Below are 136,407 nucleotides of genomic sequence, written 5' to 3'. Positions count from 1 at the left end.
GTGTAGTACCACCTGAAATTTATAACAATTTAGTCGCCCAAACCGGCTTGTGTATACCAAGTAATACAAAGTTGTTATCATCAATTATTAATTTTTATTTAGTTTGATTTCACTCTGGCTATAATATATTCAAATATTCCTCGAAGTAATCTTCAATGAGTTTGATTTTTAGGTTGATTCCCTCCTAGAGGTCAGGTCTCTTTTGTCTCAGGATCATGATGGTTGTCTGTATCCGTCTCATTTGTGATGATGACAAAATGTACAATAAACAGCAAATAATATTGTTTTCAGTGGCCACTCTGGTTTCTACAGTAACACAAAATGATATACATTTTAACCATAACCCAGCCAGAGCTCACTAAAGCTCACTATTAAAACCACTGCCTGTGCAGGCTTTCCACATGATGCGATGATGCAATCGGCCTAAGTCATATATACTCAGGAAATTGCTGGCCGGGCCAGTGTAACCCATGTGGCTAGAGGCTGGTGATCTGTGTGGCATGCGAGGGGTCTGAGGTTTGAATCTTGGGGGTACAAACTGACTTCTTTGCTCATCTTCTCTCCTTTTTTGTTTCTTCTTTCCCTTCTGATAGTTAAAAAACATGGGCACGGTGGAACTTGCATGAGGTAGGGCTGTCAATTCACAGTACCCCGTATTGTTTCCATCAAAGCAATGATTTTGTCATCAATGAAGAAAGTTCACATTTTCTATAATCCCAAGTAAATTTTATATATATGACTCGCTAGGGGAGTAAATCGGAGCGATCAATGAAATGGGAAGAACCAATGAACAGGTGATGATAATGTTGTGGCGATTTATCCTTCCCCTCACCCCACACAATTAGAAAAGAAGAACCCGGACTATATACTGACCGCCATGTAGGCCTCAGCTATGGGAAGAAATACCCGGGGATAAATGTTGGGGTCATTCGTTTGCCTACGGTGCACGGAATTGAACGAAGCGTCTTGGTATCGCATGTATTTCGCGTCTGTTAAGGGCAGAGTAATGGGAGAGAACATGGACCTTTTCGAGCTTCATTATTTCTGAATTGTATGTCCAAAGTATATAAAACTATACATTTTTGGAAAGGAAGTGAGTCAAGGAATCCCATGGTGACGTCAGATTTGTTCAAAAATCTCAAGTTTTTGAAAAAATCACAAAAATTCACTTTTTACCCCATTTTTTTTGTGACAACTTGGAAAAAAATCAAAAAAAAAAAAAAAAAATTCAGTTAGCTTTTCATGAAGAAGAGACATTAACTTAGGGAAGGTTTTTTTATTTTTTTTTTTTCGTCTCTTTTTTCGAAATATTGAAAAAAACATGTGAAAAAAGCCATTTTGTCACTCTATTAAGCTAAAAATTGCACATAATGGTGTATATTTTTGTTTAAAACAAATATTTTGAAAAATGAAAAACCTTCCCTAGACTTTGATGTACTCTAAACAATAGTGCAAAAAGTTTACCCTTTGCTTGCATATTTTTCGAGTTATCTTGTCACAAAAATCGCAAGAATATTGTCAAAAGTGAACTCTGAGAAATCGACATTTTAGTAAAAAAATGTCAAAATTATGCACAAAACATCCTTAAATTTTAAAACGGTAAGACTTTCACACTTGTAAAAGCTGTATCTGGTGCATGGTCTAAATATGCATCTTTTTGCACCAATGAATCTTTAATCTCTGCTTTCAGTGCGCCAAAATTCAAAATAATTAAAAAATCCAAGTGGTATTTTGACTGCAAATTTTTGTTTTGTTTACACCACATTTGCTGGCGTTAACAACATACCGAATGCGCCTTGACTGCGTTGGACATACGCGCAGAGTATACAATATTTCGCATTCGCGCATTTCTTACTCATTATTTCCCGCCAATTTACTAAGCTGTCTTGAGCCATGTGACTTTTTAGAGTTGAAAAGAGTGAAATAAATCAAGCAAAAATACGAATAAATATTTGAAAAGTTGTATTTTATCAGTTTCAAGTGAAAGAATACATCTTAGTGTTGATAAATATCAAAAAATCTCAAATTCGGTCGTGGACGAATGTGTCTTCCATTACTCTGGCCTTAAGTGTGCCCATCATCCATGTCGCGCTTGCATGACAACGATTGCTTGGAGCAGATTCCGAGGGAAACCGAATATTCCGAATGTTGGCTCCATGGAATATAGCCTATGGTGGTCGAGTATTATTTCTCCTTCTATAATTCTTTGTTATACCCTTTCCCATAAACGCCAAGATAAAGCGAGTTAAGAATAAGAACACAGAAGTCGGAAATGAACGTACAACTGTCAGCATAAAGGTTTTTTTGTTTATATTATTAAATTTTAATGCAAATGATTCCCGTTCCCATTATTTCCTTTTTTTTTGTTCTGCCAATTTTGTTCCCATATAAATTAGTTGAATTTTAAATTATAAATGTTCGTTTTCTCCTCTTGCTCTTCCTGGGTCCTTCCTCTGCTCCTTCTTCTCCTTTGTCTTCTTCTCCTTTGTCTTCTTCCCTGTCTTCTTCTGTATTGTCTTCTGTTTCATCATCATCATCATCATCATCATCCTTATCATCATCATCAGCAGCAGCATCATTATCATTATCATCATCATCGTCATCATCATTGCTGTCCTCTTTTTCCATTAATGCTGTGGATAGAGAAACATTTGGTGAAAGATAATTAGTGAATGATGCATGCAACCGATTATGCTGATCAGGTCAATATACTTCCTGAACGTTTTGGTACCTCTTCAGGATCGTGTATAGTGTGCAGAGTTTCACCTTCAAAGTTGTATTGAGGTCTTTACCTTTGCCTTGTCGACTCATTTGTGAAGGGGACGTACCGGTCTTGGTCTTTGCATGTAATCAACAAAAGTTTGAAACCCAAATTCATCCGTGACCAAAAGTTTGTATGTAAACAATATAATGCGTCATAAAACTGACTAATTATATCGTCCCAGCCGGCAGCCTTAGCTGCCGGACTTACTGCTGGTCTTGACTTGCTTGATGATACCCGAGGACTCATCCCCGTTCTTTGTGGAGATGAAGCTGAAGATGACGATGTCGCAGAGGACGCAGACCAAGTTCTTCTGTATGCGGCGTGGTATAGGCCTGATGGTTGAGGTCTGCACAGCGAAGGTGAATCATTATGATTGTATAGTCGCAGCATGCTGCGGCTTTATTAACCTTCGCCGTGCAGATTTTTAAGTCCTCACTAACTTCCAGCAGCTATAAGGAAAAAAAATTGTCATTTGAAATTGGATGTATTTAGTGCATGAAAATCCTATGTTATAGTCTAGTAATTGACGTATCTGATGTTGTAATTGGATTACATCTCAATGAAGGTGTGGTACTCACCATTTTTTGAGCTTCTTGCCTTTTGGTTTTGTTTGGGCTATCCATTATAAATAGGAATCTGTAAAATGTGAAGGTTTAAAGAAGATACCAATGAAGAGAATTAGTTTTGACTCTAGCTAACCGATCGAGTAATGGCTGACCCTGTGGGTGAAACATCTTGTGCATTTGAATTTCATAATTCATTCATTGAATAAAAAGCGATGACGTATGAGCTGTGTATATTATTGCTATGTGTCTTACGTCCCAGCTGCGTGAAGCTCAGTTACAATTAGGTAGCTAATGAATGTATTGACGATAAAATGTAGGCGCTAGAAAGAAGTAGCAATTGTCTTTGTTGAAAACAAATAAGAATATATTCTTATCATGTTTATTGAAGTGCACAATATTGCCTAAAGCCTCCAGCATACTTTCCTGCCGCTTGCCGCAGCGGCAAGCGGCAGGGCGTTTCAACCAATGACAAGCTTTGATTGTGGCGTTTGTCTGCAACGCGTGCGCCACACCGCTCAGCGGCAAGCGGCAGGGTAGTATGAAACCAGCTTAAGATAAAGGGACATGTTAATTGCCTCACACTTTTCTTTAAAAAAAGGTGACATGTTTATATCACTGGAAACCTTTGGCTTTTATAATGTAGGCCTACTCTTTTGATAGTATAGATTTGTACAAAAATTCTTGCAGTGCAGTTTAATTCATTCAGCAAAGATATTGTCGAATTGGAATTACGTTCTGATACACCAGAATGAAAATATAACAAAGTAGGATATGGAACAGAGGAATGCAAATAATTACAAATGAATTATGCAGATTATGCATAACTCGCAAATGCAAAATTGGAATGAATTGAAGTTTTGTGAATTATAAGCTTTTTGAGTGAATATCTACCATGTCTACTGGAAATTGTCATAAAAAGATAATGTTAAAGCCGGAACTCTCTGCGGCTGACAAATTTGAACATTAATTTGATCCCGGAATTTGATTAAACAGGAAAAAAATCCAGGCTTAACTTTATAGGAGTAGGCATTGGAATTACGTTCTGATACACCAGAATGAAATTTTAACAAAGTAGGATATGGAACAGAGGAATGCAAATAATTACAAATGAATTATGCAGATTATGCATAACTCGCAAACGCAAAATCGGAATGAACTGGAGTTTTTTGCACAAAATCAGCTTTTTTAGTGAATCATGTCTAATGGAAAATGTCAAAAAGATAATGTTAAAGCCGGAACTCTCGGCGTCTGACAAATTTGAACAGTATTTTGATTAAACAGGAAAAAATCCAGGCCTAACTTTAGGCATTGGAATTACGTTCTGATACACCAGAATGAAATTTTAACAAAGTAGGATATGGAACAGAGGAATGCAAATAATTACAAATGAATTATGCAGATTATGCATAACTCGCAAATGCAAAATCGGAATGAACTGGAGTTTTTTGCACAAAATCAGCTTTTTTAGTGAATCATGTCTAATGGAAAATGTCAAAAAGATAATGTTAAAGCCGGAACTCTTGGCGTCTGACAAATTTGAACAGTATTTTGATTAAACAGGAAAAAATCCAGGCCTAACTTTAGGCATTGGAATTACGTTCTGATACACCAGAATTAAATTTTAACAAAGTAGGGTATGGAACAGAGGAATGCAACCAATTATATATGAATTATGCAGATTATGCATAACTCGCAAACGCAAAATCGGAATGAACTGGAGTTCATGTTTGAAGCAATAAACCATGGATTCAGTTTATTCAATCCTGCATATGATTAAACATTACACTCATATGTAATTTGCAAATAAATGTATTTATAACATAAATTTTACGTAAATTCTTGAAACTATGTAACTTGATCTTCATTTGTGACATGGAGTTTTTAAAGTAAGATCTTGTTTGAAAATAAGTGCCAACAATAATTGTATAATATTTACAAAGCTTCATTGAGCAACATGGGTCTATAGTGACATGATCTGGATGAGCTCTGTTAATTGAAGTATTTGTATTTTTTCACTGTATTGACGCATGTTGCACTGAATAGCAAATCTGTACAGGGAATAAAGATATCTTCTCTTTGAGGCCTTGGATAAACTGGCTACTTAACTCTAATCCATTTTGCTCTTTGGTCCTTTTCATACTGATATTGAGCTCTCACTTCAAATTATTGCTTACCAACAACATTATAATCTGCTCTCTCCGAGCCACACGTTCCATAATCACTGGAGTACCAAAAAAAGCAGGCATCAGCCAGATGGTTATTTCCCGCCTCCCTAGCCATCGTATGGAAATGTTATACGACAGGATCTGAAAATTGATAATTGGGCTATGAGCTGTCTTATGAAATACCTAGCCAAATTGCTGAATGTCGGAAAATTAAGCTTGTATTTATACTCTCTGTAAAGAATTGCCAATAGAATCTTTGGCACCTGGTGCCTGAAACTGAGAGTTGGTATAAAATTCCAACTCTTGATGATCTTAATGTATCTTGCGTCTCACAAAATGCATGTTCTGTGTGCCAGGTATGGGCACAGCACTAGTAATGTCAAATGTAGGGAAGCTCTCAATGAAGATAACATTGGTGTTTAGAATTCCGTTGGCATATTCTGTGGACTCTGCAGCTGTCTGGATTACAACTTTAATTTGCTTGCACATCTCTGAACACAGTAGACTTTACGGTACCCCCAATGGCATAAACAACTTTCTTCCCATGATGGCTCTCAAAAAAGCTCCAGGTAATATCAAGCTCTTGGGAATATTGGGTGAGTAGGGAAGAACAAAATCTTGGTTTAAATTGGGCTGTTAAGCGATGGATTGCTTATTCTTGTCATGATAAGCTTGATGAGCCACGTTCCACAGAACTTTGTTGTCCTCATACATATCTAGAAATTTCTATATCTGCCACAATTTTGGTATTTTTGGCACATGTATTTCTGTTTTTGCCTATATTCACATTCTTGCTTTTTTCTCCCACTTTATGGGTTATTTATCGTCTGATGATTCTCATTATTTCCGTCAGACATGTATATATTTTCTGAAGGTATGAGAGTTATATGAGAGGATATTGCAGTCTCTGTATATTTATTCGATGAGGAGACCTAACTAATGACAATAGAAACTGTAAAGACATTTTAGTACCTTGTACTGATGAGGCGACGAAGCTCGGCATACATGGAAATTTGTGGATGCTCCACAATTGCCCCTATCCTTTCATCTATGGCAGTGGTTAACCCATCAACATCCACCTGCCTTGGAAGAGTCTTCCATTTTTGTATTACCGTTCTCCTCTTCTCCTGTGTGGCCACCCAGGATGCTCGGAATAAAGTTTTACCCTTTTCCTGCAGGACATTGAGCATCCTGGCCATGGCATCAGCTTCGGCAAATCTGTCCTTACAATTGAGGTCTGCTTGGAAAGCCTTGACAGCGTTTTTGAGAGTTTGTGACATGTTGAGGTTTAGTTTACTTTGAGTTGGCTTTGTGGCCAACACAGCCTTTTTGAGGTTCTCCCACTGGTTAGGTTGGAGCATGTCCTTGCATTGTGCTGTCTTCTTGTTTGTCACATTTCTGTATTTGAGAAGCAGGTTGCCAAGAAGCCGCATTGGTTGGCTGACGGACTGGCGTTCTTGGTTGTTGTCAATGTACGATGCTTCGCCAAGTAATCAAATCATCTCGTCCTCTGTGCAAATAGTACCCACCTCATCATCCCTAAACTTTAACATTATATGTTTGTCAAAGTCTTCTGGACAGATGGAGGTGGGTACATTTGAAAAGACCTTCCATGTCTGGTTGGGTTTGCTACCGCATATTTTGCGATGGGCAGCCATGCCTGTGATTTTATAGCAACCTTTGCAAGCGTCGCAAAGGACTGTTTGGTCTCGCGGCCCACCTCTCTGTTCGCGTTGCCTTATTGGTTCTTTCTTCTCTGCAATCCGCTCCATGTTGACCTTGTGCATGCCGTGTTTCCTGATCTCTGCAACAGCAGCTTTTCTTTTTTTGGCATCTGATATAGCCATGGCTTGCTGCACCTCAGGTATATCATTATGCTTTCTTATGAGGTGTATCTGGTAGTTGCCACTACCTACCATGTTATTGCAATAGTTGCATGGGCGTTTCGGTTTTTTGTATTTGCCTGCAAAGGGGATAAAAATATATAGGACAAAATACACAGTGCAATCTTGTTGCAAGGGGCAATCTTGTTGCAAGGTGCTCTGAGGTGGTCTGCAACATGCTCTGAGGTGGTCTGCAGCAGGCAATTGCTATCAATTTCACCTTGCAAATCCAAAATACATGGTGCAATCTTGTTGCAAGGTGCACTCTTGTTGCAAGGTGCAATATTGTTGCAAGGTGCAATCTTGTTGCAAGGTGCAATCTTGTTGCAAGGTGCAATCTTGTTGCAAGGTGCAATCTTGTTGCTTTGAGGTGGTCTGTGTATGTTCAGCTTTATGAACATTAATGTTAATTAGATAATGAAGTGTCGTTCACATACACTTCATGAATATTTCACATTATACGTTCACATTTGGTGAAAACTAATTAAGATTGGAGAAAGTAATTATAACACCAATAACTTTGTGGTATATATGGATGTAGAAGATGTAATTTGAGGGAAGTCATACAAACATTGTGTTTTCCATTAAGTCAATAATATAAAATTTAACAATTTCAAGTTGTTTTGTAGTGTGTATGCCCATATGCATGCTTCATTGAATGAAGCAAATTGGTACGTGAATACATCGATCATGCCTAGTGTGAACAATTTCTTAGTTAAAATTTTTTTTAAAGTTGTGCCTATTTAGGGTTGTAGTAGATAATTGCTTCGTAAGTCTCACCAATATATTTCTCTGTTTCCTGAAAGCTACCGTAACATCATCGGGGATATATATGTTAAATTCTCTTAAACTTCCCTCCACATGAAAAGGATTGTCCTTTACACTTTAGGAGCTTCTTTCAATGTTGTGAGCTTGTCTTTGTTTCGGTCTTGCCTGCGTTTACGTAGATCGATTTGTTGCCTGGTTTCAGGTATGGTCTATGTGTTTCGGAGTTGAGGTCTACGGTGACGTCTAGGTAGTTCAAAACTTTTTTGTTCGCTTCTATGGTTATCCTAAGTCTGTTGTTCTTAAATACCTCGCATATGGATTTTTTAATGCATTCAATAACGTTTTGTGGTTTGTGGAATATGGCTAGTCCGTCGTCTCTATACAGGCCAATTACATTGCCGTGAAGGTGCTTGAGTTGGGATAATAGGAAGACGACGACCAGTTCGCAGCATTTGGCGCCGTCGTAGGAACCCATAGTTGCGTAAAATAAGCTGGAGTTGTTTTTCTTAACCCATGGTTCTTTGTGGTTGAAAAGCAGGGTTTGCTTGGCGTGAATTATAGTTCTTCTCTCAAGGGGGGAACTTGGACGCAATGTCAAGCACATCGTTCAATAGGTCTTCCGTAACTTATTGATGGGTGGAATTTGATTGTATCAAAGCATATGAACGTACCTTGTTGTCTCGCTTGTCATTAAACCATTGTAGCACGGATGTCGTATTTCTCCATAAGTTATCTTTGGTAGAGTCTGTTATACCTTTGACAATTCGCAATATATATATTGAATTTGTTTCTTACGCTCACCTGTAATGGGTTTGAGCACTTTTAATTCCAAAGTTAGTCACCTGAAAAACAATACTTGTTATATTACGCCCCACTATTTATAGTGGTTGAGCACTTCGACTACTTTTGGAGTAAAGACTGTGCTGGAATGGCTAGGTTTGTCCTGGTTTTGACACCACAGAATGTATATACACGTATATGCATTTGTGCTAACTTGAAACCATGACAAATTATCCGTCTGATGATCGGTATACCCAATGATCGTAAGTGAGGGTATGCTGTGAAACTAGTAGTAACGGTTGCCTTTTCCAGAGGTCTATACTTTGAATTTGTTTCTTACGCTCACCTGTAATGGGTTTGAGCACTTTTAATTCCAAAGTTAGTCACCTGAAAAACAATACTTGTTATATATATATATATATATTGCTTTTCTCTTTCGCTCTTCCGATTCATCCTTCTCCTTTCTCTCTCTCCTGTCCTTGTGGACTCTCTTCTCATCTTTCTCCATGTCCCTATTCCTTCTTCTCCCACGTTCAGACGACTCCCTTGGGGCCGACGACTCCCTGGGGCCCCTAACCTGTAAAAGACGTTTGAAGCCATGTGGTTTCGGATATGATGACTTATCAGCAGGTCCGATCGTTTGGTTCTGAGCTTTCTGGCTTAACCCCCCAGTTGCGCAAATCATTTGACCTTGTTCATGACACATGGCCATATAATTCACAGCAACAGTTTACTCAGTAGAAACATGTGCTGATTATTTAATCATTGACAAACCTTCATCCAGATGGTTTAAGCAGCTGCTGTCTTTATCAAAGTGCTTATAGTACAATGCCATATTACAATCTGGGCATCCAGCAAATATGTCCTCTTGGCATTCTTTGTATTCACATTGGATGTGACATCTACCAACTTCTTTTCTGCGATCTTCCTTCCAAATCTTCATTTGACCTTGTTCATGACACATGGCCATTGAGTTTGCTCAGTAGAAACACATGTGCTGATTATTTAATCATTGACAAACCTTCATCCAGATGGTTTAAGCAGCTGCTGTCTTTATCAAAGTGCTTATAGTACAATGCCATATTACAATCTGGGCATCCAGCAAATATGTCCTCTTGGCATTCTTTGTATTCACATTGGATGTGACATCTACCAACTTCTTTTCTGTGATCTTCCTTCCAAATCTTCATTTGACCTTGTTCATGACACATGGCCATTGAGTTTGCTCAGTAGAAACACATGTGCTGATTATTTAATCATTGACAAACCTTCATCCAGATGGTTTAAGCAGCTGCTGTCTTTATCAAAGTGCTTATAGCACAATGCCATATTACAATCTGGGCATCCAGCAAATATGTCCTCTTAGCATTGTTTGTATTCACATTGGATGTGACATCTACCAACTTCTTTTCTGTGATCTTCCTTCCAAATCTTCATTTGACCTTGTTCATGACACATGGCCATTGAGTTTGCTCAGTAGAAACACATGTGCTGATTATTTAATCATTGACAAACCTTCATCCAGATGGTTTAAGCAGCTGCTGTCTTTATCAAAGTGCTTATAGCACAATGCCATATTACAATCTGGGCATCCAGCAAATATGTCCTCTTGGCATTCTTTGTATTCACATTGGATGTGACATCTACCAACTTCTTTTCTGTGATCTTCCTTCCAAATCTTCATTTGACCTTGTTCATGACACATGGCCATTGAGTTTGCTCAGTAGAAACACATGTGCTGATTATTTAATCATTGACAAACTTTCATCCAGATGGTTTAAGCAGCTGCTGTCTTTATCAAAGTGCTTATAGTACAATGCCATATTACAATCTGGGCATCCAGCAAATATGTCCTCTTGGCATTCTTTGTATTCACATTGGATGTGACATCTACCAACTTCTTTTCTGTGATCTTCCTTCCAAATCTTCATTTGACCTTGTTCATGACACATGGCCATTGAGTTTGCTCAGTAGAAACATGTGCTGATTATTTAATCATTGACAAACCTTCATCCAGATGGTTTAAGCAGCTGCTGTCTTTATCAAAGTGCTTATAGTACAATGCCATATTACAATCTGGGCATCCAGCAAATATGTCCTCTTGGCATTCTTTGTATTCACATTGGATGTGACATCTACCAACTTCTTTTCTGTGATCTTCCTTCCAAATCTTCATTTGACCTTGTTCATGACACATGGCCATTGAGTTTGCTCAGTAGAAACATGTGCTGATTATTTAATCATTGACAAACCTTCATCCAGATGGTTTAAGCAGCTGCTGTCTTTATCAAAGTGCTTATAGCACAATGCCATATTACAATCTGGGCATCCAGCAAATATGTCCTCTTGGCATTCTTTGTATTCACATTGGATGTGACATCTACCAACTTCTTTTCTGTGATCTTCCTTCCAAATCTTCATTTGACCTTGTTCATGACACATGGCCATTGAGTTTGCTCAGTAGAAACATGTGCTGATTATTTAATCATTGACAAACCTTCATCCAGATGGTTTAAGCAGCTGCTGTCTTTATCAAAGTGCTTATAGTACAATGCCATATTACAATCTGGGCAGCCGGCAAAGATTTCATCTTGGCATAATGGCATCCTTTATATTCACATGGTATAAGATATCTGCTGACTTCTTCTCTGTGCTGATCTTTCCAGATCTTAATTTCTTTGAACTTCATTTGTTTGGTCTTGTTATTTATAGTGATGCAGCCATTCTAAAAAAAAAATCCATATGTGAACGGTTTACAATTCCTTAAAAAAATCATAAATTTCACTGTTTATTTTCAACCCTGAATATTTTTTACACAGTTTAAATCTGTGTGCTATTATTTCTACTCCCATGTTCAGACGACTGCCTTGGGGCCCCTAACCTGTAAAAGACGTTTGGGGCTGTGTGCTTTTGGATATGATGACTTATCAGCAGGTCCTATCGTTTGGTTCTGAGCTTTTGGGCTTAACCCTTCATCATCAGAATCTATGAAAAACACAACGAGCCATAACATGAATAAATACTTGAATAAATACAGAAAAAGCATAAAAAATATATAATAGAGAGAAACAAATTTAATTTTCATATACCAAATAATAATGATAATAATAAAGCTACTAATCACTCTAAATAGACCAGAAGAAACATAATTATACTCACAATAATATTATATAAAACGACCCAAGAATCCAGATAGAAAAAAAATGAGTGAGTTAATTAAATCAAGGTGAACCTATGATGTGATAATTCAAAGGCATTTACATGACCATCACCATGAAGGTGTTGAAGTAGCCTTTCTGCTCCATCCTCTTCGTAAGATCTTCCCTACTTAATTGGAGGTACATTTAATAGCGACATGTTGCAACTGGTCTGACAAATGTTATTTAGTATTGATTTTGCAGGCGGTTGTTTTGTGTGCGAAGGACACTGTGCACCTTTGAGGCAGTGACCCTCCCCATGCACCCTTTGCTCATGCCAGATAGTGCTGTCTGCTTGGTTCCCAGTTGATTTTTCTAAATACGCTGACTCATCTGAAGTAATAACTAATTTTTTATAAAGTTCTTCTAATTCAAGTGATTCATGGTTATGTTCGCATACTTGTTCTTTTAGCGATTTGGGCAGGTGAGGAGGTGCTTTGAATTGGGGAGGCACAAAATCAATATAAAAATCATCATGAGTGGTTTTGTGTTGTTTTCGGATAAAGTCTGAAAAAAAATTCTTGCTCTTGTACTGTCGGCACACAAGGTTCATGATTTGGCCTTTTACTTTTGGTACATGTAGCCTTACATCACTTGCTCGCTTCTATGTAAAGTTTATGTCTACAATTCTTGATGGTTCAATCTGAAAAAATAAGAAATAACGCAAATTGATTAACATCTAAAAAGCAACATCTATTTTGAAGCGACAGTTTGGCAAATCGATGACATGATTTTGCTGCCATGTTGCAAGAACTTCACTGGCTCCATACTTGGGACCATATTTTGATGTTTCATCAGTTTCTATGGTGGCCAGTTAGTTTGTCACTAATCCATTTCTGTGCAAGGATTAGCCTCTGCATATTAATGTTGTGAATAGTACTTTGGCTCCACACAGTTGGTTTGACTTCTTTCCACCTAGTTTTTAAACTGCAGTAACTACTTCCCCGAGTCGAGACTTCTTTTTGTTGGGGCTCTGTACATGAACCTCCCGGGTCTCTGTTTTCCTCGACTAGCATCATATTGCATTGTGTGGTAGTTTCATTAACTTGCTCAAGTACGTTTTTCTCTCTTGAGACAGTATTTAGCCTTTCATGGAGACTTGCCTTTTCTTGTTCTAGTTTATTGTTAGCAGATTGTAGTCTTTCAACTTCACTTTACATGTGGGTCATTTGTGATGAATGTATTTTTTTGCAATTGGGTTATTTCTTCCCTGAGTCTGTCGTTGTCTTCTTCAGATTTTTTGAGAACCCACGAACGTTCTGTTATTGATTCTATGATTGCCCTTACAGGCATTGATCTAGACCCCTTAGGTGCCAATATCCTTGTCTCCAAATCAGTGAATATGGTTTGGGATTCTTCTGTGGTGTGCACCAATACTGTTCACGGGTCTGATGTGGTTGGTGAATATGGCTCAGTATACCACTGCTGCCCACACTGTGACTCTGATGAGGTTGGTGACTTTGCCAACTCTGATGATGATGATCTGCTCATTCATTTTCCATGTCTGGCTCATAATTAAGACAGATTTAGAATTAGTTACTATCACCCCAGATTGCTCATTGTCCCAGGGATTGTCGTCAGACATTGCCATAGTATGATGGTTCATTATGGTGTGATAATTTTCTACAGTTTTGCAGAAATTCACCGCAAGGCACTGCACACATATTCTGTGACCTGCGATAACCTGTAATGGCCTGCGATAATTTTGGTCTCATTGCGGCGGAAGTGGTGCCACCTTTGTCTATCGCAATGTAAAGCATCGCAAATGAGATGGGAGTAGGGTCCTTAAGGATTACTGCATATTTGTACTGATTCTTTATAAAAGATAAAGTAAGAAGAAATAGAAAAAATCCCAATAATAATAATGATAAATAATAATTAAAATAATTATAATCATAATTTTTTGCAGCATGCAGGGAGAAACACTGTTTTGAACTTGTCTTGAAATGTATGTGCATCAAACCCCCTTTAGTAAAGAATGGTAACAAGAAAATATTTTAATATTCAGGAGTTGGTCCCAGATCACTATCAATATTTAGTTATTTATTCTTTTGAATCATATTCTGTATACTTTGATCAGGCGCGTATCCAGGAATTTGTAGACCGGGGGGGACGCCAATAATGTTTTGTTTTTGAATACGATATGCTTGCGCGACGCAGGGGGTGTCTGAGGGGGGATGTGCCCCCCTCAGATGTTGAAAAATGTTAGAATATGAATGCCTTATTGAAGCGATTTGGTGCACCATTTTTACACTATAATTGCTTTAAAAAAATAAGAATACGGGTGTCAAAACGGCTACTTTTTCTATGAATGACATTTTATTTTAAAATGTTTCCACTCATGACACATTACACATAATAGTATACAATCTTATATTGCTTTAAAATCAAATCACATGCATGTAGGCTATATAATAGGCCTATATGCTGAAAAATAACCATAGGCCAGTCCCCAGGGGCCAGTCATGATCGATCCTGTTTTGCGGTTTTAAACATGAACAAAATCTATAACATGCAGTTTTACCTTTTCTCTTACTTTTTCTACTCACTTTTCACTTTTTGCCGACTTCCCGTCCTATTTCTTTCCTTAAGGAAGGGGAGAGTATCGCCTTTGCGTCTAGATGACAAATCACTTGTATAGTAACAATGATAGGTGAGCTATAACAGCATACCTGCGATGAAAGATTTTACCTATTCTGATGAAGACAACTGGTATACTCAATCATAAAACACTCAAATAACAGAATTGCCCTGCATTCTTATTTAAAAGACAAGTTTGATTAACTTTTGAAATGTAATAGTTTGCTCGAAAAGCGCATTTCAATCTTTTCACGTTATGATAATTTTGATATAAGACCACAGAGGCAGTTGTAACAACATCATGTACCTTTCCATGACTTCTACCGCCTGTATCTTCGTCTCTCAAGATCACGCTGACGGTAGTGAGCCACCATACGTTGTAATTGAGAGAAGAAAACTTTTTAACGATTGTGATTGGACGAAAATTTAGATGTCCGTGATTAGGCAAGAGAGGGTGCGTTGAATATCTTCCTTTTCTCAGGTGGTATTGGACACGCAATATGTGACGTACGAAGCTGACGAAACTAAAAGGCTGACAGCCCGTTCAGCATGTACACGGTTATCATAAATACTTTTGATAGATGATAGTTAGACCCTACTTGTATTTTCAGCTATCCTTTTATTTATTACTCTACCTTCATGTCAAGTGTCTACTTTGATAGCTTCATTTTCAGCTATCCTTTTTGTTTATTACACTACCTTATAATGTCTCTGTTTGCATTAACTTTAGTTTTTACCCCTTGGATAGAGCTTGCTTCTAAATGGCGCTTTATATAACCATGTTTTATTATTTCTCTTGATTTCTTCAGCTGGACAGAAAAGAGGCAAACTGCAAACGCTGCGGCCTAGCATTTATAAATGCGTCTGCAGCTGCCTCGATGTCAACTCCACTTTGGCGATGGATGACCATTAAGGCGAGCCCATTCAGTCTATCCTCGCCCATGGTTGTTCTGAAACAAAAATATAATTTATTCATGCTTGTGAAAATTCATAAGGAAGACATTACTTTCATTTCACAGGACTGAAATTTAAGAAACGATGGGACTTTAAAATATATATACACCCATGCATCACACATCAAGATTTGTTTATCACTTTGATGATTATTATTTTACAATTAGTTATACAACTATGTCAGAAACAGCGAACGTCTAACCAACCTGTTAAATGTTTTCATGCGTCGCAGAGAGCTGAACGAGCATTCGCACTTTTCGCAACTTGTCACTGGCAGTGTAGCTGCTATGCGCAACACTGTTGATACATTTGGGAACGTCGTCTTGATCTCAGAAGTAGTCTTAAGTGCTTGTTGTATGCTAGAGGGAACATCTGCAAGATGTTGTTGTCTCCAGTAGATCTATTTAAAATAACACATGACAAATGTAATAACAATGTAGGTTTATAACGTTGTAACGCAAACATAATTCCTGAAAGTTAATTATCAAAACCATATGACACATTTTTCAATTCAGCTTTCAACATGAAAATTCTTGCGAATGTCATTGGTGGTATTTAACAATACTTAATAAATACCGACATTTCCCACCCAGTCAGTTGTGCCACACACAAAATATTACCATTCCAAGTACTTGTCAATGTCAAATTATGAAACATGATTTTCATCTATGGCGTTGTCATTTTTAAAGATAGTTCTTGTTGAGACTTGCGATTGGATAAAAACTTTGGCATTTCATGTGAAAAGAAAATTGTTTGATTGGCGTAACATAAAAAAAAAGTAGGGGCAGTATGTCGGGATTCTTGTTGTTGTTGTTGTTGTCACTTTTAAAGCTGTAAATTGCGTTTGATAAAGGCCTTGGGAACATTTTTTCTTCCTTATTTTTAAATTTAATCGATTATCGGTAAATAATCTTTTTTTTTTTTATTTGGGCCTATTTATTAATTTTTTTGGCAAAAAGATTAAAAACAACAATCAAAATTCTAGTGTCAAGCCTAATTTTAGAGTCGATTGGGTTACGCCAATCAAACAATTTTTTGTTTGAGGCCTCATGTTCATGATGTTTGTTAAGTCAATTAATAGGCCTATTACCACGGGAAGAATTTATTTTTGATGATGCCCTACTCTTAATGCATTACTATAAATTGCGTACATCCTATACCAAAATGAAAACCACAAGTGCATCAATCTGTCCTGCACTTTCCTTTCAAAGTTAGCCTCACTCTTCATCTCCTCCCGTTAGCGTAGCTTTTTATTTTTTTAGGTGGGAGGCAGGGCATAGGCCTTTACTACCCTTGGACCCCGGCTCAAAATGAGGACGACGAAAACGGCCGAGTAAATCAGCATTTTTTACAGATTTCTTTAAAACAGTAATCGTCATAATGATACAAATTCGGTATACAAATCCGTTCTCTCTCTTCCCCCCTCTCTCTCTCTCTCTCCCTCTTCTCTCTCTCTCTTTTTTTTTTACCCGGGTGGCGCGCGCCCCCTTCGCCCCTCCCTGGATACGCGCCAGTTGATACTGTTATTTATAGATGTGAGAGAATGGTATAGTACTCAAAACCCGTTTTAACACTGAATGTAGTTTGTTTGTGAATATAATACAAACGAGAGATTGGAACAGGCGGTATACAACCCTTATACAACGTATGTATGATACCACAAACCTAAAAAAGACAATGATTTACGTCAAAGACCGTACATGTACCAGCTTTCTTTTTACATTTGAAATTTACAGACAATTTCAACCTTGTCAAATAAACTGATTGAAGACTGATCTAAATACTTACTTCCTGTTGAAAGAGATCTGTCTATCCGAGGTGACGATGGACCACCATTGTCCCCTTTAGTAAAGAATGGTTCGAAGATGATAAACCTAGGTTTAAACCAGCTTTCGGAAGCCCAGCTAGCCTAAAGCAATATGTATGCACTCAGTATGAGAAATAGTTCCCACCTCAGCAGCTTTCTCAATGCCTTTCCCTTTGTTGTCTGCTTCCCCTTACTTTTTGGAATGTATTGGCAATTAAACCAATATGACTGCATGATGTCTTGCGATGGGTTGCGTTGCTTGTGATGCATTGGAGAGTGGTAATTTTTTACAATTTTGCAGAAATTCACCACAAGGCTCTGCACACATATTCTGTGGCCTGCGATAACCTGTGATGGCCCGCAATAATTTTGGTCTCATTGTGGCGCCACCTTTGTCTATCGCAACATAAAACATAGCAAATATTTGTACTGATTCTGTTTAAAAGATAAAGTAAGAAGAAATAGAAAAAATCCCAATAATAATAATAATAATAATGATAATAATAATAATAATAATAATTAAAGTAATTATAATCATAATAATAATAATAATTATAATAAATTTTTTTCCCAGTGACATGCATCAGCATACAATTTTGGATCATTTTGCTTTTTTGCCACAGGGAGAAACACTGTTTTGAACTTGTCTTGAAATGTATGTGCATCAAACCCATTTGGCCCTCCTGTACACCATCTTTCCCAAAGATGCTCAGCTTTTTACATAAGCCCGGACATAAGCAGGCAAGATATGTCTGGCTGCATTTCCACAGAACATGAAATGGAAGCCTTTGACCGATTCATGACTCATTCAGGATATGAAGCCACTCCCACACCCACATAAATCCCACGGAGCACTTAGGTGCCAGAAACAAATTTGCTTGATCTTTGGATCGACCGTCGATGCTGCTTCGATGCTTGTTATTAATGAACTATCAACTAATTAATCAGAATTAACGTTAAATTTATATTGGAAAATATCAATACAGGCACAAATTACTATTTTATCACAATTGATTTCATAAATAATAAGGATCGACCAAGCATCGATGGTCGATCGAAAATCAAACTAATTTGTTCCTATTGCCTACCTTATTTTTCTTTAAATAAAGAAGAAAAAAGCTTAGCATTTAGCAGTTAGCACATAGCTATTTTGCAAAATGTTTGAGAGACAAGCCATTTTTGTGTTGGCCTATAATATCCCTATACTTTATACATAAGTTATAACTATGATTTTATATAAAATTTCACAGTGTAAACTATTTTAGAATCGGTTCTAATAAGCATTTTCTGTACATTTGTATTTCCATGGAAGTAATTACTTCCATGTTATATCCCAGACTGCATTACGTGGACAGCGCCTTAAAAAATCAAAGCAGAAAAACCAGTGAAAATAACAAAATCACTGGTCATTTATATTGTCATCCTAATCTTTCACTTATTTTAACAACTCAATATCACAATAGCACCAAGTCTTGTTGAACTATTGACTACTTAAAACAGGTGGATTAGGATGACGAATATATATGACCAGTGATTTTTTGTCCATGGGTCTATATATGCTTTGATTTTTTATGGCACTGTCCACATGTGTATAAGAAGCTTTTTAAAAAACAAATCAAATGATTGTAAAAACCAAATGACTGAAATTGTCCAAGTTTCATAAAGAAATTTTGTCAAACCACAAGATCAAAATTATTCCACAAGAAGAAAACAAGAAAAAATGTTAAGTTTCATAATAAATAAGTAATTTTGTCACATTACAGAATGTGGTCTCTAAAATTGACAAGAATAGTAGAATTGAAATAAAATTGAAAATTTACTCTTTGCTTAATATGTTAATTTGTTAATCATGGTACTCTGTTGGGGCTATGAATAAAAGCCAAGTTGTATGTTGTTATTTGAATTATGCTGTTCCAGTTGAAATCCATACATGCCCTGCGGAAGACATGATCTTATTAATCTCCCACACAAGGGGCCTAAGGGGTGTAGATTTCAAATGGAGTCACCCCATTTGAAATCCGCACTCCCTGTGTGGAAGGCATGTCTTCCACAGGGGGTATATGATTTTCAACTGGAATAGCCCATTGTTAATGTATACCTAAATACTTGTATAGAACTTGTTTCACTCGGTGTTTTGAAGTGCAATTATGTATATTTTGGTAGAAATAAAAGAAAATTAATGTGAAATACGTGTTAATTTGTTTTGTTTCTTACAAACTTTGACTGTTGCATTGCGATTAATCATGGGATACATGTAGGTAGTAACATCAAGAAGATCCATGCTAATAAACTAAACCTTCACAAACCAAACACACTGCTATGGAAGACATGGCCTTAATCTTCAACATAGGTAATGTGAATTTCAAATGGGGTTGCCTGAATGGGCGACTTTCAGAGAAGATATTTTACACTTCCCACATTGCATTTCTTCCCTGTACTGATTTGCCCTTCGATCAGTACATCATGGATTTCAAGTGGAATAGACCATTTAGGCCACAGTGGACATTTAATTAAGAAGCACATTACATATTGTGACTCATTTGGAGGTACCATTGGGCATTACAATCATGCATAAATTAGAAATTCTTGAAAAATTGAGGTCGTTGCTGTGAAGCAAATCACACATGGTTTTAAGGCCACCAACATCTGCCCTATTATGCTAGCTTTAAATTGACACCCTACTTTCAAAATTGCAATGTTCATTTTTTCAACTATGATCAAAAGTAGCACATATTTTCTTATTATTTTCTATATATTTTGCCAGATAATGGATATGAACTATCCACATGCTATATCAATTCCCTCCGACGTGGCAGTGACATCAGTTGTGCATCTATATGGCATCTTTAAACACTTTGAGCGAATGCTAGCGAATTGAAACTGCCCAGTGAAATGTGCACTGGCTTCACTGTCACATCAGGGTGAATAATGGTATGAGGTGTTCTCCTTGCAGTCAAACTCTTTACTATTTAGAACAAGACCTGATGTAAACCAAAATACACACAAAGACACATAACATCAATGACAATGACAAAGTAAAATCATTTTATATTCAAAATAATTAATAATATAATTTATTGCATAGAGAAACGTTCTAGTAACACAAGTTGTACCGTTAACTCGTCATTCTGTTTATATATACATGTACATACTAATCAATAGAGGCCGTCAGCGTGACGTCATATGCCGCCATCTTGTGGGTACACGCTGCGATGGTCGTTCGATCTCCATGCGTGAGCAGCAAAATCACTGCGTCGACGCGTGAAAACAGCTGCGTGGTAAGCTGCGACCTGCGCCAAGTGTCTGGCGCATGAACACGCCAGTATCATTTGTACCCACAAGATGGCGAAAGGCTGACGGCCTCTATAGCAACCCTTCTGTACTCAAATGTGGTCCAGTCTTCTAGACTGTTTTTTTCTTCCTTTTTTGCCATCTCTCTGTTCAGGGGTCAGTTTAAAAAACATGGTACTGGCAGTGCAAGTAACGAAAAATAATTTTACAGCTATTGCAAATTTGACAACACTGGCATTATGTAACTGCTTAGTACCTGGTCTGCCTGGTATTGGGCTATTCCAGCTGAAATCCATCCACCCCTGTGGAAGACATGACCTTAATCTCCTACCCAGGGAGTGTAGATTTTAAATGGGGTCACCGATTCAGGTAATCTCATTTCCTGTGGGGTAGATTAAGGTCATGTCTTCCAAAGGGGTATATGGATTTCAACTGGAACAGCCCATTATGTACTGCTCAGCACCTGTTCTGTATAGTACTTGTGGGTTTGCTGAAAATATATGTGCTATGTTTGAAATAAGATAAGATGCATATTACTTGATCTTTTACTTTTTTGTGACATATTAAAGAAGACATTGGATTCCCAAAATTTTGCACCATTTTTTGCTCTAGGAATTCCCAAAAAACAACCCTAAAGAAGACATGGGAATTCCCAAGAAAAAGACACCTTTTTATTTTATACTTGGGAATTCCCAAAAATGTTGGCAAAAATTGGCCTGTCTTCTTTAGGGACACTAGGAATTCCCAATTTTTTAATCATTTTATTGTCAAAATGGGAATTCCCATTTTTGTTTGGATAAAATTTTGGTCTGGGAATTCGCAAAAATATATGGTACAAACGTACATGTCTTCTTTAGGGGGTGCCATCTGCCATTCATTTCTGGAATAGCCCAATAGGATGGCGCTGCACAAGTGGGTAAAGTTTTTTGAATTTGGCGGATTTTACCATATTTAATACTACCCTCCTATTGTGTATGCCATATGCTTTGAAAATGCTAATAAAACCAGTATTATGTCACTTGGTGAATTCCATAAGGCCCCATTATTTAAAAATTAGTCTCAAACTCCCACGCGCATTAGAAAATTTGTGCACGTTTCTAGTCATACCCGAGTTGTCAAAAACACAACAATTTATTTTTCCTTTTTTTTTACTTTTTACCATTGAAAGAAAACATGAAAGAAGGCAGTGATTTGCCTATATCATGGCAACACCACAATTCCTTTTGTCATCTAAGACCAAATGAAAACATCTTATTGCCAATTTTGCATTGTACTTCTGAAGCTCTAGCTACAAGTGGCGTGTCTTGAATGAATTTCTTGAAATAATCCTGTAAAAAAGAAAAACAAAAAGGATGAGAAATGTTAGCAGCTGATTTTACTTATTCTTTAAAAAAATATTTTCATTCATATGATTACATACATTGAATAAACCAGGGGTTCTGAATAGGCAGCCTGTGGGCCAGATTCGGCCTACAAACCAATTGAGGTTGGCCCTTGCACAGCGCGGAAGTGTGCGGTGTATTTGGCCCGCAAACACAAATCATTAAAATGATTTTGACCCACCATCTGTGGCCCGCAAGCAAATATGATTGAGAACCCCTGAAACCTGCCAAGAAATTCATTAGTATTTTCCTCAGGGATGTGCAATAATTAGGGGGGGGGGATTTTTAAATGTTGTGCCCCAAGAGGGGGAGCTGCCATAAAACTGCTTTCTCTTTGGGCCTGCCAAAAACATCTCTCTCTCCTTTGTGCACATTTAAATGTTTCCATAATATACTGTTTTCCTCAGCCTTTTAAACATTTTAGTTTTAAAATGTGCCCATAAATTTGTGCCAAAATTGCTTGTCCTTCCCCCTTTTGGCTTGCCAAAAATTACTTCACCCTTATTGCACATCTCTTTAGTTTAGACTCAGGTGCATTTTTGGCCATTTTGGTTTATTGATGGCCCTCAATGTCATGAAAATTTGGTTAAAGAAAGGGTGTTTTATCAAAATTTTCTTGAAAAAAGTACCAATTTTTCATTGCTTTTTTTAGCAAAATTTGTGAACATTTTCTAAATAATTTGGGTCTGTTTTTCGTCAAATTTGGTTAAAAGTCAGGTAGTTTTTCAGAGTCCTACCCATACATCCCCACCTAAACCAGAGTTGAGACCCTGGGACTTGACCTATGTGTGTAGAACTTGCTGTTCCTTGTCTTTCCTGTGAGAGCACCGCCTTTGCAACAAGCAGAATCTTGGACAACTATCCAGTTACTACCACACGGAATAAAGTGATTCTATCGTGGTAACTTTGCAACTCGTCCAAGATTCAGCTTTCTGCGCCGCCTCCATTTATGTCTCTTGTTTGCAAGCTGTTCTGCATTGCCGACAGGGAGCTGGGAAGCCTATTTGAATCATGTTTGATACATTGAATATTTGAGTGCCGTGTTTTGATGATGTGGTATTTCAAAGAAGTCGTTTGTGTCAATTATTCCATAAACCATAAAACTTACCTTAATTTGTTGTAAAGTTGTAGAATCAAGAAATTGTTGGTAGGCTCCCAGACACCAAGCAAAGCTGACATGAAAAGATGGATTCTGAAAATAGATTTTAAACCAGCTTTAATTTGAATCATATATTTCACTTTCACTTTAGTAAAAAGAAACATATTACTGCATCATTTCTCTTGTTGAGTTATGCTTTACGTTGCCAGTCTCCTGGTGAAGGTTGAATATATGACTAAATATTTGAGGTATGTCTAATGAGACTATAATATTTTGCAGTAAACCTTTGACAAGCACGTACTGCCTTGATGTTGCAAAGTCAGAGCTAACAACGCGTATAGCGCAAAGTTCATTCATAACTTTCTACTCGGCAACAGCATATCACCTCGGCAGCCAATCAGAGACAAGAACGTTTCAATGCAGTAAATACGCAATGTATGCTTAAAATACGCTCTTGTCAAAGGTTTACTGCAAAATATTATAATCTTGACAGGGAATCAAACTTGTCCTATGCCATAACCACTTGGCCATGGGATGAGCTTCATGATAAGCCAGACTGAATATTTGATATATAAGAGCCTTATATCGCACAAGGTCCAACTTGGTCTCCCAGAGAAGATCATATCTCCCATACTCTGCAGGGATGCCATACATGTAGCTTCTATAATCAGGATTTGCAGGAGGTTAATAGCTATCTAGTGTTAGGTGCCAACCCATTTGTGTTAATTAGACAACTGCAGCTGTATGCCTAGATAGATTAGCCTTGATATAAACAAATACACGTTCACTCAGGCAGGAATTTGTCAGAGTTGGGGCAAAAAAAAGGGAGGGGGTGAGGGGTGCAAGGCAAATTTCAAGGGAAAAAATTAACAAAAATGGGCTAAAAAGTACAAAAAAAACCATAAATATCTTAAATATCAAGGCTGCCAGCATCCCACAGGTGCGGGGAGGGGGAGGGGAAGACTCAGAGACTCAAGACCTTGATAGTTCAGCTAAATTGAAAGTAAAATACATCAAATTACTGCTCTGGCCTGACACTTGCCAAAGTAGCTCAATTTTAGGCATGTACAATGTAGCAACAGCTACATGGTGAATAGCCGCATTGCCATCACTGCTGAAATTTCACTATATGTTCATTGTTCATATTTACCCAACTATTTATTAACATACCTTATAGTATATTGGAAGTGAGAAGTCTTGTAGGCACTTATCCACACACTGAACAGCACATTTGAATTGGTCGCTTGCATGACGGCTAACTCTCAAGCCTATGAAGGATCTGACATGAAAATAAAATATAAAATTAACACAAATCATTGTCTGCTGCACATATACTGTCATATCTCAAAAGGCTGCTTTTTGTGAGTTTTTATTATTATCATCTAATTGTAATGAGATGCACTGTAAAATTTACATTTATATAGTAATTTTGAGGTATTATCACAATATTACAACTTTCATTCATGAAACAAAGTAGCAAGCTGAAATATAAAATAACAATATGAAATACAATACCAACAAAAGTACAACTTACAGACTTACAGAAGTGTGAATTTTCACCATTTACACTAGCCCAATTTGATCCATGCTGACACCATCTAGGTTTATAAAATAAAATTAAAAAAGTAACAAATGAAACTCCTATCTCACCTAGTCTTTTCATCATTGCTGTAAAACTCCACATCTTCAAATTCATAGGAAAATGCTGGCACTATCAACGCATCTTTCAAAGACTGCGCAAAAGGTTCTATCCAGTGGAATTGCAATGTGACAGTTCTTGATATGCTGATGTGAAGGTCATCAACTGGCTTCAGGTCAACAACAGAGGGCAGTAACATTGTGATTAACTCGTCCATTATGTGTTGCAGTACTTCTGTTGGCTCCACTGTGCATAAAAATGTTATGAGTAACATGTTGTGATTTATAAAGCTGTGAAGGTTTTCCAATCCGAGTTAGAGTATCACTTGTGTTGTCATTGTTTATATTGTATTTTGTATACAACCATGCAAGCCATTATCATTTAAAAGACCTAAATTTATCCCCCTAATTTGGCTTGTCCCCCACCCAAACAGATCATGATCCCAACTTTGGGGAAACCACTGAATAAGAAGCTATTATTATTTGGGAGCGCAAGTGCAAAAAAAAAAAGCGCAGTGATAGTGCGCTACGCACAGGCACAATGCCTAGACGTTGATCCACAAGCCTCAGCACACTTTACAGGTTGTCGCTGACCACTACGGCCCACATCATTCCACAAATCATTAAACAACAAATCAGGGACTTTGCTGCTTCAAGAGCGCACACCCTAGACATTCCACAAATAGCCATCGCAACCAGGATCAGCTCCCCGAGTTTTGTACGGATTACAACGAGACAAATTAGAGGTGAGTTCCTTGTCCAGGGGAATTTCAAGCTAACTCAATTTTTTTTCACATGAGCGTACTAGACACTGCCAGGGTTCGAACCCGCAACCTCTCGTACCACAGTCAAACGCCTCTGGTACAAGAGGTTGCGGGTTCGAACCCTGGCGGTGCACTGTTGTAGCTAGCAATAAAATTGCCCAACCATTAAACCAGACAGTCTACTAAAATAAAACACAAAATGCTGTGAACAAAATTCACATACTAATAACCAACACATAATATTTTGAACAAGGTCCAATGCACACGCTTGACATCTCGTGCATACTACGCGAGGACTAACACCCAACCAAAAGGACTTTGGCAATTCACTTTGGCTCAGTGAGTTCAAAAATGTGTTGCTATATGGCCTTCGTCTACAAAGATGATATGCTAATGGGATAAATAAAATGTTGTAAACATAATTTAGTTCATAACGCATGGAAACGTCCCTGTAATTTAATTGGCCATTTCCCTGATATTTCGCGAAAAATAACAATTGACAGTCAATTTTCATCAATCTGATAACAGGTTAAGATACTCAATGATTAGATCATCTGCTTGTTGCAAACTTTCCAAAATAACAAGAGAACAGGTGACTATGCTTTGTTAAGCTTATAATTGGTGACAATTGTTTGGTTTTTGTTACTGCACAGTTGCGCACATCCACAATGTTACAACTAACACACGATAGTCACACATTATGCAACATGCAACTATGGTAGATGCTGCACCCAGCTGTGTGCACAGCATTTTATAGCAATCTACCATGCACAGTGTCAACAGCCAGTGTTATAAATATAAACTTAATACTCCGTTGGTGAGCGATTGGTATTTCACCGAACGCAAGAAAAGGAGGCCTACCGTATCTGATTGGCTAGAAATCGATCGCTTTGTCGCTCAGAGGTGTAGTACAAACTCAAAATGGAGACATGTATTCAATTCGATTGAATCGATATTCTATTATTGACGCAGATAAAGAAAGTCGATAAATGTACATTGTATTATAGATACAGCACCTGGGTTTTACACGGGTTCCTTTGTATAATTCATTTCTCAAACAGTTGAAAATATCACAATTTTTACTTTGGATTTCAAAATCTTTACTTATAAAATGCAGTTAAAGATATCCACAGCAAACAGCAAGGCCCCGCTAATTAGTGTATTGCTTTTCGAGTTAGTGTACTGGAAACAAAACCTGCGTTTTACCTGAAAACAAATCAAATTTTCTATAATAGTAACACCGTATGTGGTACTGATTATGCGCAAATCGTAGAATAGAAACTAAGCGGCAGGCTCTATGGCAGGGCTATGGTATCTCATATCATGTAAATGGTATGCTTAGCCTGAGTCGCTCGGCCTATCTCGAACAAAATCGCCGTGCGTAGCTTTTGAAAAATGAGAGGATTCATGGTACTATCATGGCAATTTTTGACACGAAGATAGGGATGATGACGCAGTGCCATGTTATGTGTGTCATTTCTATCTTTTGCCAATTTTAAGCCAAACAAAGCCAAGACACTTTCTGTGAGTAACATACACACCTTGAATGAAAGCAAATGTTGCCCAATTTCCTCTGACATGCTGAAATGAACGCACCCTACCGTCATGGAGGGTTGGATTGCTGTGGGTTGTGGCATCTTCTTCTTTGTCCTTAAACATACCCAGGACTTCCAAAGGAACAGATGGCAATGGACTACTGCTCCTAGTATATTATGTAACATAGTATATTGTAACATTTTGTAATAGGAAGTAACACACAATCATGAACTTAAAAAAAAGTCTTTTCTTTAGTACATGTTTTAAACACTCCATACAACTTTATAAAATGTTGTATGGCAGTTTAAAATGTTCAAGGCTCTAGCTCATCCCTTATTTTGCATTTTTTACAAAGTGTGAATGATTAGAAATAAATAACAAGCTCCGTAGTCTTAAAAAGCTGATGAAAGGTGAAATTTTTTTCTTTAAAGTATGTTATTGTTCTTGCTGCCTAGTTTTTTGCCTGCATCTTAACCTCACAAATACCGTATTCATTCCAATAAGCGTCCATACCCCAATAAGCGCCCATCCAGGGTATTTTCAATTTGCTAAAGGATACCATTGATGTTGATACAGTGAAATAGCTTGAGAATTTGAAGTCATGTGTAAACTTGCAATACATTTACTGCATCAGAAAAGCTACTGGAATATCTCGGGACCCTATAACGTAGGTAAATTTGTCTCTAATAAACGGCCCTTACAAGACCCTATAACGTAGGTAAATTTGTCTCTAATAAACGGCGCTTACAAAAAATTAGGTAAACCAGGTAAAAAATAAGCCCAAAATGACTTTGTAAAGTGCCCTGGGTGCTTATTGGAATGAATACGGTACCACCTGCAGCCTGATAAGATTAGATATTGCATTACAGGTAGTGAGTATGTGAATGATTGAATGCATTCAATTGGATCATTATTCCAGTGCATCATATAGCCTTGATTTATTAGTCTGGTCTTGTTTTGAGTTCACACAATTTAGTCCAGCATTATTTTAGAATTTATCATATCACAGGCATTAATTTCAACCTGCCAAAATGACAGGTGGACAGCTGGCTAGCTAACAACCTGATGGTATATTATATCAGCACTTTGATCATGAATCTTACTTTATGTTGTTTGAGGCAGCACCATTCCTTTGTAGTTTGCATGTATCAGCTGAAAAAAACCAGAATGAAGTATTAAAGATAATAATCCGTCTTCTTCTGTGGAAAGTTTTGTTTTCAATGTTAAAATAACATCTCATTTACATGTACATATGGCGTTACCTGTGGACACAGTGCATTTTTCTTACAGCCTTCTCTTAGATTCTTTTATTACTTATGCTTAAAGGTTTATACTTTATGTAAATACAAAGTTCAAATCAATTTGAGAAGTAGGCAAAAATTAAGTCAAGAGTGGGTGCAATTTTCTGAACACCTTATGTAATTTTACCTATGCTCGGTTTCATTGGCCAGGCCAGCAAAACACCCTTGGCTACAGGTTGCTGATGGAATGCTTGGCACACAAGGGTCTTAGAGTTAGCGTCTCTTCCCTCATCTTGAAGAAATAACAAAAAACACAAACCTTTTATGACTTTTGCATCTTCTATGTCTTCTTCCTCATCAGAACTATCATCTCCATAACATCTCAGAGCATCTAAACCACTTGACATGGTTTACATTAGATTTCAGTCTTAATCTGGCAAATCTGAAAAAAGGTGTTTTTTTACATCAAGTTAAATTTACCAACACAGTCATGATGTAAATGATCTGAAGCCATTTCCTCATACGGGTCTCTGCAGCAAAAGCGATGTTGCTTGACCATGACATGTGAATGCTTGCTCGAGAAGTCTAGCCAAGAATTTGCTCACCGATAGCTTCACATTCTATTTCTAGGCTAGAGACCATTGCATTCAAAATCGGATTTACTGAAGCATGACACCGTGTAAAGCAATGGAAGTTCAGAAGTAAACACAGCCGATCACGAAAGGCGATTGCATCAAAAATGTTGCTAAAATTACACTTCAGCTAAATTTTAGACTGTCCAATATGCAAATCTTGCTGAAAAGGTACAGTTGACTCATCGAAATAACTTTTATCCAAATTTAAACATTAACAGAATTAATAACCTCCGGTGTGCAAATTCGAGTCCTTGGGTAAGTGAATGCATGATCAACCAATCATTTCCTATCAACTGAATCTATTATTTTGCAAATTAAATGTACATTTCTCTACCATTAACTTTCAGAGATGAATTAATTCAAAGTAATAATTATTGACAGCAATTTAATTTGTAACCTTAATTGTCTGCAATCGCTATTGGGAGCCTTGCTTGGAACTTCCAGTCGGAGCTGAGTGTTTCAATTATTGGACCTGAAAGGCTGGGGAACATAAGACAGCTAACCCTCTGCAGTCCACCACCAAAATAGCTCCTGATGTGGCCTCTTTCAAGAACTTGATCGGCGGTAAGGAAATTGAAATTGAGAAGAAAATTTAATAAGTTATCAGCGAATCGATGCATGATCTGTACGCTGATAGCCACACCAGGCGTTTTGTGCAGTAGCAGACAAGACAAGACAAGACAAAACACAAGGTTCTCTTTATGCATCTAGATTCTAGAATTAATTTTTATTCGCAAATCTTGATCTTGTATACATATATTCTGCACATACAATAGCACATCTGCACCTGTGTTATGAACACTACATTTCTCCTTGGACAAACATCACTTTCTAGGAGTATAAACTATAAAGACTGAAGACTGTCTGAAGTCACTCATGTGTGAATGAACATGACATGTGTTTGTATAAGACCTTGCAAGTTTCCTTTAAGCGTTAACTATCACATATCTGGTGTACCCGGGCATAGGACCTTGTGCAAAATAACATACACTGGACAATTAGCAGTACACATAATTTGTAAAAGAAAATCTGCAAAACATTTATGCATTGATTATCATCATCATGTTTAGTGAATATCATATTCAATATGTACATAACTTGTAAGCTTACCTATAAGCTTAAAACTTTACCGTTATACCATACGCTGCCACCTTCTTCACTACTCAAGTACAAAATGAGTGGTTGTACCTCGTCTACGAAAGCGTAATTGTCATGACGGGCCTCATTAAAATGAAAAACTGATGCGAAAAACTCGCACTCATTCAAGAAAAATCCCAATTTTGATTTAGTTAAACACAGCTCATTTACCGATACACAAAGCCCGTGGCAAAACTTTTTCAGGGCGCACATCACTAAATATTCGCTTTTACTGCTGAGAAATATCATGGAAATACTATACAGTCACGACAGTGGTTCTTGATAAGATTATATAAATTATCATATCATTATTATTATCATTATATCATTTATCATTATTTAATCATTTTCAATACGTAGTATACCCATACTTACATTTCCATTCATTAATATATCATGAAAATACTTTACAGTCACGACAGTGGTTCTTGATAAGATTATATAAATTATCATATCATTATCATTATATCATTTATCATTATCATTATTTAATCATTTTCAATACGTAGTATACCCATACTTACATTTCCATTCATTAATATATCATGAAAATACTTTACAGTCACGACAGTGGTTCTTGATAAGATTATATAAATTATCATATCATTATTATTATCATTATATCATTTATCATTATCATTATTTAATCATTTTCAATACGTAGTATACCCATACTTACGTTTCCATTCATTAATATATAGGTCAATGCATTTGATATCTGGTAGTTAAATTCATTATCTACTGCTGATATTAGGTAGTTCAATGCATTATCTACTGTTTATATCAGGTAGTTCACTGCATTATCTACTGCTGATAAATAGGTAGTTCAATCCATTATCTACTGCTGACATCAGGGAGTTCAATGCATTATCTACTGCTGATATTAGGTAGTACATTGCATTATCTACTGCTAATATTATGTAGTTCAATGCATTATCTACTGCTGATATTAGGTAGTTCAATGCATTATCTACTGCTGATATTAGGTAGTTCAATCCAGTATCTACTGCTGATATTAGGTAGTTCAATCCATGTTCTACAACTGATATCAGGTAGTTCAATGTAATACATTATCTACTGCTGATATTAGGTAGTTCACTGCATTGTCTACTGCTGATATTAGGTAGTCCAATACATTATCTACTGCTGATATCAGGTAGTTCACTGCATTATCTACTGCTGATATTAGGTAGTCCAATGCATGATCTACTAATGATATATGGTAGTTCAATACATTATCTACTGCTGATATTAGGTAGTTCATCAATGAACTATCCACTACATATATCAGGTATGTCATCAAAGACATGTCATGCTGGTATTAGGTAATTCATCAATGCCATATGTATGCTGCTCATCATGATATCAGCAGTAACTAATATGGATTATAATAAAATTGACAGTGGTAGAATGCAATATCAGCAGTAGATCATGCACTGATGAACTACCTGATATCAGCAGTAGACATAGCATTGATGAACTACCTGATATTAACAGTAGACATAGCATTGATGAACTACCTGATATAGGCAGTAGATCAGGCACTGATGTCCTGAAATCAGCAGTAGATACAATATTGATGACCAAACCCTCCCTAGATGAATAAATTGAACACATAAAACATTAATCAGTCAAAGAGTTCATATATTTTATTTATTAGTTCACAAAAATTCAATAATAATGAAATTAATTTTTCTATTCAATATACAATGTACATTCAAGGTCTTGCACATAAATATCATAATATAACATCAGTACAAATTTACAGCTCAATGGATGGAAAAATATTTTTCTTTGGTATGCATTATTGGACGGATAAAATATATATTAGAACGGATCCATTATACCTCCAAAATATTTAGGTGTTGTTAGTTATATTAGATAAGGTTGAGGTATGATTTGGTAAGTGAAATACCATGTACCAAGTTTTGTTGAAAATTGTTTGTTGTCATGAAATTCACTTTAAAGTATACAAATTGATCCAAATATTGTTTACTCTTTTTTGTACAATTTGGGTTGTGCAACTACAATCCTGGTCAAAATTGTTGGAACACCTTAACATGGGTACTTCAAATATTGGTCGTTATTGTTTTGGTCATGCACCCCTAGAGACATCCACCATTGATTGGTGGGCAGTGGGAGTGTTGTAGTAGTAGGGAAAAGTTCAGACTTCATATCAAGGAAGCAAAATTTTAGCATTTGGCTGGGGTTGTAGGTTCACAATGGTCACAGTCACAACATGGTTGTGACAGTCCGTCACAACATGGTTGTGACAGTCACAACATGGTTGTGGTCGCAATTCTAAAATTAGGATAATCCTGAGAAACCACACCCCTGCATCTATGTGATATAGTAACTGTGGCTTGGTGTGATAGTATACTACATGAACTTGCTTATTTCTGATGTTAACAGTTTTTGTATTCAAGAAATATTTAAAGAAAAATTTCTTTTATTGTGTTGGATACTTGGTTCAATGGACTATTCCAGTTGAAATCCATTATAGATCCCATATGGAAGTCATGATCTTAATCTCTCACAAAGGGGGTGTAGATTTCAGTCACAGTTGATACACCTCTGTGTGGGATATTAAGGTCATGTCTTCCATAGGGGGTGTATGGATTTCAACTGGAATAGTCCAAAATAAGCAGGATTAGTTGAGGCAAAACACATTCCTGACCAATTTCACTTTTCAATATAATCAATCTATCAACATAGATCTGCCATAAGATCTGATAAGTTGAAGTTGAAGAAAACACATTTACTAACAAATTCGATTTTTCATATATTTCATCCAGCCAAAATAGTATGCTCAATCAATACAGATCTGCCATCTATTCCAAAAAGCTGAAGTCAAAGAAAAAACATTTACTAAAAAATTCCACTTTTCATAATTTTTTTTATTCAGCCAAAATAGTTCTATCAATATTAGCATCTGCCATCTATTCCAACTCTGAACTGTTTAGTTTGCCAACTCTCCTGATGGCAGCTTTTTGAAATCGTAGCATGATGTTGCCAATAGTTTGTGGTGTTGATTGTGCCAATTGGTCTTGTTCTACATCAAACGCAATGGCTAGATATCTCAGCATGTGATGTTTGTCAATCTCGGCATCTATCACGTTGATTGCCATCCGCAGTTTGCCCCATGGAATTTCCCTGGCAAAAAAACAAGAGAGACACATTAGAATATGTAACTGCTTTGACGCTGTAGAGCAGGAAATTAATGTTTTGAGATTTTAACTGTTCTGAGCAATTTGGTGTTACCTTATATTTTTGATTTTAAACAGCTACATATTAACTCGCTCCATGTGGGTGTTGACTGCACACGGCAAGTTTCACTGTTTTTTAAATTCAAGAATTTCAGAATTGTACATTATCATGACCATATTTGGAATCAGCATGAAAAATGCATTAAAATAAGCCCAGTATTGGTTCAGTGGTGCTTGATATTTTGAGAAAATATCTGAAAACTTAACTTTTCAGTTATGTTGAAGCCTATGGCTATACGCACAGCATTAAAGTGTATGGGTTAAAAAACTTTGTGGGCCTTTCAATTTGCAGTTCTGAAATTGACTACGAAAAGCACGAAAATGAAATCTTGCAAACATTTCCTGACAATAATTCACATATACAGAATTTAGAGCTATTATTTCTTTGCTGTGGCTATGAAACAGACAATGAAACAATCATACCATTTAATGCATGGAATGTGGACATGTTGCCTATGGGAGTAACGTTAAGGGGTGCATGAGCAAACTCAAAAATAGCGCAAGCGTACACAAAAGAGACTTTGTAAGATGAGCGATGTCGCCAGATCTGAATGCTGTACCGGCATAAGCTGAATTCAAGTACGCTTAGAGAGCACAAGCATAATAGTCATACACGTCTAAATTCTAAAATATTTTACTTCAAAGAAATTTTAACTGAATGAAATTCCATTTAACATCCCAAAATAACCCATTAACCCATATGTTATTTCTGCTTTTTGGCAAAAGAAAGAAAGAAAGATATTTGTGGGCTTGGACCATTGCTCAATTGGATTACGTTGGATTCTTGCGCTTGCAGTCATTTTGTGATGTGGTATTTTACAGTATTTGGTAGTGTTAGGACATTAATTTGGGGCTAGAATGAAAAATATTGTAAACTTACTCTTCATCTTCGAGACCTGTCTCTTTTCTGATTTGATCCAAGTACTTTGCTTTCTCCTCTTTCTCCTGCTGTCGGAATTTCGTCAGGAATGGTCCAGAATTACCCTCTTCATCCTAAAAATAATAAAAGATATAATAATCATTTCTCTTTCTCTAGTAATGAAGTGTAGAAGTAACAACTGAATTTTAAAAGTTGCAATGCAATGAAAATTGCTACTGCAATTCTCATCACCAACCCAGCTTATCATTCAAAAAGGGTAAGCTAATAAGATATAACTTCGCATTTTCAGCCATTTTTTTAGGTATTTCTTGTTGCTATCAACCCATGTTGCACTGAATAGCAAATCAATAGAGGGAAGAAATGCATTGTGGGAAGTGTACAATATCTTCTCCAATCATTGTCATATTTGCACACTAATGTACTACATTTGCAAAATAATGGGATATTGTAGTTGAAATCCACACATCTCCTATGGAAAACTTGACTTGATCTTCTCCCATAAAGTGGAGGTGGATTTTAAATGGGGTCACTCATCCATTTGAAATTCCCACTCCCTGTATGGAAGATTAAGGTCATGTAGGGAGGGCGAGTTGGCGCAGCAGTAGTTCCCTCGCCTTGCACCACTGAGGTCCCGGGTTCAAGCCCCGGCGCGGCCCAAGGACTCATGTGCACTTGGTTTATCCCGATTCCATGCTCGCTTTACAGGTTTTCTCCGGGATCTCCGGTTTCCTCCTGTATCGCAAAAAATTGGTGATTAGTTGTTTGGTTATCAAAACTTCCTTCACCCAATGGAATTTGGGGAGCTGCACAGATAATTGGTGGATGCTACAATCTAAATGCGGATAGTTGTGCGCCGTTCGGCAGCAACCTAGTTGATGCGATCTGATTGTGATGATTCACCATTGCAGCGAAATTACAGTGCTTTGAGTCCTCTAAGATCTGGAGAAAGGCGCTTTATAAATCCAAAATTCATTTATTTATTTTTATTTTATTTATGTCTTCCACAGGGTAGGGGGTGTATGGATTTCAAATGGAACATCCCATTGCAGTTTTTCTTTATCCTATACATACCTCTGTGAAGAGCAATTGATATTCCAACAGAGCATCATCTCCCTCAGCTTTGAGTTCTTCTTCAGCAGCCTGTACCAAAGCTGCTACATTATCTTCCTCCTTTACATCAAAGGCCTCCCTCAAGGCTTCATCAAAGGCCCCCTTTGTCAATTTACCCTGTAAGAATGATAATAAGTCGGCTGTTAGTGTCCAGAAATCTTAAAATAGCATTATAAGGACTTGGAATCCTCAGTAAGTGCTACACAGAGCCTGTACCACAATACTACTAAAATATATTACACAATCCATTTAGAGTAGCTTTCTTTACAACGCTTCAAATTTGCATTCCAGTGTTAGAGTCGGAATAGGAAACAAAATGGGGAAAAATCTGCAATGGATTTTGAGCCCGCTCCACAAGCTTCGAGATACTACATTCTTGTTTTTAGCCTAAAATATATTACACAAAGAAATACCTCCTTCCAAAATCAAAATACATCTACAACACAAAAATAAAGATAAAATTTAAAAAGAAAGAAAAATAATAATGTTAAAATACGACAAAACAAAAATACTCTGCAAAATAGAAAGTACTCTAAAACTACACTATGACATCGTACAAAAGTTGATAGTCCGAAGAGTCATTTGTCCGAAAACCCAACAACTTTGTTATAAACCCCAGTCTTACCCTAACCCTAAGGCTAAACTTCACTCTAACTTTAACCTATAATGTAAGCCCTAAACCCAACTCTAACCATAACCCGACTCTAATTCTAACTCTTATCCTAAACCTAGTCTAACGCTATCCCTAACACTAACACTATCCCTAATGCTCACCCTAATCCTAATCCTAAACCAAAATGCCCTAATCATTTACTTAAAAACCCTTTTTGGAATAATGACCCTTCAGACTAAATGGCTGTTCCAGAGTTACTCACCACATCATAATGTATGCCTTCAGGAAGTGTTTGATCATATTCAGAAGGTAAGATTTACATGATATACCATTACAGATAGTTACTAAAACATATTCATGTACTTTTCATTAAATATATAAAGATGTGATATAAAGACTTCTCGTTTATTTTTTCCTTTCTGAAAACTACTATAATATTAATTGCCTTTGGTTATAAACATTTGGTATATAAATATTTAAGGTATGAATCAAGAAGTATTGGAAGGCTATTTAGGTCAAGAGCAATATCACGGTTTAGAGTAACTTATTTTAGCATGTCCCCCTATGGAAGACATGACACAGGGAGGGTGAATTTCAAATGGAGTTACCTCAATGGGTGACTTCATTTGAGATAAGGATCACCACTACTGAGTACATGTACTTATCACATATGATTATAATGTTCACTTTAAGTATACACTTTATATCCACATACAGTTTATACGCCACCTCACATGAGAATGAAATATTGTATGTGTATTCAAACTTCAAAATTTTTCATTTTACAATGTCAAAAACAGAAACTGTTTGTTTAACAATTTGTGACCCATCACATCGAAACAGACCACTTCGCGGCTAGCTTCATTGGCAGATAACAATGAAAGAAGATGAAAAAATATAAAGAAAATAAAAAGAATTCTGAGCTTGTTTTTCCTCATAAAACATTTTTACTGTATCTGATTTCAACAAGTAAGGTGTCATTTTCAAGCTAAAAAGCAGCAGTTTATCCTAGTGCTTAAATCTCCATTTTCATTTCTGCCGCAAGGTGGTCTGTTTCGATGTGATGGGTCACATATGTAAATTCCTGCAGGCTTTTAGCTCCGAATTAAAGTTAACAACATTAGCTAATTTACATATATTTTCAAGAGGCTAGATATATTTAAAATTAAATTTGTATCACAACTAAGTCTCAAAGGTTACAAATGGCACAAGAATATTGCCTCTGTTGAAGGGGATTATGATCAGTTCACATCCTCAAGTTATTCTTCTTCAAACCAATTTTGAAAGACGAACAATCTTCCTTTAGAATTCACATTGCTTAAAATTTAAGGTTGGTCTGAACCCTGGAATTATGGAAACTTTCGGGCCTCATAACTTCTAAATTGTTGGTCTAAAGTATATAAAAGTATACATATTTAGAATGGCAAAGACTTGATAAGTTCAGCTGTGAGGTCAAATTTGGGCCAAAATGGCACTTTTGGCCCAAAATCCCAAAAATAACGGGTTTTGGCCCACTTCTTTTTTGTGCACCATAACAAAAAAATTCTTGGGCCAAAATTTTTTTTATTATTATTTAAAAACTAGATCAAAATATCTAGGACCCGTTTTTCATTTTTTGAATTTCGACTAACTTTGAGAAATTTGCGCCAAAAATGGTCAAAAAATGTTGATTTTTCATTAAAAAAGCCCGATTTTGGCACAAATTTCAAATATTTTTGGTGAAATTGGTCAAAATTCAAAAAAAATGAAAAACTGGTCCTAGATATTTTGATCTAGTTTTTAAAAATTAATAAAAATTAAATTTTGGACCAAGAATTTTTTTTGTTACGGTGCACAAAAAAGAAGTGGGCCAAAAACCGTTATTTTTGGGATTTTGGGCCAAAGTGCCATTTTGGCCCCAATTTGACCTCACAGATGAACTTATCCAGTCTTTGCCATTCTAAATATGTATACTTTTATATACTTTAGACAAACAATTTAGAAGTTATGAGGCCCGAAAGTTTCCATAATTCCAGGGTTCAGACCAACCTTAATGTGAGTTGCAAATCAGTGTCAATTCATTCAACAGTTATACAGGTACAAAAGAAGGTCCATTTAGCAACTATTGTAGAATTCCTGAGATGACATAATGCTCAGAGATGGGCAGATGGACGGATGAAACGGTGGATGCAAGAACAGATCGATAGATCCTCCTCTCAAAGATCACAGCTCACTTCTTCTTCTACATCAAAAGATATATAGAAGACATATATTTGTCAATGTGTCGTTAAAGGCTGATGAATTCTATACACTGGTGGGATGTAACTGATGGTACTACAGCAGCACATGAACATAACTTCACAGCTTATCATCACAGCTTGAAACTAAAAGTGATAGCTACACACACCTAAGACAGACTGTAGACAAATAAGTAGTATTATCTTACTAAATGTTTCTACGGGGGAAAGGTTGCTGGGTGATGCAGTTTAGTTTGGAGTGTTACCAGTTAGCAACATTGATTCGGAGTAATGCGGTGTAGCCACTAGGCAACCATTAACCACCTCATGAGCAAGATCACACTGTGTGACACCTGGTATTTCTGCCATATAGAAACATAATGGTGTAACAGTTGCTGAATGTTTCACTTCATTTATGTACATTTATGTGTCTGATCATGACTTTGGTCAGGAAAACATTTTCAGTACTTCTAGCGCACATCACTACCCTTGTTTTAAGCATCAGTAGAAACGTGCTGGTTGTTGGCAAATAGAATTGCAGGTTGCTTGGTAAATGCAGGGTGGCAATACAGAGTGCCCAGTATAAATATGTAAGGTAGAAGAAATGAAAATTCCATGCAAAAATAGCAAAGGGTATACATCAAAAGTGATAGCAGCGGTGACAGGGAGAGACCAATGATCCTCTTGGAGCATAGGTGGTCTCATTCACGACACAAAGTCATAGAAGTAAATCTAAGGAGAAGGTAATATCTGTTCTAAGAAGTTAAATATCTGGTAGAAACAAAATAATGTGTCATAGTTAAGTATTATTAGGTGATGTATTCTGATCCAATCAGGCCCAGGGTGGCAAGTGCGAAATTGAGACACAAACAAAAAAGAGAGCAAAACCAATAAATTAAAATTACTTAACAGTTTTCGCCAATTATAAGCTGAGCAATCATCTAATATATATATACACCAGTTTTTCTGTCCCCATAATTTGGAGACATATTGCACATCCTTGTTTTCGTTGTTGAAAGGTATTCAATCATGTTGTTCATCACTGTTTGACAACTCGCATCCAGCACATCTGCATGGTTACAGCTAAAGCTGCCCTCACGAAGTAAACCCCGCAGACAACACGGCGCATCATTGTTAAATGGTGATGAACAACTGTGAAACATCATCTTCTGATGTGACTTGCTAAAAAGTAGTCCCAAATAATCACACCCCTAAAATGTCTGACGTAAGCACCGGGGAGTCTAATAAGGTATTCCAAAACTTTGATGCAATAATAAAAGGTACATACTACCAACCTGACTTTGAACTTTGATACACTTACAAAATGATACAGCACTGTTATAATGACATGACACAACAATACAATGACATATTGTTGCCAGCTAGATTATCTTACAACTACATCCTACTGCCAATGGAACAAAATTGAACAAAAAACAGTACCTATAAGGAGACAATAGGCTATTCCAGTTGTAATGCATATGCCACCCCCCCCCCCCTGGAAGACATGACCTTAATCTCCCACACAGGGGGTGTAGATTTCAAATGGAGTCACTCATTAAGGTAACTCCATTTAAAATTCATACCCCTGTATGGAAGAGTAAGGTCATGTACAGGATGTATGGTTTTCAACTGGAATGGCCCAATTACTCTAGGGAACAAACCAAAATATTGATGAATCCCAATGAACAAACCTATAATTCTTCTCACCTTATGTTTGATAGTGATGTCGCTGCATGTTTTGTGTTTTTCATAATGGAAACATTCTCGCATGTGCAGGAACATTTTTTGATGTCATTACTAAACTTCGGGCGAGAAAAACTATGGTTTTGTTGGGGAGAGCGAACAGAAGGGCTTACATGTTGATTACATTTCTCACATACTACGAAGCATCAAGCATCAATGACCCACTGCTCAGTGGTTTCGTTTCAACTTGCTCAGAACAATTATAGATATACTACTTGGTAACTAGGCTACTAGGCTATACATTACAGTTTTAGAGTGTCACTACAGAGAGGACTGGTTAAAAGTATCAATAACAGAGTCTACCACAGAAGTCCAGCACTTGGCACTTGCTAACAAATACCTCCTGTTCATGGTGTAAAAAGAATGACACACCAGGCTTACGGAAAGCTATGTATGTGGCTTGTTCGCGAACCAGATGGTGATGTTTCATGATCAACCAATCATAACCCTACTTCTGTGTTTATACAGTGCTCATTCTACATTGGAAAAAGGTGCTGAACTTAGAGGTATTCCATTGGTAGCTACACTATGATCAGCTCATAATAGGCAAGAATTATTCATTTTTTGTTATTACCCGCGTCAATAAAGTCCCAACTTACACCTGCGTAAATTCACAAAAGCGTGTGTTAGTCAAGCAATACGCAAAGCGCAGTTCGTGTAGGTGGTGCGCCAAGCTGTCTGTACGCTATTCTATATCAATCCACAGTAATATGATTTCAGCCGATTACGAGCTGATCAGAGTATAGAGAAGTCTGCTTCAAAGAGATTAGCCCCAAAGAGTCCCGACTCCCAATTGCTCCGATTGTAATGCTATGGTAAATCTGCCAATGTACATCCTGCATTTGTCAGCAAAACCCCAAAATCAAACAACAATTTTGTCTTTAAGCTTGAACATTACAAAAGTTTGCATAGCACTTTTCCTGTGCTATCGGCACAACACATTACATGTAGAACACAAACAAGCACACAATTAAATTAAAGTTTACCAGGCTTATGACAAAATAATTCAAAGGTATACTATTATGCCTTCCATGAGTGACATGGCAGAGTCAGTACTCTTTGGGTATAATCTCTTTGGTCAGGTTTATATTGGGCTATTCCAGTTGAAATCTATACACCCCCTATGAAAGATATATCCTTAATCTCCCACACAGGGGGTGTGAATTTCAAATAGGGCTATCTGAATGGAAGACTAATTTTGATATTTACACTCCCTGTGTGGAAGATTAAGGTCATGTACCCCCATAGGGGGGTATGGATTCCAACTAGAATAGCCCAAATTTGATCAATTATTTCACATCTTACCTCTGCTCCTTCAGCTGCATCTTTTTCACTGAGTTTGTCATTGAGTTTAGCTAATAGTTCCATCTGCTGGTAATAGATATGCTCATCAAGCTGTATACAATGCAAAGAAATTATACTGATTATCAGTATGTGTGAATATTTGTTCTGTTGGAATTCCAACAGATTTTGAAATTTCATGAAAATATCAACCACTGAGAAGCCACAAACTTACTGCCTTTAGTTATCATCAAACATCTCTCTTCTATCGGTTTTAACTCTACCAATATCATCTATTATACTTTTCAATATTATTCTCCCACCCAAGTAATCTAACACATTCTGAACTTTAATCTGTTGTAATTATCTTAATTGGTGGTTATAACAGAGAAACACATTTTTTTATAGGACACAAAACACAATACCATTTAAAAAAAAAATTTTCACCCTAAAATGATTGAATCAATTGAACCTATGTTTCATCTTAAGCTCATTCTTAGCCACGATTGATCACTCGGCACACTCAGGGCTCAGCGATAAACATGTGTGCTTATAACGAGATCCAAAAGATTGCATGCACATGCCTTACACTGTAAACATGCTTAGCAGGCTACATGGACGCAACATGTATGGCGATCCTGACTTTTAGACCACCCGAGCTATATAAGGTACAAATTGCAAATTTATCATATTAAACTTACGCAACAAGGTTAAACATGTTTTCAACTGTACAAACATACCTTTTATTCCATCAAACAAGCTTTATTTTGTTCCAAAATTCACATTTTTATAGCTATTTTTGACGTAAAAGAGTTGGTTACAAAACCGGTGATGCCAGCTCAAGTTTTCACGCGTAGCACAAGCGCTTGATGTACGCTCATTTTGGGTAATTTACGCTCGCGTATCATGCATTTTCAAGCGCGTTTGACATTGTTTTACTGCATGACGCAATTCTGCATTTATTCAAGATGGCGAATTTCTCGAAAAAAGCGTGATGTATTTTACCCGTAATTTCCCTCATTACTCAAAGCCCTGCCCTCTTTCACAATATTTTAGCTTCTTGGATATCATCGGAAACATAGATTAGTAATATTAGGTAGGTCACTGTATTTTTAAAGATTGTTTAGATGGTTTTTACAATGAAAAAATTGATGTTAAAGCTTCTTTTCAAAAATTGGTTTTAGCTTGTTAAAAAACGGGTAAAAAAATCGTTTTTAGCTTGTTGGATATTGTTGCTTAATAGTTTAAAGCTGGACTCCTTAGATGAAACTTTTAGTTTAAGCTTGTTACAATATTAAACCTTGATGAAATAGTAATATTTGAGCCCTATATAGCGAGGGTGGTCTAAAAGTCAGGATGTATGTTTGAGCTTGGCCAAGAATGGCCTAATTTACCTGTAATGCCTGTTATGCTGATATCAGTATCATATTGAAAAAATTTCTTGTTGCTGTTGCTGCTGTTTAGGAATGCATTATCATCATTGGGCAGGAAAACCCCATATAATTATGGCCCTTAAACATGTTTAAAACAAAACTGCCAAGAAGTTACATAGGAGTTTTTGCTTTAAGGGGCCAATGACACATGGGAGGTTTTTCCTGTCCAACGACGCTATGTGCTTTGTACACATATTGATGATGGAATTAAAGTGAATCCGAATCTGTATTAATATTTACCTCTTTATTCAAGACTCCTTTGAATAGAGCAAACTGCTCATCATCAGGGGCAAATCTTTCTATCGCATCATGAAGATTATATGCCTGGTCAGCTACCGTCTTATCATCCCCGTATCTCTGTCTCATGTAACGTAAGACAAATGTGTCCATTGCTTCTGGGTTGCTGGACGGTTCTTCTCTCTGATAGTAAATAATCAATTAATCAATCAATTAGTCAATCCATCAACCCTTACTAAGTCAATTACCATTACTCATCTCACTTGCTTGCTCAATCATGCAATCAATCAACACTTACTCAGTCAATACCCACTTCTCCTCTGCAGGGCTGACAACCTTTACTTGCACAAATTTGTACACCCACATCATACCAGCAGTTGCAGGGTAATCACTAGTAATCAAACGCTGGTAGCATTTTCACTATTACTACCAGTGTCCAGTCAAGCATGATTAGCAACGTAGCAACAAAGTTGCCCTTAATTCAACTGGTTGCAAATTGATGCGAGGGCATACTAGCAACATACCAATCACATGTCGACAATTTTTTTTCCAATAAGCGGCGTAAGTTATGTCGCAAAAAAATGCAACGCTCCTTGAGATTGCTTTGTATGATATGACCTGTAGGATAACCGTCTGCATTTATTGAATAAAATTAATATTTTACCTGTCCCTTGTAGTCATTAGAGGATTACTTATTACAGGTAAAACATGTATTTTACAGATGAAATCTTCTTTATGATTGTTCTCCATATAAAATATTTCAAATCCATACTAGTTGACAGCTCTGCACCTGGTTTACTTGCTAACTTACTGACATGTTGCATCTCTCACTCACCCATTCTGAATCACTAGCTCATTCAATGAATGGATCCCAGTTGATCTGCTTTGTGAGGATCTGGTCTTAATACCAGAGTGTGTTACAATTGACTCTTTGCTTACCTCTGACTCCATTTTACTCTTCTCCATCCATATCTCTCTGATTACATTAAGTGCATCACTCTTGCTAAGTTTTCTGTCTCAGTATCTTAATGTCTTCAAATCTAAGATAAATGGGGACATCTTCACCCATACCACAACCCTTTGCTTACCTCTGACTCCATTTTACTCTTCTCCATCCATATCTCTCTGATTACATTCAGTGCATCACTCTTGCTGAGTTTTCTGTCTCGTATCTTAATATCTTCAAATCTAAGATAAACAGGAACATCTTCACCCATACCCTGAAAGAGAATATCACAGTGAAAAGGTTGGGTGTGGGTGATTAAGATTATGTCTTCCATAGGGAAGGTATGGATTTCAACTGGAATAGCACTACATGTAGTTTCTAGGTCTAAATGAGATTTCATCACAGAATCACAAAAATCTGGCTCAAATTTCATTGCGGCTGTAATGCGGAACTTACATTCCAAATGCCCCAATCTTTTACCTATGATTGTCGATACTCAGACACAGTAAAGATTAAAAGTGTGTGTATGCAAACAAAACAAAATCAAAAGAAACGATACAAATAGAGAGCGACATGGTCCAGTGGTTAAGGTCTTTGACTCTGGTGTAAGAAAGAGGTCCCGGCTTGATCCCTGGTGCAGGCAAAAATTTATATTCAATTTTCCGCTCTCTCCATTGCTGCATTTAAATTGTGTGGCAGTGGATGACAACAACATCACAGCCAGTTCCGATCGGATCATCAGGGCAACACCTGGCTGTTTGTACACCCTACCGTGGTCCCTGAAGAGCATCATAGGAGAGCAGTGTTTCAACAATGAATGATTTACCCAGGTTAAATAAGATGAAATACAAAAAACATAACAACAAACAAGAACAAAACAAACAAAACATAAACAACAAGATGTTGTATCTTACCCTAGGTTCAAACCATTCAAAGCCTACACCATCACCCATGATCTCTCTCAGTAAGATGCCAACTAACTCGTCACTCTTTTTCTCTTGTGCAATCACATTCCATCTTTCCTCTCCTCCTTCAAGCACCTGTGCACACCTATCCCATTCAGGTCTGAAAGAAATATGTTTCACATGATAACAAACAACCCCTGAACAATGCTTGAAATCTTTTAACCAAACTTTCCCAAGCTTATTAAGGCAATTTTCAAAGAAATATGAAAGCCAAAATATTTTAAAAAGGTTTTGATTTCTGGTTTGTACCTTTTCCAAATTTTGTTTTCAAATTAAAGTTCTACATATAATCAAAAGAGAATTGTTATCTCAATTTTGCTAAAGAACTGAAAAGGTCATCTCTGATTTGCAACTTAAAGCCATATTATAACATTTGCTGTTGAGGACGCACTCACTGATTTTTTAAATTTCTTTTTTTCACACGATTATATTGTACTTTATTAAACCAATATACCCTGCAAATATCAAGACTCTAGGTGCTGTAGTTTTGTCAAAATCCGAGATTTTGAATAAAGCGCCGGATCCGGCGTCTTATTATTACAATGGAATTATTAGTCGAACGCATACACGATGTTCATAACACACAGTACGTACACGGCGTGCGGGCCGGTGATCTACACAACAAAGGGTCGCACCATAACATGACCGAAGGAGTGGTACGTATTGGCGACATACGTGCGCTGGTAGTAAATTCCAATTTTCTTTGCTTTGCCATAGTTGTTCGGCTCAAAAATAAAAGGGGATATATCTGACAGTAAAAAACTAACATTTTATGGCAAAGAAATGCTAATCTATTTTGTATGATAATGTTATAATATGGCTTTAATTATACTTGATCATCACATCTAGAACCATCTAATTAACACCGACTAAATAACTTAGATCTTATTATAGTACAATTTGACACTATTTTCGTTGAATCAGAGATTTCTAATTTTTCGGTCGGCCGTGGAGGGCAACCATACATATTTTTTGGGCCTAATTCCAGTTATCAAGGAAAACGTTTGAAGTGATATTTTGCTACCAGCTTATACTAACCTTGGTGTTGCTGATCTCTTTAAGCTCTCAAGTTCTTGGTAAAACTCATCTCTTTGTGTCAGGACCTGCTTATTGACTTCAAGTAATGTACTGAAAATAAGGAAAAGCCATATATTATTTAAACTGGAAAGGTAATGGCCCATTCCACTTGAAACCCATGATACAACCCTATGGAAGACATTAATTAACACAGGGGGTGTATTATAGTCATGTCTTCCATAGAGAGTGTATGGATTTGAAATGGAATGGCCTATTTAGAAAGGATAGAAATATTCTTCAACTGCACAAATGGACTGATGCTTGAGTCTGTGTGATAAGAGGCAAGATTTTTGTCAAAGGATCATAGAAGTGGTTGCCTACTTAAGCTGAAGAAAAAAGAAAAGTAAAAGAGATGAAGATATTTTTCAAGTACACAAGTTGGCTGAAATCAAGTCTCTGCATGATAGGAGGAAAGATCATTCAGTTACAGGTTCCACTGAAGGCATTGAATAACCTGAAATGTTTTTAAGTTTCCTTCAATTTTACACTCCCAAACTCGAGATGAAACAAACTAAAGTATATATCTTTTAACAGTAAGGGGTGCATTAGAATACTGCAGTACACCCTAAACAACAATCATACTTTACATATCTCCTTCTGGTCATGAACAACTTTTAAAACATCCATTTCAAGTTCTTTATTTTGAGCCACCTATGTATTACTATTAGCAAGCCACACAAGTCTTCATAATTGTTGATGCAATAGATAGACTTACTCATGTTCTTCCATTAGTTGACCGTGATCTGCTTTAAGTGTGTCCATTTCTTCTTGTAATTTCTGTAAAGCAAATCACATAAATGTTACTACAGGTCAGTAGACAAACACAAAATTAAACAAACACATGAACAACTATGTGATAGATGCTTTCACATTTTTATTTCAATTTTATTTTCATGAGATTAAAATGTTGATCACATTTATATTTTATTATCTGATAATTTTAAAATGCAGCCTAATACTAATACCAATGTTCAACTTCTCTTTACCCAAAGCCAAAGAAATTACTCTAAATATAGAATACAAGTGGTGTATTGAACTATGCGGTTAAAATTCATACATCCCCTACCAAAGAATTGACCCCAATCTTCCATACAGGGAGTGTGAATTTCAAATGCGGTTACCTGATCAGAAGATACCATTTGAAATCTACAGCCCCTGTGTTCCATAGTGGGTGTATGGTATAGCCCATTTTTGCCTGTGCTTATCATTTGCTTATGGATAAAAAAAGTTGGAAACCAAAATGCAGGTCTGACTTACTCACTGCATAAGTAAGTTCCTAACCTATAACATAACCATGTAAAAGAAATGGAGACCAGGTTGGGCAGTGCATGACAGATCTCTGCATGTTCTGTGAAACTTACATTATGATTAGCTTGCAAAGCTTCAAAATCTCTCCTTGGTACTACATCACCATAATTAGCAATCATCTCATTCAGTCTCTGTGTAGCATCTGTCAGATCTTCTCTTGCTTTCCTGCGTCACAAGAAAAAAACACACATTTGAAATGAAGAACGAATCTATCATTTGATTTCTATTCTAGATTCAAACTTTTATTGACCAATTCTATAGTCAAAATTGCTGAAAGGAGCAACTTTACAAAAAGTTCTGCTACCATAATTCCAATCCTGATTTCTCTGCTTAACTAATATCCTGATCATGAATCCTTGGATTTTGGCAAAGTCTGTTTAAGTATGTTTGTAAACTTTTAGTACATACTTGATGTAAAATGTTGTCCACTGCCAGGCACTTTTGCACTATCAATCAATCAATCAATCAATCAATCAATCAATCAATCAATCAATCAATCAATCAATTAATCAATCACTCAATAGGTAAATCAATCAATCAATTAATCAATCGCTAAATCAACCAACTGATGGATGGACTGACTGAACCATCAATAATCTATTCAATCAATCAATCAATCAACCAATCCTCATAGCAATAACAATAAGAAGTGAAAAGACTTGATTCGCTAGACACAAGGCACTTAATAATAACTCATTCAGCAGCATCCTAGGAACAAGAGCTTGTACTATCTTGCAATGGCAGTGACATCAAGAACATTATAAACTACCATTGGGCTATTCCGGTTGTAATCTGCATACCCCTATTGAAGACATGACCTTAATCTCTCACACAGGGTGTGTAGGTTTCAAATGGAATCACTCATTCAGGTAATCCCATTTGAAATTCACACTCCCTGTGTAGAAGATTGAAGTCATGTCTTCCATAGGGGGGTGTGTGGATTTCAACTGGAACAGCCCTATGTTACTTATTGACAGATACTGCATATTGACACAGGGCAACTTTGTTATTTGTATCTCTTACTTGAGAGCTATTTTGAGTTTGACTGGATCTTCTTTGATCTCTACTTCCTGGTTTCCTCCAGCCTGTGCCTTCTGATAGTCCTCTTGTTGGTATTTCAAGTCATTGATATCAGACACTAGTAGCTTTCTTGCATCGCACTCATCTCTGTATTTCAGATATTCCGCTGCTACTTCATCTTGTAGCTGAGTATGAAAAATAAATGCAACAACTTTAGAATAATTATAGTCAAAGCATCTCGAAGCCTACTTGTGAACAAGATTTAGCGACTTCCTTTTATTTATATAGATGTAGTAATTTGTGTTGCAATGTCTTGTGAAGTTCTGCAAGCATTAGGACCCTTACCAAAATAAGCTGACATAGCATTAATCTTTATTCTTTCCAGCTCAATTTCACAAATGAAATATTTTTCTGAGGGGACACTCTGCCCCTTGTCATCCAATTGTTATGCAACTGCACTTTTGTATTTAAAAGTAATGCTGAATGGTGAAATGACTAAAAAATAAGCAGATTATGCAGAAAACTAATGGGGGGGGGGGCTGAAACCCCTAAGTCACCACCTGGGCACTCCACTGCGGTAACGCCCTTCTTGCTAGTTAACTATTCATCTAAGTAATTTCCATGTTTAAGTCTACCATCATTTTGTCTACTCTCTATCAACTTTTGTCCATTTGGCTTTCTCGAGACAGTTAGCATCCTTGTGTGATACATGCACGATCAATCAAAAGTGGCGCATCTGTAGGGCCCAGTCACTTCACGGCTCACGCTGAATCACCATGATTGTGCGCTACAGATGCACCAACTTTGATCATGCGTGTATCACATGCAGATGCTACTGTCTCGAGAAAGACAAATGGACTATAGATCTTATTGACTACTGAGCTAACCTTTTCTATTTGTGCCTGCAATGCTCCATGTTCCTGCTTCATTCCATCTATTTTTTCAAGTAGTCTTCTATTCTCCATCCTGAGGTCCACCATCTCCTGTCTTTCCTGTTCCCTTAATGCCATTACCTTCTGGTCACATTGCTCTGACACTGTCACCAGCATCGACTATAACCAAAGGAAGAAAGAATATAACAGGCATAAACCGGGAAGTTAGGTTTTGCTCCAACTTTTAAAACAGGGTCAGGAAAAAAATCAAAATCTATAGAGAATTCATACTGTAATCAAGATTATGCACATGTGCCAATTGTGGCATGTGGTGGGTCTTGAAAGAAATAAGAAAATAAATCATTATTTTATTTATTCATTTGCTTTGCTATTAGACACATTGCATTGTAAAAGTGACTCTTCTATAGCTACTTTAACCCTGGAGCTTGGTTCTGCCTCCATTCCACATATCTACAGTTAAGATCCAACAGGCCCTTGAACCATATTATTATATCATAAGATGCTCTGCTCTCTCTGATTTTATGGATGAGAGTGCCATTTGGTTCACTGATCTGAATACACCTGACCCATTCCATGTCAACTCCAGGGATGTGCACCGCAGCACCTCTTCAATTTTTTTCTTTTTATGTGATATGGTAGATATTGATCAGAAAGTAAAATCCCGAAAATTTGAGCTTCATACTCCATTAAGTTTTCCTGTGGCATCAATTTGAAATTTAGGGGTCAGCGTAAAATATGTGTCATAGCGTGAAAGACGTTTGGAGGTCCATACATGTATAAAGGGAACCCCCTACAACTTTGAAAAGTATGTATCCTGGGGTACTTTTTTGTGTAGAATTCAAATATGGCATCAGAAAACTTGTAACTCTTTTACTTTACAAGATATAGGGCCCTCAAAATGCAACTTCGTCCATCCAGGACCAACTTTGGGGGGTCAGAACTCTAAAAGTAAAACTTATTTTATTGTCCATTTTTTTGCCAGTCAGAGCCCTTTGGTAGGACATTACTCTTATCAAATATTGAATCTATTAGAATACATTTTACTGAGATATTACCCATGCAAAACCCCAATTGTACATTTTTTGTACATTTTGACCCCCCTGAAAACCAATGTCAGGCATTTTGACCCATCATCAACTTCGGGTATGTTGAAAATATGTCCTTGAACAACATAGCCAATATCTCTCAGAAATGTTGTCCAAGAACATATCTTCAACATACCTGAAGTTAATGGTGAGGCAAAATGTCTGACATTGGTTTTCAGGGGGGTCAAAATGTACAAAAAATGTACAATTGGGTTTTGCATGGGTAATATCTCAGCTAAAAGTATTCTAATAGGCTCAATATTGGATAAGAGTACTGTCCTACCAAAGGGCTCTGACTGGCCAAAAAATGGCCAAAAAAATTATTTTTACTTTTGGAGTTCTGACCCCCCGAAGTTGGCCCTGGATGGACAAAGTTGCATTTTGAGGGCCCTATATCTTTTAAAGTAAAGGAGTTACAAGTTTTCTGATGCTAGATTTGAATTCTACACAAAAAAAGTACCCCAGGATACATACTTTTCAAAGTTGTAGGGGTTCCCCTTATACATTTATGGACCTCCAAACATCGTCTTTCGGGTTGCGACACATTTCTTACGCTGACCCCCCCAAATTTCAAATTGATGCCACGGAAAACGAAATGGAGTATGAAGCTCAAATTTTCAGGATTTTACTTTCTCATCAATATCTACCACCACACAGAAAAAGAAAAAAAATTGAAGAGGTGCTGCGTGCACATCCCTGGAGTTGATATGGATTGGCTCATCTGTTTTACCATTCCAGCATATACAGTACCTATTTATATACCTGGGTGCAGAGACAGTAGTGGCAAGGGATCCTTTCTCAGTCTGTCTAGACAGCAATGGTAGAGGATGATCTTAAGTTGAAGCCTATAACACAGCTGCTTCATCATGTCCTTTACACTTGTATCCCCCACTTTAACCCATCAAAATGCGGGTTTTGGTTTCAGGTGAAGACTGAATATTTTTGCATAACTGAAATATGTTTCATTTAGCTAATTAGGCAGTATGAACAGAAATGCTAGTTTGGTGGTAACCCCCCAAAGTCATGGACTGTTCTATGGGCCTCTGTGATACACAAATGCACACCACTAGAGCAATAACTCAATACTTGGAATAAGAATGTTTGGGTGAAGGGCCTCAATGTCAAGCTTACCTTGAGTGGCTCTAACTCTCGTATCTGTTCTCTCTGTTGGGCAAGCATTAATTCATACTCATTCTTTATTGCTGAGAGTAAGGGTTTATATGTTTTGAAATCTTCTATGAGGTACTCAAATACTTCACGATATGCCTGTAATTAAGTATAAAAGCAAAGCATAAAAAGAAGAATTAACATGATGACTGTGTTGTCAAAAATTATGGGGAAACTCGTAAAAAAATTATCTGAAAACATGTTTATCTAATTTCAGACATATAAAATGCTGATGCTGTGGTTCTATGTTGCCAATTAATATTTAGATCAAGTTACTTCTTTCAAACATAAATTAAATTGCATTTAAGACATTCATTGACAACCTTTCTGGAATCATTTAAGTCATCAAGCAATCCCGTATGGTAGACACAACATTAATCTTCCACACAGGGGGTGTGAATTTTAAATGGAATCACCCAATTGAAACTCACACTCCCTGTGTGGAAGATTAAAATTATGTCTTTTTAGGGGTGTATGGATTTCAACTGGAACAGCCCAATTTCCTTACCTGTAACCTCAGGTCACTAGGTCCACCTCTGCCGCCGTTAACATTCCTTAACTCCTTCTTCAAGAACACCTCAAGGTTTTCTAAAAACTTTGGTTTTGGTACTACTGATGTGTTTGGATCGCCTTCTGCATCTTGGATGGCTAGTATGCTGTCTGGGGTGGAGCGACGTCTTTGTGATGGCAGGGAGGGTTTGGCTGTAGCTTGGGCAGTGGCATGGGCTGGCCATGTATCTAAACTTCCTGATTTGGTGTCTACAAATGGCTGTGACAAAAAGGAATTGAAATTATTTGCATATTTTAGTTTTTATTGGAAGAATCATTTCACTTAATAGGATTTCTGTTTTATATTGTTTTTACTCAAATATATTTATGCTTAATTATACCCTTTTATTGACACAACCAATTTAATAATCGTGATGATATACATCTCAAAAAAAGTAACTAACCCCCTTAAATAATGACCATTATTTAAAAAACGGGCTATTGTATTACAAACCTGTAAAAGGCGTTAGAAGCAGAATTTATTTCTGCACATTTTGACACCTCATTTGTAGCAATTGACTAAATATTGATGTCACATCGTATATACATTTAAATTAATATAACCCAAGATTTGAAAGTTGCAGTAAATTGTGTAATGATATCTGGACCTCACTACATTAAATTGACCAATGTTTTATTGTTTTCTGGGCTATCGTATCAAATGAGGCGTCAAAATGCGCAGAAATAAATTCTGCTTTCAACGCATTTTACAGATTTGTAATACAATAGCCCCTTTTTGAATAATGGCCATTATTTAAGGGGGGTTAGTTACTTTTTTTGAGATGTTTATATATGGTGTGAAGTTCATCCAATAAGATTGCGATACCATTTTGAAAGATGACTAGAATTTGAACAAATTGATTCTTACCTTCAATGATTGTGGATCTGGTAGTGGGTGTCTTGTCTGTGATATTTGGTATGTTGGTCCATGAAGACCTTGATATGGTTTTGGTGAGCGAGAAGATATTGTTGGGCCTACAGCCGGCGGTGTGCTTCTTTAAAAATAAAATGAATGTAGAGGAAATAATGACAAGATGAGTTGACAAATGGTAAATGAGTTTAACACTGGCAGTAAATTGCAGTAATGTACATAGTCATAGACGACAACAATCATTCATACTACTACGCAATGGGTGGAGCTGGGCCATATGGAAGAACAGGGGAATACTTAAATTTTCCCCTGAATATGGACCCAGTATAAAGAAGAAATAAACAAACAAACAAACAAACAAGAGGAGAAAGAATTATTGTTTCTGGATTTCACCCAAATGCTAATCCCAACCCGACTCTAATTCTGATGCCTAACCTAAACCCTAACAAGTAAGTTAACTAACAGCAACGCTAAAACTAAAATAAAAATTATAATGATAAACAAAAATGTATGCCCCTAAGCCTACATTTACATCTATGCTGATACTCAGCAAAGTACACTTCTGGATGTGAAGCTGAGGTGAAAACTTAGGTGCATGTGAAGCTGGTGAAAGGGTGTGTGCTATTTTACAGGTGCGAGTAAAACCTAAGTCTAGCCCTAAAACTCTGGCCATAGTACCCATTTTTACTTTTACCACCACAAGAAATACTGTTCAAGAATGCTCGAACAAACTAGTACAAACTTCAATGGATGAACGACAGTTAGCTAATGAAACCCACTTGAGAATACACACCATAAACTAGCAGTGATATCGATTTCCACTAGGACCAGGGTTGCCAAACCCGCGATAATAATATGGGCGCCCAATTGGGTGATTTTCTACTTCCGTCCCGCAAGTGCTCCCCCGATTTTGCGACATTTGGGCTACTTTGAAAATCTCACCCGCGAAATGTATTAAATGTTGGGTGATTTGTGACAAAGCTGACTTCAAAAGTTATCTTTTGATCATGATTGCCAATTCTTTCAATGGTCATTCAACAAAAGCACCAAACAACTAATTCAATAAACAAAAGTTGTGTGCTTCCCATGACAATGGTATGCACATGGAGGGGCTGGTTAATCACATCACATGTTGTTGCTAAAGACCACTTGAGCTCGAGGATTATCCTTAGAATATTCCCATCTAAAGACTTTTGAAATAAAAATGTACAAACACCTACCGAACATTTTCTTTTGAAATGGCATGATGATCAAAAGCGAACATGCCAAAACTTTAAAAATATAAGTACCAGTCATTATCCACGGAACCGGCTGTTTTGGGTTGATTGAAAATAGTCCATGCACATGTCGTTATCCCTCAGCTGAAATTTTGTTATGTAGGCCTATATTGTAATGAATGGCATGTCTAATGAATGTGTTTGTTTTCCTGGCATTAAAAAAAATGGTTAGTTTGTTTATAATTTGTTTCAGCATTTCCCAAAAATCAAAAGGTAAGTGCAGAACCCTGTCAAAAGTCAACTTTTAATTTTCCTTGCAATCAGTGTACAAATTAAGTGGTCATCCAGTCATCATGAAGGCTGAAGCCCAGATTTGCTGGTGGATGACCAGAAATTCACTGCAGGTTTATATCCGTCGCACAGTGTCAACACCCTGTATTATAAATATGGGGTACTAGAGCATGCACAAATCGTAATAATGTGTAGAATATAGAAACGCTGTGGTATCTCATATGATAGTCATCGTATGCTTAGCCTGAGTCGCTCGAACAAAATCGCAATGCGTAGCTTTAAAAAAACGAGAGGATTCACTGTACTATCACGGCAATTTTTAACACGAAGATATAGGGATGATGACGACGTGCGTCAGATGCCCATACTTTATAAAAAATTTCAAAAATATTTTCCCTTTTAGAGTGTTACTTGACCTAGAGCATTCATAGATAATATGACCAAAAATTTTGGCAGATGACCAGATGGTCATGATCAAATTCGAAGTAAGACTTCATAAGTAAATACGGTACCGGTACATATAGTGGGAATTCCAATTCATGAATTGAATGAATGTAACTTTTAGCGTGACGATTATTTGCGTACACTGCGCGATGTACGCCAGCGTGTGCGACTGTGCATGAGTAACGCGGAAGTGAATCCAGCCATGCCAACACATGAACGCACTCGACTCAGGGTTCGAATTTGTTAAACATTTTGCGTAGCAGTTTTTGGCTAATTCATCATAATCAGGATACTTCAATATACTAAAGCACTATAAAAAGGGCAAAACAAATGCAAAATTGGGTAGCAGTTACTTCAAAATATGGAGCAAACTGCTATGCGATACAGCCGAATTCGAACCATTGACTTTGTGTGTTTGCGTTGTTGTACTTTAGTTTGAAATATGCGATATACGATCGCGGTTGGATCAAGTACAGTTGTTGAAAGCTGCGCCTGCGGCCTGCGTTCATTCTTCTTCTCCTTCTTCTTGTATATATTATACTGCTCAACACCTAGTCCGAATAATCAGACCCAGAACAAAATATTAATTTCTGACATGATCGTGTTCTGAACTGTTTCCATTCGAAATCTTGATGGCACATTGGACAAAAGAAGCACATGGTCCTACTTCACAGTTTTTTAATCCCCTATTCATGTTGCGTGAATCACTCTATAGTGGACCATCCTTTTGATACTTGAGTATTTGGACATGCGGAACAGTTTTGACAGGCCTTTTGTCTACATCTCTGTTTGTAAATAAACGAGGAGGTCGAAATTGTCCTCCTCTGCGAATACAAAAGTCAGCGTAATAGTACGGCACTACCCAACACCCTCTATTGAGGGTCAGACGAGCAGGGGTTCGGGTGTGCGCACTTTGTCTTAGAAGTTTAATAAAATGTGTGTAGTGAGTTTCAGTTTCTAACTTAGGTATAATACAAAAAAATTTGAACTTTTTTTGACTCTCATCAAAGTAATCTCATATTAAAGAGCTAAATGAAAGAAAACTGATGAGGCATAAATGAATGTCATACGACATGTGGTTGCGGAGATATGCTAATTTGAATGTGTCAATTTTTCAGCCAATTTCCTGTACAAACTTTTTGTGCATGCACATATTAAAATGCTTAGTTATAGGCCTATACTGTGCATTGTGAGTACACAATTTTAAGAAACAAGCCCAGTCTTGCTATTTACTGGTACTGAACTGTAAATGTAATCCTAGATTGATTGAATTTGTAATTTTGTATTGATGTGAACATATTAAGGGCCTATCATTTTCTTTGGAAGGGGGGGGGGTCCAAAATAATACAGGGGGTCATAATTTTTTGGAAAGCAAAATTATGGGGGAGGGTAATAAAATTTTTGATGACCAAAATGTAGGAAGTCGCAAGATGACCACAGATAGTGTGTTTATCTTATTCAAAAAGACTGAATACAATTTTAGCCTTTTCGGGGGGTACATGTAAGGTGTATCAGTGGGTGGTGGGGGGGGGGGTCATAAAATTTTGTTGCCGAAATAGGGGGTTGCAATTTTGTTGACGCTGACTTTTTGTAAATTTGGGAGCCCATGAAAATGATAGCCCCTAATATACAAATGAACATGTATGAGTAACATTTTGTTTTATTTCTGTTTTCTGATGCAGATTCCAGCTTTGACAGAGGATGGAAACCAGGGACAGTCTTTTGGAATTTTCAGGAGAGCATTAAATAGCTCTTCTAGAGCATTCAAGAGCTGTTTAGAACATTTACAATAAAATGTAATGAGAGAATGGTCAACTAAGGAAAGCTAAAAATCACTCTCCTATATCCGATTTAAGGAGAGCAGTAGAGAGCGATTGCTCTCGCTCTCCTCAAAAGGCAGTCCCTGGGAAACCACAGTGAGGGCCAACAGCAAATTATGCAAAAATAAAGAAAAACTTATTCAAAAAGATGAAATTTGTGTTGAAGTGTCTTATTTTTTTTTTTTTTTTAAAAACTCAATTTTGGTTTTGATACTACCCACCCGAGTACACCTTCGCACTGATACAAGGGGGGGTGGGTAATTTGTTTGAGGGGCACCCTAAAATGTTTAATTATTATAAGCACTAGCTGATGCATTCACCCCTCCCCCAGGAAAATGTTTTTGAGCAGGCACCCTTTGGAGCACTGGCTGGCGCATGCTCCCTATTCCGAAGATCATTGCGGAAACTCGAGGGCCAGTTCACGTGATCATCAGAAAGGGGTCAACTCCTGCTCAAGTATGAACCCCCCTCCCAACCTTCCCCCAGCTTAAGTTTTATCTTTGAGCAGGCACCCTTTGGAGCACTGGCTGGCGCATGCTCCCTATTCCGAAGATCATTGCGGAAAACTCGAGGGCCAGTTCACTTGATCATCAGAATGGGGTCACTCCTGCTCAAGTATGAACCCCCCCCCCTTCCCCCAGCATAAGTTTTGTCTTTGAGCTGGCACCCTTTGGAGCACTGGCTGGCGCATGCTCCCTATTCCAAAGATCATTGCGGAAACTCGAGGGCCAGTTCACTTGATCATCAGAATGGGGTCACTCCTGCTCAATTTAACCCCCCCATGACGTAGCATCATAATTCATAGAAGTCGTCCCCCATCAATTTGAACATTTAGAAAATCAAATAGGAAAATGGCCAAAAAAGCGGCCTGTGTCCCCCGGCCATCATACCCGATGTGCCCACAGTCATTCATGCATCTATCATAGCAAAAATCTGCTAGCGCTATGCATGATGGGATAGGAATAGGAAAGGTCCAAATTTGCTTCTTCCCCCGACTCATAGTCGGCACAGAATGAGAATCTATCCCAGCATCCACAGCATGAGCCCATTCAATTAGTATATACGCAAACCATGCCAGGGTAAACATGTTCACTCACTGGCAAAAGTTGCCGAATTCGTACTACACAAAGTCCCCAGTTCACTCACTTTTTGCGCAAGGCATCCATCCAATCTCATCAAATCAAACATTTTTATGTACAAAAAACTACCTTTATTTACCGCGTGCTCCATTTAACTTACCGCTCAACTCCGTTATTTAGATATTTGGTGAGTAATTTCCGAAAAAATTTGATCGAAATCGTCACTTTCAAACCCACTAGAAAGTCGCCAAAATTTGCCGCGACCACGTGCGAATCATCTGACCTCTTCCGGGTTATGATCAAGTTCAACCTTTTGACTTGACCTTGTAAGCTTTGGAACTGTTTTTAACTCGATCTAATTCCCCCCAACATTTTTTTCAAAAACATCGCCGTAAAAATTTACTACCGGTAATGAATTTTCAAAATGGCGCCGGGTGCGCGATTTCCCTATGCTGAGAGAGGCTGAATATTGCGCATGCTCAGGTAAGGAATGCTCACATACCTATCTAACTGCTGACTAGTGTAGGTATAATACAAAAAAAATTGAACTTTTTTTGATTCTCATCAAAGTAATCTCATATTAAAGAGGTAAATGAAAGAAAACTGATGAGGCATAAATGAATGTCATACGACATGTGGTTGCGGAGATATGCTAATTTGAATGTCTCAATTTTTCAGCCAATTTCCTGTACAAACTTTTTGTGCATGCACATATTAAAATGCTTATAGGCCTATACTGTGCATTGTGAGTACACATTTTTAAGAAACAAGCAGTTTGCTATTTACCGGTACTGAACTGTAAATGTAATCCTAGATTGATTGAATTTGAATTGATGTGAACATAAGGGCCTATCATTTTCTTTGGAAGGGGAGGGTCCCAAATATACAGGGAGGGTCATAATTTTTGGAAAGAAAAATAGGGGGGGTCATAAAATTTTTTATGATTAAAATGTAGGGAGTCGCAAGATGACCACAGATAGTGTGTTTATCTTATTCAAAAAGACTGAATACAATTTTAGCCTCTTCAGGGGGTACATGACTTGTAAGGTGTATCAGTGGGTGGTGGGGGAGGGGGCCATAAAAGTTTGTTGCCGAAATAGGGGGGTCGCAATTTTATTGATACTGACTTTTTGGAAATTTGGGAGCCCTGCAGAAAATGATAGCCCCCTAATATACAAATGAACATGTATGAGTAACATTTTGTTTTATTTCTGTTTTCTGATGCAGATTCCAGCTTTGACAGAGGATGGAAACCAGGGACTGTCTTTTGGAATTTGCAGGAGAGCATTACATAGCTCTTCTAGAGCCTTCAAGAGCTGTTTAGAACATTTACAATAAAATGTAATGAGAGAATGGTCAACTAAGGAAAGCTAAAAATCACTCTCCGATTTAAGGAGAGCAGAAGAGAGCGATTGCTCTCGCTCTCCTCAAAAGGCAGTCCCTGGGAAACCACAGTGAGGGCCAACAGCATATTATATATATATATGCAAAAATAAAGAAAAACTTATTCAAAAAAATGAAATTTGTGTTGAAGTGTCTTATTATTTTTTTGTCATGGAAAAACTCACGGTTTTGATACTACCCACCCGAGTACACCTTTTCACTGATACATGGGGGAGGGGGGGGTAATTTGTTTGAGGGGCCCTTTAAAATGTTTAATTATTATAAGCACTAGCTGATGCATTCACCCCCTCCCCCAGGAAAATGTGTTTGAGCAGGCACCCTTTGGAGCACTGGCTGGCGCATGCTCCCTATTCCAAAGATCATTGCGGAAACTCGAGGGCCAGTTCACTTGATCATCAGAATGGGGTCACTCCTGCTCAAGTATGAACCCCCTTCCCCAGCTTAAGTTTTGTCTTTGAGCAGGCACCCTTTGGAGCACTGGCTGGCGCATGCTCCCTATTCCGAAGATCATTGCGGAAACTCGAGGGCCATGCAGTTCACTTGATCAACAGAATGGGGTCACTCCTGCTCAAGTATGAACCCCCCCACCCCTTCCCCAGCTTAAGTTTTGTGTTTGAGCAGGCACCCTTTGGAGCACTGGCTGGCGCATGCTCCCTATTCCAAAGATCATTGCGGACGCTCGAGGGCCAGTTCACTTGATCATTAGAATGGGGTCACTCCTGCTCAAGTTACCACCCCCCCCCCATGACGTAGCGTCATAGGACTACGTCCCCCCCATCAATTTGAACATTTTTAGAAAATCAAATAGGAAAATGGCCAAAAAAGCGGCCTGTATCCCATAATAATCCCCCGGCCATCATACCCGATGTGCCCAGTCATTCATCGTCTATCATAGCAAAAATCTGATAGCGCTATGCATGATGGGATAGGAATAGAAAAGGTCCAAATTTGCTTCTTCCCCGACTCATAGTCGGCACAGAATGAGAATCTATCCCAGCATCCACAGCATGAGCCCATTCAATTAGTATACATAAACCATGCCGGGTTAAACATGTTCACTCACTGGCAAAAGTCGCCCGAATTGCAGTACTACACAAAGTCCCCAGTTCACTCACTTTTAGCGCAAGGCATCCATCCAATCTCATCAAACCAAACATTTTTATGTACAAAAACCTACCTTTATTCACCGCGTGCTCCATTTAACTTACCGCTCAACTCCGTTATTTAGATATTTGGAGAGTAATTTCCGAAAAAAATAGATCGAAATCGTCACTTTCAAACCCACTAGAAAGTCGCCAAAATTTGCCGTGACCACGTGCGAATCATCTGACCTCTTCCGGTTTATGATCAAGTTCAACCTTTTGACTTGACCTTGTAAGCTTTGGAACTGTTTTTAACTCAATCTAATTCCCCCCAAAAATTTTTTCAAAAACATCGCCGTAAAATTTACTACCGGTAATGAATTTCCAAAATGGCGCCGGGTGCGCGATTTCCCTATGCTGAGAGAGGCTGAATATTGCGCATGCTCAGGTAAGGAATGCTCACATACCTAACTAGTGGGAGTACTAGTGCTGTTTTGAATTCTTCTTTCTTTTCGATGGTTGTAATGTGACTAGGCTAGGTAGGCTGTTCCACGCTGTACCAGTGTACGTGGAATAAATGACTGCTTATAACAATAAATTCAATTGGAATTCCTACTGTTGTGTTTGTGGGTATTAGTATTGACTGTGTCATGGCTGTTGAATTCGTCAGGCAAGCTTGATTTTACAGCTACGATAAAATATTGACCAGACTTACCGAGGAATTGGTGGTAGTTTTGCAACTGTTTTGGCACTCATTATGAAGATTCCTTCAATTTATGCATGAAAATCAATTAGGTATGTTATTGTACATTTAAACAACCTCTTATTTGCCATTAAATTTAGCTACGAACCAAGTTTGTTTCCATAACAACTTTATACACTTTAATGACCTATTGACCTTTGACCTTTTAGTGATATTGAGTTTTTGATTTTTGTAAAAACTTACAATTAAGAGAAAAATCTGTCATTGTAGGGCAACTGTTTGTCTTAACAATTAAATATCGACGATAAAATAAAAAAATACTTATGTTTTGTTGTGAAAATTGGGAATCTTCAAAGAAAATATTAGACGGCAAAAATATTGCTACCGAGGGTGAATGTTAGATAGAATTTGATTGGTGTAAATATCATTAAAACGTCTTTTCAACCAATGATGACTCGGGTTAGAAAATGAAGCTTTAAAAGGTCGATGACGTCTCTTCCATATTAACAAAGGTCAAAGTCAGTTTTTGTAATATGTCATACATGCAATAAAATTGTAACTAATTAATATTTTACAAAACACAATTCACCAATTATTTTATTTAAAATAAGTTTAAAAAAAATTAAAATAATCATTTCAAGAAAAAAATATAATTATTATCAATTTATTCTATTTTTGATTATTTTAAATTTACTCAATATTCATGTGCCAGAAAAAAACTAACTACTCCTTTGTCCCATAGACTTCTCATTACGGCCAAAAATGGCGACGAATGGTGAAGGAACGAGTTCTGCAGCCAGTAAAATAGTTGATGATACGGAGTCTCTGAATCGTCTGAAACGCTTGTACCCCGCTGTAAATGAAGAAGAAACCCCTCTACCTCGTTCATGGAACTCTAGGCAGAAATCCAACATCATAGGACTATCACAGAACAATTTACGTGTGCACTATAAAGGTAAGGATGGAAGACGAAATTTTTTATCAATCAAGCAATGTTTTGATGATGACATCATACTTAATCATGACTAATTATTTTGTTTACATGTAAACACTTTAACATTAGTATAGTGATGTCTATTATGTGTATGTTTAGAATTCACCATTGTTTGAATAATCTGTTTTCATGCTTTTTTGCGCAGCTCGCCGTCGGTGTCTGTCTGTGGAGAGAGCAGTCGATCAGCTGATCGATGTCCAAAAACAAACACATTGTCATTGCAAGGGCCAAGGTTCTTAAAGTAGCGCTAACCCTCACGTAAATGTGCGCAATGCCAAGCTCTGTTCAGCCACTGCCAAAGGTTTTTGCTAAAGAGACTTTGCATTAAAGCCATAAATTAAATAATGATTGTCGACTGATCATGCTGACAATGAATGAATGACAAAATGTAGATTGTAGGTAACCCAGGCAAACCTTAGTTAACACATTTGCTGGTCAGCCAAATTCGCCGACAATGTCAATGCATTTTTACATAGAAATTTAAAACTTGTGCCCGAAGAAAGAAACCTACATAAATATGTTTTCTATACTTCACTTGACCCAAATATATAATTTTTTATGGTGATAAGTCACCCGCACATGGAATTTCAGAGGGATTTTGATAGCAGTTCCATTAAAAAAAGCTGCTATCGCCATGAGACTAAGATCTAGAAACACCCCCGAAATGCCGTTTTGGGGAATTTTGCTAGATGAATCTTTTTGATGAAAGTCAGGCTTTGACAAGATGTAACTTTGCTACGGAAAGTGCTATGAAAAAAAGGTTTTCAGTTTTGGCTTTGTTTACTCAAAAAGGGCTTTAATTTGATATATAAAATGATGCAGTTTGATGGCAAATTTGAATTCACCTAGGATACCTGGCCACGTGTTTTGAACTCGCCACCCTTAGCGTTACATCACAAATATTATGAATTTTTACACCAATCAAGTTTCAAATTAGAATATCTCCATAACTATCAACCCTAAACTAGCAAAAGTATACATTTTTGGAAAGCTGAAGGCAAAAGCAATTTAAATATACGGCCACGCGTTTTGAACTCGCCACCCAAAAATGGTGGTGTTGTTATGCTTTTCCAAATCGAGACTCGTTCAAATTGTTATATCTCTGCTTAAACAAAAGGTATTGAAGTGTGTTTGATGTCATGTTGTAGCTAAATGTGTGCCCTAAAAGACCTCCAAAGGAGAATTGTTTATCAGCTAAGATAGTGGAGTTAGAGTTGTTTGAGTTCAGAATGACCGAGGTGGGGGATGAGGCGGTGGCGGATGAGGCGGTGGCGGTATGTGCAAAGTCTATGGGAAATAAAGATTTTGTGTGTGCGCGTTGAATCAACTGATCATATCTTTGCATCCATATGGGCTACAGACATGGTTAAGAGCTCTTTTGAAAGATTATTTATTCTGCTAATTGTTTTTAATCATTTTGAACTCTTTATAATTGGTTTAGTCTATGAAATGCAAACTTTTATGTGCAAAACTACCTGTTTTCATATTAAACACTGTAGTAAGCAATGTGGATGTCTTCAAAATCTAAAAGTTGCCCTAAATTTTTAATTACTTATCCTATCATAGTCAAAGTTTACATTTTCTGAGAGGAAATTTGATGAGGAATCTAAATATGGACGTACTTTTTTTGTATGGGCTAGGGGTAAAATGTTTCAGTTCAAAATATGTTGAATTGTAAAAAATTTGAACATATTTTGGGACACCCTGTATTCGAGATTACCAAACAGCTGTCATTTTTTTCTTCCAAAATCAGTGGGCTCCCCCTAACCTCTAACCAAATCAATGTTGTTTACTTTCAGTTTATAACTGCAAGTTAGTAATAAGCAATGCATTAAGTGACCCATTTTTTATTTGGATTTTTTTTATTCCACCCTGTATAACTTCAAGGTCACCCTGTACAATGAGTTGAAATGTGTATATTTAAATTGCTTGTGCCTTCAGCTTTCCAAAAATGTATACTTTTGCTAGTTTAGGGTTGATAGTTGTGGAGATATTCTAATTTGAAACTTGATTGGTGTAAAAATTCATAATATTTGTGATGTAACGCTAAGGGTGGCGAGTTCAAAACACGTGGCCATACACATTTCAACTCACTGTACAGGGTGACCTTGAAGTTATACAGGGTGGAATAAAAAAAATCCAAATAAAAAATGGGTCATTTAATGCATTGCTTATTACTAGCTTGCAGTTATAAACTGAAAGTAAACAACATTGATTTGGTTAGAGGTTAGGGGGAGCCTACTGACTCTGGAAGAAAAAAAATCACATCTGTTTGGTAATCTCGGAATACAGGGTGTCCCAAAATATGTTCAAATTTTTTACAATTCAACATATTTTGAACTGAAACATTTTACCCCTAACCCATACAAAAAAAGTAAGTCCATATTTAGATTCCTCATCAAATTTCCTCTCAGAAAATGTAAACTTTGACTATGATAGGATAAGTAATTAAAATTTACAGCAACTTTTAGATTTTGAAGACATCCGCATTGCTTACTACAGTGTTTAATATGAAAACGGGTAGTTTTGTACATAAAAGTTTGCATTTTATAGACTAAACCAATCATAAAGAGTTAAAAATGATTAAAAACAATTAGCAGAATTAATAATCTTTCAAAAGAGCTCTTAACCATGTCTGTAGCCCATATGGATGCAAAGATATGCTCAGTTGATTCAACGCACACACACAAAATCTTTATTTCCCATAGACTTTGCACATACCGCCACCGCCTCATCCGCCACCACCTCATCCACCACCTCGGTCATTCTGAACTCAAACAACTCTAACTCCACTAACTTAGGTGATAAACAATTCTCCTTTGGAGGTCTGTTAGGGCACTTATATAGCTACAAAATGACACCAAACACACTTCAATACCTTTTGTTTAAGCAGAGATATAACAATTTGAACGAGTCTCGATTTGGAAAAGCGTAACAACACCACCATTTTTGGGTGGCGAGTTCAAAACGCGTGGCCACCTACAAAATGGCAATGCTGATGAAATGGCAATTTTGTAATTTGTATCTGTTACTGTGTAGAAACCACCTCCCGAAATCTTACTGTTTACAATATACCTTCTGCAACTCTAAATACATGTACAGATTGGATTCATTTCCTGAGAGAAAAAATAATAATCTCAATAAACATGTCCAATTTGGGAAAGAATACAATGCTGAAAAGTGTGAAATTATGATCCAAATTTGGTGCTCCACACTACAGTCAGCAATTTTCCGCTGACCAAGTGACTTGGGCGACACCAAATTCCTCTGCTATAATAGCATGGGCTATCGTTTTAACTCATATATTCTCGCCCAACTCATAAATATTTATTATTTTACATGATCATCAACTGAAGCAAAATTTTGCATTCTTTCCAGTCATACCCAACTGGTAGTCCGAATAATCACTGAATCAGACCCAGAACAAAATATTAATTTCTTACATGATCGTGTTCTGGGTCTGAACTGTTTTCATTCGAAATCTTGATGGCAAAGTGGACAAAAGAAGCACATGGTCCCACTTCACAGTTTTTTTATCCCCTATTCATGTTGCGTGAATCACTCTATTGTGGACCATCCTTTTGATACTTGAGTATTTGGACAAGCGGAACAGTTTTGACAGGCCCTTTGTCTACCTCGCTGTTTGTACACAAACGAGGAGGTCAAAATCGTCCTCCTCGCCGAATACGAAAGTCAGCGTAATAGTACGGCACTACGCAACTGGTAACGTCTATCAATAATTTCATTTTCAAAGTCTCTCTCTCATTCAGTCGGAAAGATTCAGACAGACTCGGAGATTACTCGAGATCTCCAGTAAAGTTACCGCATTTGATGCCAGACTAGAGGCTGCTATTGTTTTTAGGCATGGTTTTATGTAGACCAGCGTTAACATTTTTTGCAATGGCAATGCCTGTTAAATTTATTTTGCTGATGAATAAAAGCTCAAGATTTTGATTTATAGTCATATCTTTGGAGGAAAAAGTTGCGTACTGGTACCGTATTTTGAACAGTCTACATTTTGGTAGAAGTGCAATTTTAGCAGGATTTTTAATATTTTGAGTTAACTGTATCATGGTATCTTTTGAGGTGCAATTTTAGCAAGATTTGTAATTTTTTGAGTTAACTGTATTATGGTATCTTTTGAGTAAAGGTTGTTTTGAAAGTTCTGTCTAAAAATTTAGTTGAAGTGCAATTTTGGCAACATTTTTGACAAGATCGCTAGTCGTTATTGGCTGTGTTTGCTTCTGAACTTATTGCTTTACACAGTGTCATGCTTTGCTTCAGCATTTTTATAATTTACTAGATTTTGAATGCATTGGACTCTAGTCTCAAATGTGAAGCTATCGATGAGCAAATTTGTGGCTGGATTCAAAGGTAGACTTCTCGAGTACCGTAACTCAAGGGTCGCGCTAGGCTGCGTTTTTTTTGCGTCCCGGACCCACCAAAACCCGAATCTCACGCATGAATATTGCAAAAGCAGCGAGTTATTGCGTCCCGTTGTACGCAACAAAAATTCCCACATGTTGTTTGGAACAATGGTTTTCTTAATCCAGGTGTCATAAAACTAGGCTCAAAAGTTTCTCAACTTGCATTATGCACATCATTTTCGAAGCAACTGAACCCCTGAAATACCAAATTATGGCCTAATTTACTTCAAAAATTAATATTATGCACAGTAATACTGCTTTGTGAGTGAAAATTTTGACAGCAAAACAGCTGTGACATCGAGAAAATACGGCGAGATCTCTGGCTGCCATTGTGTTTACTGCCTACTACCCGACAAAAGAGGGCAGTATTAAAAGTTATTATTTGCCAGCCAGCGGCGGGCGGTAAATATTAGGTACGGTAATTATACTAATTTTTAAAAAATTAAAAAATTAAATTAAAAAAAAAAAAGAGAGAAAGAGAAAAAAAGAAAGAAAAAAGAAAAGAAAGAAAAAAGAAAAGAAAGAAAAAAAAAAAAAAAAAAAGAAAGAAAAAAAACAATGAAAGAAAAAACAAAAAATACAATAATACCGTACTTAATAAACCCCCTGCCCCCACCCCACCCCCCAAAATAGTATGGTATCACACAAATAGATTGAATTTGCTAGACAATTATGAATAGTTTGGACCCCCGATATTTCTTTTGGGACACCCCATTTTTGCATTTTCTGTTCCCCAAGCTTTTGGACCTACAACTCTGGCGGAAATTCGTTGCCACACCAGCACATTCTGGTGTTAAAAGCACGCAATCGAAGCTAAATATGTGATAGTTCCGTATTATTTTGTATAATAGTTGCAAATGCACATTCAGATTACACTTGCCCCTTCCCCACCCCCCAAAATATTTCATCTAAATTTCGTTTTTGTCTCATAACTCAAAAACGGAATGTCGTATGATCTTCATATTGCACACGATTTGGGAGTAGATAATATTCTTTTGAATCATAATAAAAATTTTGACAAAGTACTTGGTTTATTTAGGGAGTGGTCCTCAAATCACCATTTATGCTAAATTACACACATTTCGTAATTAGGGCTCTAAACTGCATGATTTTCTGTTAAATATCAGTAACGGAAAATCGTATCAAGTTGCTGCTACACACAGGTTTTTAGTGGATACTGTCCGTTTTATCCATGTTACAATTAAGCGTAAATAACTTTCTATGTGTATTATTAATTATTAAGATGCCAAAATAATGCAAAATGTGTCAAAAACCTTCTCATTTGCCATTACATGCTGTCTACTGAATATAGTACACGAAAATTTCATCATTTTGAATGATGATGAAATAGCGCAAGTTTAACTATTAGACCAACAATAATACTGAAGGATTAAGAGAGGAAAAATATTAATTTTAATAAAACTAACAGCGGGTTCGAACCCGTGGCCTGTAGTTTAGAAGTCGGGCGCCTTTACCGCCGAGCCACGGAGAAGTGAATGAATTCCAAGCCATATCTAATATATTAATGTTAGTTTAAAATTATGTAATGCATATGGTATCAAATTGACCTGAAACGTCTCCAATACACATAATTTCATCGATTTACAACGATTGTATATGTTGGCAATGTATTTAGGGTTATAAAAATAAAGTTGGAATTTCGATTCACCACCTTTCTCCACGATGGACAAATCTTAAATAAAAGAAAATAATCTAAATTTCTTTTAATTTGTTTGTGTCGACCGTCGACCGTTAAATCATCAACCTCATCTCCATATGTGCAATGGGTTACTGATCTTAAATGCATTTGCATGACATGTTAATTCTACTATGAGGTTATAACATCTCTGTATTAGGTCAAACCAACCAGAACGGCATAACAATTGAAATTGTAGGTGAATGAGAATTAAATCACCTGTTTTACTGTACATATACGCATTGCATAATTTTAAATTAACATTAATACATTAGAAATGCTCACGAATTCAACGACTTCTTCTTGGCTCAGCGGTTAAGTCGCCGCCTTGAAATCTATAGATCAGTGAGATCAGGGTTCGAATCCTCTGATGACTTTTCTATGATTATAATTTTCCTCTTCTGATCCTTGCTATTATTATTATTAGGTCTAATACTTAAACTTCACGCTATTTCATCATCATTAAAATAGTTTAAAAATTTTGCGTGTACTATCTTCAGTAGACAGCATGTAATGGCGATTGATGTTTTTCACATATTTTGCATTATTTTGGCATCTTTATAAATAATAGGACACATAGACCAAGCCATGTATAAATTACATGAAAATAATTATATTTAGTACAGAGTACATAAACAGGCTAAGACTTTGTGAAAATTGCACGTGAATCCGGCATTCCGCTCTAAAGATATGAACGAAATCGTAATTTCAGATGATTTTTTTATATGTTATTAGAGACAACTCTGGCGGAAATTCGTTGCCACACCAGCACGTTCTGGTGTTAAAAGCACGCAATCGAAGCTGAATATGTGATAGTTCCGTATTATTTTGTATAAGACATGGTCTCAGATTTGAAGCAGGTTTCACTGCCAAAGTGTGTAAAAATTCACCCCAGAGTGAAAATAGCTATGTTTAATTTCTAAGGTGTCTTTTCTAGGGTAAAATTGTTTGTAGAACATGATTTTTTTGTCTAAACGCGTGCATCGTACATCGTTTTGCTACAAATGTTGATTTGTGGCCGATTTTGCCCGAAAAACACACTTTTTGGGTGACAAAAATTTTCACATGCCAACTTTGTATACTCATAGAGTCTACAATATACATAGATATGGCCCTTTAAAATGTTAACATATCAGCTGAGGGTACTATTTGATGGAATCAGGTATTTGTTTTGTGATTGACTTAATCATTTGCGCGCCAGAATCATTCAAATATGACATGCCTCGTGACAATTGACATGCCAAAATAAGCCGTTTTAAACAAAAAATTGATTTGAAAAATCATAACTCTTGATAGGAAGATGCTACAGTGATGGTTGACCTACCAGTCTATGCAGTATTGAATGGGCTTTCATTTGATACCTAACTTTGTTCATTTTAACTAAGGGAAAGACTTGCAAAATGTAAAAATGTTTCCCCTACCCCTTAAAATTTTGATGTGTGTAAAAATTCCGCCATTTATAAAAATCGGGATTACAAAAAACTACAAGAGCTATAGGCTTGAAAAACTAATCAGTTATGCACAGTGTAAGTTCCTACTTGGGTATAACATTAATATCTTTCCATTCCTTCTCAATTTTCTTTTCTAATTTTTTTATCAATTTGTGACATCTGTAAATTACGTAAAATTTTGCATTTAGAAAAATCGCAAAAAAAAAATGAGGGCGACATGTTTAAAAAACTAATCAGTTATTCCCATGATACAGTACTACAGGGATATAGTACCAACCTTGTGCTAAAATGCATACTTTTTGAGTTCTTTTTTTTATCAAATTGACTCGCCACCCCATTTTTGAGCAAAATCGAGAACAATTAGTACCTGTAATATTGCGCAATCATGTGACCTATATTCAATGTGTGTGCACCAATCAGATGTCAGACTTGCACTACAACATGATGTGAGCCTTGCAGAGCCTTTATAAGTGTGCCAATAGAGTTCAAATATGTTGTGATGATGTTGTCACTTATGGATCTCATAATTTTATTTCCGTCAAAAGCAGATGCCTCTGCTGTAATGCTCATATCAGGAAAACAATGACAGATTTTGCATTTCTGACTTCAGAAAAACTAATCAGTTATTCCCATGATACAGTACTACAGGGATATAGTATCAAACTTGTGCTAAAATGCATATTTTTTGAGTTCTAATTTTTTTTCAAATTTTACTCGCCACCCCATTTTTGAGCAAAATCGGGAACAATTAGTACCTGTAATATTGCGCAATCATGTGACCTCTATTCAATGTGTGTGCACCATTCAGATGTCAGACTTGCACTACAACATGATGTGAGCCTTGCAGAGCCTTTATAAGTGTGCCAATAGAGTTCAAATATGTTGTGATGATGTTGTCACTTATGGATCTCGTATTTTTATTTCCGTCAAAAAGCATATGCCTCTACTGTAATGCTCATATCAGGAAAACAATGACAGATTGTGCATTTCTGACTTCAGAAATGAATTCTGCACAAAATTTCAGTCTAGAAAACATATTTAAAACAATATTTTTTGAAACTTTATATTTTGCCATTTTTGGCAGTCAAACCTGCTTCAAATCTGAAACCGTGTCATAATAGTTGCAAATGCACATTCAGATTACACTTGCCCCTTCCCCACCCCCCATTTTCCAATGTTGGGAGACTGTAATGTAGAAATGATGACGATTTTGTCCAAATCAACATTGCAATAGGGGAGCGGGGAAGGAAAAAATGGCTCCTGGTTCACTAGAAAATTACAGGACCAGGAGCCGCTTTTTCAAATGTTTGGCTCCTGGTTCAGACCGACTTATTTCCAGGCCTGACTACAACATGTCCAGGCCTTGTCAATCCTGCCCTTCCCTTGTGGCAGAGTGGGACCCACATCCACTCTGCTACACCCATAGGGATTGTTCTAAATTTAATAAGTGTGCATCTTTTTGCATAGGCTTATCGGATGTACATTTCAAGATCTAGAAAGTAGCGCTCGCTTGGGACTTGACACAGACAGAAAACGAAGACCAAGAAACAGAAGGCTACAGGTAAGGTTGATATGGTAGGTACTAGCGCGGCCGGCAAGGGCCACGCTAAGGTAACCTCTGGGGCCCCGGGCAAGCAGGCGGACCCTCCGGGGACTGCTAGCGAGCCCGAAGGCCTAGCAGCCAGCGAAAGCACTGACAAACCATCTAAGCTAGTAGCAGGCAGCAGGGCGGTACTTGCCCTAACAGGCGAGTACCAGTCTACCAGCGAGATCTCTAGCGAGTTTCTTGCAGGTGGACACCCGTCCATTGCTGGCGAACGAGCGGGGCTAGCACCCGTGGAAGTAGCTGGCGATGGACAGTATGCCAAGGGTACCCCTGGCTTGCCTGGGCTGAATCCTAGCATACAGCGTGCGAACGGACCTCCGGGCTTGTCTGGGCTGGTCTGTGGCACGCAGCGTGCCAGTGGAACCCCGGGCTTGCCTGGGTTGATCCACGGCACGCAGCACGCCTTTCGTTCCCCGCAAGGGTCGAATGAAAACGTGCATGGGTTTAGCAGAGACGATACCGGGGCTAACGCTGCGGGTCTAGTCTTAGCAGAACCAACTGGGGCTGTCACACGGCAGCGTTCCATGGCGGGACAGCCGAGTGATACCCTGGGCCTTGGAATGGCTGCCGGCTGTCCTCCGGGACTGGCTAGCGGCTATACCGGGGGTGGGCTCGCAGGCTCGCACCGGACAGCGCCCCAAGGCCAAACAGAGGCAGCTACCGGGACGAGCTACGGCTCGACTTCAGTGGTAGCCACTATGCACGCCCATAGCTGCCGTGAGTGGTCCGCCACACACAGCGACCTTGGGCGAGGCTCAAGAGGTTAGGGTAGGTAGTTTGAACAGCCTAGCTGATCAACAACCCACTTATGTCCTCGAGAGCCAGCAGAGCGTGGGTGATCCATTACAGTCAATGGGTCAATTACCCTCTTATGATCGATCACTATCTATTCAGCGGAGCATGGCTCCATTGATTGATACTGCCTATTCAGGTAGCGAGGTGACTGATCGGGGGTATACACGCTCAGCTACCCGTGATACTCGGCAAGCTCCTTCTAGCCAAGGGACAGCCAGTATAACGGGGTACCCATACACACGGCTTGATCCTCTAGCGGGGAACGCTGTGAGGCATGGGTACAGTGGTACGCAGCCGGGAGCCACAACCACGCAGGTACCGCAGTACTCGTCCTGGTTTCCACAGTCTCTGTGGCAACAGGGGGGGGGGGAGGCGGTGCTGGTACTGCCGTTCCATGGGGTTTCCCTGGTGGCGGATCCTTTCAGGGTCAGCTACCGACAGGGTATGCCCCGCGGTACCCGCCGCAGGGTGGTTTCTTCCACGGTCTAGCACCGTGGCAAGTGCCGCCTAGCGCTGGGCAAGCAGTACCACCAGCTGTTACCCAGGCTGGGCGGCGAGTGGCTAACCCTGATACAGCTCAGGGTAGGCCGCACGCTGCTATGGCTAGGCGACAGCAGCGAGAGCGTCGCGGATCCCGGGTGCTATGGCTAGCATCTCGGGGTCTAGCGGGAGTACTCCCTCTTCTGCTGGTGTTCAGTTGGCTAGCCACACGGTGGCGACACCTCCCTGTCCACCTTCAGATGCCCGTCGTCAGATCTCTTCCTCATCAGAGAGTGAGTCAGAGTCTGAAGGCGAGGGAAAGGAGTCGGAAGATGAAACCAGTAGCGACTCACAGTCTGATGAGGCTGTGCAGGTAGCTTCAGGTATCCTTCCCCGCTTCCCGTGAGGAACTCGCTAGCAATGGTCTGCCTGCGGACACCGCTGAGGTGATGAGCCGTGTGGCCCAAGGTTTGGGCCTGGCTTTCTCTCAGGAGGAGTCCATTCAGGAGGACCAGGGCATCTTTTCAGTAGGATGCCCAGCTAGCGCTTCCACACAAGGGTCGCCCGCACTTGCATTCCCGGCGGACCTCAAGGGGAGGTTTCGTTGGGCTGGCAGGCTCGCTGGAGCTTCTACGCCGGCGTGCTTGCACGCTTCCACTGCGTGTTTCGCAGGAGGACTCTGAAACCTACCTCAGGGTCCCTGACATGGATCCAGACGTTGCCAAGCGCCTGCCGCTAGCGGCCAAGGCGCACGGGTCGTTCTCCCCCCAGTGGGAGGAGGAGCTAAAGCTCATCGATAAGCGAGCACGCTGGCTTATCAGAGTCTCTAGCGTTGCTACCACGCTTGCCGAGCACCTCGGCAGGAAGGTAGCAACGACCACGGGCGACGTCGGAACTCTTCCGCGAGGTTAATCTGTTAGCGGTGAGCTAACCTCAACGAGAGTTCTATGGGCCTAGCCCATAGGATGTCATCTCGCCGCCGGGAGAATGCCTGTTTGTCCCTCCAGTCTACTTATGGCTCTGACTTTGCTGAAGCAATGAAGAAGTCAGACTCGGAGGGACAAGGGCTTCTCTTTGGACAGGCCTTTTGCGCTACGGTAGAGGACCGGGCAAAGAAGGCCACCAATGAGAGCACTCTGAAGAAGTCAGAGGCTGCCCTGACCAAGGGAAGGGCAGTAAAGCGAAGAAGAAGCACAAGAAGAAAAAGTCTTCTAAGCGTTCTTCAGCGCCAGCTCCGGCTTCAGCAGGGCCAGCACCACCGACTACACCCGAGCCGAGGCTACTCCAGCACCTCCGAAAATACTGGGAAGCGCAAGAGTAGTGCTGGATCAGTATGGCAAGCCCCTAAGAAGAGCCGTTCTTCTAAGGGAGGCAAACCAGATCGGTCCTGAGGGCACGGCGGTCGACAGTCCATGCCGGCAGGCCTTGGACTTCCACAGGATTCCCCTGTGGGCGGCCGCTGTGCATTACGCCCAGAGATGGCATGCTATCTCCCCGGGCGCCTGGGTATTGTCAGTGGTCAGTGGGGGTTACAGGCTGGAATTTACCAGCCACCCCTCGTGCGCCTGCACGATTCAGAGGTCCACGGTAGTGCCGCCAGACGGCCCCAGCGTCGGGCACTACTGTCAGAGGTCACTCAGCTTCTCACGAAACAAGCGATTGTCCCGGTCTACCCCCCGTGCACCAAGGGGTTTCGGAGCACTTTTTTTCTGGCTCCAAAGAAGACCGGCGACTGAGGCCCATTCTGAACCTCAAGCCGTTGAGCGAGTTCATCAGGCCCAAGAGGTTCAGAATGGAGACTCTCGCCGGTGCTAGCCTGCCCCATCAAGGGTATGTGGGCGGCATCGCTAGATCTCTCGGACGCATATCTGCATGTTCGATCGCACCTCAAGATCAGAGGTTTCTACGGTGCAAGGTACAGGGTCAAACTTACCAGGTTCGATGCCTGCCATTCGGCTTGTCCACCTCCCCCAGAGTGTTTACACTCCTGGTCAGGGCGGTGGCAGCGTACCTGAAGCGCAGGGGAGTCAACATGTGTTGCTACCTGGACGATTGGTTCATTTACGGGACGCACCCCACTGGAGACACAGTGTCTCGTGGAGTTAGTAGTCCGTACGGTGCCGGACCTGGGATTTCTGATCAACGTCAAGAAATCCAATTTGGTCCCGACGCAGACACCACTATTTCTAGGGGCCCAGATCAACCTCAAGGAGGGGATCGTGGCGCCCGCACCCGAGAGGGTGACGAACATGGCGAGGTGTGCCCGACTCTTGTCCGAGTCAGAGGGACACCCGCTGTGGCATGGATGAAGGTTTTGGGCCTTATGGCCAGTATGGTAGACCTCGTACCGTACTGCCGCTTTCACATGAGGCCTATACAACTACACCTTCTAGCCTTTTACAGGCCCAGTCGTCACCCAATATCCCTCGCGGTTCCGATGTCGGAGATCGCGCGAGAGGAACTCTGGTGGTGGACCCATCAGCCCAATTTGACTCAAGGTGTCAGGTTTCCTGCACCAGCGGTGCGTCACGTGGTGACGACCGACGCGTCAAAGCTGGGCTGGGGGGGCCACATCCACGGGGACTCAGTCTCGGGCCTATGGTCGGCCACGGGGACGGAGTTCCATATCAACCTTCCCGAACTTGGGGCAGGGGAGAGAACTCTCCAGCATTTCGAGAAGGTGCTCGTGGGATCGCATCTCGTTGACCAAACAGACAACACAACCGTGGTGGCCTACCTCAACAGACAAGGGGCACCAGGTCACCACGGTTGTGCCTGCACGCACTCGCCTGATAGGGTGGTGCAAGGCCAGGCAGATTACGTTGAGAGCGATGCACATAGCGGGAGTCACCAACATCCTCGCGGACGATCTGTCACGAGGAAAGGTGTCGGGACCTACAGAATGGTACCTTGCTCCGCAGGTCGCCCAGACGATCTTCGAGGTGATGTACCACCCCTCGATAGATTTGTTCGCATCTCATCGCAATCATCAGCTGCCGGTGTACTGCTCGAGGGTCGCAGACCCACAGGCATTCGCCGTGGACGCTCTGGCCGTAGACTGGGGAGGAAGGACTGCTTACGCTTGCCCCCCGATCTCACTGCTCGCAAGGGTAGTGACCAAGATCGGGAGGGAGGATTGCAACGTCATTCTGATAGCACCGTTCTGGCCAAAACACCTGTGGTTTCGACCGATGGTGGATCTACTAGCGGCACCGCCGCGAGTACTCCCCGAGTTACCAAACTCTACTCCGGATGCCCGGAGGAGAGGTACCAAGTCTACCACTAGAGCACCTGCAGTTAGCTGCATGGCCCTTATCAGGGAACGTCTGCGGCGGAGGGAGGCTTTTCATCAGAAGCTGCTTCTCTCATCGCCGGGGTAGACGAGTCTACCCTCCGTCACGTATAGTCAGCGTTTGGCTCCCTACTACGCATGTGCCTCTAGTGGCAGATTTTCTGACAGAAAAGTTCAGGTCAGGACTTCAGCAGGCGACGATAGCCAACTACAAGTCAGCCATTCTCTCGATTCATCGGGGATTTGAAGATGGGTCGACTATCAATTCAGATGGGTCCCTAAGTCTTCTTCTCGACGGTATGTTCAACGGCGCCCGCCGAAAGGAAGGTGGTCCCCGTGGGACCTCAACACAGTCTTGGGTATATTAAGGGTCCCCTTTGAGCCCCTGTCAAAAGCGACCCTTAAATATGTCACTCTTAAGGCGGCCTTTCTTCTGGCGTTGGCTTCAGGACGGCGGTGTTCGGAGTTGCACGCAGTCTCGAAGTCAGCCTCCGTGTTTACTAACAACGGAGCGGCGCTGTTTCTTCGCCCGGATTTCCTTGCAAAAAATGAGCGAAGTACATTCCGACACTCGCCCCTCTTCCTACCCAGTATTGGGCAGGGTTCGTCAATAGCCGAAGACAGGTTGTGGTGCCCGGTGAGGGCGCTACAGCACTACCTTGGCCGAACACAAACCTTAAGAGGTGCTCATGACCGCTTATTTATCACCCACGCGGAACCGCACGGTCCAGCCGCTAAGCAGACTCTGGCACGGTGGCTGGTCCAGGTGTTGGTGGACTCGGGGGCGGCAAAAGACGCTCGCCCCAAGGCCCACTCAACCAGATCTATCTCATCATCGTGGGCCTACCATAGGGGGGTCCCCATTGAGGAGATTTGTCAGGCTGTGTCCTGGAAGAACCCGTCGTCCTTTTCGTCAGTTTACTATAAAAAAAAACCAACGACCAGGCGATAAGTTCACCAGGGCAGTTCTTAAGCGATAATATGGTGGTTGGGTACCAGGTGTATTTCAGACAGTCAGAATTCCAACATGGTAAGAACCAGTGTTTCTATTCTTAACCACTGCACTTTCAGTTCAGGGTTTTTGTCTGTTCACGTAGTCTTTCTGTTTCCCGGCCGTGAGGGGGGGGGGAATAATTTGACCTCGCGATGACCATGCTACCCACTCCCGATCCTTATCAGATGCTGGCCAATCTTGTACCTCCATCCGTCGGTTACTTGCTAGATCGATCTTTCAGATGTTGATGCAAGAAGTATCTTAATCAACATCGAAGCGGTAAGATCGACGGTGTACTGAGTCTAGTCCCAAACAAAATGTTTGGTAGACTCATAACCGTCGCGATCTTACCTTTCCGATGTTGATTATCCCGACCCCGCCGCCCCTACAAGTTTGGCGGTAGGGGCTGCCCAAGTCGGATAAGGGGTGATTATCGGGTGTGACGTCACCGAATGGGTGAGTCCACTCGGGGGATTTTTTTGTTATTTATTCATTTATGTGGGACAAAGTGACTATTGGTTTTTCCGCATCTCGGGATCGATGCAAGAAGTATCTTAATCAACATCGGAAAGGTAAGATCGCACCGGTTATGAGTCTACCAAACATTTTTGTTTGGGACTATTATTTCATATAGAAACAACCTGTCGTGTTTAAAATATTGCAACGGAATATAAATGAGACATACCGCTACTGCGTGTAATGATATTGTAGTTCGTGACAAATAGCCACGAAGCGCCACAAAGTTATGAATAGCCCAAGGTTAATATGATGCATGATGGGAAGTCAACATGCTGACATAAATAAACAATTTACGAAGGTGTTTGTTGAGAGATGGTGAGATTTTCATAGTTTTTTTAACTCATTTAGACTCCGTAAAATTTTACATCCATAGTGCAGGTGGCTTTCCAACACTCGTGTGACCCTCTCAAATCAACATTTGTGTGGGAAGGAATGCGGTAAGATGTAGAAAAAAGTGATGACAATCTGACTGTATTTACATTTACACATTTTGTACTGACTCTCTGGAGAACTTTTATATTACCTTGTTTGTATGGAGATGGTTTATATACCGGCTCCATACATTCGATGTATGTAGGTCCAGGGACACTCCAAAACCGAAAAAAAACTTTAAAAAAATTAAAAAAAATTTTGTTGAAATTCGAGTATAATCCCACCCCCAATTGTGAAAAATTTTCACCTAAAAAACGGGTGGGACTATACTCGCACCAATACGGTAATTTCTCACCACAGAGAAATCAAAATTTCAATATTCTTGTTATTTTAAGTGATCACTATATGGGACCCCTCGTCTATTGGTAGTTTTCAAGGTCATATGGATACTGAGGTTGTAGGCTGAATATGCAAAATCTAATTCCAACCAAAAATTAAAATCACATTTTTGACCAAAAATCACATTTTGACCAAAAAATCAACATTACATGTATGGTCCAAAACACATTTTTGACCTGAAATCACATTTTTGACCACAAGGCACATTTTAAACCAAAAGTCACATTTTTGACAAAAAAAATTTTGTTACTAAAAAATCACACTTTTGACCAAGAAAAGATTCTGAAAACATAATAAAGATAAAATATGATGTTTTTTTTCACCCAGTGCAAAATATTGGCCCGAGGTACGTCCATATTTTAAAACTCATAGCTCAGCCATAAATTTGTGTATTGGGTTCAAACCATCCATTCAAACTTGAGCCAAAGCTGCATTATGGGAGCTGTCATGTAAGGCCTAAAAAAATTGTTTGATTGGCATAACATAAAAAAATTTGGGTTACCTACCCTAATCTTTAAGCTGTAAATTTTGTTTGATAAATGCTTTGGAACTTTTTTTTTATAATATATATATTTATTTATAACAAGAATAAACTTAGATGAAACCATCACTACAGATAAAGTGCTCAACTAAAAAGGAGCAGGAATATATTTTTAAATGTAGTGAATTTATTATTTACATCATCATTCAATACAGAACTGTTTCGTATAGGTGTTGTCACACCTACACTCCTCAGTTGAATGAGAGCACAAGCAAAATATACCCAGCCAGGTCATGGCCAGGTATATTCTGCTATTGAATGATGATGTAAATAATAAATTCACTACATTTAAAAATATATATTTATTTATATTTATTTTCATAAATTTTGTTATTGTTTTTTTTTGCCCCAAAAAAGAAAAAAAGTTACAGTCTGGCCTAAATTTAGGGTAGATCGGGTTACATGTACAATTTTTTTAGGCCTAATGGTGGTGTTCAAGTTCACATACTGACTCCCCAAGGTCAAATGTCATTTGAGTTCAACTTGTAAAATTGGCTGAAAATAAAAGGGTTTCACAAATATACAAAAAATGTTTCACATGAATATTTACTATGTCAATGGCATGTGTAGTGTTCCCTACCCATATCTTCGGATGTCCTATCTAGGATCGCTGTCCACATTTTTGATTACTAGCACCACATTTGGATTTCACCCCATTCCCAAGAAACTACCAGTAATTTGAAAGTAAGGTTTTAAAACCTCAAAACCCCCTGTACTCTAAAAAGATAGGTTTTCCCATATTTCAAGTGTTTTTTTGTACATTGTAAAAATCTGAAAAATCGGGCACAAGAAAATTTAATAAAAACCTTGTCCAGCGATTGCTGATATTAAAATACCGTACAAGAAGACTTGCCAGCAGATGACGCACTACTATAGCCACAACGTACAGTACATGTACACACAGGGGCGTCGCTAGCAGCCCTTGAATTAACCCACGGCACCCATGGCATTTTGCCGTGCCCTCTAATGAAGTTGCCGTCGGTGCCCCAGCCCTGCCCCTTCATTATAAAATCATCTGTCAGACTGTTTGTGTGTGTTTTCTTCACTTTTGAGAAATTGCCTTGGTGCCCTTCTCAACAGTTGCCATGATGCCCTCTTGAAATATTACAAACTGCCATGCAATTCAACTTGCTCTAAAAAAGTTGCTGTGCCCCTTTATATCCTTAACTTGAGGGCTGGTCGCTAGACCAATATGATTCGGGGAGGGGGGGGTGGTAACAGCATGTTTTGCCGACGGAAATTTTTTGTGAATTGTAGACCCAATTATTTTTTGCCAGGACAGCGCTCAAGAATCTAAAAAGTGTGGGGGTACGGGTCAAGGGCAGTGGTGTAACTAGGGGGCAGGGGATAATGTGCCCTGGGTGGCACCCTTAGGGGGGTGCCAAATTGACCAATTCAGCATCGATTCTGCGCCTCTCCAAGCGATGAAAGTCCATTTTTTCCAAAAAAATATGGTTTTTAACCATTAACCAACAAAAACAATAAAAATCCCTTCTCAAAACGCCTGCATCCCTCTGCGTTGTTGTATTCAGGGTTTTCTTTAACGCACAAAACACACGTATTTATGCGTTCAGGCACTTTTCTGACTCCTTCAAATCCCTAGTGCCAAAGTCCAATGCGTACAAAATCTTGAAAACGTACACGTTCAGATATTGCAAGAATTGAAGAGAAACACCTGATATTGTGTATTTATTTTCGGCTTTTGGCATTTAGGACCTATACTCCCGATATGTAGGACAACGAAAGGCTTTATGGACCGGCATTTCACAATTTTCAGCTTTTCAACTGTTCAAATTTAAATTTTACACAGTAATAATGCCAAAATGGTCCACCAAATCGCTTCAATTAGGTCTTCATTTTGCAAGAATTTCCAAGTTCTAAGGGGGAAACATCACCCTGCGTAGTTGATAAACAAATGACCACTTTCACTTCTGCTTTCGACATTTGCCAATTTATGTTTAACACAATTTATAGGCCTACCATAATAGGGAAAACTTGCCGTCCATGAAAGACTCCATGGACTGCTCATTTCACAAATGTTCGGCTTTTTTAAACTAAAATTTTACACATTAATATTGCCAAAATGATCCACCAAATTGCTTCAGTTAGGTTTTCATTTTGCAAAAGTTTCTTACGGGGTGTGTCTTGAAGTATAGTGAATTCAGCACCTTTTGGAGAAAGAATAAGTTTATGATACAAAAAATTTTGCCATTTTCAACCTAAACTGTTAAAATATGGTGCAAAAGTGGAATAAATTCGCGAGAAGCCCGCAAAAATGTGCACTTTTGGGGCTAATATGGCCAAATATGAGGTTACTTTGGTCAGAAACCCACATACAGGCGTCAACATTGGGGGATGATTGTATGGACCACCCCCTGGCAAAATATTGGGGAGATTCCCCCCACCACAATCCGAACTAATTATACCCCTTGGGCAATGTTTTGGACTCCTTCAGAGGAAAAATTCACAATTGAAAGGGTAAAAAAAAATTGGAAATACCCCTTCAGCAAAATGTTTAAAGAAAACCCTGGTTGTATTTATGTATGAAAGAGACTATATTGCTTTTACATGCATTCAAAGTGTATGAGACTATAATATTATGATACCCGAACCGGTAGCAGTCATCTTTACACGTGCGTGTGTATCTATGTTCGCCGAAAGTAGCCGTGGGGTTGATGTTGATGGCAACCATTCACGCACCCATACAGTTATCTTGGAAAGGAGAAAATCATGCACAAGTGTGCAATTTGTGGTGTGGATTTTCAGCATCGCTTACACTTACAGTGGATCTTATAACATTGTACGTAAGCTCGCCAACACTTGATATATATTTGGAAAATAAGGTTTTTTAATGAAAAATACGACTTTTGGGTTTCAGAATACAGTTTTGTGATCTCAAAGGTTGGCAAGTCTGACTACATGCCCAAGGACTTGAATGAAGCAAGATCAAATAAATAAAAGATTGTTGGATTTTCATGAAAATTGATGAAAATGATCAGCAGTTTCAAAAGTCAAATTAATTACAAAGTTCGAACATTATCAGGGTTATTATTTTTTCATAGAACTTGGTGGGAATAATCAACTAATTGTACCAATTGTAACATTTTGTACAAAAAAGTTAAAATCGTGGCTCAACCACAGATGGGGAATCCCATCGTGATTGGTGGGTTGTGCAAAATTGTTAAAAGAATTCACATGTTTGGAGAAGAGATGAGTTTGTCTGTGTAACTGTGTGTAAGGAGGAATAGCGCAAATGAGCGTGGTTCAATTTGGACGGTCGGCTCATGGTCTGCCCCAGGGATTGTCTTTTGGAATTTGCAGGAGAGCATTAAAAAGCTCTTCTAGAGCCGTCAAGGAGAGCTGTGTAGAGCATTTACAACAGAATGTAATGTAAGGAGAGAATAGTCAACTAAGGAGAGCTAAAAATCACTCGCCCATATCAGATTTAAGGAGAACAGTAGAGAGTGATTGCTCTCGCTCTCCTCAAAAGGCAGTCCCTGCTGCTCGTTTGTTGCCATGGGGGTTGAATCAATTGGGAGTCAGCAACAAGATTAACCTGTGGATCTAGGTAACTTTACATGGACGCACAAATTTCTGTTTGGATGCATATTTTGGCCATCCCGTTGGCAAACGCACGTTTTTCACGCCTTAACAGGAACCCTGTATTAATTACATGTAGGGTCAACATATGTTTTTCTTTCCTTTCACACCCTCTCCTTGTTCCATGCTTGTCTCTATTGTCATGTTCAATGACATTGTTGATCAACATCAAGTCATTTCTTTACAACATCAAAACAACAGGAAGGTGACAGGAAACAAGACATCCTTTAATTTGTGACTCGGTGTTTAGATAACTCCCTGCACTACACGTAAAATTCATAATGAATCTAGATTTTAAGCAGATTACTCGGTCATCAAATTGTACTTAACAATTATCCTAGTATTAATTTATTTTCAATTGTGACTGCCTAGCCTTTTGTACTCTCTTGTAGTTCTAATTCTCTTGGGACTTGCTTACCTGCATACAGGTAGCAGGGTAAATAAAACGGAATTCCAATGTTTTGGTGGAAAACCAGTTGATCTCTTTATTTCTTGGAGAGGACTAGAGCCAGCCTAATTTTAAATGTCATTTTAAGCTTAGCTTTGCCTTAAACACTCCAAATTCATGCTAACAATAATAGTCTGTTTATGTTGAGTGTGCAATTTTGCAATTTTAATATTGGAAACTGGTATATACCGTATTTCGTCAAATAGTCGCCCCCCCTCAAATAAACGCCCCCATCACTTTTTTCAACCAAGATGTTTCAAAAATGCCGATATTTCTTGTGTAGTAAGCTTACCAAGTTGCTCACATGGTCGATAATAGCAGCAATAATTGGCGAAAATCTGGATCAGAAACCCGGAAGTGAACCAGAAGTCAATGTTTCTAATTCATAGTTCGTCATTTTACCGTGAGTTTTAAGTTTACCTAATAATTTAGCAGGAATTATCGTTCTAAAATTGACCTTGAATAAACGCCCTTAAATACATCTTTTTGGCTTGTAATTTTTTTGTCCCAATGGTTTACAAATCAGCCCTGCAATGATTATGATCCTAACTTTAAATCTGTTTTGAATTAAGCGGGTACTACACCCCTGCCCAATTCTGTGCCTATTTTTGCATTTTTCTCAAAAATTATAGCTCATTGGTGACAAGAAAGGTATGTATATTATAGGGGCAAGGACTACAACTTCTGCACTGGAAGTTTTATTTCAACACAGACAACAGTTGTGGAGTTACAGTCAAAAATGAGGGAAAACCAATATTTGATCAATAAATCAATAACTACTTGCCTTGAGTTGCTGAATTTTCAGTGCAGTAGTTGTAGTCCTTGCTCCTATAATATACATTACTTATCTTACTTGTCACCAATGCGCTATAATTTTTGAGAAAAATGCAAAAATAGGCACAAAATTGGCCAGGGGTGTAGTACCCCTTAAAGGGGCATCTAGTCAGATTTTTTTCATATGTGACCCCTCAGCACAACTGAGCCCTGAAGTCGCCAATCATCATTTTTGAGATATTCAACCAAAATATTCTGCTTGAAATTAGCTTTAAAATGATGTATGTCATGTCTATAGTACTTGACATTTAAGTAGTGAAAAATCAATAAAACAGTCAATAAATCCTTTGTTTCCTATTGATTATTGTTAAGTTCGATGGAGCATATCTCAATAGTGGCACTGGCGACATCCGGGCTCAGTTGTGGAGGATGGTCACATATTGGGTATAAACAGAAAAGAATATACAGGTACATGGATTTGAATGGTAAATAAGCTCAAACATTACATGCCATTACATGTATGTTGACTTTGTCATCATTATGCTTATCCAGTGACATGTTGCCGTGAATTCAATAGTACCACTGGTATTATGTTTTATTTTTTTGGAGACCACAATGAAGTGCACATACAAAATGTAGTAGGTGCGGTGCAAGTTGTTCTATTGTCACACTTGAAATGGCTATGAAAATGCAAGCTTTCACACCACAACATTAATATTGGCACTTATATGTTCATGGCACAGACCCTATTTTGTGGTGTATAGTGAATTGTTATGAGTTTCATCAGGATTTTCTGGGTTGTTTTACCAGTTTACAGGTTTTACGAGTGGTATCTCTGGTATTTGTACATGTGTCAGTGATGAAATTGCAAACATCGTCAGTCAGGGACACGCATGAGAAAATGCAAATTATGAAACTCAAATGTGTGTCAGAAATCAGAATCAACATCTTCCTAATTATAAAATAGATAATTAAAACTTCTGGTGGTGTGAACTCTGTCACTATAAAATCCAGCTATTTGCTACCTTGGTCTGACCATAGACCCTGGAAGATCAGGTCTATGGTCTGACCACATCCTTCCCCAGATATTTCCTGACAATGAACATCACACATTTTTACTAGAGAGATAAATTTATGTACGGAAGTATTGAGCTTACAAACCATGCACCCAATGGCAAAATTTTCTTACAAACATGTGCAGGCAAAATACAATGTGAAGCCATCCCTGCTATCAGTGTCCGAAATAAGGAAAATATGGAGGTTGTCCCGAGGACAACTAAATCATAAATTCTGCTTGTCCTCAAAACATTTTGGTTATCCCCAAACTGTGTCATATTTTAGAGGTAAAATATAGTGGTTGTCCAGGGGATAAGTACATAGCTCAATATGGTTGTCCCCAGTGATTTTTGGACAAGAGGACAAGAGGATAAGTGCTTATTTCGAACACTGCCTGCTATGCTATCTAGACTTCTCCATAGTCCACTTGTTCGTACTTTTAAAAGTTTATCAACTGTTGATTTACATTTTGCACAATTATTGAGTCCCACATCCAATCTTTTCAGTGATTATACTCTTTTTCTTTTTTTCAGATTTTTAGTTTTTTGCGGGAAGTTGTGTGTTTTTCGCATTTTTTGGAAAATTGAGACCTAATTGAGATATATTTTGCCCTCCAAAATCGCATATATTCTTACAGGCCTAATAACATTAAGTGTTATACATCTTTATTCTCAAAAATCGATTATGGCATAGTAGTCTATCCCTTCTACAATTTTTACCATAATTTCTATACTACATGTAGATAATGAATGTGTGTGTAGGGAGGGATTTGTTCATTGTGTGCAGCAGGTGAGACTGCAATGGCATGTCAATGACCCATATAAAATAAATTGTGATAAACTAAAAAGAAAGTATCTCATGAATAGCAACTTGATACATACTATGGAATTATGGTGAAGTTGGCTGTGGTTTTACATTTCTAAGGCCTGACATGTTGGCACTGACATTCACAGGAGTTCCCACTAGAGCCGATAATGGGGAAGGGTTAAGGGGCGGGGTGCATTACCCCGGGCCCAGGGTCTTGGGGGCTTTAAAAATAAATAATATGCCTGTAAAAAACAAAGAAAAGAGACCTTCGGGGCCCATAAAAAAGAAAAGAAAAGATACCTTCATGGTGTCTTCTTAATTTTGGTCAATTTTTATTGCTGGTGATTTTGGTTTTTCAGAGCTTTATTTCGTTGCAAACTCCATCACAATTGGAAAAGATGGCCATTTTAGAACATAAAATTAGCGACAATATTAGCGACAAATAACTCGTTTAGCTTGATCACGTCACATGACCAGTTTCTGAGCCAAGTACTCTTTTTGGACTGCAATACACAAAATTGTAAATTTGGATATTACTATAGAATCAAGGAAATACCCTTGTATAGAAACCACTTTAAAAAAAAAAACCAACATTTTGAGATGCATGTTCACATGTAAGTACAATATTTGTTAGTTGAGTGGCAGCAGCCACTTCGTAAGAGTCCTGGGTAAGAGTCAGTGTAATAAAAAAAATCAACAGCATGCTGGCAACATTTATCTTGATACTACTTTCTTCCATGCTACAAAAAAAATGTAGCTTGTTCATGGATATGTTCTTGCACTGTATCAGACCTCTATATAGCTACATGGCATGATTCTGCTGATAAAGCCTGCTAACTCCCTTAAGGAGTGGTAAACAAGTATCAGTTCACATCTTCATGTCAGACTCGTATCTATAGATGAACGCACATAACATTTTCATGTTGAGTTGTGCATGTTCATCATACATACATTGTGTATTGTACTATCTCAAGTTCAGGATGAAGCAAAGTGTACATTGTACGTAGATGCTGCCTGGAGATGCTGCTATATATATTTTTGATGGGTTTCTACTTTCAGTCATTGAGTTACTCTGTAAATTGACATATAATGTAAGCATTTAGGCCTGTAATATTGGTTATCAGATTATATAAATGAATGGATTTTACAATTTCATGGTCATGTGTGTCGTTGCCAAAATGTTACAAATCCAGTGGAACATTGCTTACGCAAAATTAATGGTTTATCGAAACTGGTACACATAATTTATGGTATCATGATGATATCCCATTTAGCAAATGCCACTTGCATAGTAACAGACTGTATTTTAATTAGGTAAGTTTTTCCGTCCAGATTGTGGATGGCCGCTGTCTAGGACATGTGCTTACATGTCGTTGTTGAGTTGGATACATGGGAGTTATAATACCTGACATCAATCTGGGCCATTTATTATTCAATAGGCCTGCCATGAATAGTTTAGAATTAGATTATATAATAAGACCATTAGACTTGGAGGGAGACTGTAAACATGGAAGGTTTTAGCCATCTACATGTAGGGAGTCTCTTGGAGACCCTAAATTAAAAAGGACACCTAACGGACTATTCCATTTAAAATCCACACTGCCCCTGTGGAAGATTTTGGAAATATTTTCCACAGGGGGAGTATGAATTTCAAATGGAATTAACACATTATCAGCTCCATTTGAAACTTGCTCTCCCTCAGGGAAAGATTCATGTTGAATCTTTCTCAGAGGGTGTATGAAGTTCAAATGGAGCTGCCTAATGCACCCATTCCATTTGAAATTCATACTCCCCCTGTGGAAGATATTTCCAAAATTTTCCACAGGGGTAGTGTGAATATTAAATGGAATAGCCCAATTAGTATGGCTGACCTGACAATCGGGATTGGATATCGGATCGGCCCGATAAGTGTCATTAGTAAAATATCGGATAAGAAAAAAAAAAAATATACGGATGGAACCGGCTCCCGCCCTCAAAAGAATTAAACGATAAAATGAAGTTTGAAATGTTCACTGTTTAGTGTTCAATAATCAGAACAACATTTACATGGATGTATTTATAAAAGACATAAATATACCAGATTGGTCCGAGTATAGTCCCACCCGTTTTTATGTGAAAATTTTTCACAATTGGGGGTGGGATTATACTCAATTTAAATTTTTTTTTTTTTTTTTTTTTTTTTAAAGTTTTTTTTTTGTTGCGGTTTTGGAGTGTCCCTGGACCTAGACCAAACTCAATGCATTTTGAAATCATTAATAGAGTATGACATGAATACAAATTATCAATTTTCATATTAAAAATACAAAATATCTTGAAATTGTACGTAAATCCATATTCTAAACCGATAGGGTCACCCAGCCCCCCTCCCTTTAAGCCAAGGTACTTGTACATTATAAGGCACACCACTCTTCGCCATACATACATTCTCCCAGCCACATTTCCCTAACATAATATGAAATTTTAAAAAAGAAGGAAATTTAATTAGGCAGAGGCGGGGTTCGAACCCACGCTGCACTGCGCCGCTATCATGTATGACCAGCGCCTTAGACCGCTCGACCACGAAGGACTTGATACATGTAGTGTCATCGTGAAAATTACATCATATTTTGGAATTTTATCTGCTTAAAACATTAATTTGTATTATAATAAAGCTACCATTATTTATATTATTGAATTCTCAAGCGCATAGAGACAATTAATATGAGGATCCTATGAATAGGCCTACATACACAATACATAAAATCGATTTTGATATCGGCCACATGCTCTGCTGTGCATGTGGATTCCCGCAGCGGCGGAAGTTGTATTACGAAGTGCATCCGAACTCAATTTTGAAGCAAATGCTTTTGACAAGGCATTGGATTGTTCCAGTTTGCATCCTTAATCCACATTAGACCCCTAATTTATTTTACGAAATCAAAAGATTAGATTATCATAACAACAAAACGGCAATCTTTTGTCGGGTCTAATGTGAAAATTACATTAAAAAATTACAGTTTTTACAGAATGTATTTTCACTTAATTCCAAAAAAAAAGGCGTATATAAGATTGAAATAAATTCTCTACCTTCGATACTAGATCAATTGTGACGCAAGTTGTTATCAAAAATTGTTGTGATAGATGTACAGTTAATATTCATATATTCCATTACCTATCTGATGGTACAGTTTTTACACAGAAAATATTTATTTGAAAAACCTGCCACTCGGCTTTTTCCGGAAAGGTCACATGGTCACCGTGAACTGTGCAATAATTACAATTAAAATTTTTCTTATTCTAACAGCAAGCATTTCTAAAATGCAGTATGGCGAAATGTGGTGTAATTATAAGGCATCATAAATCATAAATTGTTATGTTTTCAGAGAGCACTTTCAACTATTGATTATATATTTTATTCTAATCATTTGTTTTTTGTGGTTTCCCCTTCTCTATTAATAGGTGCCCATGTGAGTAAGACCAATAAGGAAGCTGCATCAGTGACCACATTACAACCAATCCCACAGTCCTGTGGAATATATTATTTTGAAGTCACAGTAATCAGTAAAGGAAGAGATGGGTAAGTCATTGTTATTCAAATTTTGAGTGGCATCTTGGCCAGTTCAGTACTAATGGGAAAGTTACCTGCTAACCTGTTCAGAGTCCAGAGACTTGATTATAAATGGGTTGCAGTTATGCCTGGTTTGGCATAATTACATTTTGGTATAGTTTGAGTGTGTGACCCGTTAAAAATCAATAAAAAGTTTTGGTACATGTAGGAGGTGCTGCCGAGAATCAAAAAGTGGACCATCACTCCAATTTTAAGCAGGACCCTATGACCCATTTAGTATATGGTTTACAAGTACTCCAAAGCCAATATTACATATCGCAATATGATGACAACACTTTACGGAAACTTGACTCAGGACACCATTTAGCATCATAGAGCAATGCAGCTCTATACTGGTACAGTATCCTAATCAGTGTATATTTGACCATCACAGCCTGGATTAGCTCCATCGTAAATACGGATAGTTATCTGTAGTTCATTGTCTAGGAGAAATTACAGGTAGCTCAAATACAATTGTTTCAGAGAAAACAACACTCCTGGATGGGCTGACTCTGTATCTGTTTTAAAGCGACGGGGTAACCATTTTCATTTACGAAATTCAGCTTCATAAAAAGGAGGGTTTAGTGTGAAAGCTGCCCTATAGTTATTTGACAATTTCTGCATTGTACATGTACATATGACTGGCCCCTGGCAGCTATTGCAGATGGTAAGTTCTTGCACCAACCCTCACGATATAGTGTGTAACAATAACATATCAAATAAATTCACACAAAGCTGAAGATCAACTTCACAAAGTGCTTTCTCATGTAATAAGCAGCTTACATTGATTGTTGGGTTAAAGCGTTTCACGTTAAATACCTACGATGTTTCTCAAATAGTGATTAAGCATAAAGCAAACAAGAGCGCAAATAACCAAGAACAAAACCAGAAGAGTCAAGGCTAGTATCATGTGATTCAAAATGTTTTGTATAAGTTTGCAATTTACAATGCAGCAAGTTGAATGCAATGTGCGTTAATTGTATGATTGTGTGTTCCGTACCTACATGGACTTAGTAGTCCCTTTTCGACAACAACAAAAATGGGAATAAAAATTGGGGCCAGTGATCTCAAGAAAATATGTTCAACTGTCACACACCTACATGTATCATATTGAAATGTGTAGGACCAACACACATTGTTTGTTTATTTTTTTTTCATTATTTAGATTTATTCAATTTTTGAAACCAGGATTAAATTTTTTGTTACAATTATTATATTAATTATTCATAATACACCTGATCATATAAAATGTGTGTGTTTAGTATAGAAGTACAAGAACATGCAATGGACACTGAATTTGTCATTCTTCTTTATAGTATGGTCATTGTGGTCTGTTGGAATCCCGGGTTGGAATGTCTTTCCTAACATTATAAGCCAGGCAATAAGCAATTACATTAAATGGCTTGACCTGTACATGAGAGGGTTCAGCGTCTACACCGCTGTTTTTCTGTTGAGTCATGTATAAAGTCAAATACGCACAACCATACATGTGTATGCTCACTGTCTTACAAGCATGAATCATAATATTATTATGAAAGGTCACACGACTCAAAACAACAGCCTGATTTGTGCATGTACAATGAGTGTACATAATTGCCAATGCAATACATGCATGCAATAGATAATTGCTTTCCTGAAATAGGATTTAGGTAGTCTCATCTCCAGCCTTGCATAGTGCAGTGAACTAGTTTCCTTGTGAACAAAAACAAAATATGGTATTGGTTTGAGCAATATAGGCTATATGTAGATTCATCAAAGTCTGGTAAAAGCCTGACAAACTACATCTAATATGTGACCGTACAGCATACGAATGAGCCGTAAATGTCCTCAATTGTATTCTGAGTTACAGTGTAAAATGGGCATGAAGGTCATATTCATAGGTATTTCAATTTGGTGCTACGTGTATCTCATTTGTGCTGTACGGTCACATATGGAACCTAAAATAAGTAGACCTACATGTAGATGATTGTGTTTTAGAATGTTCAATCACATATCTTCCAGTGCTGAGATCCAGGTTGCTCACTCAAAAAATAAAAATTTAAAATGAAATAACTAAAAAAAAACCAGTTGAACAAAAAACCCAAAAGACTTCTCTCTGGACGAGAACCATATATACTACATGTATAGTTGTATACCACTTTTCACCCTGGTGTGGCAGTGACGTCAGTGTGCATTTCATTGGGTGTAGCTAGTGTTCGCTCAAAGTGCTAGCATACGCATACGCTTAGAGACGCCGCATGGATGTGTGTGCGATTTGGCTGCCTCAATAGTACGTTGACGTCACTGCCATATAAGTTAATTATTATAAGGAATAAAAATTGTATCACAACCCATTCCTTGCAGTAGCGATATACATGTATAGCAAATAGTATAGCAAAAGTTTATTTCATTTCACTGCATGATATTGTGATTTAAAAGCTTTGGATGATGCTGCAGTTATGAAATACACTACAATGTATATCAGGGTTATTAGTTTCTTGGAGTATGATTATGACATAGAGAGCTGGCTGTTCTAATTTAGCAATAAACCACATAATAGAAACAATGGAATTGAGGTCTGGGTTACTGTGGGTGTGGCCCTTATTCCTGGTTGGTGATCAGCCAACAATTGATTGAGTCAGTAGACTGGTTTGATTGCCTACTTCATTTAAGAGCATACATACATGTAGTTGCTGGGCTTCTATGTATAATAAATGTGAAAAATTGCTTAACTGCACCACAAATTGATTAGTTAGCATAGTCAAATAGATCATGGATTCTAAAATCTGTAAGAGAAATGGAAATGTTATTGTTTTGTTCCAGTGTCATTTGCATGCATGTTTGAGGGGTATTTGTAGACGATGGTAGCCTATGTCGTTTCAATATGGCAATAGCCATTATCACAAGCAAAATAGACATTGAGATAGTAACACAGCAATACTACCTGGGTATTGAACGCAATATTTTGGTTCCCGAGGTGCATTTTTTGGCTCTTATTCACACATACATGTATGCAGTACTGTGCCAGAAAAAAAGGGCACAAAATATGTTTCTTGGTACAATACACACATTTTCACATTAAAACAAACAAGTTTGGGTTTTAACTGCTTGATGTCACAAAGGGGATAAAGCCTCAAAAACCAGTGTGTGCATATGCAGTTCCCCTCCTTCGAGCTGCAATTAAAGCACATGTTTGACAGGTGTATGCACACGCAACACACACTTTGCGGGTAGAACCTCGTTTTGAGATGACCGTGTGATCAGCAAATTCATGACATGGTTCTTCAACCCGGATGTGTTTTGTACACTCAAAGAATGACCTTTGAATGCAGTGAGTATTCGCTGCAGTAGTGAATGTTAGTAACTTATTGACTACTGGTTCAAGCCTAGGCTCATACACTGCTCCAAATTATGATTTGCCATAGGCCTTGTGTTAATTGTGATCATTTCGATCAGTGGTTCGTAACAAAGAAACCGTGATGAGCCAGTTGACCTAGCAACAGTCATATTCTAACGTGCACAACGACAGCGAATAAAAACTCATAACCAACTACATGTAGTTGAGGTCAACATTTGAGCTATGATTGTTGAATGGAGGTCATTGACCTATGCTTCTGAGATGAGACTGTTTGAGCTCACACATGTAGTTTATTGGTACGGGTTTGACTGTGCCCACGTAGCTGGACGGAAACCACAGAGAAAGAGGAAGAACGTTTTAGTAGGGCCATGCTTACAGTCCAGTTTTCCTGGAAGGCAATCTATAATAAAGCTGCATTAATCATGTAATCAAGATATGCACAATGCCTATAAAATATTGATTCTTCAAAGTCCAATGTACCAGTAATTCTAATTAGATACTGGTCACTGCATATCTGGTCATTTATTTCTACTTGAGGCAGAAGCAGGTGAAGTATTTGACCGAGATTAATATTGGCAGTAACAAACAACACGCTGTGATGTTTTTAGGGTACATTGTACACAACGATGATGATATTAATAATAATTTTGCCTGTCATAATGGGGCACTTCGTGATCCATAGCTTCATCCCCAACTTCTCCATATCATCATGATTGTGTGCATAAGCTTTCTTAGCACTACTTTTGGGCTCTGTTGCTAGAGAGGCTGCGTCAGCAACCGTGCGCGGTCTTATGCTTCGCGCTTGGGTCCAACCCTTTGGGCTAGACTTTGGGCCACAGACTGGGGCTAGAGCTTTCTCACATATTCGGTCGATATTTATCCTATATGTATTTTCGAGCTGTCAATAGCCTGAAATTACGTAAATAAGCTTTTTGTGGATGTACAAAACAGATTTCTACAGTCGTGTATCAAAAACGTCCCACAAAAGTACATACAATTATATTCCTCCATAATGTACATGTTCCAGGGTATGTTGATTTGATCATATTGTTTTGATTTACTTAAATCTCAAAGACTGGAAACAAGGCATTAGTTTAACCAGAGGGGTGTCTTTAGGGTGTCCAAAATGGTCAAAATACCTTATTCTACAAAATCAGGGTGTCCACTTCCTATTCACTCCATTATAAAAAAACAGAATTTTAGGGTGTCAAAATTTAAAATAGGGCGTCCAAATGACTTACAAAGGATTCCTTTGTAAGTTACGGCTTTCTGGGTCTCAACCCTTAATATTATGTATTTTACCGGGTTTGAATCCTATATTGTGATCCTTACATGTACTCCCGGTCCCCGCACTCCGTGTATCCACGGGTATTCATGCTCGATTCGCGAAACACACAAAAAAGGGGTGTTTTTTCAAACCGCGTTTTCGCGAAATTGACAAAAAAGGGTATTTTCATCGAGCAGCCTACGTGTTTCTGCCATAAAAGGTTATATTAGAAATATCGTTCGCATTTTAGCGAAAATAGGGGTATTGTCGAAGGACAAATAATTCATGAAATCGCTGAAAAAGGGGTGTTTTTCCCTAAAACTTCGCGAAATGAGATGCAAAAGGGGGTGTTTTTAAAGTTCACCGACAAGCATGAATACCCGTGGATGCACGGAGTGCGGGGACCGGGCATGTACTACTAGTATTGTGTCTAGCATTATCTTACACCCTGTCAGCAAAGATACTCAATACATAAGTACACTCAATACATGAGTATACTCAATACATGAGTATACTCAATACATGAGTATACTCAATACATGAGTATACTCAATACATGAGTATACTCAATACATGAGTATACTCAATACATGAGTATACTCAATACATGAGTATACTCAATACATGAGTATACTCAATACATGAGTATACTCAATACATGAGTATACTCAATACATGAGTATACTCAATACATGAGTATACTCAATACATGAGTATACTCAATACATGAGTATACTCAATACATGAGTATACTCAATACATGAGTATACTCAATACATGAGTATACTCAATACATGAGTATACTCAATACATGAGTATACTCAATACATGAGTATACTCAATACATGAGTATACTCAATACATGAGTATACTCAATACATGAGTATACTCAATACATGAGTATACTCAATACATGAGTATACTCAATACATGAGTATACTCAATACATGAGTATACTCAATACGTGAGTATACTCAAGACATGAGTATACTCAATACATGAGTATACTCAATACATGAGTATACTCAATACATGAGTATACTCAATACATGAGTATACTCAATACATGAGTATACTCAATACATGAGTATACTCAATACATGAGTATACTCAATACATGAGTATACTCAATACATGAGTATACTCAATACATGAGTATACTCAATACATGAGTATACTCAATACATGAGTATACTCAATACATGAGTATACTCAATACATGAGTATACTCAATACATGAGTATACTCAATACATGAGTATACTCAATACATGAGTATACTCAATACATGAGTATACTCAATACATGAGTATACTCAATACATGAGTATACTCAATACATGAGTATACTCAATACATGAGTATCTTTGCTGTCAGGTTGAAGCATATTATAAAGGCCATCTAACTTCTAATAATTTGCTAACACTGTGCTTAAAATTTCACTATTTGGGGAGATAGTGTATTATAGATAGAACATAATATAATCTGGTTCTGTGGCAGATCTAGACTGCAGATGGTCTATTAAAAGCTGCCACAACAACTCAAGCTTCTTCATCATGCCGAGTATATTGGTATATCAATGATGCACAGAAGATGAACTTACAGAATCAGCATGTGGTCATTGCAATGTCATGTTGAGCCTGTCTTTTACCAGGGCAAATTATATGTGTAATGGATTTACAATGTAGGATAAAATCAATCCAAATGCAATGGCATAGATGAGATACAGATCCTGGTCATCCATTCCTACTATTTTCCTGAGACCACCAGGATGAGGGAAAATTGGCTATCAATTACAAGATGTTTAGTTGAATGTATGAATGAATATACAATACTAGAGTTACAGTGTAATGTCCTGCAGAAGCTAGATTTTTGCAAGCAATGTAATATATGGGGAATAGGTTTCAATATAATTCAAGACAATGTTATATGCATGAGTTGAACCAATCACACGCAAGGATTGCATTTTGTGCAGGACTCATCAGCCAACAAAAGCTGGAAGGCAGTCTCCTGGCATTATTTAACATCTGAATGACAACATTTATAATGCCTAGATCGAAATAAAGGCACTTTCAGTTTCCCTTCTAAATCAGAAAATTTAAAAATGATCAAAAATAAGATGTTTGCAATTTTGCAGAGAACAGACTGTGTGCTAACATTTACACTTGATATGTGTAAAAGGTCCCATTTTAGTCTACATGTAGTGATGGAAGAGTGTATTACCCCCGGTGTTGTCACTTAACATTCAAAGGCGTAACGCATGATCGTTCCCCAAGTCAAAAAATACCCCCCTATTTTGCGCGGTTTCAAGCACATTTTCGTCATTTTTTACCCCTATTTTACACGAAAACGGGTACAAATTAGCCTTAAAAAATACCCCTATTTTTTGCATTTCAAGTACACTTTTACAAAAGTACCCCTTTTTTAACATTTCAAGAACACACACAAAAACACTTGTTCTGATTCATTGTCTTTCTGAGGAGAACTCTGTTGTCCTTTTAATATATAAATGAGGAAAATAACAGAAAAATATATACAAATACATCCAATAGGATGCATCATGTGTTTTTATGATACAGTTATCAACAATGTAATCTTTCCTCCCATTTTTTTTTGTGCAAAATAAAGCTTGAATGTGACCAATAGGCCTACATAAACTGACTAACAAAAATTACGAAATCTGGCATTTGCCACGAATTCCCTCACTCAAACCACTATATCAGCCCCATCTTTAGATATTTTCAAGAAAAACCTCTAGCTTGCCGGTCACCAAATTTGCGGTTTTCGCCCTGCTGACTACAACTTCAGAAGGTTCAGAAGGAACAATTCCTTTATGATCAGGTGCCATTTCGAAAGGTTTGTGGCTCGGTTTGTGGGTACCCAGTTTGTCAAGGCTCCGGAGGCCGGGCGCGTCATTAATAAATCCAATGAAAAAAGTCTCATGGAATCAGCGGCCAAACTGGGTAGTGACGTAATCGGTGTAAACAAACCATGAAACAAATAAAACCGAGTCGAACGTGTTGCTGAATATTTAGGCCGGGATATTAGGAAGGCAAAAAAGAAAAAATTGAGCGAGAAATGGTAAGATTTCTTGGGATTTCAACATTATCATGATGATGATTCACAAAAATATACCCTATTTTTTAATTTCGAGTACACCGTTGTCAAAAACAACCCTATTTTTTAAACATCGCGAACATAGTTTAAAAATAACCCCTTTTTTCGCGAAATTGGGAACGATCATGCGTACACATAGTCAATGTTAAGTGACGACACCGGGGTATTACCCTGTTCACATTAGAAAATTTCTTCATTCGACGAAGATAAGTTAATCTTGATTAACTAATTAAGCATGCGTACACATTACGCTGAATGAAGACCGAACGAAGACATTGCACTGTACACATTTCATGAAAATTAATGAAGCCGAACGAAGCTAATAACGCCCGAAGGTCACTTGTCACATGATCAATTTCCTTCGTTGAACGCAAGCGAAGCGTATATACATTACAAAATTAGCTTTGTCGAACGAAGTATTCCTTCGCCTAAACAACCTTTTTAGCTTCGTTGAACGAAGCAATTTTAATCTGTTGAAGGAAGAAAAGTGCGTACACATTAGGGAAAAACGATTTTTAATCTTCGTTCGAGGTTTGTCGAAAGAAGAAAATTTACTAATGTGAACAGGGTCTATGTCCATTTACAACCTGTACATGCTACATGCATAGAGTTTCTCATATTTATCAACACTACCATTTTCTTCATATTGCCATTTTTTTCCAAAAAAAAAAACCCTTGTTATTGACTTATCTTTTATAAGCTATTCCTAAATAAATAAACATATTTACTGTTTAGCTGGGAATCGGGATCACTAAGAAAGACCCTGGATTACACCGTGAACGTGTCTATAACTTCCTATAGTTTCCGCTCTCCTCATTCAATATTCTTGACATTATCAAGTCCTTTTTGGATTACCCTTAGACAGAGAAACTGAAAAGGACAAGGACACAAAATTTGCTGATCATGTTGGCAATCAAGCAAGATGCTTAATATTATTATGTTTTATCAGATCACAAGCAATCAAGTTGGCTCAATCGATAAGGCATTCGACTATGGTGCGAGAGGATGCGGGTTCGAACCCTGGTGATGGTTTAGTACACTCATGGAAAAATTGATTTGGCTTGAAATTCCTGTGGACAAGGAACTTACTGATAATCATCTTGTTGTAACCTATAGATACAAAACTCCAGGAGTGGATCCTGCTTGCGAAGGGCAATTGCGGAATGTCTAGGGTGTATGCTCAAAAAAGTGGAAATTTACGTAATCTGGGGGGTTTGCCTCAAAAGTGGGGGGGGGGCAAGAAAAATATTTTTGGGGGAATGCCTCCCTCCCATAGCGCCGCCACTGATTTTGGCATGTCCAGGACTGTAAGTTTGATCAGTTTGCAATATCTACATGGCTAATCTACAGGTTGACTGGCATCTGGTGATCAATTCTCAGTCACTGCATGACCGATATATTTGTACAGTCTCTTTCTATGGATGTCTGAATTTGCAGATTAGTTTCATTTCAGGAGTTGCCCATGGCAGGTTTGTATTTCATGTGAATGTGATTTGATAAGGTTACTTCATAAAATGCTAGATAGCATGAGTGTTGGGCTTCATATCTGTTTCTAAATGAGCTGGGCAAGATGGTAGTCACTGAATAATGTCTTAGAATTACAATCGGCCTGGCCACTACATGGATTGTAGCTAGAGGTTTTTGTTTCATCTTTTGAAGTGGTTTGGTGGTATCTGGTTTGGAATTTATGATAACAATCTCAGGATTTAAAATCACTGGCACAACATTATTAGGCATTAACTTGGTTTGCTCAAAATGAATGCTGATCCAAATTGGGAAAATTTTAGATTTTTATGCTTCCACCGCGCGGCATACTGTTTTTGCAATGTCCGTCCTTCCGTCCGGACGCTATATCTCGGGCATGGATCAAATTAGTAAAAACTATGGGAATGAAACTTGGTGGGTACAGTCAACATTTAGAGCCAAATTTTTGGGATGTCATTTTGGGGTCAACTGGGGTCACCCAGGGGTCATTGGAAGGTTGTTTTGGGGTCATCTGAGGTCAAATTCTTCTCCTCTTTTAGACTTGAAGCTTTGTATCAACTTCTGAGTGCCACATCGCTCCCTTTGGTGGAGGCATCACGGTCGACGCTGTGCGTCGAAAACCGTGAAATCCGAGAACCGCGGTCCATCTAGTTTTTTTTTGGTATTTCAAAATATTGCAAAATAGATGGGATTTTGGTGATTTTTAAGGTCATTTGCCAAAAAAAAAAAAGGAAAAAAAAGCCTGACCAACCGACCCTACTGGAAAAGTCTGCCTGCCCAGATAACTTTTTTGGCCGCTTAAAATATATAATACTTCATGAAAATAGGGGCCTAGGCTAAGTTGTATCCATAATAATAATGATGCCTGAATAGACTCATGTATCGTAATTCACGGTGTGCCCATTTATTTCCCGAGCACAGACCAGTTTTAGACATAGCAGGTTGACAGTAACACTGTGTGCATGAAAACTGCACACCTCATCACAGGGTTGTTGAACTCATCTTTGCCGCCAGGGTACACTTCCAATTAATACACAATACAACATTATCACACTGCACAAATTTTTGTGTGCTACGTGTAAAATAGGCAGTTTGAAACTTATGTTAAATAGTGTTGTTGTGTGAAAATCTTTTGATAAGTTGTAGATTTAAAAATGTGCACATATGATTTTATTTAAATTACGTTAAAAATTTAATGTAAATGGTACAGCAGTTAATAAACATGCCTAATTAGATATTTGAAACACTAGATTTCAGCACCTTCCAATCAAGCGTGCATCTAGCCGATTTGGGACATCAGCTAAGCATGTCATCAGTCTTTGAACTCAAAGTCTTCACCAAACTGCGATTTTGTGTTTTTATTCATGATGTAAAACAGTGTCAATGAAGCATTTATGAAAAATATGCAAGTAACAGCAAATTGCAAAGAAAAAAGTGTGTACAAATGTAGCCTTTTGATGGAGTGGGGGGTATCAGGTCTGATTTTGGGGGCACAAGCTGTTTTTTGGCAATTTTCTTATTGAATTTTCTACATTTTCAAATTGATGGGGCGCATGTGTCCCTTTTGATGCAACGCCACTGTGAGTGGAAAATATTTGATTCATGACACCATATATTGTATCATAATCTAAAAGTCTACAATAATAAAATTGAGGTCTATTATTAGGCAAAAATAAGGAACAAACAACAATAAAAGAATCTTTAGAAAATTGACATTATATAGGAAGTTCATAACTGTGTGATCAAGTATGCCCTTGTGGCAAACCCAGGGTGACGTTGAAATCCCTAAGTTTAGGGATTTCGACATCAGATTTTCAACATCGTATAAGCTTCTAAGGTACTGAGCAAGTTAGTTATAATCACTAAATTTTCACAATTATTGACTTGATCTGCCAACTTCTAAGTAGAAAAAAAATGCACGCTACAAACAGTCTGTAGTTTGTACTTCATTTTGATACTGTGTAATTCTGAAGTATTTGTGTTGTATGATACAATACAGAATTACATTTAATGAGATTGCAAATTAATGCCCCATTGACCCAATAAGATATTATTGCAGGATGCGTTAACCCCAATTTCTGTGATAATACGTTCAGGCTGAAGCTAAGCATGATATTTAATAAGGAAGTGTTTTCCAATTCCCAATTTCTATAAGAATGATATTTTTTGTTTTTAATGGGTACCTGGATTTCCTAGAAATGTTGAAAACTGGCACATAATAAATGTGATCAAAGTAAGGGAGGAGGATGATTGTGGGAGGGGTGTATTGAAAATGATAACATGATCAATGCAGTATGTCATCATTAATTTTGTTTTTCTGAAAATGTTTTTTTTTAAAGGATTACTGAAAGAACAAAGTTTTTGCGAGAAAAAAAATTGCTATCATAATCTGATGTCCTTTGAGGCAAATGTACAGTATAAATGTCTGTACTTTTTGTTGTGGCAAACTGCATAATTCTTTTTATTAGCTACGATTTTAGGTTCTCCATTGCAAATTCTCGCTCAAAGGATATTGTCAAGGATTTTCTTCTTTCTGACGTTTTTGTTGCTATTTTTGCTGCAACTGGAAAAGATCTTGCTGCAAAATTGACACCGGGTTTGTCACAAGGGAATAGGCCTATAGAAATAAACCTTGATGCAATAAATAAAATGTTATGTAATAAATAAAATGTTAAATGCAATAAATAACATGTTATGTAATAAATAAAAATAAAATGTTATGCAATAAATAAAATGTTATGGAAAAAGACCCGGGGGAGGGGGTCACTCCCATTGTGGCCTGTACACCATCCGCGATAATCAACTTTTGAAAAGCACCTTAAACAAGGATTTTACCATTGGCTAAAACAATACCCTAAACAGGTAACACACTCCCCTAAACAGGGATTTTATTCCTTGCATCAAATTTCATACCCTAAATTTCATTTCCGCATTAGCAATTGTAATTTTGCTACCCTTTTTTCCAATTTTTCATGTTTTTGACACCCTAAACACGGTATCGTGCCTACCCACGAAAAATTACCCTTTTTACACGTTTTCATTATCGCGGATGGTGTACAGGCCACAATGGGAGTGACACCCCGAAAAAGACTCACTTCACTATAGTTTGTTCGGCTTGTAATTTGCGGGAAAAACGAGACTCGTAATATCATGTATTGATATAGAATGCGCGACTGGCGCGGGCTTATGTGAATGTACGCGAGAACAAGTTAGGGCTTTATTGAAAACTGATTTGTGCCAAAATTCTTTCCCACAAAGCAATATGCGTATTGCATATCAAATGAAATGGATTAACCTCTGAATTGTATCTATTGTTAATGTTAAATGCAAAACGCCTAGATTGAATTGTGGGAAGGACTGAAGGAATATGGGCACAAATTGACTCTCAGTAGAGAAGCCCTAAATCCATGTATTGTTAAAAATTTGTAAGTCTTCATCATGGGCATAAAATATACATAATAACATATGAAAACATGTTTACAATTTGAATTGCTCAACCATGAATTTTGGTGAAGGACGGTATAATGAAGGTAACTTGTGCATTTCAAACAGTCTGTTTACACCTAGCTTTCTGATTTTTCTATTCATGTTCAATACTGTATACATTGCTATTGGCAAAAAAGAGGAATATTTTGGAGAGAGAAAAAATGTGCCGGCAACCTGCGCTTGAGAGTGTTTGCTAACATGTCTAGCATGATAAACGTTCATCTTGTTGTGGAGGGAAGCAAGTGGAGATAACTCAAAATTGAATTCATACATTTACACCAGGATCTCAAACATTTTCATCTGTCAGTGGGCAGTTCTTTAACCCCAATAGGCTTTCACATGCATAGAATGACCTTTGTATGTGTTGGGTACAAAAACTCATACATCATGTACATGTACTCCACAACTTGAGGTCATATTTTGAGCTATGGTTTTTGAATGGAGGTCATTGAGCTATGTAATTGGGGATGAGGTTATCATGGCTCATTATGTTAGGAGCAATAATTTTGTTGCCAGGTGGCATAGTTCATTAACCTCTTTAATATTTAGCTCCAAACTTGACCTCAAGTTGTAGAATATGAGTTTTTGTACCCAACACATTAAAAGGTCGTTTTGCACATTTACAAATGTACTGGGGTCAACAACTATGTCTTCGTAGATGAGCTTGTAAGAATTAGTATTCTGTGTGCACAACATGGGCAGACTAAATCGCCTGGATTTCACTTTACACTTCAACTGCAGACTACAGTCATTCACCCAGAGATGCGTTTATAATGGAGCGTTTCAATACTTGTTTTGTTAAAGGTTGCTATATCTTTCTAATTCATCCAGTGTTTGGTCTGGATGTGCTGACCATATAGTGCAAGTACAAGTTCACCTCAACTTGGCTCCCCAGGATGGTATAGGGCCCCCACTTAATTTGAAGGAACCTGACTTGGCTCTATGTTCGTATAATTGGATGGACAAATTTTGCTGTGAGCATGTAAACACAAGTGCATAGTGGACATTTTGCTATGTTGAATGTCGTGTTTGCATAGCAGATTAATGCATACATGTCTCTCATGTCTTCTCAGTTTGCAATCCAGAGGATGGCTTGCACTTTCCCCCTTTTTAAATGGGGAACGTGCAACTGTCAAAGTGGACATTTTTTAGGAATATCAATTTTCACACCTTTCTCACTCAACACAGCTGCCGCAAAAAAAAAAAAAAGTGTTCTTTTATGCATAGGTCTATTTACGAAAACTTAACCAACTCAAATAGTTAACTAACCCAAATGAAATCCTGGCCGATGCACAGCCCTTGAACTGGAAAAAAGCAAGGAAAAGCGCCGGCATGGAATTTGAACCCACAAAGTTCCATTAACTAGTCGGACTACTTGTCCATTAGGCTACCACCAGCTTCCACTTACAAATGGTGCTTAAAACAGCAAAATTTGTCGTCCAATTCTATGGACATAGAACAAGTCAGGTTCCTTTTTAAAGGAACCTGACTTGTTAGCTGAAAAATCTACATCTTGGAAAAATCCACATCCCGAAAAATCCACATCCTGGGGATGGGAGCCAAGTTTATGTGAACTTGTACTGGAACTATGTGGTTATTATGGTCCTTGACAAATAAATTTAAAAAACTAGAAAAAACATGACTACAAACAAACTTAAAAATCAAAAAAATGTGTACATTAACGAGAAGAATATTTAACTTCTGATATGTACATGTAGTGGCCTTCACATTCACAATATATTTATGTTTGCCTTGCATCCTGCATGAATATCGATATACTAATGTCATGTGATGAGTGCAGTAAAACTGACGCTCTTGTAATAGTTTCAATACTGATGTGTTTTTACCTGTAATGTATCAAGAATCACTTATGTGTTTGACAGCACAACATTACATCACAGAGCAATATGAAGCTTTTCATATTTTGCGTAGAATGAAGTCAGCTTGCGTGCAGACTAAATATATCTCATTGTTTACGGTAAATATTTATTACAGCACTGCGGAATTGAATGGATTGGACAATGTTTAATGCAGCATGTTTTTTGCTACGCAGATAGATCCTGTATTCATGCATGTTCATAAACATGTTTGTTAGAAAAAAACTGAGGCATTAACATTTAAATGTCATGATGGTCACACTTGTCTTTGGCTAATTCATCATGTCAATTTGTAACTGGAATCTTTTCATCAAATTTGTTTCAAACTCCTACATTTGTCAAGTTTGACATGTCATATGACTCTTCGGACCCTTTTCAGATGCCCCTTAAGCTGCTGTATCCTCCATTGTTGTGATGCTGGTATGCTTTTTTCTAACATAGCATAAATAGGAGATATATCAGTATCATGAGGAAGCAGTTTGATGTGACTATTGTTTTAATTCTTTGGTGTTTTTACCTGACCTTGATCTCCCAGCAGCCAATCAGAATTGCAAGAAGTTGAACAAAATTAAACTCTCTGCGATCTATCATATGATGAGAATTTTGCAATCTAATTTTGTTAAATAATGTACAATTTCCATCAATGGGGGTGCAGATAGTGATAATGAATCCGTAGAGTGACCATGAAATTTGCGATAGCGACGATGTTCAGTCTTCTGAATTTAACAACTGCAATTGTTATATTCTTTGGTCACAAAAGGGTGGAGGTTCAATTCCTGATTAAAAAGGGTGCCTGGCTAAAAAAGGAACATGTGTAAACATTTTAAGTATGTTTTTAAAAAATCAGGTTAAATTTTTTTTAAATGAATTTCATATAAGATCGTACAGACGTACATTATAACTTTGAATAGCATTGCCACAGGATTTTGCAGTCCTCTGTAATACTAATAGTCCTAGGCCCCACATACTACATTGGATATTTTTAATGTACTGCATTGTACATAACATTGTGTACATGGCCTAAATAAATGTGATGTGACTGATATTAATGTTAAGACAAACTTGACATATGAGTCATCGGGAGCAAACCCCGGCCAAGAGGCAGATCCGCAGACCAAAACAAAAATGTCCTCTTGTCAGTGGGTGGATACAATGTACACCGGTAGCTAAATATAAATATATGTATATCAATGTTATGTGTTAGGTATGAAAGGTATTGACAATGCTGTGTTGGCCGGGTTATTGATGCTAGGAGCCTTGTCTGTACATGGATGCTTAGCTGACAGATAGTACAGGCTATGCAGGGGTAGATTTATGACTGTGTGCAATTTAAAGGGTTGTAATAATTTGTCATATGGGTATGTTTTATGGTGATTTTACCATGTTTGTTAACTTGTAGAGAAAATAGATTGTGAGTGGAATTTTTTATTGATGGACACATCTACAATATTTTTTCTCTCAATCTGGAGGTGTCCGATGCATATGTAAAGACCCTGAGACATGTAATTGCACATTAGTGAATGAATTATAGAGAGAGTGTGTAGGACCTGTGTATGGGATGCGGAGGAGTATTTTGGGAAGGAGGGGGTGTGTAAGTGTTTACCAGCAAACAAGGATACACACTCGTTTTCCACGTTTAAACTGGACCACTCTGCAATGGGGACCATTCTGGGTTCAAGAAGGTCTGCAAAAGACTGCAATTGCACGTCGAATGTATTTGTGAAATATGGCCTATCATACGTTAGATATAACATCCATAGTTGTTATGTTAGATTTCATACACACCCCCTCTTGTAGATGCTGCCAAGTGTGGAGGTGTGTGTGTTTTCCAACTGGGGAGATTCACACACCCACATTCAAACTGGGGAGATTTTTTTACACAAATCTCACAGCAACCGCCATACTGTGGAGGTTGCTCTAATGAGAAAATGACAGGTGGTATACCCCCCTCTATGGCTCAAAAACCCCATTTTTGAGGTTATCTTCAACTGTGGAGCTCCACGGTTGTTAGCAGACTCCACAGTGTGAATGTGACAAAACACACACACCCCCACAGTTAGAACCATTTACAAACACACAAAATACACAGTATACAAAATCACAGAAAGCGTCCTCGGTATGTACGGATTCAGATGACCATGTTAGCATGTTGAATTGCCCTAAACGGCGTCCTTGTTTGAAGATGATCACATGTGGGTGTGTGGATGGCAGACTTGTAACGAGTCATGACTCGAGACTCGACTTTTCAAAAATGAAATGACTCGACTTGGATTTTCAAATTTTCCCCATAGAGATTGTACAGTGACTCGAGTCATTTGACTCGACTCGACTCGAGATATTGCAAGAAATGACTCGACTCGACCATGAAATGATGTGACTCGTTACAACTCTGGTGGATGGTGGTGTGTTAGCATGGGGGGGGTGTTACTATCAACAACTAGGGCATAACATATGTAACAAAGAGTAGAAAGAGATGTAAACAAATATCATTTGACATTGACCCAGTAAATACCCAAGCAAGGTAGCATCTAGTCAACAAAACTTGAGTGCTTTTTAGCTTTACATGTAACTAGCCTCGGGTATATTCTACGTAAACTAGCGCTGCATGAATAACATCATCAGAATCACTGCAAAAGAAAACTCAGTCCAGGTACATAGCATCATAGACCATGTCTGTTTGATGATATAGCATCCATATTGTGTTAACTGAGTGTTTTCGTTACCTTGCACAGACAACATGCATAATAATGGGTAAACATTTTTATAAATCTCACACATTCGAATATGTTTGAATACACAATTTTGTGTAACCAACTTTTTTTCTGTCACTTTTCTTTAGAAGATAATTTTCATATTTTGCTGAAGTTTTACTGAAAGTGTGAATCTCACGAAAATGTGGATCCACATACTTTTAATATAATTACAAAGACATTTTTGCATTTCTGAGCAGTTATGTGGTTTGTTTTATTTGTGGTTTCATTGATGCATATTATAGTACCCTGTGGATGTCAAAAATATCAAAAATATGTTTGCAAGCTGTTTGAATTTTATGTTCTAAAATTAACTACGCAAAAAATAAAAATATTGAAAAATATTCCCGTTAACACAGAAATATAGCGAAGGATCTGATGGTGATAACGCTTTCTGTATGAATAACAAACCCATCATGATGGCTCATTGAGTATGAATCTGTGCTGATGAGCAGGTCTAGCGTAGTAATTTGATTGACATATTATGCGTTATATACTCGAGACTATCGTATAAAACGTTCTGATCAGTGTATAATCAATTATTGCGAATTAGGGTCATCAGTAGAAGTGTATGCAATGCGTGCAAGGATAGTATTTGCATTACGGTATACGGTAGCACTGTGTATGAGCATTGAGTCGATGGTAATTCACTACCTGTAGTAGATGGTAGACTATACTACTACATCTTGGCAAGTAAGTTCCTGCATTATTTAGGGTTTTTAACATACAGGGCTGAATGGTGATTGGGGTGACAGGTCTTTTTCTTCATGCTGATAAGTTTGAAAGCAGATTTAGTCCCACAATCCTTAACATGAAGTGTGTTCATTCTTTTCTTCCCCATGCTTCAGATGTATTCAATTGTATACCTGATCTTTCCTCTTGCAATTTGAAAGCAGATTGTTCTGTAATTTGTTGTTCAGTTATTTTCCTGCATATTAACTTCTAAACCTGTTGTCAATAAAAAGATATACATAAATAATGTGCTTTTAAAGCTTGAAATTTTTCAAATTTGATTATGCAGCTTCATTCAACAATACAGGAGTCTCTTAAACCTCAATTCAATACAGTTCATCCATATCCCCTGTTTGTTCATGTAATGCAAAAAATATCACTGGTTTGTGGTCATATCTGCAGCTGTGTGTGATGCAATTTCAAATCAGTGATATTTTTCGTATTGGATGAACAAACAGAGAGTACTAGTTAACATATTTGCCATTTAGTATCTAAACATGAATTTGAACTAAATAAATAACACCACAACCCTACTTGTATTTGTATCATTAATACCAAATTGAATACAACAAAATGAAAATGCATACCAGCATTAGGGAGTACAATGCCATTATCACGATTCTAAATTGATGGTGTAATAAGATATTGCCTTATATTATACCAATGGGTGTGGTGTGCTACCCTCAGTGCTAAGGTCACGCTGATCAATCCTACAGGACAAATAACATATAATATAACAAGATTTGTCATAACCATATCAAACAATTAGGCCAGGTAAAAAAAAAAAGTAATATGTTTCTATTAGGTTTTTTTTTTTATTGGGTGAAGGAGGCCCTTATTATTTCTTTCTTTATTTGTTGTTGTTGTTATTTTGTTCAAGATGGCCGCCATGTATAAAGTGGCTGCTATAATTGAAGATGAAATTAAAAAGACCAGTTTGCATCTGACGTCAGGGCAAAGGCGGGACATGATTGGTTGCGGACCTGCGCAGGACAACATTTTTGGTCTGGTTGACAGGATGCCATACGCAAACTAGTCTTTTTATTTCGGTCCCCAATTATGATAATATAAGACAGGCCTACCTTATTGATCATATAATATTTAGTATATGTTTCGTATTGTAGTGCTTACTGTATAGTGCATTTTCATTGAGAAAAAGTTGAAAATGATGGATACACAAACAAAAATAAATATGTTGTCTGTATTAAGAACCTTTTTTCCAGAATTTTTACAGTATCTTTGAAAATAACAAATAACAACAAAATTGGTGCAGAGTCAAAAATTGGTGTGGGCAGGGACGAGAAACACATTTTTTTTTTAATTTGGCCTATTTGTATCCTCCCCCCCCCATATATATTCTTTTCTAGTGGTCCTTCATGTAATATTATTTTAAATAATCAAAGAAATGGTTAGATTAGTAGGTCATACACCTCAGGTTATTTGTACAACATTCCTAAGTTTCAATTCTTCAATCAAATACGATTCAAATTGATAGCACTCTTCGAATCTTCGTTGTCTCTAATCATAATGTCCAAGGCATTTTGATGGAGCGATATTATATCTTCATCTCTGTGAGGTCAGTTTCCGTTGACTAGGCCCCATGCCAGCTGTGAGTTCTCCATTCCTGCACTAGATATTAATGTTACTAAGATATGTCAGGATTTGACTTTCTTACATGTCTAATTGTGATTGTGTTGTGATATGACTGAGCTGCTAATATTAAATGATAGAATATTTAGTAGAATAAAAATTCCTTTAAAAAGGGATGTACTGGTACAGAATTGATTCCATGTGAAGTATTTAAGTAATGCTTTTGATGAAAACATAACAGTGCAAATTAACTGAAATTGATAAGTGATAATGTTGCAGGCTAGTAACCAGATGGAGGGGCACCCTCCGACTCAAAAGGCACCAATAGCACCACATTTTTGTGTACAACTTGTAAACTTATAGTCAAGAGGTTCCAATTTGAATGCAAAATCACATCAGGTCCACATTTTGGAAGTCTACCCTCCCCCCTTCCTCCTCACCCCCAAAAAATTCTGGCTTCAGGTCTATATGTTGGGCCAAATTCTCCTCTAAATTCATAATTTTGCACACTGTATTCAGTTTGATCCCAACAGTGTGTGTGTGTGTCAATGATGAAATATGAAATCATAGCAATATGGTTGTAGGAAATACAAGTCAGAGCTTCATATCAGTCAGTTCAGTCATAACAAAGTGCTGTCAAGTGAAAATTTTTACACTTGATATATTTTCACGCTATCACGCTTCCAATTGGCTAAGCAGCTACTCTGAAAATAGCAACATACAGGCCAAATATATATTGTTGTTTTATAAAACAATGCAAAGAAGCTTTAAAAATGAATTAATAAAAAAAACATTGAAGCAGTACAAAATTAGCAAATATGCAAACAGTAAACAGCGAAAATGTCTATGCTTCCTGGATTATAGTACTATGTCATGCACTAGTAACCATCCTTTACCATGCTTACTGTCTATCTAGTAAATGAACTTGACACAAATCTCTGGTCAAGTAGTTTTGAGGTCATCTTTATTTTTATCCTGAATGCCTTTGATATTATTATGAGCCATTGAGCTCCAATATAATTATGATGCTGATATGATAGTCAGTCTTGTCCTTGGCACATATATTATGAAGGGTATTAATATAACTTTGGCAAGCACATTGTATATAAATATCTATTCTATCATAGGGTGAATTCTATTGGTTTTCTCCATGACAATTTTAAATTCCATTTAATATAGATTGTATCTGATCAACTGTGTGATGAATGTCTTATCAAATTAAACAATCAAACTGAGGAGGATTTTTGTTGAAGCTTTTCATTATGTACTTGCCAAGTTTGTAATTTAAATTTCTCTATCATGATATCGAGATTGAAGTCTATTTTTGGTTTGTGGTCATATCTGCAGCTGTGTGTGATGCAATTTCAAATCAGTGATATTTTTTGTATTGGATGAACAAACAGAGAGTACTAGTTAACATATTTGTCATTTAGTATCTAAACATGAATTTGAACTAAATAAATAAATAACACCACAATCCTACTTGTATTTGTATCATTAATACCAAATTGAATACAAAATGAATGCATACCAACATTTATAGGGAGTACAATGCCATTATCACGATTCTATATTGATGGTGTAATAAGATATTGCCTTTTATACATTGGTATGCCGTGTTCTGTGATATGAACGGAGGAAATTCACTCAAAGAGTGTGCTGAAAGTGGAGGGAATATATCTGATATCATAACATCCACTCCAGCAATGAGAATCGTTGGGAGCACACGACAGGGAACACACAGAACTGTCAGACCACCTGTGAATATAACATCAATTACAGCGATAATGAGGGGGTACAAAGTTGATATATGTTTGTAACCAATGTATAAGTGTGTTATCAGACCACCTGTCAAGTTGATATATGTTTGTAACCAACGTATAAGTGTGTTATCAGACCACCTGTCAAGTTGATATATGTTTGTAACCAATGTATAAGTGTGTTATCACACAATTACAGTGATAATGAGGGGGTACAAGTGAACATACACATATATACCAATGGGTGTGGTGTGCTACCCTCAGTGCTAAGGTCACGCTGATCAATCCTACAGGACAAATAACATATACTATAACAAGATTTGTCATAACCATATCAAACAATTAGGCCAGGTAAAAAAAAAGTAATACATGTATGTTTCTATTAGGATTTTTTTTAAATGGGTGAAGGAGGCCCTTATCATGCTTATTATTTCTTCCTTTATTTTATTTTTGGTGTTGTTATTTTGTTCAAGATGGCCGCCATGTAGGCCCCTATAATGTGGCTGCTATAATTGAAGATGAAATTAAAAAGACCAGTTTGCGTCTGACGTCAGGGCAAATTAAAGGCGGGACATGGTTGGTTGCTGACCTGCGCAACACTACATTTTTGGTCTGGTTGACAGGATGCCATACGCAAACTAATCTTTTTATTTCGGTCTCCAATTATAATATAAGACATACCTTATTGATCATATAATATTTAGTATATGTTTCGTATTGTAGTGCATACTGTATGGTGCATTTTCATTGAGAAATAGTTGAAAATGATGGATACACAAACAAAAATAAGTATGTTGCATTTATTTAGAACCTTTTTTCCGCAATTTTTACAGTATTTTTGAAAATAACAAATAACAACAAAATTGGCGCAGTGTCAAAAGTTGAGGTTGGCAGGGACGAGAAACACATTATTTTTTTTATCTGGCCTTAGGTCTATTTGTATCCTCTCTGCCCCACACACATCTAGTGGTCCTTTATGTAATATTATAGGCACCGGAGTTTCGCGCGATTTAAAACGGCAAAATGCGCGGCCGGTTTTTTAAAAAGCGCGAAAATTCAAGTCAAAAAGCGCGAAAATGCGTTTTCCAGACAGATTTTTGTGCGTCCATCTGAAATTCACGATTATGACGATACACACGTACCCTGGGTCTACACCTCATCAAATGTTGATTGTTAAAAAAAAATAAAAGTGCATTTTCGCAGTGATATTCCATCTCCGTTCGCTATGGTAATTTTTCTCATTTCTGTGTCAGTTTTGGTCCGAAACGTGGTCAAAAACAGGTGCAAAAACATGAGCAAAGTCTGTCAATCTTTAGCAATGATATCGAGATTGAAGTCTATTTTTGCAATGATCGGGTGTCTATTGGGTGGTTATTTTTGTATATATGGCTGTCAGGTGGTGGAAAGCATGCTCAAAAGATGTCTTGTCATCTTGTGACAAAGAATTCAGTAAATAACAAGCTAAAGAGAAGCTACAGTGGATTGAATACAAATGAAGTAAGCACAATTGATAGCTTTTCATTACCATACAATATGTGTACTTGGCCTTATTTCAAGGTCTCTGTGGAACAGACTGATAGTAATTATTTTAACAATATAAAAGTACATGTTGAATCATATATCATCAATTTTGTTATTTTTGCAAGCTTAATAGTTTACTAGTAGGCTTACTTAGTACGTTCTTGTCAGGTTTTTGCTTTTTTGGTATTTAGAAAGTCTATGTACAACAAAATGTAGCCTAGCTAACTTTGACTTAAATGTTTATAACCTTGACATAACACATACAAATTGGGCTAGTTTTTGAGAGAGAAAAAGAGACCCATCCATATGCAAAAATTGGCCTAAAAATGGGGTTATTCATATTGATATGTGCCTACTAAATGGCTGAAAACGAGACCGGTGTTTGTGGTACATCCCGTATGGTCTGTTATTCCAGCAACTTATGTATGCTTGTAAAATCAAGGTTGGCGACGTGGACTCCTTATCGCGACTGAGATATCGCGATATATCGTTGCAGTACATTTAAATTTCAATGTTTGAAAACACTTATAAAAACCATGTTGAACAAAACAGTGACCCACTTTATCAATAAAGCAACATAAACTCTGAATACTGTAGTTAATATTGTGCATGCTAATACTGTAGTTATTAGTGTGCAATCATACATAGCGAATGAACCAATCGCAATACCCCATCCATTCCAAGTAATGTACTTGACTCATAGAATATAAACCCTTTTAAATCCTTTTATGAAAAAAGGTCGTCATAGTTAATGCACTTACTGGTTAGTCTCAAAGCCAATGTGGAAGCTGGATATATTAAAAACGATAATTTTCTTAGCATTTTGCCAAGATATTTTGCGAAATAAAATTGCTAGTTCTACCATGGATGTCATAATTTTGGGAGCAGAGTTATTAATACGAGTTTGAATGCTGAAATACACATGCATTAAAGTTATGTTTAATTTTAATATTTTATTTCTTTCTCTAATGTATATTTACAATGTATTTGATAGAGAGCAACTTCACAGGCAGGCGATGCACTGCCATTGTCAGGTGGTATGGGTATGCACTTTGGTGATGACCACTTTTCAAACTCCTATTTTACCCTTTTTTTAGTTAGCATTTTCAAGCTCTTTTGTACCAAATTTGGTTACATTTTCTGTTCTGAATCAGCTGATTTTTGGTGAAAAAACAGTTGCACAAGTCCACAAAGTATCATTGTTTTATTATTGAGCTAATTTGAATAAATGCTAATTAATTATGAAATATATGCAGATTAGGGGACGGCTTCACTATATAATACATTGGAACATATTAGCAACACTTTGACCAAGTTTCAAGGCAAAAGTATGCAAAATAAAAGTACCCTGAACATTTATGCATTGATTTTTAGCAAAATATTGGCAAAAATTACATATTAATGAGCTTCTCCAGTCACTTTAGCTCATTAACTTTATTGATTATTGATAAAAACAATAAGATATAAAGAAAATTGAAACAAAGAATAAATTGATATATTTTGAAAACTGTATGTCCGATTTGCTTCAAACGAAAGGCATATTGATAAGTGTGCTTTGCTCTACTAAATTAATCTGTTTAAACATGCTTAGAGCACTTCCATAATGCCTCCAATACCACCTTAAGAAAGTTACTGCAATCTTATTGGTTCTAGTTGTGTGATATGACACACTTTAGCGTGTGCGTGTCTACGCGATACTCCTACGCACTATTTGAACCAATCGGAGGTGCATAGCAATAACGGGACTGATCAATTCTAAACCCCAGGTAATCCCTTGTTGTTTTACTTAAAATAATGATATATTTATTCTCCAAGTTGAGCACAATGTTACTGATAAAATATAAAAATTAAATTCATAATTTGAAATAATAAATGATAAAATAGATGTGATTAGATGGTCTGTCAGACCAACAGAATTTTCTGTGAATATAAAATATCTGTTTGCACCTTTAAGCATTCAATGCACCATTTGGAATTTCTGAAAATGTAAAAACTGTTTTCACATCACATGAGAGCATGCCAAGTGCTTTCAATTCCAACTGTAATGCATGTATGTTTGAACCAGTCAATATCACATCATATGGAATTATTGATTGATATATTCACATGACTAGATGTGGGAACAACAATGGTCATAATTATAAAGTCATGGCTGCAATATTCATTTTGCAATGTTAGGGTCAATATATTTATTTACATCATTGGGGTTTGTGGAAACATTTTTGGGAAAAATCAAATTCAGGAAAATGGAAGAACACCAAATTTAAAATAACGAAATAAGAGGAAATTAAGACAATAATTTTTTTTGAGTGAATGTAAGGGTGAAACACAAATTTCTCTCCATGGATTAAATATTTTTTGGACCCTTCATTATCTGTCTCTGATCTGTTCTCATCATTTATGTACTACTTGGTCATATAAGGCACATTGTTCTAACTGAAGATAGGGATGTAACTGCAGAAAATTGGTGAGAGAGTGAGCCCCGATATGTTGTAAAAATCTCAGAAGCAACAGCAAATTCCTTAAAATTGTATTGCATTGAATTGTACAGAACATACCGGATTACAGTGGTTTAAGACCGATTTTTTCAGGAGAAAAAGAATTTTTTTATTGGCTCGCTCAGGACAAGGTGCCTTAGTAATTTCACTTACCTGGAACTGATCCTGGCTGTGATGACTTATTGTGGGATATCTTGGGTGTGCGCTTCTCAGCTGCAAGGCCCTGATGGTTTATGGAGTGTCTTGGGGCAAAAGTGGCCAGTTACATTCTGTATGCAGAATTTATACCTTGTGATTTGTAGCAAGAATTCCTTATGTAAGTGTTACATTGTGCATATTTTTAACCAAGATTGTTTTGCTTTTGTTCTTTGCAGGTATATGGGCATAGGTCTAGCAACAGAAGATTTTCTGAATGACAATAGTAATAAATTACCAGGTAAGATAGAGGCAGAAGATAGCTGACATTTCCCATAATGCATTTCTCCCTTTTTAATTTTCTGTACTGATTTGCTACCTAGTGCAACATGGGTCGTTAGTGGCGAAATGTACCTCAATGAACAGAGCACATCCAGATCTTGCAAAATATGTTTATTTCTTGACTATATATCGACCCATGTTTAGCCAGTGTATTCTCAAAATGAAAATACAAAGCAATGTGAGTGTCATTTGATATAATCAGGGGATGTATCATATTGCAAAGGATTCTGGGAAGGGTAAGATATCCTCTCTGAAATAGAGATACCATCTATGTAACAAAAGAGTTCTGAAATAAATCTAATACTGGAACTTACTTTTTGCAACTTTGCTACCAGACTTCTGCAGGCAACTGACCTGCTGGACTGGTCAACATAGCAAAGTTGCAAAAAGTAAGTTCCAGTATAGAGGTTATCCACTTTACTCATGTGTGACTTCTAACAAAAGGTGCTGGTTCCCGTTGTATTCGCCATTCAAACCAATTCAAGCACGACCTCTGAGTTACCTGCATGACTTTGGCGGGCTAAGTTGAAACATGGTTGCACATGCAGGTACTTCTTTTGAAAGTCCTAAACAAGGTGTAACAGTCGCTGATAGGATATGCAACTTATAGAACATGGATAACCTCTATTAGATATATTTCCAAAACTCTGTTAAAACTACTGGAGACTAAGAACATTTACTCACATAACAAAACATTGGAAACAAAATTAATCAGAAGTTGTCCGATTCATGATTCAGGTGGATGCATTTCTAACTTATTTTGTCAGGAAAACTAACCTTAAAAAATTATACCTGTATTATAATGTGGATAGACGTGTAAATGTGTGTGTGTCCACTTGCAATTGACTTGAAATGAGGACACGCTTCATTTTGCCCTCAAGATGTATAAGTATGCATTATAGACCCTGTCAAATAAACCAATTGGAACGGTATGACAATTGAAATGGCAGCAATGTTGGTGGACAGTCTAAGATAACAGAGGGATATTTCTCTAATTTGATGGCAAAACCATACCAAGCACCTAGGAACAGAATTTTATTTAAATGAGGATGAGTGACATTGTATTCGATAGGGTCTATACACGTTTACCGCTCCCGTGACGCGGCGCAAGTGCTACGTGCTCCGACGCCCTCGTGATAGTGGGCGTCTTGGATCGCAATCCAAACCAACTAAGCTAGTTTGGTGTGGATGACCCCCAGCTATGGCCAACTTAATCCTGACCATCACTTGGCTTGTCGGATTCCTTTATTTTGTTCCATTTTGTTACAACTTCAGAAGTTGCCGAATTGTAACCAACACATCTCTCTATTTCCTTGTGAATTTGCAGGTTGGACCAGGACTTCCTACGGTTACCACGGTGATAATGGTCATACATTCTTTAATTCACCGAACAACGGGGGTCAAGCATACGGTCCTACCTTCACTACCGGTGATGTCATAGGTTATGGAGTCAATCTTATAGATAATACATGTTTTTACACCAAAATGGAGTGCATCTTGGTAAGGAGATAGTCATTCGTATTGGATCAGAGTCAATAGTGCTCCCTCTTGCATGTATGAGAGCACTGAACAATAAGTGCCGCTACAGACTCTTGAGTATTCGACGTAGAATATTTGACATCTACGTTATTTAATCTAGTCCCATTCTATTTCCAGTAATGTTTAAGTTCTAACAAATGTTTGATGACGTAAAATCGATAATATGTTACTTGGAGTATCTGGTAGAAATATATTATTGATTTTACGTCATCGAACATTCGTTAGAAGTTAAACAATACTGGAAATATAATGGGAATGGATTAAATAATGTAGAAAGGTTACATTGAATATTTTACATCAAATAAATAGTCTGTAGGGTCACTAACCATAGGTTAACCTTTACTGTCTTTAATTGATGCTATTTATCCCTTGAAAACAAATCAAATATAGGCATACATGTACCTTGACTGAAATCCAGGTATGGCAAGGTTATAGGAAGGTACCCTGTGGGCATGAAAAGCTACTTGACATTGGTGCATCATTTATAGGAATAGACCTTGTCAGTAGCTGATTTGAAATCTTTCAGAAAGAGGTCGTGTGCGGTGAACATTTCCTTGTGAATTTGCAGGTTGGACCAGGACTTCCTACGGTTACCACGGTGATAATGGTCATACATTCTTTAATTCACCGAACAACGGGGGTCAAGCATACGGTCCTACCTTCACTACCGGTGATGTCATAGGTTGCGGAGTCAATCTTATAGATAATACATGTTTTTACACCAAAAATGGAGTGCATCTTGGTAAGGAGATAGTCATTCGTATTGGATCAGAGTCAATAGTGCTCCCTCTTGCATGTATGAGAGCACTGAACAATAAGTGCCGCTACAGACTCTTGAGTATTCGACGTAGAATATTTGACATCTACGTTATTTAATCTAGTCCCATTCTATTTCCAGTAATGTTTAAGTTCTAACAAATGTTTGATGACGTAAAATCGATAATATGTTACTTGGAGTATCTGGTAGAAATATATTATTGATTTTACGCCATCGAACATTCGTTAGAAGTTAAACAATACTGGAAATATAATGGGAATGGATTAAATAATGTAGAAAGGTTACATTGAATATTTTACATCAAATAAATAGTCTGTAGGGTCACTAACCATAGGTTAACCTTTACTGTCTTTAATTGATGCTATTTATCCCTTGAAAACAAATCAAATATAGGCATACATGTACCTTGACTGAAATCCAGGTATGGCAAGGTTATAGGAAGGTACCCTGTGGGCATGAAAAGCTACTTGACATTGGTGCATCATTTATAGGAATAGACCTTGTCAGTAGCTGATTTGAAATCTTTCAGAAAGAGGTCGTGTGCGGTGAACAAAAACACCAAAACAAATCGTACATTTGAGCAAGGTGTGGTAAGATGTCCACACCAATCGTCCACTGCATTTTATGAAAGTTAATTTCGAACAATCAGAGAACAGTATTTTAATGACGTCATGCAAATTCAAAATGCTGTCCATTGAATTCCTCGGGTCAAAAAACTTCTGATTTCAAAATTGATGGAAACTTGTTATACGGATGGGTACTTATTTTGGGACACCCTGTACTTGAGCTTTTATTGCAGAGGGACAGCCCCTTCATTGCAATACACAGGCAAACAGCTAGGATTCTATGCATAGTATTACAACACAGGGTTACATAGTATTTTATTATTGAGTGCCCCAATCATGTTGATGGGTGATCACGTAATATACCTGGAATTGTATTTGGCAATGGCATTACACATTACAATATATACATGTACTATGCATACAACCGAACTCAATGTCTAGCTGCAGCATATGAAAATCCCTAGGACATTAAAACCATTGTGTGTTGAAAATGTAATTTGGGAGTGTGTGTTGTCAAGGATAGCAATATTTGCTTTCAATAGCTGGCTATGCTTGTAACAATAGTTCCCAATGGCATCATTGTTTTTCTAGATCGTGACATCTTTTTGGATCAATAATTTCTATATTAAAGGTGTGTGACCAGATCAATGGTCTCACTTCCCTCCCCTCCCCTTCCCCCATAATTTGTTCTCATTATAACTGAGATTTTGGTATCAAAAGAAAGCTCATATTTTTCTGATAACACAATGCAAAGATATTTTTCATTTAGAAGGTGGGAAAAAAAATATCATAACAAAATATGTGTGACCTATCCTATGTGGCATTATTAATTACACGTTTTTGTTTCTCATATCAAAATTGTCGGAGCAATATAACTCAATGTTATGGAAACAAACTGTTTTAATTATAGGCCTCAAACAGGGCTTCCATTGATTGGCCTTTGTTGATCTTAAAATATGATTTTGGATATAGACATGTTGCTCTTTTCAAGAAATCTGGCAATTGTAAAATGAATCTGTTATTATTATGTTGGTAAATATTGTTATTGTGTGCATTCTGATAAGGTAAATAAACAAAGAAATAAAGATACAGTTCTGTAAATGATCAGACTGTCATTATTTTACTGATGAAATTACCCCTTGTCTGGCTTGACATATGTAAGACTTTGGATATTGAACAGTTATGGATATGCCTCTTGCAGCGGAAATAATGCATGTTCATATTGCTTCCCCTCTATGATACAAGTCAAATGTTGCCTCAGGTGGGAGGCACATTTATGATCAAATAATCAGGATTAGGATGATCATGAATTTGTGGCACATTTTGCATATTATTTTCAATAGAAAAATGCAGGTATTTGTGTCTATACTTGTAACAGGAAATTGGAATTAGGAAGTAATAAAACTACGAATGTAAAATAGCAAAAAATTGAACCAGTTAAGCAAAATATTTTGTGATACACTTATTTTCTTGTATTAGAAACTCTGGTAAAGGGGATGAACCTGTGTTCACAGGCTGGAATGCTCATCTTTGTTTCAAAACGATTGGGCTGGATTCTTTAATGAAATGTTGCTGCTGGCAATAGCTACACCTCCTCTACAGGGAGTATGTTACCTTCCCTACATTGAATACAGCCAGTACCCATGTGTATATCTGGGTCAGTAGAGGCATTGGGGGCGAAGAGCTTTGCCTAAGTGCTCAACACATTGTCACTGCGGGGATTCGAACCCACTGCTTCGAGCTACATCGCGGTCTTATGAGTCAAAGTCTTGAACCGCTGGGCCACTGTGCCCTTGTATATTGGAAACTATATAATTTTTTCACCCTGATGTGGCAATGACGTCAACGTGTTGAAGCAGCTGTTTCGCTCGCGCATCTTTACTGCATCTTTAAACGCCAGTGCATTGAGCGAACGCTAGCGATTTGAAGCTGCACATAATGAAGTGCGCACTGATGTCACTGCCACATAAGGGTGAAAAATGGTATAGTTTGTGGCGTCAGATTGTAATTTGGGAGGGAAAAATTTGTGTGCTTTGTTATGTCCTGTTGCAATGGGGAAGTTGCAATTATTGCAAAATCTGGAATTTCTCAGCATTTGCACATATTTGTGGAAGAAGGATATATTTTGATTTTTAACATTTGAATACAAATTGTTACCTTTAGAGTCATTACTTTTACGTAGTGGTTCTGTGTGGATTTTAGAATTTTAAGGATCCTTAAAATTTGAACAAAAAACTTTGTTCATTACATGTATTTCTTGGCGGTACACCAAATGTCATATTTTTAAACCAGCCCTGGAAATGCAAATTTTCCTCTACATTTAATTGAAATTGAGGTGGAATTATTTAATTTCAAAACAAGAATTTGGTCACGTGGAAGATTGTTCTCTGCTAACATTGTATAATTGCTTATATGTTGAGAGACAAACACTATGCACCAAAATAGTACAAATACCAGGTGGCAAAGTTCAATGATGTTTAAGAACTATGTTTTTGCAGATGGGTTGTTTGAGATTCAGACCCTTGTGCAAGTATCATTTGAAACTGAATATTTATAAGATAACAGGAGTAGGCATACATGTCATGTGAATAGGGGTTTCATTTACAAAATTATAATCATGATATAGATGCATAATGCGCACCCTTCCACCCCACCCCTACCCACCCAACACACACACACCCACTTACTAGAAGCATATTGAAAGTCATGTACATGTACTTAATGCAACATGGCAGGCAACATCTGTCAAGGTAACAAAGAAATAGGAAGTAATATTTGCTATTAAAATGAATGGAAGGCAGGTGCTTTCCACGGTGCATTTCAATTCAAGTTCAAGGCAGATTTCACTAATGTGATTTTTATCTTTTCTTTTCTTCTCTTTTTTCAGGTGTAGCATTTACAGACTTACCTGTGAGTATGATATGTGACTCAATCAGTGTAATGTTATCAGTAATGAAATAATGAGATGTAAACATAATAGTAAAGCAGTAAATTAACACATCCTTTAAGGGCTCGGATAGCGACGTTTTGACATATTTTTTGTTGCATCTGAGAGCACATCAGACATATGGAATTGCATTTTGAATACAAGGAATGTCCTTCTGATGTCAAAAATTGTCTGAGTTTTTGAAATTAGCAATTTCAAAAATATAAACTTTTAATTATTTGCCATAAAATGTGTATTATACACATTTTATGGCAAATAATTAAAAATTGATATTTTTGAAATTTAACAGTCCTCAAAGTTAATTGTATAAATCTAATGATATGTACTTAAAGTGTATGTAGCTGGGATGAAAAGTCATCCATCATATGAGACTTTTGACCTTTCGAATTGAAGATCCAAGATTTTTTCCTCCAATTTTTTTTAGATCTTTAAGTACATATCATTAGATTTATAAAGTTTACTAAGGGCTGTTTATCAAAAATGTAAAAAATAACAAAAAATTCCTTGACATTCCTCATATCTCTGAAGGGCTCTCAGGTCCCACAAAAATACTGTGCAAACATCGCTATCCGAACCCTTAAAAGCAATACAAATAATTAACACATCCTTTAATAAGTTGTCTTGTATGCTAGACTTCACCATTTTGTAAAAGAATTGCAACTGATATTAAATGATCTTGTATCTCATATGTGCTAAAATACATGATGTGAGACACATGTTATGTTTTAATTACATTTTCTGAGAAAGCTGAATTCATTTGAACAAACCAAAATGATTGCCAGGAGGTTGAAGAAAACCACAACTTCAATTGACGATGCCAAATTTGCCATATTTAACAGAATGCGATCAGTCTGATGAAGACAACCAATAACACTATCACAACCAGTTATTTACAATTTAGTTGATGAAATATGCATGAGAGTCTATGATCAAATCGACCTATTTATTTTGCTGTGGTCATTATTTTGCTGGTTAGTGTATAAACCAGGCATGAACACACATTATAGATACAGCATCACAAAACAAAAGATGTAGGTTTAACTTAAAGATTTAAATAATTGAATACTTGACACTAACAAATAAGAATTTGAAAGGATACTTGAGACTACCAAAGCTCCTTATGTAGAAATCACCATATTGGCAACTGTCCCATATATAACATTATGCAGGTCAGTCCGGACTGCTTTCTCTACTATGTGTAGCTTAGAGTGACAATTGCAGATCTGTATAGAATAGTTTGTCTAACTACTCCAGTGTTTGATCTATCTATTATGATAAGGTAATAGGAATGGTCAGATCTACAAATTAGGTGAGAATCCAATTTCTTTGATTCTCATTGGGCTGTTCCAGATAAAATCCACACTCTCCCTGTGGAAGATTTTGGAAATGTCTTCCCCAGGGGGAGTATGAATTTCAAATGTAATTGGTCAGGGTTAATCATTTTGCAACCCATACCCCCTCTGTATTATGGCTTTACCTATATCTTCCACAGCTGGAGCGAGTATTTCAAATGGAAGTTACCTAACTGTCAATTCTATTCAAAACTCATACTCCCTCTTTGGAAGACTTTAGCTAAATCTTCCACAGGGGTAGTGTGGATTTCAACTGGAATAGCCCAATTTGATTCACTTGAAATGCTGTTGACAGAATCGGAATGGATTCTCGTCAGGTGAAACAAATCTTCTACCCCTGAATAATTTCAGAAAACAACAGATATGTTTAGTTGAGAACATTTTAGTCTATTTATGTTAAATTATAACCAAGCTTGTATGTTCTTGTTGTATTTTTCATTCACAGAGCAATTTATACCCAGCAGTAGGCCTACAAACTCCTGGTGAAATAGTAGACACCAATTTTGGCCAGAGTCCATTTGTCTTCAATGTAGAAGATCTTATGCAGGTCAGTTTCTATGTAGTATTTTTACTCTTAGTCAGTGACATTAATCAGTGCACATTTCATTGTGAGTGTTCACTCAAAGCACTGGCGTATATAACATTTTCAAAGACGCTGCATGTGTGAAACTGTGTCAATGTGTCAACGTCACTGACTTGTAGAGAGTACTTTTTAGCCTCTTTGTCAGAACTGTCATCACTGTGGGTGGAATTGGTGAACAAGAGGAAGGGAGAAATGAACGTTTTTAAAACGTATTTTGGTTTTGGTTTTGGTTTTAATCCGGTCTGAGATAAAAGGTTCATTTCTTGCGATGATAGCCAAATATTCTACAATAGCAGCATTCTAACAATTTCTTATTGCATTACAAGGTTTGAATGTTTTGAGTCATTTAGTAGTATAAAATAAACAATAAAATGGGCTGTTTCAGTTTAAATCCATATACCCCATACAACCTTAATCTCCCATACACGCAGCATGAATTTCAAATGTGGTTACCTGAATGGGCGACTCCATTTAAAATCTATTCTACCTGTGTGGGAGATTAAGGATGTGTCTTCCATGTATGGATATCAACTGCAATATCAAGTGGAATAGCCCAATGTTGGATTATTTCAAGGCCTGGACTTATTGATAATTACATTAATCTGCTTGTGACTAATTGTAAGATATGTTTATAATTGGCAGGAAATGAGAATGAAAACACAAGCCACTATAGCCAGATTTCCAGTACCAGAGAACAGGGGAGAGTGGCAAAGTACACTACACAGGTAAAACTCCCTACTTCAACTGTGACCCTAGAGAAAATATCTTACACTTCCCACTTACACTGATTTACTATTTAGTGCAACATGCAGGTTGATATTGACAAAAGGTGCCTCAGTGAATAGAGCACATCCAACTTGCAACTGGCAAAATATGTTTATTTCTTGACTATCGACCCATGTTTAGGTAGTCTAATATTCGCAACATGAAAACAAAGGGAACTTGTACAAAGTAATGGAAGTGCTATTTGATGTATTGAAGTGATGCATCATGTTGCAAAGGATTCTGGGTAGGGTAAGATATCTTCTCTGATGTGATCCGGACAAGCGAAATGAGGAAAACATCATCAAAGTTGTTGATGTTTTTGTATCAATCTGAAAATTTACTTTTCACAATAGAGCCCTCATTTCGCTTCATTGGATTACACATTTGACAATTATTTTATAGAAAGAAGTGTCCAAAAGCAACAAACATTTGCAGTCCATTAGTGCTCCAGCAGGCATTATAGTCCAAGGGCTAAGGTCTTTGACTCTGATGTGAGAAGTCCTCGGTTCGATCCCTGTGGAGGCAAAATTAATATTCAATTATCTCAGTATTTTAATTGACAAAGATCTCGCAGCCAGTTCCGATCTGGGTAACTTTTGGCTGTTTGTACATCCTACCATGGCCCCTGGGCATCATTAGAGTTTTAAACCAGGTTAAATAAGATGCAAAAAAAACCTGCAATGCAAAATGAAAAGCCTGCAATGTTCTTATAGTGATTTTGACCAGGTATATGCCAAGATGACAGAAAGGAAACAAACTTAAACTGGATTTTTGTGAAAAAAAAAAGTCATTTGCTGTACGCAACTGGATATGCGCAGCTTTTATTTAGTAACTGATGGCCTTCATGAATACAATTGAAACTAAATAAATGAAACATTATTCATTGAATGAGCTGATTGTCACTGTTGTTGTTTAATGTTCAGTGTTGGTAGAAACGAGTGATTGCACAAAACATTGTAGCCTTGGATTTACTGGTAAACTTGGCTGTCTTAGCGCAGGATTGTTTTATTTGTACAAATTGAACAGTCATAAGATTCTTGATTAATAGTGTCATTGTTTCATAGGGGGATTAAAAGGATTTTGATAACCTTACAAGCAGCAGGACTTACCTGCCCAAAGAAGGATGTGTAATTAATTGCCTGCCAGCTATTAATTATACTAGATACATTTGCTTAGGTGATATAATACCTTTAACCTTCATAATTATCCTCTGTACTTGAGTTACGTTTGTTATTTATGGATCACCGATTAACAAGGTCATTTCTGCAATTGACGGCAACATTGCTTGAAATTTTATCATGTATTTAGCACAATATCATAAACAAAACTGCAATTGACGGCAACATTGCTTGAAATGTTACCATGTATTTAGCACGCACATTGAACAAAATCATTTCCATGATAATCTCCATGATTAGCATCGAGTCTTTGTCACATGGAAGTAGTAATGCCAAATCAATAATACACACTGCCAACAAATGTCATTGACACTTTGCAAGTGTTGCACAGTGTTTGGTTTGGAAAGTCAACAAATAAGAATGGAAGCCCTGTGTAACTTGAGAAGAATTTCCTGTTCAAAGAAGAGTCTCTTCTGATTGAGTGGTTTTTTTTTTTTCGTGTAAAGTTATAAATGTGTAAATGGACTATTCCATTAAAATCTTCCACAGAGGGAGTGTGAATTTCAAATGTAATGAACACATTAGGCACCTCCATTTGAATATCATACGCCCTCTGAAAAAGATTCAACCTGAATCTTCCACAGAGGGAATGTGAGTGTCAAATTGAGTTGGTTAATATGCTAATTCCATTTGAAATTCACACTCCCACCTCTGGAAGATACTTCCAAAATCTTCCGCAGGGGGAGTGTGGATTTTAAATGGAATAGCCCAGTATAAAACCAAGTTAAAGACCTGAGAGATTATGTCTTTGAAAATGGGAGTTCTATGTCAATATAGAATATTTAGTTGAACACCAAAAACTGCCATGTCATTATTATTATTGGAGATATATTTGTAGACCTTTATTTGGTACTAACTGTATACATATCAGAGTCAAATTTATCATACATGTATGTTGTCAAAAGTCACTTTTAAGAAGTTCTCAAATGCTCTGATTCAGATCCTTCCATAAATTCTTGTTTTCAAATTTCATCTTTGAAAATCTGTATGTGTACTTAACGCAGCTCATCAATTATGTTGCTATGGTGTGCAACTTTTACCAGAACCTCCGTAAACATGGGAGTTACGCAAATCATGTGACAAAACTGATTGGGAAACCAGGGTTGCCAAAAGATTTCAGCCCGAATCGCGGGTCAAATAATCGAAAAGTCGCCCAATTTTTCTCTTAACCATTGGTTTCTATGGGACAGGAAACTAGCGGAAGTCGCGGGAGCCAATGTTGAAAAGTCGCCCAATTTTTTTCTTAACCATTGGTTTCTATGGGACCGGAAATTGTCAAAAGTTGCGAGGAAAATCTTCAAAAGTCGTCCAATTGGGCTACTAAATCGCGGGTTTGGCAACCCTGTGGGAAACTGATCAGTCAGTGCCACTTTTATAAGTAGACAGTATTTCAGCAGGTGAACACAAGAAGGTTGTAAATGTTTTATTATCATTATGTAGTTACAACCCTTTGCATTCAAATGTTGATATAGTGATACCTCTGTCAATCAGAGAAGATACTTCCCATAATGCATTTCTCCCATTTCAATTTTCTCTGCTGATTTGCTATCTAGTGCAACATGGGTCGATAGTGATGAAATGTACTCAATAAACATGAGCAAATTATGTTTATTTCTTGACTATCGACCCATGTTTAGCCAGTCTATTCTCAAAATAAAAACAAATGGAAGCTATATGAAATGGAAGTAAAGGGAGTGTCATTTGATCAAATGAGCCAATGTATCATGTTGCAAAGGATTTTGGGAAGGGTAAGATATCATCTCCATCTGTCAATATCACATCACCAAAACCAAATTTAGCTAATACCATCTGTATATTAACCTTGTATCCCATTTCCTTCTGCAGACTCGTATCCACGTATCTAGTTCATCATGGGTACTGTGCCACCGCTGAATGTTTTGCCAGACACACAGGCCAAACAATTGCTGAAGAATTAGCTTCTATCAAAAATAGACAAAGTAAGTCAACCGATGTGTGCCTTCACCCCGTTCTGTTGAACCAACCTAGTTTGGGGTATTTTTTCCAGTCTGTCTGTTTACACCATCAGGCAGGATGTGAATGTTTCATTCAAAGAACTAGGTGTCATAATGTAATACAGCAAAAATGTTAATTTTTTTGTGCTACATTTATTTTTGCGCTTTACGCGTTAGGCAAAAAAAAAAAAAAAAGTTTTTTTCCTGTAGCGCGCGCACTTCGTTTTTGACGCCTTATTGTGCGCATTTGAATTTTTTTTTTTCACTTACAAAGAAAAAAAAAGAAAAAACCCGGAAAAATCACAAAAACGTAATATAAAACACTACTGGAGTAAACATTTACACATTACAAAACAAATGAGCATAGTGAAAAACTACTGCAGGTTGAAAGGGGGTCATAAATATTCTTGAATATGATTTTTTTTGTGTGTCGGAGAAACCCACTGTAAATTCCCATTCCAATTTGCAGCGAAAAGGGTAATTTTTTTTCCATTTCAAGACATGGATTAAAAAAAAAAATGCATTTCACATTTGACTTTTTGGACCTGTTACAGGAAACAAACATTTTTTTTTTTTTTTTTTGCCTTATATTAAGCAGCTGCCATAAAAGTAACAAAAAATCTTGATTCTAAGCATTGAACATTGAACTATATTATAAAAGGGATATATTTGCGGAGTGTGATTTTCGAGGTAGCTGCTTGAAACACGAAAAAGTGTGAAAATAAATGTAGTGTGAAAATTACCACTTTCGCAGTACATGTAGCACATGAGCAAAGGATGCAAGTTTCTGGAAATTTTGCCATATAAAAAAAATTCTGGAAATGTAAAGAATTCTTTTGCGAGGATGGATTTGCAATTTACACACTTGAACATTGAACTCTGTCGGTAAAATAATTTGATTGTCTTGATTTTGTAGATTGTTTTTTTTGTTTGTCTTTTATATTATGATATTATGGATCATATGAACCTGATGCAGTGCAGTAAGCAACAAAACCAAAGTCTATCATGAACCATATATGCTGTGATTATGAATGTGTGTAATTGTATCAATACTTGGCTTAGACTTGCATTAGAGCTTTTGAGCAGTTACTATATTTGGAGTCATAGAGCCAAGACTTCAGTCTCTGTGAGGAAATGAATGTCTGAAAGAAGACATTTTGCCAATTTCTAAAAAGTTCAAAGAATATTGAGGCAAACTGCTTCAAATAGCAATATTATATGGGAAATTTTAATTTACTATTTTTTGTATTACTTCATCATTTTCATTGGCCGCAATATTTTATTAATTGCCATGATCATGTTTAATATCACTTTATATGTGACCGTCCACGGCAAATGAGCCGTAAATTCCTCCCCCGGTCAATTTTGTTTTATTTCGTGTTTAAAAAATAAACATCATAAACTTAAAATGGTTTATCATTTGACTTCAAACGATATCCAGAAGCGGGGTTATGGTTTGTTAAACTTTGCTCCTTCAACAAAATTATAGCTTTTTACGTTTTTACATGTGTCTCTTTTTCCACATTGTTGGCAATAAATATCAAACAGTCATAATTGGCGGTCATTTCAAATCATCCCCAAGTCAACGAGGTTTAAGAAAGTTCTCTCATTGTTAATTGTTGGTTATGCATACCTGTAAAAATACAATGCCTGGTAACCCACCACTTGAACAGGATTTAGCAATATAAGCAAACAAAGACCAGAAGTTCTATAGCCATCTAAGGTAGAAGCTTATTATCCACTTCAACAATAGGATTATTGATTAGTTTTTGACTATCGAAATGAGACGGATGTCGGGCCAGCTTAAGTTACCGATGAATATGACCTTCGTACACATTTTACACCGTAACTCAGAATACAATTTAGGGAATTTACGGCTCATTTGTGCTGCCGGGTCACATATGGTATGTATTTCTGTATTATGAGTGCCTGCTTGAAAAGCAGTGCTTATTACTGAAGTATGTTACTCTCAATAAAGAAAGCTCAAAAAAAAGTTTGTTCATTTATAAAGAACATACCAAATAATGCAGAAGTAATGTTCTCACCTAACGGCTATTTGGGTAATTATGTACTCGGGTACCCAGTTGAATTTTCGGACAGCAATCTGGGTACCCGTATCATACAGTTGCAGAATTCAGCACCATAAATCTACATTTTTGTTCAGTAAAAAAATTCTAATGAATTATACTTAACATCAAATATTCATTTTTTTTTTTTCAACTTACTGTGGTCAAGAAAATAAAATAAGAAATTATTAAAAAATTATTAGCTGAATCATCGTCAGACATCTTTGTTGACTGGACTACAATGAACTTACTTTTGAAAGTGGCATTCAGGTAATTTTGACCAGCATTGGCCAAGGACGGGCAGGAACTTGGGTACCCGGGAATTGGTCAGAGCCTTATGCAGAAGGTGAACAATAATAGCTGTTTTCATATATGATTTATATTATATATTGATTATTGGGTAGTAACAAAATTGCATTTTGATGTACGAAATTATAACCTTTTATAATTTGTGACATCTATTTCCTCCAGGAATACAAAAGCTAGTGCTAGATGGGAGAATGGGCGAAGCTATAGAGACCACACAGAGACTATATCCTGGTTTACTAGAACGAAACACCGACCTCGACTTTATGCTCAAGTGTCGGCAATTTGTTGAAATGGTCAATGGCACAGACAGTGAAATACGCAGCATACGTAGTCCACGGTCGCTACCGACGAGCCGCCACGCCAGCCCAGCAATGAGCCCACACCACGAAAGTATAGCATCCACATCGCATCATCATGGCGCGGCCGGGGACTCACAAGTGCACCCAAGTAGTAGTAATTCAAGCTTCATAGCAACATCAACAAAACCCGTCCCCTCTCCCAAGAGTCGGTCCGACTCGCCCAGTACCTCAGATATCAATTCACTCAACTCATCCAAAGGACAAGTCATGAACGGGACGCCGTCAAAGGTGATTCCACAGCATGACACAGACATTGATATGGACTCGGATTACGAGAATGGGGTAGGAGGAGGGAGTCGGGAGACGGCATTGAACGATAGAAATTTGAGAAATGGTGTGTCGTCGACATCGGTTAGCAATGGTGTATCAGTAATGAACGGATCTTGCCAATTAGATGATATGGACACAGATGAAATAGGTAGGTTGTGAAAAAGTGTATTTTAAAAACTAGTTGGTCCTGTAGTTGGTCCTGTAGCCTGTACACTTGTTTATCGTCGCTGCTCTGTCAAAACCTCTTATGAGAAGCTGCCTCATCTCCTTATTCTATAGTACATTTAGGCTCCTTGAGACAGTAGCATCGACATGTGATACATGCTCGATCAAAGGCAGTGCATCTGTAGCGCTTGATGTGGCGTGAAGTGTCTGCGTCCTACAGACCTACAGATACACAGCCTTTGATTGTGTGTGTATCACACACGGACGTTACTGTACTCGTTTAAACCAGGTGGACTGTAGTGTTTAGGTAGTGTAGTCGCATACAAGGTTTGGATTGTACGGTAGCCATTACTGTACAATCAAAACTGTATACGACCGTTTAATCATTGGGGCAATGTTATCCAGCAAACAAAATAAAACATGTTGAAAAGATTATATTTTGGGTTTTGTTTTGGTAAAAACATTTTAATAACATTAAATGTCAGGTTTTATAAAGGTCATGAAAACGTTTTAAACGTTTTGTATGAAAATACATTACAACAACATGTTTAAATTGTCATCAAATTGTTATTGTAAATTTTTTTTTTAAAGTAATTTTTTGTCAAATATTTTGTGAACACTTTCATAAAATCATGTTAGAATAAATTTTCAAGAAATGTTTTTAAATGTTATGAAAACCTTTTACACCCTTTATATTCCCTTTGTATAACATGACATTTAAACGTTTTCTGGCAACTTTTCTAACCTTTCGCAAATAATGTTGAAAACATTTTGTGTTTGCTGGGTAGGCCCTTAAATCTTGAATGGTCTGTTATTTGTGTAAGTTTGCATTTGTGGGGGTGTATGTGCATGTGGGTGTGCAGGGGTGAGTGTGTGGGGCAACATGTTTTCATCGAGGGAGTGAGAGAGAGAGGGAGAGAAAGATGAATGTAAGAAAGGTATATCATAGAAAGAATACTTACCAAATAAATATTCCAACATATTTTCACTAATTCTTTGTCATTTTTCACCCACCAATCATCGTAGTTCAATCACCAGTAAGAAAACGTCAACTGTGCGGTGGCAACATCGCCGCCGTAGAACGTATGTTAACCTTTGGCAGGGAATTACAAATGACGTATGATAGATTACCCAGGGATTCAGCCAGGAATGAAGCCAACCAAAAGGCTTTACAGGTAAGGTGGTAACCATGTACAGATAAAAAAGGAATTGAACCTGCATTTTTTACATGACAGAGCGCCCATCTCATTCGTTAGTGATTACTGATTAGGCCAGACTCTACCTGAAATGTTGCTGTGGGGGATCGCCACACCTCCTCCACAGCGAGTCTGTTACCTTCCCGGCATTGAAGAATGGCGGTTCCCATCTATAAACCTGGGTGGAGAGGAGTAATCGAGATAAAATGCCTTACTCATTGGCACAACACTATGGCGTCGCCTTGGCTTAAACCCACAGAATTTCAAATTTGAGTCGGAGCCCGTTCCGCTCAACCACCATGCTCTCTGACAGATAGCACACCAACAGACAAAAGTCCCTGTGCTTTTAAATTGTATTCAATGGCAGATTTCTCGTATTCATGACGGCTGATCATTCTAACAACTTACACATGGTGTTGTGTGGCATAGTGAATACTGGCTGTGCCTGCATCCACTACAAATATTGGACCTGCCTGTTATCTATCACACAAAAGAGGATAGTAAAAACAAAAAAATTCCTATCGTTTAGTCTCCAAGGGCCGGTTTCTCGAAGCATGGCTAGTGGTCAGGCTTAAGCCAAATTAGTCATATACACCAGTGCTTGCAATTTCACATCGTACATCACCTAGAAAGATAAATCAATAAAGTGGATCCACATTGGTAGGGCTAGCATGCTGGCTTAGGAAGCCTGACCACTAGTCAAACTTCAAAAAATCGGACCTTAATATCACAGGAAATTAAATTTTTCAGCAGAAAGAACATAGCATTCAATATCAGGAGTTTGAATCCTCTTCAGGTGTTTTGAGCCTCTGACTTGAATTTAGATGATGATATCATGGACATAGGAGAGACTTTGCTGAAGACTAACACAATTCCTGATCAAACCATGTTACTTATTACTGGATAATACTTATGTTTCAATACAGGATGCATTTAGCTTATTAGCATACTCGGACCCATGGAGCAGTCCAGTAGGTTACCAGCTAAATCCAGTGCTACGAGAACCTGTGTGTGCTTCTCTAAATAGTGCCATTCTAGGTGAGTGATTATGTATGAATTCTCAAGGTTGGAGAGCAATGTTAAATTCCCTTTGGTTCCTTGTTCCCGACTCTGATTGTGCTTTTACTGAAATGCTGATACACAAAAACATGACAGCAAAAGTTTCGATTTAAGTACCTATACAAAATACATTTCTGTCAGATTTCTATGCAAAGTGTCGTCATGGTTGTGACCAGCCTAAATTTAGTGCCGGGTAACTTACAAGGAAGCACCCATCTCTGACATTTGTTAGTACGCCACCTGCGATACAACAATGGCTGCCAAGACGGATTGAGTGAATGTTTTATATGCATATGGACGTGAACAATAGCAGATTTTGGCCTAGATTTTTGATATTTAAGTACTAAATTCTGTACATAATCATACAATATTTGCTCAATTTTGTGCTGGTCGAAAGGAAGCTTATGGAATCTTATTTAGTGGCAGGTACGACCGTCGTAGTCACAACCTTAAGTGTAATGGATTAATAGCTGGGTTTACAATCAGTCGGTTGGGAGTTTGAATCACTGTGGTCAGAGCCTTTGCTCCACACTATCCATGAACCAAACATGGAACGTGCATTCCTGGCACCTGTCTGTGTGTATTAGCATTTCAGTAAAACTATTTGGAGGTCAAAATCTGAATACATGCTCATAGTATTGTTGTGATATTCCAGTAGAAATCCACACACCCTATGGAAAACATAACCTTAGTCTCCCACACAGGGGGTGTGAATTTCAAATTGGGATACCTGAATGGGTGACGGACTCCATTTGAAATCTACATAACAAGTACATAACATGCAGGCTCTATGGAATGGTTTTGTAAAGCCATTATGAAATGTGACAGATACATTTGTTTCTACTATTACAGTTAGATTTTCCTCTAGATGTTGTACTATAAGTTAATAGATAAGTTTCTGTAATCAAATCAAATCAAATCAAAATGAATAGTTATTTTACAAGAATCTTGTCAAATACGTGCTCATAAAGATGTTTGGTTAAATGAGTGGATGTTCTTAGTGATCCAGTAGTTGCAAAGTTTTTGGAATTATGGGTCAGTTGCCAACCAAGTCTGGAGCTTCCAGACACAACATCGCAAAGTTGCACAAAATAAAGGTGTTAGGTTATTTGTCTTGTTTTGCTTTATATGTCTATTTCAAATGTTATAACTATATTATACTTTTCTCTCTTTTTCTTCCAGAATCCCAAAACATGTCCAAATATCCACCCCTGGAAATGGCCATAGGTCACGCCAAGGAAACTATGAAACTCATGTCTAAATATGGCCCGGGATCTTGTGCCTTCACTAGTGTTGAAGACTACCTCCACTGATGTATTGTCTACCGGGGGTACACAGACTTATTCATCGTCGGGCGGGGCACCGCATCAGGGAAATAAATCAATCAAAATAAATTTTGGAACAGTTTTTGACTGCAATTGACACTGTGGAACTCGCACGGTGCACGAGTATGTGACTGTGTATAGATAGATTCTTGATCTCATCCAAAATTGCTGCAGGATTAGTTTTTAAAATGAATTGATGTGAATAGCGCAAGAAGAATATTCTTTGTATTATAGTGTGTACAGAAAAAAAAATGTCACCTTTGTTGAAAAGGGTGTTATCTTATAGATGTGGATAGACAAAGGAAGGATGATTGTTACTGAAGCAGCTTGTTGCAGAGATGGTGTATAACATCTACAGAGGGATAATCATGTATGTCGTTGTAGAGTTGGTGGTATGGCTGTAATTCATCAAGCGTTACCGTGAAGATTGAGTAAACAAAGGGTGCCGGTTGGATTCAAATCAGCATGTACAGAGGGATAACCATGTGTCGTTGCAGAGTTGGTGATGGAGCAGTAGCCCATATTGTTAAAAAGGAATATTATCTTTGTAGATGAGTAAACAAAAGGTAATAAATGAACTTTTGTTCAACTAGTAACAGACAAGAGTCTTAGTATCATAGAATGATGTACATACAGTTGAATGCAGTCCATGCAGGCAAATTGCACTTAGCATATGTGTTACTGGTGTCCGCTTTTGCAACTTGCTGACACATCAGTTTGGACTTGATTGGTGTGGGCATTAGCAAAAAAGAAAATGTTTTTGCCTCTTTACTAGTTGAATAAAATATAGAGGGATAATCTTGTGTTGTTGCAGAGATGGTGAAGCAGCTGTCGCTCACCTGGCTTGAAGTATGTTAAGATAAGTTGACACTATGGACCACAATGGCCTTATCCCAATGGCAGAGTTCAATAACCTCAGTTAAACATTCATGGCGGAAAATTTGACCTCAAGTTGAAGAGTATGAGTTTTTGTACACAGATTTTCAAAGGTCATTCAATGAATGTGCTTATGTATTGGGGTTAAAGAAATTTGCATTGATAGATGAGCATGTTTTGGATCCTAGTGTGATGTGACTTGATCATGACTTACGTTATCCATTTTGTGATTACCTGTGTGTGACTGTGAGTCGCTTGCTGCACTTAGAAGTGGATAACCTTTTGTACAAATCATGACTTAATTCTTCAGGCCAGTTGGACAGTAGCTGTTCAAAGATTACTTTGTGTTGGTAGAGATTGTTCCATTTACAGTGATAAATATGTATCGCTGTAGAGATGGCAATACATGTACAATTTAAGAATAAATATGTGCCAGTATTGGATTAGTATGGCTGGGCAGAGATGGTGATATCAATTGTGGGAGTTCATGATGCACAAGTGTTGGTGATGTAAAACAATGGAATTGCTACAACTATTTATTATCATCGTTAAAACTAAAGGGACTTGCATCACTACAGTTTTTTGATAACATGCTAACAAATTATGGTACAAATGTAGTCAAGCTGTTATTAATACTATGTAACTGTTGAGTGTGTTGCAGATGTCTGTACCTTAATAACCTATTGCCCGAATCCATTCGCATCGTAAGATAGATGTACGTTTGACGGTGATTAGGGGTTCAATTTCATCTCATTTGGCAGGTATTAGGGTAGATTCTCACAAATTTCAGGCTTGTCATTAAGTAAAAACATGCCATAATGCCATAAATAGGTTTTTAAAAAAAAGCACCTGCAGGGGTGCCTGCTGGTATGATTTTTCACTAAACCAGGAGTCAATTCTAAATAATTATATAATATTGGATGGCATTGAGAGGTTGTATGAGAATATACTGCACGCGCCATGAATGATATTCAACGAGCCGGTACGGCAAGTTATATCATTTATGGCAAGTGCAGTATATTCTCATACAACCCGAAATAAAGCCATCCAATATTATTATTGTTATATAATATGAAGCTTTTTCTACGCATTTTGAGTACCAAAGTATCAAACTAAACATGCTGGTGCCATTTGGAATCCAGTCATTTAGAGTGATCATTTTCATCATGTTTACAAAACAAACTGAGTAACTCAATCAATTACGCCTGCTTTGGTCTCTCCGCGTGCGAGGTATGCCGTGTGACGAGCTACGAGTTGCGAGCGACAACGCAAAATGTGCACGCCTGTTCAGTATCAAAATATCTTGCATGGTATTACCGTGCAGTATTAAAAATTTGTGGTATAGCTAAAAGCTTCGTATTATATAATAATATAGAATACCATTTTCCCTGCATTTTTATTTTCTAGTGTCACACTGCCACAAACAGCAAAAGAATTATATCTAATTTGGGGCAGTCTTCAGTATACACCCACGTTTTTCCTTTGTGATAAATGCAGTGTTCTTTACTCACAATTTTCTTTGGAAAAGATTAGGGTAGGTACATCAGGGGCCAAATACAGAATATTGACCTTTTGCATGGTCCTGTAATATCTGCCAGAGCCAGGCACCAAGCACCAACCTTCTACAGGCACCAACTCTCTTAAACCATAAGGGGATCATTACTCTGTTGCCCATCTAATGAAAGCACTGGTTGTAGATTGTATACGGGAGAATGGTGAGAACTGAGGATAATTTTTAAGAATTTGTAAGAGAATAATATCTTTGATACTTGCCAAAGTATATGAAATGAACCCTAGGTAACAGATGAAATAGAAAATATTGCCCTCAAAAAAATATCTTTCAGGTTTGTGATGAATCTAAGCATATATCTTTTGTAATGCAATCATAAAGGCCAACAGTTTTTCTTTACAAAGACATGCTGTAGTAGTGAAATGTTTAAGAAAGTGTGTACAGATATTAACATAATTGGATGTGTAATGTGCTTGTTTTTTTCTGGGACTGGATATGGTTTCATAAAGAAACAGCAAGTACTATGGCAGCGAGCACACTTTAAAATCAAAATTCTGATTAATTCATTGACTTGTACCCAGCAGCACAACTCTATGCTTGTTAACTGAGGTTAATGAACTTTGCTATTAGAGTGTGAATGGGCTATTCCATTTGATATCCATACACCCCCTATGGAAGACATGACCTTAATCTCCCACACAGGAAGTGTGAATGTCAAATGGGGTTACTTGAATGGGTGACTCCATTTGAAATCTACACCCCCTGTGTGGGAGGTTAAGATGTTTTCCATCGGGAGGTGTATGGTTGTTAACTGGAATAGCCCAATGTATAAAAACAGGATCAGGAAGAAGGACTTTGTTTACATGGCCAGTCTTGTACACAGCTCAAAATATATTATCTGCATGCTGCAAATTTTGGAAAGGTTTCAACTTTTTGCAAGCAGTCACTGTCACTCTTCATAGCCGATCA

At 37.7% G+C, this 136,407-nt stretch overlaps 3 protein-coding genes across 5 annotated transcripts; 1 reads left to right on the top strand and 2 right to left on the bottom strand.

The window, feature by feature from the left end:
* Window positions 1–21,763: 21,763 nt before the first annotated feature.
* On the bottom strand, window positions 21,764–30,353 carry LOC140136618 (U6 snRNA phosphodiesterase 1-like). 3 transcript variants are annotated; one of them, XM_072158304.1, is made up of 8 exons: window positions 30,181–30,353; window positions 28,735–28,857; window positions 28,278–28,326; window positions 27,180–27,340; window positions 24,887–25,121; window positions 24,407–24,515; window positions 23,246–23,329; window positions 21,764–22,083 (listed from the first exon to the last, which is right to left on the bottom strand). In XM_072158304.1, the coding sequence occupies exons 2-8, from the start codon at window positions 28,820–28,822 to the stop codon at window positions 21,982–21,984; spliced, it is 828 nt and encodes a 275-aa protein (XP_072014405.1). In that variant the 5' UTR covers window positions 28,823–28,857; window positions 30,181–30,353; the 3' UTR covers window positions 21,764–21,981. The 3 variants fall into 3 exon arrangements, with proteins under 3 accessions (XP_072014405.1, XP_072014406.1, XP_072014404.1); XM_072158305.1 differs by having other exon boundaries at window positions 30,239–30,353; XM_072158303.1 differs by having other exon boundaries at window positions 21,765–22,083; window positions 30,161–30,353.
* A 2,716-nt stretch (window positions 30,354–33,069) lies between these two features.
* LOC140136088 (translin-associated factor X-interacting protein 1-like) lies at window positions 33,070–61,084 on the bottom strand. The gene is made up of 16 exons (XM_072157794.1): window positions 60,903–61,084; window positions 52,848–52,974; window positions 51,939–52,199; window positions 51,395–51,529; window positions 49,173–49,337; window positions 48,289–48,470; window positions 47,319–47,430; window positions 46,673–46,734; window positions 45,919–46,008; window positions 44,830–44,980; window positions 44,058–44,189; window positions 42,973–43,152; window positions 41,324–41,413; window positions 35,405–35,560; window positions 34,334–34,446; window positions 33,070–33,340 (listed from the first exon to the last, which is right to left on the bottom strand). Exons 1-16 carry the CDS (start codon window positions 60,941–60,943, stop codon window positions 33,127–33,129), a joined length of 2,211 nt encoding a protein of 736 aa, XP_072013895.1. The 5' UTR covers window positions 60,944–61,084; the 3' UTR covers window positions 33,070–33,126.
* A 568-nt stretch (window positions 61,085–61,652) lies between these two features.
* LOC140136087 (ran-binding protein 9-like) lies at window positions 61,653–134,791 on the top strand. The gene is made up of 12 exons (XM_072157793.1): window positions 61,653–61,845; window positions 88,580–88,697; window positions 114,520–114,581; window positions 116,730–116,903; window positions 120,393–120,415; window positions 122,250–122,351; window positions 123,030–123,112; window positions 126,176–126,288; window positions 128,841–129,455; window positions 130,499–130,647; window positions 131,595–131,706; window positions 132,910–134,791. Exons 1-12 carry the CDS (start codon window positions 61,653–61,655, stop codon window positions 133,038–133,040), a joined length of 1,875 nt encoding a protein of 624 aa, XP_072013894.1. The 3' UTR covers window positions 133,041–134,791.
* The last annotated feature ends 1,616 nt before the right edge of the window (window positions 134,792–136,407 follow it).

This window comes from Amphiura filiformis, chromosome 16, assembly GCF_039555335.1.
Source record: "Amphiura filiformis chromosome 16, Afil_fr2py, whole genome shotgun sequence".
Lineage (NCBI taxonomy): Eukaryota > Metazoa > Echinodermata > Ophiuroidea > Amphilepidida > Amphiuridae > Amphiura > Amphiura filiformis.
This window is presented reverse-complemented; position numbering and strand designations above follow the sequence as displayed.

What these genes read in the sequence shown, in the direction of transcription:
- LOC140136618 (XM_072158304.1), bottom strand. Translation starts at nt 28,822, where the DNA reads ATGTCAAGTGGTTTAGATGCTCTGAGATGTTATGGAGATGATAGTTCT. An exon ending in AACATTTGCTTTCATTCAAG is followed by an intron (nt 25,122 to 27,179) that starts GTGTGTATGTTA and finishes TTTTATGCACAG; the next exon opens with TGGAGCCAACAGAAGTACTG. An exon ending in CACTTCCAATATACTATAAG is followed by an intron (nt 23,330 to 24,406) that starts GTATGTTAATAA and finishes ATCTATTTTCAG; the next exon opens with AATCCATCTTTTCATGTCAG.
- LOC140136088 (XM_072157794.1), bottom strand. Translation starts at nt 60,943, where the DNA reads ATGAGTGCCAAAACAGTTGCAAAACTACCACCAATTCCTCG. An exon ending in TGCAGGCACAAATAGAAAAG is followed by an intron (nt 48,471 to 49,172) that starts GTTAGCTCAGTA and finishes TTTCATACTCAG; the next exon opens with CTACAAGATGAAGTAGCAGC. An exon ending in CAACTAATGGAAGAACATGA is followed by an intron (nt 46,009 to 46,672) that starts GTAAGTCTATCT and finishes CCTTATTTTCAG; the next exon opens with TACATTACTTGAAGTCAATA.
- LOC140136087 (XM_072157793.1), top strand. Translation starts at nt 61,653, where the DNA reads ATGGCGACGAATGGTGAAGGAACGAGTTCTGCAGCCAGTAAAATAGTT. An exon ending in TAGCATTTACAGACTTACCT is followed by an intron (nt 120,416 to 122,249) that starts GTGAGTATGATA and finishes TTTCATTCACAG; the next exon opens with AGCAATTTATACCCAGCAGT. An exon ending in ATGTAGAAGATCTTATGCAG is followed by an intron (nt 122,352 to 123,029) that starts GTCAGTTTCTAT and finishes TATAATTGGCAG; the next exon opens with GAAATGAGAATGAAAACACA.